Below are 144,179 nucleotides of genomic sequence, written 5' to 3' on the forward strand. Positions count from 1 at the left end.
AGAATGAGGATTTGAAAAAAGAAAAGGGAGAGCAACCAAACTGATTAGTGCCATCAAGACCAAGGCCAGCATGAGGACCCTTAACAGGAGGACCAAGATTAGGGAGGATGGGACTAAGATGGCTAAGTGATCTAGACAACATTGCCATAAGAAGCAGGAGCAGCAGACAACCAAGAGAACTCGAAGCACCAAGAGAATTGGGACAACCGAGACAAGGGCCATCAGCAAGAGCGGCTAGGAAAACAGGGCCTACAATGACAAGTAGTGATTATAAGCTACGTGTTTGGGCATGCTCCAGTTAAATGCTGCATATTTTCGGTTGTGTTTTCTTGATAGACCACAATCCAACATCTGATGCCAACAGAGAACAGTACTAAGTGAAGCACAGCGAGTGAAGAAAACAGACAAACCAGTGAAGAAATAATTAAACCTATGAATGGTCATCTGTCAAAATGTACTTGCAGTAATTTCTATTTAGAATTAGAACACAAGAGAGCTCATTCACACAGAAACTCACTCAGGCATTCATACAGAATTTACATTTTAAAGTTTTTAACTCACCACTGACCCTCACTATTTCCTCAAATTGCCCTTTGGCCTCATCCCAGTTTTCTTATCTCCTTACAGACCCTTGAGTTATGCATGCAGGCAGCTGTTACTAAGAGTAGCAGAGGCCTGAATGGATCTGTGCCAAATGTTCTTCCAGCCCTGCATCACCTGGTAAGTATATACATGTGGATATACAAAGTATCTCAGTGGGAAACAACAGTCATTTCCTATGTAACATATTGTAAAAAATAAAAGAACCACATTGTTCCAATTTACAGCAAGAGTATTATTAAAGGAGAACATTTAGGAAAAAATATTAAATTATAATCCATAAAAAGCCTTGTTAAGTGCAATCTCAGCAACTGAAAAAAGAGCATGTGCCATTTGCATTTTTCAATGTAACCAGGGCAGGAGTCATGCCTCTAAAAAGCAATCAGAGCAGGCTGCCTTCACACCGCTACTTGGTAGTGTAGGATCCTCACTTATTCACCACCAGGTATTCCCTACTGTGACCTAGATCCCCACACGAAGACCCAGGATCACCAAATGGTACCAAATGCCCAAAACGAAATTTGGAAATCTGCTCAGGAGTACAAACCCAGATGTGGGCTTATCCAGTATTAGGGGTGTCTTTCATAGATTCACATGCCTGAATCATTCCCCGTCGTCGAGACGGGAGCCTCCGGTACATAAAAAAGTAATGTCCTATAGACATACATAGAGAAAATAGGCCTAAGGGCCTCACCTTAGTAGCCTATCCTTGTCCTTATGTAAAAAGGACCAAACTCTTAGAGTCAGCCAATCAGCTATGACCTCCCTCTAGAACCTTCCTGGCAGGAGCCTCAGTCCCTCAGATTTTCTACCGCACGTTGTGCTAGGGAGTCTCCAGCCTGAGCTCTCCTCAGGATTCCTTTAAAACCATCTACTTAACTTTTGGAAGTGATTTCTTCACTCTACATCTCGTCAAGGATTACTTCAGTCCACTTATTCCTGCAGTAAGTGTTTTCTTTCTACTGCTTTCTACAATGTCTGAATCCCAGAAGAAAGCCCTTTTCAGGGCCTGCTCTTCATGTGGGAAGAAAAGGCTACATGTGGAGGACAAGCATGCCCTGTGCTTATATTGCCTTTATCCAGACCACGTCCCTGCAGACTGCAGAATGTGTAGGTCTTTCCCTAAAAAGACCGTAAGGGACAGGGAAGGTCGCCTGCTCATCTGGTTTGACAGGCTTAAGGAGAGAGACAACCTGGAATCTTCAGAGGGTAGCGTTTCAAGGACCTCAGAAGTCTCTCAGAAGAGGCCAAGGGTAGCTTCCCCTGGCCCCTCAGACACTCCTCCTAGGAAGGCACAAAAGAAGTCTTCAGAGGCAAGATCTACGACATCTTCAGTGTCTGCCAAAGATACCCAGACTTTTAAGAAGCCTGCTCAGTCATCTAGCAGGCATGCCCAAAGGACTACCACAGCGACAACCACTGTGTCGACGACGACAGCATCGTCGGCTTCCCCATCGACAACGACAACTCCATCATCGTCGTCAGCATCGTCGTCTATTATCCTGCTAAAATCGTTGTCGACGTCGAAAACCTCGTCGACGACGAAGATTACACCGTCAACGACGGCGTCGTCGATAAAGAGCCCACCGTCGACGATGGCGACGTCGATGAAGAGCCCACCGTCGACGATCACGTTGACGACGAAGGCGTCGACGAGGGCATCGATGACGAAGGCGTCGACTACGAAGACGTCGACGACGAGTGCACCGAGGACGACCACGCCGACGTCGAGGTCATCGTCGACGACCAAAATGCCGTCAACGGAGATACCGTCGACGAAGACCTTACCGTCGACAAAGACACCGTCGACGGATGACTCGTCGTCGACAATGGCCCTTTCTGAGCCATGGAAGAAATCCAAGCTCGTAGAAGTGTCGTCTCTCACGCTGCCACCGTCGACGACACCAGCAACGACGGCAGGAACTTATACATCAAGTTCTGCGTCTGGCAAGATTGCCAAGCAGCAAATTACGCCAGAAACCACGTCTCCGAGTAAAGTGCAAACGCAGTTACCTTCAGAAATCTTCCAGAGTGAAGAATCTGAGGAAGAGGAACTCCTGGATCCAGCTACTTCCATTTCGGACCTTCATGTCAAATGCCAGAGCACAGACGAGGAACAGGAGGAGATGACTTACCAAGAACACTCTGTCCACACTAGTGTTCGCACGGAGGTCACCCCGATGGTATGCCTGCCAGTTTCTATTGTCAATGACCTGAAATACCTTATACAGGATTACAAGCAACGCTTCCCGGAATCACCAGCAACGGAAAGTGGGAATCAGACGCCTGCAGTAAATAACCCAGCGTCAGCCCCAAAACAGTCTCGACCTCTCCCTCAAGCTCACCGTGAGAGAATACAACCTCAGGTGGTAGTATCGTCAGACGAAGATGATGATGATGATGAATTGGAAGAAGAGGTCCAGGAAATCCACTCTGCCCATGATGAGGAGGATGAGTATGTGGCATCTTCCCCAGCTTCACCCCAACTACGCCAAGCAGATTCACCACCTGTGGATATTGGCGGCTTCCATAAAATTGTGGAAAGGGCGGCAAAGCGATTCCATATGGTTATGGAATCAACTGAAACTGAATGCTTCTTACACGATTTCAAGGAGCAGACGCAGAAGTCAACGAAATCTATTCCAATCATAGAATTCCTGTGGGAGCAAGGCAAGAAACTAATGCTGACGCCCGCTTCTGTACCTGCGGTTGTTCCACGCCTGGACAAAAAATATAAAGCCCCACTTACAGCGGCAGCTTGCCTCAATGGACACCCGAAACCAGATTCGGTGGTTACACAGGCGGCCCAGAAGAACTCCCGCACCCTTTCCTCCCCTCTGTCAGCACCTCCGGACAAAGAAGGCAGGAAGTTGGACACGATCGGGAAACGCTTTACCACAACATCGGCCATGACCATCAAGGTGGCCAACTCCATAGCTCTGTTGGGGCGTTACAATCGCCAACTCGGGTGAAGACATAGTCCCCTATTTAGCGGAACTGCCTGACACAGTCCAAGGTGAAGTCAAGGCACTGCTTGCGGAGGGTCAAACCTCAACAGCGGAAATAATTGACTGTGCTATTGATGCAGCCATGACCGGCTTTCGTCAACTTGCTGGAGCAGCAGTCCTACGCCGTCAAGGATGGCTTAACCACATCGCTGCTGTGGTTATTTTTCCCCTGTGCTGAAAATTGCTATTCTACTGTATTCATGACGAGCTCAGCTCGTCATCAGCACAGCTCAACTGTGCCTCATGACGAGCTGAGCTCGTCATGAGCATGGAAGGGGTTAAAGCGACGTCGTTCCGACAGGAGGTGCAATCAAAAGTGCTAGACATGCCCTTCGACGGCCAGCACCTTTTTGGGGACAAGATCGATGAAGCACTACAAACCATAAAGAAGGACACCGATACTGCCAGAGCACTGGGTACCTTGCAGGCGCGGAACCAGTCCTTTCGAGGCAACAGATCCAGAGGTCAATCCTCTTATCAAGGTTCCTATCAGAATAGGTCCTCGTATTCCTACCACAATAAAAATCAATACCAACAGAAACAACAACAGAGTTGTCAGTCTTCTTACGGAAGATCAAGCTTCAGGGGCAAAAATCAGAAGAGGGGCACTGGCGGCCGCCAGTGACCTATTACTCCAGCCAGTCCAGCCACCCTATCCCTCATTACAAATTGGAGGAAAATTGACCCATTTCCTCACAAATTGGCAACTCATCACCACAGACCGGTGGGTTCTCCAAATAATAAGATTCGGCCATTCCCTGGAATTCACCACCATCCCTCCTGCAACACCTCCCCGCAAACGGTCACACAAACATCTACGCCTGCTTCTCCAAGAAATTTCTGTGATGCTGAAGAAAGGAGCAATCGAACGAGTTCCAACACCTCCGAAAGGGAAAGGCTTCTATTCCCACTTCTTTCTTGTACGCCAGAAGGAGAAAAAATGGAGGCCCATTCTGGACCTCCGAGCGCTCAACGCTTTCCTACGGAGCCAATCGTTCAGGATGGTGACGATTCAAGAGATACTAGGCATGCTGGAAAAAGGAGATTTCATGACATCTTTGGATCTCCAAGATGCCTACTACCACATCCCCATCCTCAAGTGTCACAGAAAATTCCCGAGGTTCGAAGTTGCAGGACAACATTACCAATTCAAGGTCCTGCCGTTTGGCCTCAAGTCCGCGCCGCGGATTTTCACAAAGTGCCTTGCACCGGTGACAGCTTTCCTGCGTCAAATGGGTCACCAAGTCTTCCCCTACCTCGACGACTGGCTGGTGAAGGCACCCTCAGCTATAGGCACGACAGAATCCTCCAGCGCCTGCACCAATCTTTTTCAAAGGCTAGGATTAACTCTCAATCTCAAGAAATCCTGCATGATCCCTACAACAAATATTACCTTCCTCGGGGCGACCTTGGACACGGAGTTTCCCCTCGATGGAAAGGACAAACAAGATAATATCTCTGGCCACGGCTGTGGCGTCAAAGAAGAACCTAAAAGTCCGGACCTACAAGTCTCTCCTGGGCATGATGTCTTCCTGTGTACTCCTCATCCCTCACTGCAGACTCAGGATGCGCCCATTGCAGGAGGCCCTCACGAACCAATGGACTCAGAGTACAGGTTCTTTCGAGGACATGGTAAAAATAACTCCAAAAATATCCAAGAATCTGGACTGGTGGAGGAGTCGCAAGAATCTATACGTAGGGCTGCCATTTCTACTTCCGGCAACACCTCTGGTGATCACCACGGACGCCTCCCTGGAAGGATGGGGCGCTGTCCTCCAAGACCTTCGGATAAGTGGCAAGTGGACCACTCAGGAAAAACAGCTCCATATAAACCTTTTGGAGCTGAGAGCTGTGTATCTGGCACTGCAGGCCTTTTTACCACGCATCCAGAACTCCCAGGTGCTCGTCAAAACAGACAACACCACGACGATGCACTATCTCATTAAACAGGGAGGAACGCGTTCGCTCACTCTATCACGCGAATCGCAGAAGATCTGGAACTGGCTAGTACTACATGGAATCACGCTCAAGGCGGACTACGTACCAGGCAAGGACAATACCATTGCGGACGCCCTGAGCAGGCAAAAATCCCTCTCCCACGAGTGGGAACTGAGCGAAAGCGCACTGACTCTCATATTCTCTCAATGGGGAGTCCCAGGAATCGACCTGTTTGCCACCAGGGGGAACGCCAAATGCCCAAACTACGCAAGCTGGCATCCCCAACAAGGGTCACTGGGAAATGCTTTTTCCATCGGTTGGTTCAGCGTGTTTGTGTACGCTTTTCCTCCGTTTCCAATGATCCCAAGGGTCCTCAGGAAGATGAAGGCGGAACCTTGTACCCTGATCCTAATTGCCCCGTTCTGGCCGAGACAGCACTGGTTCTCGGATCTTCTTCGACTCTCCATCAGGACACCGATTCGTCTGCGGCAGCACCCGAACCTCCTAACAATGTCCAACGGGCAAGTACTACATCCGAACCTGCCATCGCTCAAGTTATCGGCCTGGCTCCTGAGCGCAGAGAGTTCTGTAGCCTGAATATCCTGCAGGAATGCAGAGACGTATTGGCAAAAGCGAGAGCAGACAGTACCAACAAAACCTACTCTCTCAAATGGAAAAGATTCTGCATTTGGTGTTCAGAGCAAGGCCTGCGACCACTGCATATCACACCCGAGCAGATATTGCCATATCTCCTGCATTTGGCACAGTCAGGACTGGCGCATGCATCTATAAAGGTTCACCTGGCGGCTATCTCACGGTTCACCAGGACTTTCACAGGACCTTCTCTGTGGTCCAGTAGACTGGTAAAACAGTTCCTAAAGGGACTTTATATATCCTTCCCGAGGCCTCTGAAGGGCCCTACGACATGGCATCTCAATCTAGTCCTAAACCAACTCATGAGGCATCCTTTTGAGCCCATTCATCGAGCATCCATCAAGTACATCTCATGGAAAACAGCTCTCTTACTCGCTTTAACATCTGCCAGGAGAGTAAGCGAGCTACAGGCTCTATCCATTCAGGAATCATTCATGCAGTTCAAACAGGACAGGGTGGTGCTGAGACCGAACCCTAAATTCATACCGAAAGTGCCTTCGGACTTTCATCTCAATGAACCGATAGGCCTTCGGTCTTTCTTTGCGAACCCCTCCACCACAGCAGAAAGAACACTACATTCTTTAGATCTCAAGAGGTGTCTAAAGTTCTACCTAGACAAAACTAAGACTTTCAGAAAATCTTCACAACTATTTGTGGCCTACAGCAGACCGAGAATGGGTCTGCCTCTCACGAAACAAAGCATCTCGAGGTGGATCTCCTCAGCGATTGCATTCTGCCATGACAAGGCAGGACGGCCTTTGAGTGATCATGTTACTGCACATTCCACCAGGGCGATGTCCACATCAGCACAGTTCGCTGGAGTGCCGATCTTGGACATATGCAGAGCGGCGACCTGGAAGTCACCGCACACTTTCTCCAGACACTACTGCCTGGATATCGAACTTCAGAAGGATGCAGCAGTGGGCCAGGCGGTGCTTCGCCATCTCTTCCAGTGAGGTGAGCCTTCCTACATCCCGCCATCCCGGTATGCACATTCTTTGTTATTATGATATTCTGCTTTATGCTATCATTCCCATGTTATATGATAATATGTGTATTGTCTAACATGACTGCAAACCATTTGAAACTAAGGTGCCCATCTTAGAGTGGAGACTGAGGGTTTGCAATTCCACCAATACTGGACTCCCAGAAAATGCTGTTTTCCAATAATTGATTTTGCTGTAGCTCTGTATGGATCATGGCCCCACAAGGCCTGACAAACTATTATGCCGTCATTCCTCACTGACAGTTATTTGCTGACTGGATGTAAGGGATTGGCTTTTAGATAGCCTAGCTTCCATTATTGTTTATTATTGCTTTGTTATTGACAGATCTGCACACCCTCAAGGGGAGTTTCTGATGAAAGGGAAGAGCCACTCAAGGTGTCCACAGCCATTATCCTGTCACTGGGTGAGTTGGTCAAAAATACATGTATGTATATATTTGTGATACTGCAAGTATATTATGGTATTTACTAGGAATCAGTTCCTCAGAAACATTAATTTCTGTTCACTGTCCTGCACATAACTTGATCTTATTAAAAGCTACTATTGCTTCAGTTTTTATCTCCCTTTGGCGCATTGGTTGGCTTTTTACTGGATCATGGAGTACAGTTTACTATATACAGCTATAGTAATCACATGAGTACTATATGCTCCTAAGATCATCATTAATGTTGTAGACCATTGATATCGTACCTCCTGGATATGAGTTGTAGAATTTTCGTATATTTGGCCTTGATGAACTGCTCCCCTGCGTTGAGTTTCTCATTGCATGATGTTATGTTGTGTTATTTTTCGTTGATGTCTATTTTCTCTCTTCACTTTACTCTTGTAGCCCATTCTCACTCTAGTGAGGTCCTTAAATATTTTGAAAGTAGCTTGATCCAGATGAGTGCAGAGTCCCGTGCCGTAACAATACAGCTGCTCTGCAAGCTTCTTGCTGAAACTGGTAAGACTGTCAGTGGGTAGGTGGCAGTGTGTGATTTAGGTAACATGGAGAATAGTTAAAGGACTAAAATGCGTGTCATGGAATCTGTAGCCCTAAATTATAGTCCCAACTTACTACCTTACTTAACCAATATGGTGCAGCTCTGAGTAAATCAGTTCAATTTCATATTCCTCAGCTATATTAACCGTGAATAGTTTCTGAGAGAGCACTTTAATTTTAGATCAAGCCTCCCTTCCATCACCTTCAATAACATGAATTGCGGTGAAAATATAAAGTAGTGGTCAAACAATGCCACCTCTATCTTTTCAGTTTATTGTTCCCATTGTGAGCCATTAGTGGAACAGGGACACTGTGAACAGAGATCCTGACATAGACAGTACAGGAATAATAAGGGACATACAATGCGGAGCAGGAAGACACAGACACGTTCAGTGGGTCATGATGACACAGACATCTACAGTGGAACAGGAAGGCATTGATAGGCACCTGAGACTCACAGTCACAGACTGGCACACCAAAACTAAAAGACAGGACCATCAGGGTGGTCAGCACAGTTGATAGCGGAAACTTCATCTGCTTATCCATCAATCTTGATCTTTCTAGACAAAGATAATATCTGTGTTGTGAACATTTGGTGTATGGCTTTATTTCATAGATTCAGAAGGTGCCTCTTATCTGGATGCTGTCTGTCACGTGCTGGAGGATGACAATCACAAGGTACCATCAAGCTATTATGTATGAAGCAATCTGTGTTGGAGCAGTTTCATAACTAACAACTCAATCTAATTAACGTTTTGCACTTTTTGGATAGTGTAGTATTCTCTACTTACACTGACCCATAACAGTGGTATGCATACTACAGTCTGTTGATTTTCTCCTAAGCAAATCTTCCTGGAGGTGTTGGGTCATGCAACCTCCATTCATGTATGTCTGTTCAGTGCATCCTGAGTTCCATTGTTACCCTGTCCAAGTGGACATATCCTAGTTGTTTGGTCTGTATTTCACATTGAGTTGGTCTGTAATACCCTTCACTGAAGAGGAGAGTGTTGATGATCAAATCAGGGGGTTTGAAGTTTAGAATAATAATATCTGCTGAAACCTTTAACAACCGGGGGTAAGATATTTTGTTGATGAGTCAAAGGTTTCTTCCAAGAATTATATTTGGGCTATGTCTCAGCGAAATCTCACCAAATATGGATCAATAGTGCAAGATAATATTCAGTGTGCACATTTGAAAAGTCTAATTGTGATATAAAAGGTGTATTGTCTGTAGAGATTGGAATATATGTAACTTTCTTAACACCATATACGTCCACAATGTGCCCAACTTCAGTGACATTGAGAAAGCCGGTAACTTCAATAACAGCATCACCATGGTCAGTATGTAAGAAAGCACAGGACCTAGGGATGAAGGAAAATCGAAAAAGTAATTTTCTTTTGATAATCAACAAAAACCTGTATTTCCATAACTGGGTCTCTAGTGTATTCTCTTTGGGGGTTTATTCGGTTTGTCATTTTTAACTTCATGATATAAACCCAGTTTACTTTAGATACTTGGCAGACTAAACCAGAAACATGAGAGACAGGACTCTACTAGGAGATTCTGATAGATACATCTGCCGTGTGGATTCCTCACCTTGTGAATATTCCCCTTGCGTCAGCAACGTTCGGAAATTTTCTTCGTAGCACGCCGACGTGGGCGACGTCACAGGAGCACGGCATCGCGCGCGACTCCGTCTGACGTCACCAACCCCATATCAGGCCCACGCCGGCGTGATGACGTCAGTTCCCTTTTTTCCGCGTCTCCGACGCTAACGGTTTTCGGGATCTTCAGCGATACCTAGTATCTTTCTGTTAAATAATTGTCACTGTTTCTCTCTTATGACTTGGTTCTTCTCCGGAGATGTCGTCGAGGAAAACAGGCTTTAAGCCATGTAGGTCTTGTGCCCGCATGATGTCCATCACTGACCCACATAAGGATTGTTTGTGGTGTCTTGGTTCGAGTCACGACGTCAAGAACTGCGATTCCTGTTTTAAAATGAATCCAAAGGCGCTTCGAGAGCGTGAAGCTAAATTACTTTTGGCGAAAGTGAAACAGGATTCTGGACGACATTCGAGATCGACGTCACGAAGATCGAAGTCGAAGCAAAGGTCTCGGTCGAAGTCGGGCTCGGCGTCGAGATCCAGAGCGGGTTCGAAGTCTGGAGAGGAGTCGAGATCTAAAGCGAAGTCAAAGTCCAGAGAAAGATCTAGGTCTAGATCTAAGTCGGCTTCCGGTCATGCTTCGAGCTCCTCGAGGAGAAAGCATAAGAGGAGGAAGCACAGTTCGAGACATCATTCGGAGAAGGAATCCTCTGACTCGAAGAGAAGGTCTCACAAACATCGTAAAGACTTTGTCTCTCCTTCGCCTGCTTTGTCAAGAGAAGGTTCTCCGGCTCCGGAGCCGGAGCCGGTATCCTCGGAGCATGAAGAGGAAGAAGAGGTGACTCCTCAAGAACCGGCTTCAGCGGAGACTCCTGTGAACCCAGAAGGTGAGGGTGAGGATGTGTTGGGGCGGCCTCCATTGCAACATCCGGTAGGTCCGTACCCTTCCTTTCCTGGTCCTGGACAGGATCCCTCGCATTTTCTCAATGCGATGTTTGGAGTATATTCTAGGGCAATGTACCCCACTGGAGCGCCTGTTGGTCCCATGGGTCCATTATCGTACAATCTGGCTATTCCTCAGTCGTACGCCCCAGCTCCATTTATGCCTTTCATGCCGGCGCCTCTTTCACCATGGCTCGGTACGGCTCCACCGAGGTCTTCGACTCCGCATGCGGCTTCGCCGACTCCGGATCGACCTCGCAGTCGAGATCGAGGTACCACACCTGTTCATGACTCTCGTCCTGCTGCTTCGGCTCCTCGATCGACGTCGGAATCGGCTCCGTCGGAGTCGTTACCGGATCCGTCGACTTCGATTCGTTTGGAGTGGTCGAGGCGAAGGGCTCAACGTCTTCTCGAACAAAAAGATGATGAAAGTTCTGATGTGGAAGAAGGCGAGCTTCCTGATCAAGATGATGATTTCGATGAGCTTCGGGATGCTAGTGGTCTGGAACTCTCTCCCGAGTGGGGTCTGCCTTCGACTTCTGATGCTCCATCAAGGGACGTGGCACCCTATCACGTGGTTATTAGGAAGGCTGCTGACCTTCTTAGCTTAAAGCTGCCCACAGTGGAGTACAAGCCCAACATCCTCACTGAAGTCTTGCATTCTCCTTCTTCGATTGTGGAGCCTACACTGCCATTTACTGATGCCTTGACGGATCCAATTAAGGAGATTTGGAAGAGGCCGTTGTCTGCTCCTGCAGTTTCAAGGGTTATTGCAAGGCGCTATAGGGTGGCTCCTGATGACCCTGCATTTCTTTCTACGCATCCATCTCCGGAAAGTCTTGTGGTTCAGGCGGCTTGCTCTAATAGGGCTGCAGGCTCTTTCCCTCAAGTGCCAGCTGACAAAGAGTCTAAGAAATTAGATCAGTCTGCGAAGAATACTTTCTCTTCTGGGAGCATGGCTCTTAAGTCATCAAATGCTACTTGCCTTTTAGGTAGATATGTGCATGCGCTAATGGACTCAGTGAAGCAATTGTCATCAAAACTTCCTGAGGAGGATAAGAAGAACTTTAATGAAGTGATCTCTGACACTCAGGCTGCGGCCCGCATGGTCATTCAAAGCGGCATGGACACTGTGGATTCTGTTGCTAGAATTATGGGCTCATCCATTGCGACCAGGAGAGCCGCATGGTTAAAGTCTTCTGATTTCTCAGCGGATGTGCAGTCTACATTGCTGGACTTACCCTTTGAAGGAACTGGCCTTTTTGGTAAGAAGGCTGATGTGGCCTTGGAGAGGTTTAAGGACAGCCGTGCCACTGCTAGATCTTTGGGTCTGCAGATGAGAGGGTCGACGACTAGAAAATTCAAGGGATTTGGTAAATCTTCTTTTCGTCCCTTCAAGCAGGGCCAACAACAACAACAGCAGCAGCAGCAGAACCCTCTATATAGGTCCTATAGAGGTAGACAGAGGGGTCGTGGACGTGGACGTCAAGTCTCCTCTTCCTCCACTTCCTCCAATAATGCCCAACCCCCACCCGCATCAGCAAAGCAGCCCTAGATTCACCATTCTGGATCATGTAGGGCCAGTAGGGGGTCGGCTTACTCACTTTCTACGAGATTGGGAATCGGTTACATCAGTTCTTTGGGTTCTCAATCTCGTAGAGAATGGGTATGCACTTCCTTTTCAGGAGTTCCCTCCCAATTACCCTCCTTGCCAAGGTTATTGTTCGGAGGACCACCTGCTTCTCCTGCAGGAGGAAGTCCTGGCACTGTTTCGAAAGGGTGCAATAGAGGTGGTTCCAGAGCAGGAGAGGGGTCAAGGGTGCTACTCCCGGTATTTCTTGATTCCCAAGAAGGATGGCAGGCTTCGGCCGATCCTGGATCTCAGGATTTTGAACCTCTATCTCAAACAGGAGAAGTTCAAAATGCTCACCCTTGCTCAGGTTCTTCTGGCGCTGATGGAAGAAGACTGGATGGTGTCGATCGACTTGCAGGATGCGTATTTTCACATCCCAATCCTGAAGTCGCACAGGAAGTATCTCCGTTTTACGGTGGGATCGCAGCACTACCAGTTTGCGGTCCTCCCGTTTGGACTTACTACTGCGCCTCGAGTTTTCACCAAGGTGATGGCAGTGGTGGCTGCGCATCTCAGAAGGTCAGGGATTCCTGTATTCCCCTATCTAGACGACTGGCTGATCAAAGCAGAGTCGCCGGAGATGGTGCTCCATCATCTGCAGGAGACAACTCAGTTGTTACACAGGTTGGGTTTTTCGATAAACGTACCCAAATCTCACCTGGTGCCCTCCCAGCGCAACCTGTTCATAGGTGCGGTACTGGACACTTCTGTATGTCGTGCATTCCCTCCACCTCAAAGGATTCACGACATTCAGGAAATGATTCCTTTATTCTACAATGGAGTGGTTGTTCCAGTCCTGAAGGTCCTTCGCCTGCTCGGTCTGATGGCTTCTTGCATTCTGTTGGTCAGTCATGCACGCTGGCACATGAGGGCGCTCCAGTGGTGCCTCCGCAGGCAGTGGTATCAGCACAACGGAGATCTCAGGGAGTCAGTGAAGATCTCCAGGGAAGCTGCAGCGGATCTGTCTTGGTGGGGCGTGGAAGGCAATCTGTCGCAAGGAAAGCCTTTTCAACTGCCTCCATCAGTGGCCACGGTGATAACGGATGCATCCACTCTCGGGTGGGGTGCTCATCTGGGAGACCTGGAGGTCAAAGGTCTTTGGTCTCCGGAAGAAAGGTTGTTTCACATCAACCTTCTGGAATTGAGGGCGATACGTTTGGCGCTCAAGGCCTTCTTCCCTTCCCTTCGCGGTCGTTCGGTTCAGGTCCTAACGGACAACACGACTGCGATGTGGTACATCAACAAGCAGGGAGGAGTAGGGTCGCAGTGTCTCTGCAGAGAGGCTCTGCGTCTCTGGTCTTGGGTTCAAGACCATCAGATTTGTCTGGTGGCAAATCATCTGGCCGGAGTTCTGAACGTGCGTGCAGACAGTCTCAGTCGGCAGTTCTCTGCCGACCACGAGTGGAGGCTTCACCCGGAGGTTGTTCACGACATCTTTCAGATGTGGGGGACTCCTCGGGTGGATCTATTTGCCACTCGCGAGAATGCTCACTGCCTTTCATTCTGCAGTCTCCAGTATCCGATGCAAGGAGCATTGGGGGACGCGTTTCAGTTGGGTTGGGGAGATCAACTCCTTTACGCGTTTCCTCCCATACCTTTGATTCCTCGGGTTCTGAGGAAGATTCATCAAGACCGGGCCCAAGTCATATTGGTTGCTCCGGATTGGCCAAGAAGGGTGTGGTATTCGGACCTACTCCGCCTCTCCTCTCACCCGCCGCTCCGTCTCCCTCACAGGGCAGACCTCCTCTCTCAGATGGAGGGGCAGGTTCTACACCCCCACCTCCAGACATTACACCTTCATGCCTGGAGATTGAACGGGGCAACTTGAGTTCTTTTTCTCTCCCTCACGAGGTGGTGGATGTCATTCTCTCTGCCAGGCGTGACACCACTAAGTCCATTTACTCCTATAGGTGGTCAAAATTTGTTTCTTGGTGCAGGGAGAGGGATATTGACCCTTTGAAGGCTCATTTGTCTAATATTTTACAATTTGCCCTTTATCTGGCACAGCAAGGTTTGGCTGTGGCCACGGTCAAGGGTTATCTTTCGGCCTTATCGGCGTTTCTATGTTTGCCGGATCAGCCTTCTCTCTTTAAATCTCCGGTGGTTTTGAGATTCCTGAGGGGTCTCATGAATATGTTTCCTCCTACTCCTTTTATTGTTCCTCATTGGGATTTGAATCTTGTGCTGACCTTTTTAATGGGTTCTCCCTTCGAACCCTTGCACAAGTGTCCATTGAGGCGTCTCTCTTTTAAAACTATCTTCCTCGTTGCAATCACCTCGGCAAGGAGGGTAAGTGAGCTTCAAGCTCTAAGTTCCAAACCCCCATTCCTGACCATTCATGCTGAAAGGATGGTTCTTAGGACCAGGGCTGCTTTTCTGCCTAAGGTGGTGACTCCTTTCCATCTTGGGCAGTCCATTACCCTTCCTACCTTCTATCCTCCCCCTCACCCGTCTAAGGAGGAAGAGAGGCTGCATCGCCTGGACCCTAAGAGGGCGGTGTCTTTCTATCTGGACAGGACTAAGGACTTCCGGATGGACGACCAGCTGTTTGTTGGCTTTGCTGGCTGCAAGAAGGGCAGAGCGGTGCACAAGCGCACTCTTTCCAGGTGGATAATCCTGTGCATCAAGATCTGCTACTCCCTTGCGGGTAAGGACCCTCCTGAGGGTATTAGAGCTCATTCAACTAGAGCAAAGTCTGCAACATCTGCTTTGTCTAGGGGTGTACCTGTTGAAGATATTTGCAGGGCCGCGACTTGGCCCTCCCTCCACACTTTCGCGAAGCATTACTGCTTGGATACCGAGGTGAGGAGGGATGGCCACTTCGCGCGCTCTGTCCTCCAAGACTTCCTGGTGTAGCAGAGTGGACTCCCTCCTCCGGGAGTGGGGACTGCTGTGGGAATCTATTCACAAGGTGAGGAATCCACACGGCAGATGTATCTATCAGAAGAACAAGTTACTTACCTTCGGTAACGCTTTTTCTGGTAGATACTATATCTGCCTGTGGATTCCTCACTGACCCACCCGCCTCCCCGTTGTCCACTCTGCTATACCTGGTCTTTCTGTATATATGGTTTATTCTATTGTATTGATTTAGTTCTATATGTACTGTGTACATTGTATATTTGCATGTTTGCTATCGTTGGTCCGTCCGTGTGCCTCGAAGGCACGGAAAAAAGGGCGGAACTGACGTCATCACGCCGGCGTGGGCCTGATATGGGGTCGGTGACGTCAGACGGAGTCGCGCGCGATGCCGTGCTCCTGTGACTGATTCACAAAGAGTGAGAGACCCAAAGTATACCCTTGAGGGCTTGGGTAGTTAAGTGAAAGGGTAGGGAGGCCTTCAAGGGATTTAATTCAAAACAAAGATCAGTTATTCAATTTACTTGAAGGTTAAAGTTAAATAACCTAATGTGTAAGTCATGTAAATAAATATACAAAGTCAGTTGAAACACATCAAAACATATAGACATATAAACAACAGAACACAAAGGTGTATCAGAAAAAGAGCTTTATCAAAAATTTCATTAGGTCAGCAGTAAATCAAAGAAGCAGGTGAGGAAATGCTGATATGAAAAGCCTAATAGCAAATCAACAATAATGCAGCAAGACCTATAAAACACATCTATCTCAAAAAGCAAAAGTGAATCAAGCACTGTAGAGATAAGATGGAGGTCGACGTTTCGGTCTCTCTAAAACACAATCAACGAGACCATCTTCAGGACTGTTGTCAATAAAAACACTGCTATAAGTTGTGCTGAAATCTGTAACATAAATATTTAACAGTTACAAATCCATTTTCGTTAGAAACCAATAATCCATACACCCTTGTGACAAAACATCACTACAAAAAAACGTGACTTATGAAGACTAGACATGAACATACGAAATACAAAATTATTTAAACTACACAGATACATGACTAACTCAAAATGGACCAACAGTAAGTGAAGATAAACAATATCTTAATGCAGTTTAACATTTACAAAGAAGCCTATCCATTTTGGGCAAAATTCTGCACTATTAATGAGCTCACATTTTATTGAGCTAGTTTATACATAGCTTGGCGGAGCCTATCTTTAACTTAAAGGCAAACCACTGGTAAAGGCAGTGTAGATAACATTGTTAGCTTTTGATGGCACATCTAAAAATCACTAACGTGTCCATTTGTGGTTTTAACAAGCCTATCAAGGTAAGTTTAGACAGGCAAAAGCACTATTGTTACATGTAATAATCATGAGGATAATATGGATGTTTCACAAACATACCCCAAATGAATGAACGCCACACTGTTGGTCTTGGAGGCAAAATACAATGTTGACAAACTGGACCAAGTCCTGCATCGAAAAAACCACGTGTTATAGTGCACACATCGTGGCGAAAATGTATACGAAAATTAACCTAGCAAAGGTTATGAACAATTACCTAAGTGAGGGACCACATTCGTCACGTGGGTGAAGACGCCAAAGGTACTCTGGTAGATGGATATTAGATAGTAAAAAGGCTCAAAGCACGGAAGGAAGCTTGAACAGTCTGGATAATTAAAAAAGAGGAGCAATTGTCAATTACATGTCCCTCTGAAACACTCCGCAGGTGAGACAGTAGCCTCGATTAGACCCACCTTGCACGTTTGGAATTGGTAGACCGAGAGCCTTATTTTATCATAGAGTAGTAGCGTCCATAGATATGGGATCTACAAGGGAAATGGCAAGACCTGCTTAGAAAAAATACAAGCTTATGGGACGATTTCTAAACTTAGGTAAACAGATCGTGGTACAAAAATACCTTATAGGCTGGTGCTGTAATCCAACCGATGGGTTAAGTAGGCGCTTGGTAGCCTCGGGTTTATTTTAACTGCAAAGCCAAAAAGACGGGGGCAAGGTGTCAGTATTCATACTCTAATCTAAGCAAGCGCTGTATCAACAGGCCCTTAGTTAGCGCATAACGCTTACCTTCAGAATCGAAGTAAGGTCAGAATCAATCCAACTTCAAACACGGGGAAGACCGAGTGAAAAAGCCTACGGCTGCCATCGCTTTTAGAGTGCTGGTTTGGAGCGCGAAATGGGACTAGGCGCATGTCATTGGTTGCCTAAATTTATGAGCGCCATCTTGGAATGGTTAAACTCTCAAATAAACGAAGTGTGCATTTGAGAGAAACTCAAGTATAGAGCCCTAATTACTATTGATAAATTGGAAAATAAAAAAAACAGAAAATAGGGTATTTTTCAAAAACCAATTATAAAATTGGAACATAAGGAGCGGTGTTGCAAAAGTGCATTTATACATATGCTGAAGAATGTAGTCAATGGGCAAATGTGGCAAGTAAGTTGGTGAAACATCCACATTTTACAACCATCACAAAAACGCGCTTCGGCACAGCACATCAATTATAGGCATTTTACAGGGTTGAGCTAAGTAGCTTAACAAATACAGAGATATCACATTCAGAATTATAAATACTGTCTATGGAAGGACAGCAAGAGCGTGCCATTCTGTAGCTGAATTTAAACCGCGTCTGACCGTATCCGTTAGACAGATTAGTTTGCCCTCTCGTAATGAGAGGATTTTGTCCACATTATTCTGGCGTGTATTAGGTCGAATGACTTCCAGAACCCACCAAACCATGTCAGTTTCTTTGTGCCCCATTTGTAGATAGTGATCAACCAATGGGGCATTCTCCTTTTTACACCGAATCCTTGACTGGTGTTGCAGGATACGTTTTTTGATGGGCTGTATCGTTTTGCCCAAGTAATGAAGTGAGCACGGGCATTGAATACAATACACCACATTGGTGGTATTGCAATTAGAGAAATTCTTGGAGCAAAATTTGATACCATTAATCATGCAGGTTTTTATGGTTATCGTAGTGGCACAGGCTGCACAGTTATTGCATTTATGATGGCCGGTCAAAGGGATAAGTTGTCGCATGTTATCTACAATATTGCCCCGGACGGTGTTTTCATATGCATGGACAAGTCTATCCTTTAGGTTAGTTCCACGTTTGAAGGTAAAGAGTGGTTTCTGTGCAAATTCTGGCAGAGAATGTAGTAAACTCCAGTGTTTGGAAACAATTTTCTTGATAGCATTAGAATGCGTACCAAACGTAGAGACACACACTATATTAACTTCCTTTTGTTGTTTATTCACAGTTAATAGTGTTTGGCGATCATTGTACCAAGCCCTTTTCATAGATTTTCTTAGTAGCCTGGATGGATAACCTCTTAGTTGGAGTTTCTCTTTGAGTTTACGTGCCTCACAGAAATAGTCGTCCTTATATGTACAGTTCCGTCGTAGACGGAGAAACTGTCCAAAGGGCAATCCATCTTTCAAGGCCTGAGGATGGTGACTAGTGTATCGTAATAGAGTGTTTCTGGCTGTTTTCTTAGTGAAAAGGCTCGTATAGAGCAGATTGTTAGAGTCAACTTTAATCATGATGTCTAAAAAAGGCATTTCAGTTGTATTTTGTTCCAAAGTGAACTTTAGATGAGTGTTCCTGGAATTAAGCCATTCATGAAACTTAAGGAGCTGATCAGCCGATCCTGCCCAAACCATGAACACGTCATCAATATAACGTAGCCACTTCAGTATATTACTTGAATAAGGATTGGAACAATGCCAGATGTGTTGATCCTCAAAGTTAGCGACATAAATATTCGCTATGTCAGGGGCAAAAATAGCGCCCATAGCCACGCCTTTTTGTTGCAAGTAGAACGTATTTTGGTACAGAAAGAAATTTTCGCACAAAGGAATTCTAATACATTCCATGATAAAGGAGGACGGAACAGAGTGTGGTCTAGTTCTGGATTCTAAAAGTGTGTACAGTAACTCAAGTACTTCCGTCTGGGGGATGTTTGTGTACAAACTTTCAATATCCATCGTGACGAGGATGTTCACAGCAGGATCAAAAGGAAAATTCTCAACTTCATTAATCACAGCTGTTGTGTCCCTTATGTATGAAGGACGTTCTATAGCAAATGGTCGAATGAAAAAATCTGAGTATGTGGCCAGTGGTTTTAAGATGGAATTACAGCCCGAAACGATGGGGCGGCCTGGTGGGTTTGTGAGGTCTTTGTGCACCTTAGGGAGCATATATATAGCTGGTATTGTCGGTGTTTTGTTAATCAAAAAGGAAGCCTCCTTTTCATTCAACCAACCCCCTTCAAGGCCCAGATTGCTTAGGGCTTGAATTTCAGCTGCCAGTCTTTTAGTGGGGTTGCTCGCGAGTTTTTTGTAGTGAGTAGGGGTTGAGAGTTGTCTCATCATTTCTAGATCATATTTAGACCTTTCCCACAGGACTATTCCGCCACCTTTGTCTGCTGGTTTTAACAAAGTGTCAGGTAAATTCTGGAGACTTCGTAGTGCCAACTGATGTTCTTTGGGTAGATTAGATTTATATCTACACGATTTTTGAAAGAGAGACTCTATTTCAATGAGTGTGGCATTCTCAAAAGTAATTATGTCCTTATGTATCATCGTGTTCGAAGGGTAAAAGGTAGATGGATTCCTCAAACCCGTAAATCCTCTTTTGGGATCTGATGTTGAATTCGCAAAAAAGTTTTTTAGCCGCACAGTTCGAAAAAAGCGGTATAGTTCCAATTTGGTCTGGAACAAGTCATTCTTATATGTAGGGACAAAGCTAAGCCCATTAGACAGCACTGCCACTTCCTGTTCAGACAGATCATGTGATGACAAGTTAAAGATAGGTATCGTCTGATCCTCATCTACCACTCGTAGTATTGATTTCGGGTCCGACGGAACCCTGGGGTGTATTGTCTGCGAAACCATCCCCGTCTGGTTTGTTGAGGTCTCCCCGGTGGTCTGGAGCCTCGCTGGTCCTGTCCTAAAAAAGGCTGATGGGATGTGGAGGGTTGTGGGTCCTGTTGATGATGGTTAGTGTTAAAGGACCTCTCGCTCCCTGACTCAGAACCAGTATCTGAAAAGTTGACCCTTTTAGCTGACTGTTGGTTAGGGCCTTGTATAGTATAAAAATCCTTTCTCAAATAAGGATATGTCCTCTCTTTATTGTATCTCTTAATATCGTTCTGCAGTTTGTCACACTTTTTCTGGGAATTAAACTCCTCAAACTCTTTAATCGTTTGCTGAATTTTGTCCAAAAGGAGTTTGCTATTGGGAATTGAGCTGTCTCCTGAGATTTTACTTTCTAATGCTTGGATCTCTTTAGTCAAAATTTGTACTTGACGAAGTGCAGTTTCTATGCTGAGAACCATCCAGGTTCTCGAGCACCTGTTTGCAGAAAAGCTGAAGCCGATTTTGAACTGCTCGTCATCTACAAATATAATTGGAACATTGCGTATTTGTAGACCCGCCGGTATAATATTGGCGTTAAGGCAATCAGTCAAGAATTTAGCATGTAGTTCTGTACGAACAAGCTTCTTTTTCAGTCTCTCTAGTTGGTTGAGATCTGAATCGAGCGGGAGATTCACATTAGGCCCTTTGTTCCCTAGCAGGGAAGGACCAGATGCAACCTTTAGAATATATTCGTCTGAGTACACTAAGGTTTCTGCCTCAGACATGGACTGTAAAATTCTTCAGAACAACCACTGATTAAAGTGACTCACAACAGGCATGCGCCTGCGCGAAAAATTGATTCACAAAGAGTGAGAGACCCAAAGTATACCCTTGAGGGCTTGGGTAGTTAAGTGAAAGGGTAGGGAGGCCTTCAAGGGATTTAATTCAAAACAAAGATCAGTTATTCAATTTACTTGAAGGTTAAAGTTAAATAACCTAATGTGTAAGTCATGTAAATAAATATACAAAGTCAGTTGAAACACATCAAAACATATAGACATATAAACAACAGAACACAAAGGTGTATCAGAAAAAGAGCTTTATCAAAAATTTCATTAGGTCAGCAGTAAATCAAAGAAGCAGGTGAGGAAATGCTGATATGAAAAGCCTAATAGCAAATCAACAATAATGCAGCAAGACCTATAAAACACATCTATCTCAAAAAGCAAAAGTGAATCAAGCACTGTAGAGATAAGATGGAGGTCGACGTTTCGGTCTCTCTAAAACACAATCAACGAGACCATCTTCAGGACTGTTGTCAATAAAAACACTGCTATAAGTTGTGCTGAAATCTGTAACATAAATATTTAACAGTTACAAATCCATTTTCGTTAGAAACCAATAATCCATACACCCTTGTGACAAAACATCACTACAAAAAAACGTGACTTATGAAGACTAGACATGAACATACGAAATACAAAATTATTTAAACTACACAGATACATGACTAACTCAAAATGGACCAACAGTAAGTGAAGATAAACAATATCTTAATGCAGTTTAACATTTACAAAGAAGCCTATCCATTTTGGGCAAAATTCTGCACTATTAATGAGCTCACATTTTATTGAGCTAGTTTATACATAGCTTGGCGGAGCCTATCTTTAACTTAAAGGCAAACCACTGGTAAAGGCAGTGTAGATAACATTGTTAGCTTTTGATGGCACATCTAAAAATCACTAACGTGTCCATTTGTGGTTTTAACAAGCCTATCAAGGTAAGTTTAGACAGGCAAAAGCACTATTGTTACATGTAATAATCATGAGGATAATATGGATGTTTCACAAACATACCCCAAATGAATGAACGCCACACTGTTGGTCTTGGAGGCAAAATACAATGTTGACAAACTGGACCAAGTCCTGCATCGAAAAAACCACGTGTTATAGTGCACACATCGTGGCGAAAATGTATACGAAAATTAACCTAGCAAAGGTTATGAACAATTACCTAAGTGAGGGACCACATTCGTCACGTGGGTGAAGACGCCAAAGGTACTCTGGTAGATGGATATTAGATAGTAAAAAGGCTCAAAGCACGGAAGGAAGCTTGAACAGTCTGGATAATTAAAAAAGAGGAGCAATTGTCAATTACATGTCCCTCTGAAACACTCCGCAGGTGAGACAGTAGCCTCGATTAGACCCACCTTGCACGTTTGGAATTGGTAGACCGAGAGCCTTATTTTATCATAGAGTAGTAGCGTCCATAGATATGGGATCTACAAGGGAAATGGCAAGACCTGCTTAGAAAAAATACAAGCTTATGGGACGATTTCTAAACTTAGGTAAACAGATCGTGGTACAAAAATACCTTATAGGCTGGTGCTGTAATCCAACCGATGGGTTAAGTAGGCGCTTGGTAGCCTCGGGTTTATTTTAACTGCAAAGCCAAAAAGACGGGGGCAAGGTGTCAGTATTCATACTCTAATCTAAGCAAGCGCTGTATCAACAGGCCCTTAGTTAGCGCATAACGCTTACCTTCAGAATCGAAGTAAGGTCAGAATCAATCCAACTTCAAACACGGGGAAGACCGAGTGAAAAAGCCTACGGCTGCCATCGCTTTTAGAGTGCTGGTTTGGAGCGCGAAATGGGACTAGGCGCATGTCATTGGTTGCCTAAATTTATGAGCGCCATCTTGGAATGGTTAAACTCTCAAATAAACGAAGTGTGCATTTGAGAGAAACTCAAGTATAGAGCCCTAATTACTATTGATAAATTGGAAAATAAAAAAAACAGAAAATAGGGTATTTTTCAAAAACCAATTATAAAATTGGAACATAAGGAGCGGTGTTGCAAAAGTGCATTTATACATATGCTGAAGAATGTAGTCAATGGGCAAATGTGGCAAGTAAGTTGGTGAAACATCCACATTTTACAACCATCACAAAAACGCGCTTCGGCACAGCACATCAATTATAGGCATTTTACAGGGTTGAGCTAAGTAGCTTAACAAATACAGAGAGGCACGTAAACTCAAAGAGAAACTCCAACTAAGAGGTTATCCATCCAGGCTACTAAGAAAATCTATGAAAAGGGCTTGGTACAATGATCGCCAAACACTATTAACTGTGAATAAACAACAAAAGGAAGTTAATATAGTGTGTGTCTCTACGTTTGGTACGCATTCTAATGCTATCAAGAAAATTGTTTCCAAACACTGGAGTTTACTACATTCTCTGCCAGAATTTGCACAGAAACCACTCTTTACCTTCAAACGTGGAACTAACCTAAAGGATAGACTTGTCCATGCATATGAAAACACCGTCCGGGGCAATATTGTAGATAACATGCGACAACTTATCCCTTTGACCGGCCATCATAAATGCAATAACTGTGCAGCCTGTGCCACTACGATAACCATAAAAACCTGCATGATTAATGGTATCAAATTTTGCTCCAAGAATTTCTCTAATTGCAATACCACCAATGTGGTGTATTGTATTCAATGCCCGTGCTCACTTCATTACTTGGGCAAAACGATACAGCCCATCAAAAAACGTATCCTGCAACACCAGTCAAGGATTCGGTGTAAAAAGGAGAATGCCCCATTGGTTGATCACTATCTACAAATGGGGCACAAAGAAACTGACATGGTTTGGTGGGTTCTGGAAGTCATTCGACCTAATACACGCCAGAATAATGTGGACAAAATCCTCTCATTACGAGAGGGCAAACTAATCTGTCTAACGGATACGGTCAGACGCGGTTTAAATTCAGCTACAGAATGGCACGCTCTTGCTGTCCTTCCATAGACAGTATTTATAATTCTGAATGTGATATCTCTGTATTTGTTAAGCTACTTAGCTCAACCCTGTAAAATGCCTATAATTGATGTGCTGTGCCGAAGCGCGTTTTTGTGATGGTTGTAAAATGTGGATGTTTCACCAACTTACTTGCCACATTTGCCCATTGACTACATTCTTCAGCATATGTATAAATGCACTTTTGCAACACCGCTCCTTATGTTCCAATTTTATAATTGGTTTTTGAAAAATACCCTATTTTCTGTTTTTTTTATTTTCCAATTTATCAATAGTAATTAGGGCTCTATACTTGAGTTTCTCTCAAATGCACACTTCGTTTATTTGAGATTTTAACCATTCCAAGATGGCGCTCATAAATTTAGGCAACCAATGACATGCGCCTAGTCCCATTTCGCGCTCCAAACCAGCACTCTAAAAGCGATGGCAGCCGTAGGCTTTTTCACTCGGTCTTCCCCGTGTTTGAAGTTGGATTGATTCTGACCTTACTTCGATTCTGAAGGTAAGCGTTATGCGCTAACTAAGGGCCTGTTGATACAGCGCTTGCTTAGATTAGAGTATGAATACTGACACCTTGCCCCCGTCTTTTTGGCTTTGCAGTTAAAATAAACCCGAGGCTACCAAGCGCCTACTTAACCCATCGGTTGGATTACAGCACCAGCCTATAAGGTATTTTTGTACCACGATCTGTTTACCTAAGTTTAGAAATCGTCCCATAAGCTTGTATTTTTTCTAAGCAGGTCTTGCCATTTCCCTTGTAGATCCCATATCTATGGACGCTACTACTCTATGATAAAATAAGGCTCTCGGTCTACCAATTCCAAACGTGCAAGGTGGGTCTAATCGAGGCTACTGTCTCACCTGCGGAGTGTTTCAGAGGGACATGTAATTGACAATTGCTCCTCTTTTTTAATTATCCAGACTGTTCAAGCTTCCTTCCGTGCTTTGAGCCTTTTTACTATCTAATATCCATCTACCAGAGTACCTTTGGCGTCTTCACCCACGTGACGAATGTGGTCCCTCACTTAGGTAATTGTTCATAACCTTTGCTAGGTTAATTTTCGTATACATTTTCGCCACGATGTGTGCACTATAACACGTGGTTTTTTCGATGCAGGACTTGGTCCAGTTTGTCAACATTGTATTTTGCCTCCAAGACCAACAGTGTGGCGTTCATTCATTTGGGGTATGTTTGTGAAACATCCATATTATCCTCATGATTATTACATGTAACAATAGTGCTTTTGCCTGTCTAAACTTACCTTGATAGGCTTGTTAAAACCACAAATGGACACGTTAGTGATTTTTAGATGTGCCATCAAAAGCTAACAATGTTATCTACACTGCCTTTACCAGTGGTTTGCCTTTAAGTTAAAGATAGGCTCCGCCAAGCTATGTATAAACTAGCTCAATAAAATGTGAGCTCATTAATAGTGCAGAATTTTGCCCAAAATGGATAGGCTTCTTTGTAAATGTTAAACTGCATTAAGATATTGTTTATCTTCACTTACTGTTGGTCCATTTTGAGTTAGTCATGTATCTGTGTAGTTTAAATAATTTTGTATTTCGTATGTTCATGTCTAGTCTTCATAAGTCACGTTTTTTTGTAGTGATGTTTTGTCACAAGGGTGTATGGATTATTGGTTTCTAACGAAAATGGATTTGTAACTGTTAAATATTTATGTTACAGATTTCAGCACAACTTATAGCAGTGTTTTTATTGACAACAGTCCTGAAGATGGTCTCGTTGATTGTGTTTTAGAGAGACCGAAACGTCGACCTCCATCTTATCTCTACAGTGCTTGATTCACTTTTGCTTTTTGAGATAGATGTGTTTTATAGGTCTTGCTGCATTATTGTTGATTTGCTATTAGGCTTTTCATATCAGCATTTCCTCACCTGCTTCTTTGATTTACTGCTGACCTAATGAAATTTTTGATAAAGCTCTTTTTCTGATACACCTTTGTGTTCTGTTGTTTATATGTCTATATGTTTTGATGTGTTTCAACTGACTTTGTATATTTATTTACATGACTTACACATTAGGTTATTTAACTTTAACCTTCAAGTAAATTGAATAACTGATCTTTGTTTTGAATTAAATCCCTTGAAGGCCTCCCTACCCTTTCACTTAACTACCCAAGCCCTCAAGGGTATACTTTGGGTCTCTCACTCTTTGTGAATCAATTTTTCGCGCAGGCGCATGCCTGTTGTGAGTCACTTTAATCAGTGGTTGTTCTGAAGAATTTTACAGTCCATGTCTGAGGCAGAAACCTTAGTGTACTCAGACGAATATATTCTAAAGGTTGCATCTGGTCCTTCCCTGCTAGGGAACAAAGGGCCTAATGTGAATCTCCCGCTCGATTCAGATCTCAACCAACTAGAGAGACTGAAAAAGAAGCTTGTTCGTACAGAACTACATGCTAAATTCTTGACTGATTGCCTTAACGCCAATATTATACCGGCGGGTCTACAAATACGCAATGTTCCAATTATATTTGTAGATGACGAGCAGTTCAAAATCGGCTTCAGCTTTTCTGCAAACAGGTGCTCGAGAACCTGGATGGTTCTCAGCATAGAAACTGCACTTCGTCAAGTACAAATTTTGACTAAAGAGATCCAAGCATTAGAAAGTAAAATCTCAGGAGACAGCTCAATTCCCAATAGCAAACTCCTTTTGGACAAAATTCAGCAAACGATTAAAGAGTTTGAGGAGTTTAATTCCCAGAAAAAGTGTGACAAACTGCAGAACGATATTAAGAGATACAATAAAGAGAGGACATATCCTTATTTGAGAAAGGATTTTTATACTATACAAGGCCCTAACCAACAGTCAGCTAAAAGGGTCAACTTTTCAGATACTGGTTCTGAGTCAGGGAGCGAGAGGTCCTTTAACACTAACCATCATCAACAGGACCCACAACCCTCCACATCCCATCAGCCTTTTTTAGGACAGGACCAGCGAGGCTCCAGACCACCGGGGAGACCTCAACAAACCAGACGGGGATGGTTTCGCAGACAATACACCCCAGGGTTCCGTCGGACCCGAAATCAATACTACGAGTGGTAGATGAGGATCAGACGATACCTATCTTTAACTTGTCATCACATGATCTGTCTGAACAGGAAGTGGCAGTGCTGTCTAATGGGCTTAGCTTTGTCCCTACATATAAGAATGACTTGTTCCAGACCAAATTGGAACTATACCGCTTTTTTCGAACTGTGCGGCTAAAAAACTTTTTTGCGAATTCAACATCAGATCCCAAAAGAGGATTTACGGGTTTGAGGAATCCATCTACCTTTTACCCTTCGAACACGATGATACATAAGGACATAATTACTTTTGAGAATGCCACACTCATTGAAATAGAGTCTCTCTTTCAAAAATCGTGTAGATATAAATCTAATCTACCCAAAGAACATCAGTTGGCACTACGAAGTCTCCAGAATTTACCTGACACTTTGTTAAAACCAGCAGACAAAGGTGGCGGAATAGTCCTGTGGGAAAGGTCTAAATATGATCTAGAAATGATGAGACAACTCTCAACCCCTACTCACTACAAAAAACTCGCGAGCAACCCCACTAAAAGACTGGCAGCTGAAATTCAAGCCCTAAGCAATCTGGGCCTTGAAGGGGGTTGGTTGAATGAAAAGGAGGCTTCCTTTTTGATTAACAAAACACCGACAATACCAGCTATATATATGCTCCCTAAGGTGCACAAAGACCTCACAAACCCACCAGGCCGCCCCATCGTTTCGGGCTGTAATTCCATCTTAAAACCACTGGCCACATACTCAGATTTTTTCATTCGACCATTTGCTATAGAACGTCCTTCATACATAAGGGACACAACAGCTGTGATTAATGAAGTTGAGAATTTTCCTTTTGATCCTGCTGTGAACATCCTCGTCACGATGGATATTGAAAGTTTGTACACAAACATCCCCCAGACGGAAGTACTTGAGTTACTGTACACACTTTTAGAATCCAGAACTAGACCACACTCTGTTCCGTCCTCCTTTATCATGGAATGTATTAGAATTCCTTTGTGCGAAAATTTCTTTCTGTACCAAAATACGTTCTACTTGCAACAAAAAGGCGTGGCTATGGGCGCTATTTTTGCCCCTGACATAGCGAATATTTATGTCGCTAACTTTGAGGATCAACACATCTGGCATTGTTCCAATCCTTATTCAAGTAATATACTGAAGTGGCTACGTTATATTGATGACGTGTTCATGGTTTGGGCAGGATCGGCTGATCAGCTCCTTAAGTTTCATGAATGGCTTAATTCCAGGAACACTCATCTAAAGTTCACTTTGGAACAAAATACAACTGAAATGCCTTTTTTAGACATCATGATTAAAGTTGACTCTAACAATCTGCTCTATACGAGCCTTTTCACTAAGAAAACAGCCAGAAACACTCTATTACGATACACTAGTCACCATCCTCAGGCCTTGAAAGATGGATTGCCCTTTGGACAGTTTCTCCGTCTACGACGGAACTGTACATATAAGGACGACTATTTCTGTGAGGCACGTAAACTCAAAGAGAAACTCCAACTAAGAGGTTATCCATCCAGGCTACTAAGAAAATCTATGAAAAGGGCTTGGTACAATGATCGCCAAACACTATTAACTGTGAATAAACAACAAAAGGAAGTTAATATAGTGTGTGTCTCTACGTTTGGTACGCATTCTAATGCTATCAAGAAAATTGTTTCCAAACACTGGAGTTTACTACATTCTCTGCCAGAATTTGCACAGAAACCACTCTTTACCTTCAAACGTGGAACTAACCTAAAGGATAGACTTGTCCATGCATATGAAAACACCGTCCGGGGCAATATTGTAGATAACATGCGACAACTTATCCCTTTGACCGGCCATCATAAATGCAATAACTGTGCAGCCTGTGCCACTACGATAACCATAAAAACCTGCATGATTAATGGTATCAAATTTTGCTCCAAGAATTTCTCTAATTGCAATACCACCAATGTGGTGTATTGTATTCAATGCCCGTGCTCACTTCATTACTTGGGCAAAACGATACAGCCCATCAAAAAACGTATCCTGCAACACCAGTCAAGGATTCGGTGTAAAAAGGAGAATGCCCCATTGGTTGATCACTATCTACAAATGGGGCACAAAGAAACTGACATGGTTTGGTGGGTTCTGGAAGTCATTCGACCTAATACACGCCAGAATAATGTGGACAAAATCCTCTCATTACGAGAGGGCAAACTAATCTGTCTAACGGATACGGTCAGACGCGGTTTAAATTCAGCTACAGAATGGCACGCTCTTGCTGTCCTTCCATAGACAGTATTTATAATTCTGAATGTGATATCTCTGTATTTGTTAAGCTACTTAGCTCAACCCTGTAAAATGCCTATAATTGATGTGCTGTGCCGAAGCGCGTTTTTGTGATGGTTGTAAAATGTGGATGTTTCACCAACTTACTTGCCACATTTGCCCATTGACTACATTCTTCAGCATATGTATAAATGCACTTTTGCAACACCGCTCCTTATGTTCCAATTTTATAATTGGTTTTTGAAAAATACCCTATTTTCTGTTTTTTTTATTTTCCAATTTATCAATAGTAATTAGGGCTCTATACTTGAGTTTCTCTCAAATGCACACTTCGTTTATTTGAGAGTTTAACCATTCCAAGATGGCGCTCATAAATTTAGGCAACCAATGACATGCGCCTAGTCCCATTTCGCGCTCCAAACCAGCACTCTAAAAGCGATGGCAGCCGTAGGCTTTTTCACTCGGTCTTCCCCGTGTTTGAAGTTGGATTGATTCTGACCTTACTTCGATTCTGAAGGTAAGCGTTATGCGCTAACTAAGGGCCTGTTGATACAGCGCTTGCTTAGATTAGAGTATGAATACTGACACCTTGCCCCCGTCTTTTTGGCTTTGCAGTTAAAATAAACCCGAGGCTACCAAGCGCCTACTTAACCCATCGGTTGGATTACAGCACCAGCCTATAAGGTATTTTTGTACCACGATCTGTTTACCTAAGTTTAGAAATCGTCCCATAAGCTTGTATTTTTTCTAAGCAGGTCTTGCCATTTCCCTTGTAGATCCCATATCTATGGACGCTACTACTCTATGATAAAATAAGGCTCTCGGTCTACCAATTCCAAACGTGCAAGGTGGGTCTAATCGAGGCTACTGTCTCACCTGCGGAGTGTTTCAGAGGGACATGTAATTGACAATTGCTCCTCTTTTTTAATTATCCAGACTGTTCAAGCTTCCTTCCGTGCTTTGAGCCTTTTTACTATCTAATATCCATCTACCAGAGTACCTTTGGCGTCTTCACCCACGTGACGAATGTGGTCCCTCACTTAGGTAATTGTTCATAACCTTTGCTAGGTTAATTTTCGTATACATTTTCGCCACGATGTGTGCACTATAACACGTGGTTTTTTCGATGCAGGACTTGGTCCAGTTTGTCAACATTGTATTTTGCCTCCAAGACCAACAGTGTGGCGTTCATTCATTTGGGGTATGTTTGTGAAACATCCATATTATCCTCATGATTATTACATGTAACAATAGTGCTTTTGCCTGTCTAAACTTACCTTGATAGGCTTGTTAAAACCACAAATGGACACGTTAGTGATTTTTAGATGTGCCATCAAAAGCTAACAATGTTATCTACACTGCCTTTACCAGTGGTTTGCCTTTAAGTTAAAGATAGGCTCCGCCAAGCTATGTATAAACTAGCTCAATAAAATGTGAGCTCATTAATAGTGCAGAATTTTGCCCAAAATGGATAGGCTTCTTTGTAAATGTTAAACTGCATTAAGATATTGTTTATCTTCACTTACTGTTGGTCCATTTTGAGTTAGTCATGTATCTGTGTAGTTTAAATAATTTTGTATTTCGTATGTTCATGTCTAGTCTTCATAAGTCACGTTTTTTTGTAGTGATGTTTTGTCACAAGGGTGTATGGATTATTGGTTTCTAACGAAAATGGATTTGTAACTGTTAAATATTTATGTTACAGATTTCAGCACAACTTATAGCAGTGTTTTTATTGACAACAGTCCTGAAGATGGTCTCGTTGATTGTGTTTTAGAGAGACCGAAACGTCGACCTCCATCTTATCTCTACAGTGCTTGATTCACTTTTGCTTTTTGAGATAGATGTGTTTTATAGGTCTTGCTGCATTATTGTTGATTTGCTATTAGGCTTTTCATATCAGCATTTCCTCACCTGCTTCTTTGATTTACTGCTGACCTAATGAAATTTTTGATAAAGCTCTTTTTCTGATACACCTTTGTGTTCTGTTGTTTATATGTCTATATGTTTTGATGTGTTTCAACTGACTTTGTATATTTATTTACATGACTTACACATTAGGTTATTTAACTTTAACCTTCAAGTAAATTGAATAACTGATCTTTGTTTTGAATTAAATCCCTTGAAGTGCTCCTGTGACGTCGCCCACGTCGGCGTGCTACGAAGAAAATTTCCGAACGTTGCTGACGCAAGGGGGATATTCACAAGTTGAAGAATCCACAGGCAGATATAGTATCTACCAGAAAAAGCGTTACCGAAGGTAAGTAACTTGTTCGTTAGAATCACAGAAATCAAACATGAATGTATTCTTTGGCGGTTGAAGACATTGGGGTCAGCTTGTGCCAATATGCGGCATTCAGAGTTATAATAGGGATGTGAATTTTAACCCTGCTATGTGGATACAGGAGACTGTGACTATTTACGGTCTTGAGCCAAAATGACTTCTTGAAAGTGATATGGACCAATCAAACATCAAGGTGTGGGATAATGGACTCAAAGTACTTTAACCCATCTGTTAACTGATGGTAGAGTGCGGATGGTGTAGGTTTGCTATATCCTGTGGGTGGAGTTAGACAGAGGCCATCATTCTTCCCACAGACTACTCTAGGTTGTTTTAATTCCCACAGTAGTGGAATCCACAGCCTATTTTTCAGTCTCATTTTTTGAAATCAATTCCAGGTCCTGAGAGGTTCTTTGTTGATTGTAACCTACTTGGACATATTTTTCGATGTTTTGCAATCTTTTACCAAGTCCCAGGCACCTATAGAAGGTATAGGGGACCTGGAATGTTTGGATATTCCCTCAATCGCACTTTGTACAGACACTCTGTTAGAACAGTTTAATTAAATTGACTCCAGTTTCATTCTCAGAGTGTCTTAATAACCATTTTCCAATATTTTTTAAAAGGTTGCATCGAGGTACTAGCTTTCCACACATAACAAAATGTATATTTCTATCCTCTGTGAACAAAAGGGAAGGAGAGATTGTATGGTTTCCTCACACTCCCTTGCTGCTCCCTCAGCAGAATGTGGGATTTGATCCTATTTAAGCGCCAAAAGGGTTTCTCACTAAACATGCTTACCATTTTTTGTTTATTATAGGTTATTCTTGCTACTTTAAGTTTAATATCCAGTTTAACATCCAATGGGTATTATGATATGAATGGAAGAGCTGTGATTGAATACGTGCTCAAAATGTACAACCTCCTCACCAAAGAGCAAGTAAGTGGCAGATGTACATAGTTTGTTTAAGTAAATGTGTTAAGGAACAGCAATCATAGTCAGTCCAAAAGAAATAAGGGGACCTTTTGGCCACTTTGTGACCCAATGTAGCTCCTATGCCATATAATATAGATCTGCAGTGTTTCATATTTGACCCAGGAGGTGGAATATAGACCTTGTGTCCCTCTATTTAGTTCCCATAGGCCCGCCTTGACATTCCATGTTCTCCATTTGAACCTAATGTTCCCCCACTACCACTCCAGTGTGTCTTTCTCCCTCCCTCGCTCTAAAGGTCTCCCTTGTTCCATCTATCTGCTTACATTTTCCCCTGAAATATGATGCTCAGTCACTGTGGGAATGGCACTGGATCCACACAGTGCTCACAGGCAGTGCGGGGGCCTAGTACACAATCCAGCCTATGAGAGGCAACTGGCCATTAGACTTTACCAGAGCTTCTAGGGTGATTGGGCAAGGCACAAGGGCATTCCACTACTGCACTGAAATAATGTGCTTTTCACTGACAGTGCATTATCCTGTTATATACCCATCTTCACCATTCAAATGCCTGACAGGGCAAACTACCAAATCCTGCACAAAGTAGCGCAAATATACTTCAAATCACTATTTCATATCATCACTGTCTCCCAAAAATGTAGTTCCTGGAATTCTTTTGTCCTTATTGAGAGTAAAAAGTTGCATAATATAGCGCATACTACCCCATCAAGCTGTGGGGGCAGGGTGCATGAGCAGCCCAATCCGTGTGGTAAGGATGAGAGACTACCTCATGTCCTATGTATCAGATGCTTGCATATTATAAGTGAGTCCACCAATATTTTTTAAGTATATGAATGCTATGCCCTTCCCTGCCAAATTACTGAATAATTTATTCTCTACAGAGCGGAGCATGAGAGCATAACCTCATTTATACATTTTATTTACATGTTTGAGGTGATTGTTTTTGCTTTCACTTTTGAATTTAAGCCAAGAGATTCTCTTTGTGTTTACAACTTGGATTAGGAAGCTGTAATGTTTTGACTCTCACATCTCTTTTCCCTCCATGAGGTGAGTAAACATAGTAAATATGATGTGAAAATACATGTTACTTTACTTCTCTTGCTTTCCACATTTTCACAGTGCACTAGTCACATGGATCATGAATCTGATGTTGAGGAAGAAACCATCCGCATCCAAATCTCTCAGCTCTGAAATGAAATTGCATTACGCCACAGAAATACTGATGAAGTAAGTGAGAACAATGTGAAACAAGGCGGGACATTTAACTAGGAGTGTAGAAAATATAAATAGCAGAATGTCCAAAGAGTCCTGATTTCCCAGGTGATCTTAATTATCCTCCACCTCACATACAAGCATGTTTTAGTAAAGCTCCTTCTACTGCAGGGTTGTATGTGGGAACCATTCAGGCATTTATCACGTCTGCCTTAACCACGTGGTCTGAACCACGAATACCTATTTAATATGCATTCCTTTACCACACAAGTTGTTACAATGACTTGCCTTAGGGAAATCACTGGACTTTGGAATAGTAGAATTTACAATTCCCACTCGGGCCTGCGCAAAAGTAGGGAAAGTGTTGGATTTAAAGTCCAACATTAGGCCAACAAAGCTTTCCTTAAAGCACTTCTTGTAATGACTTGCATTGTTATGCGTTGTAAAAATGCATTCGTAGTTTGGACCACATTTTTAAGCACACCGTGGTTTAAGACGAGATGTAAAGGTTGTTTCCTCTGCTGCTGGGATGGAGGTCTGCTGTCCCATGCAGTCCCCATTCCCAGTGTTTCCAGCATTCGGGGAAGATTGCTAATCAAATCCTACCTCATTCATTTTAATGAGGCAGGAGGTTTTGCATCTTCTTCTAAATAGCCAGTTTGACATGAGTGATACTGCAAAACATTGCTACTCAATTTACATCTAATATTTGCTATATGCCCCATGATACATCAGGCACCAATATTTCACATCAACAGGGTCTTGCATTCCCAGCAATGGTTTTGCATACTCTGGCACATTGATAAAGATAATTCCATGAAGATAACAGCAGATAATTAGATCATTTTCAAAGTTCAGCTCACTTGAAGTTTTTTGGGAGAGTAAATGTTGCACACATTTTATGCAAATCATGTGTTTATTCTCCTTGGATGCAGAGCCACAGATTGTAGCATTAAACAGGATTGGTGCTACATGAGTGTAATACTAGGCATCTGCCTTGGACACCATCAGCAAGGAATGGTATAAGGAAGGGGAAGAATCAAATGTATCCCCATCTCCAGGAGAGGTGGACTTACAAAATGACAAATGACCATAGGTGCCAAAAACCGTCCCATAGGGAATGATTGTATATCTGTGGAAATAAAACCTTATTAAATGCTAATGATACAAATAACGCATTTGCCGGTCTTTCTTGAGGAATTTTGGAAAGAGATTTTGAGCTACATGCTAGAAGAGGACTATACTTCATCTGTGCCAGCTCTGTGCCAGATGCTACTTGTTGTGGATAAAAGAGCAAGCATCAACTTTCAGAAATGTGGTGAGTCTTATGCATACTACTCATTGATACTGTGGGATCTATCACTGAAGGTGGGTAATGCTTCTTCCTCAGCTCCCAGATCACCTCTTACATAGCCATGATATGGCATGAGGTGAAAAGCCAGTCCATTCGCTCAGGGGTTTTGGTTGATTTATTATAGCATGTGGGTGTTCTTCTTTCAAATAACAGTTTTTGCTCTCCTTTTAGAGATATATGTATCGGTGCCAATGTTGCAGCTCTCTACATACTTCTTGCAGTTTGCCAGCCATAAAGTTACTTTCCTGTTGGTTTCATCTCTTCGTCTGGTTAATACTCTCAACCCCTGTCAACTGTCCCAGGTTTCCCCACTCCGAGAGGCTACTCAGGCCGCTAATGTTCCTCTTCATACCTTGGAGTGTTTTTGCTCTCCATGAAATTACTACTGTCTGGTATGCTGATCAGACCCTTCTGGGTATGGTATCTATTTATACATTTAATTTTGTTGCCAGCAACAAGGGTGTATTTTATTCCTCCATGGAGTTACTTTTTGTTATTATATTTTTCTCTGCAAAGTTTCTGGTTCAACATTTTGGACTTCAGATCTAGACTAAAATGTTAGTAATTGGCCCTCACTTGACTTATAGACCTGGTACACAAGATTGCCTGCTCAATGAGGGTAAATGAAAATAATTATTTTGACTGACTCCACGGTTAATTAATTAATTAATTGCAAGTTTATATAGCGCTAGGATCGACTCCCGGAGGAGTATCTCCGCGCTTCGACCGCTGCGAAACCCTTCCTGGCTTCCCTGAGAGATGGTCCCTTAATGGGTATTTCCAGGGTGAGACCAGGCATCCCCGGCGGTCTGGTGGGGCCGTTAGTGCAGATGAGGCAAGCTTATGCCCAGAGTTGCCGAGTGTGATCGCTGATCAGAGTGGGCACCGAGGCGAGAGAATTATCGAGTCCGCTGACCCTGGTCCAGAAACCTGCCACGTCGGGAATCGAACCCTGGTCCCGGGCCGTCCTCTGCTCTCGGGTCTGCCGCCTCTAACCAGTGAGCCACACTACTGAGGAAGATTTGCATCTGTGGGTGAGTACCTTTAATTGCAGACTGCGTTTCCAGGGTTCCAATTAGCGCCTCTCACTCGGTTTTCCATTAGCTGTTTTGCTAAAGTGCAAGTGACCTGGGCAGATGGTATCATAGTTTATTTCTTTGTCACCTGTGTTAGTGGGTCGTGAGCAGAAGAGCTCACTTACCCCTCCTTACCTTTTCCTAAATCCCTCTCATTTTGTAATAAATGTTCCCCATTTTCCAGCCAATCACCCCTATCCTTCCAACAGGTAGAAGAAAATGGTAGGTATACATGATGGGCATTTATCTCCTCGTAGAAAAGATATGAGAGGTGGAGGCAGAAGTCTTCAAATATAGGTTTTGTGAAAAGCATGGTATAGTATGTTACAGTTTGTGAATAAGTCCCTGATTAACCCTGTTGTTCAAATGCATAAAATGTGTTTTTTTCCCAGTTAACACCCCTGCAGGAACTAGCTATTGTACGTTGTATGTACACTACCGTCAAGCAAAGGGATTTGACACAGAGCAACATGTTGGTGACTGCTGAAACTCTGGACAGCATCCTGAAGTACTCGGTAAGCAACAGGTTCTCACTGACAGATGGTCATTATTCACTCAATCTTGGGAAACCTCAGGAGCTTCAGGGCAGGTGCAGCAAAGCACTGCATCTTTACTGGCGTGGCAAAGCAGAGTTACTACTGATCATCCGGTGAGACTTTTGGTATCCCAAAAAGTTCCGTCGTGATCTGCAGTCAATATGGATACGAGCAGATGTGCCATTGGAATGTTAACAGGCTTATACAGATGGCTCTCTCAGAGGTTGTGAAATAATTTACACAGGATGATTATCTTGATGCCACAATGGATGTGAGTAGAGAGCCCAGCTGAAGTAGTGCATGGGAGACCAAATGGGCACACAAATAGCAAGATATTCCTGATATGAAAAAGTCAAATTAATTACCCAATGGCAATAGAAGGGATTTTTTAGGATGTACCACATGATTGGTAATATTGTGGGAGCTACAGGAAATATAACAGCTCTTGAAAAGAGAGCACTGACTTAGCTTTACAGTTGGTGGGAATGTAATAATTAATAGGACTATATATCAGAATTTCACATATAGAATATCATTTGACATCAATATCCTGTCCTAAAGGTGGTGATAACTTTTATCAACAATGTTTAGTACAGAATATTTATGCCAGGCAATATTCTGACAAAGATATTCTAGTACCAGACCTTCAATGAATGTGGCACAGGATGTCAGATTCAATAAAGTAAGTGGTGATAGGAGGTAAATCAGTAGTGCTCGACAGGCACCATATTAAAATCCAGTGTGTATGGCCATATGTTGATCTTGCGCATGGGCCCGTTCATTGAAGGCAGAGCAGAATAACTCTATGTAAAATACTGCATTGACACCAGCTGCTACTGCATCATTAGATTTTGTCAGGAGGACTTGTATAAAATATCAGGTGCTAGTCCAGAAGTGCGTGTGAAATTCAGTCGTAGTATTTCATTTTCAATAAAAATATAAAAACTTAACGTGACACTGTATCCACACAAATTATTTTAAACAATGGCGTTTTTAACTAATTTTAAGTAAGTTTGATTTGCAAAGGGGAAGGTTAATTACAACTATTACACGGATAATAAAATCTGAAAAATAATGAACTGTAAAATATGGCTTTTTATTAAACAGTTTTTTCATTTACACACTGGTTTCTCATTTATTTCCATTAAAAAACCTTTCAGTAGGAGTATAATACAAAGTGCTGGACTTTTTAACTACCATAACTGATACTATTATTCAGTACTGACTGCTGCCGAATAGTGGTGGTGGGGCGGGGGGACAGAGGGAGGTGGTGGGAAATAATAAAAATAATTAAAAAGCACTTCCTTATACCACCGACTGCCGGCTGCTGCCTCTTCTTCCTCCCTCCTCCTTTCACTGGAAGCACACAGCCTCCCAGAATCCCCTGACCAGTCACAAGGCTGCCTTACAGCAGCGATGTGATTGGTCGGATAGCCGTGGTTTGGCGCTCAGACAGGGGCTGGCAGGCGGTGCATGTTCTCCAGGCAGGCTGTAATACAGCTTCCCTGGAGAACATGCAGTGTGCACATGATGCTTTGGCTGGCCTGAGATGGCCGGCCAAACCATAATGCGCACTTTAGGTGCTGCCACGACTCCTCCCCCTGTGACACGCGGAGCCCAGCCCCAACCTCTGGCTTCAGCTGCAAGTTGATTACAGAAAACAAAATGATAATAACAAATGTTATTAGCATTTTATTTTTTGTATTCAGCTTGCAATTCAAACAGTGGGGTGATGCTCATCCACCTTAGCAGAAGAGCCACCAATGCGATTGTGGGTGCAATATTCTATTATTCCCTTTTAAGGGTTTTAGTTACGAGTCTCTCTACTGTTAGTACTGTCAAGACAACAGTCAATTTTTTTGCTACCTAGTGTTTGCACGTTATTGTTTTTTTTAATCATTCCTGGCCCGTAAGTTTGGTGTAGTGGTATTTTAGAGTTGACAGGGATAATTAGTATATTGATAGTAAAGAGTGTCCCTAGAAAGGAAGCATGGAGAATGGTCTGACTCTATAAAATGAGTGTACTGAACACCATGATGCAATGCAAATTAGTGTAAGCATGCCACTCTGATACATTTTAGGGACATTTGACACCACCAAGTAAACTCTAACCTGCACCAACACTGCACTTACATACCGCACCTTCACTACTTACAACTTACATGAAACCTAAACCCCAATGTTTGCTGTTCTACACACCTGCAACACAAACATCAGGTACGACTAGCTAGCATATACTTCCTTCACCACCATATGCAGTGTGCACTGCCATCAACATTTGTTAATTCAGGTGTCTTCACCCTTTTCTGATCTACTGTCTAATATAGGAGTGATAAATGCACACAGAGGCCAAACAACGTAAACCCTGCACCTAAAAACTCTACAGTAACTCATTCCAGATACAGGGACCATAAAGTGTTAATAGAATAGGAGATGTATCGCAAACGTTTACATTTGGGGTCCTGTGAGTAAGTTGTGTCCTAGTGCTCTTGAAACACCAAAAGTGTGAAATAGAGAGAGAGAGAAAGACAGGCAGGCAATGATGTGAGGGAAAAAAGAGAAGAACTACTGTGGATGTATCTAAACCAGAAAACTTTCATCCAATCTCCCTTCTTCCCTTCCTGGCTAAAACTATTAAATCCTACATCAATTCAATTTTAGCCAAATTTGTGGAGTCCATCGAAATCTTGTACTCCCAATGGTTTTAGATCCTATCACAGTACCGAATCTGCCCTGTTGGCGGTTACTGAACATCTGCGGGACTCCGCAACAATTCTACTGTGATCCTTCTCTATCTAAGTGCCCCGTTTGACACAGTATTACTTGAGATCCTTTTGCGGCGCTTACAAGAGATAGGTTTTGGAGGATCGGCCCTAACCTGGCTATGTCATTTCTCTCAGAGAGATCATTCCAGGTTGTTTCTTCCACTTATTGCTTTCAGGTGCACACCTTATGTCATGGAGTACCCCAGGGATCAGCTCTGAGCCGCAGGCTATTTAATTATAAACAGCCTCTTGCGGTGGTGGCAAAAGACAGGGGGCTCTCATTAGTATCCTATGATGGTGTTACTGAGCTCGTGATCTCCTTCTCAAACAACTCTAATTAGAGTCTGATCAAATTTCATGATGATATGGTGGTCGTTACGGATTGGATGTTGGCCAACTGTCTTCAGCTAAATGCTAACAAATCAGAGATTCTTCCTTTAGGAAGAGATACCCACATATGGGGTGATCATTGGTGGGCCACCTCGCTAGGATCCTCCCCTTTGCCCAAGGAGACTGTAAAACAATCTGAGTGTCTGGGTAGATAGCGCATTGTCCTTCGAAGCAAAGACGAAATCAGTGGCAGGTGTCTGTTTTGGACTTTTAGGAGGACTTAAACCTTTGCTTGGGTTCTTTGACTCACAGACATGCCAGATCATTATCTAGTATACTTTACTCTCTAGACTGGACTACTGCCACTCTCTCTATCTGGACGCTAATAAAACAGGGATCAAATATCTTCAGAGGGCTCATAATGCCGCATTGCGAACTCTATTCGCACTCCCTGAATTCTGCTCATTTGCTACATATATTCACAAATTGCACTGGCTCCCAGTGGATAAGAGAATCCACTTCAAGAGACTGTGCATTGCACACAGAATCCTTACTTCCCAGCGCACCCTATTCTATCTAATATAATATTTCCGTACGTCCCACTTTGTGAGCTGCGTTCTAAAGATCTAAACTTGGTGTCTGTTCCCCGAGTCAGAAGAGCAAGAGCAGGAGGGCGCTCATTCCGAGAAAAGGTACCGCCCTCTCAAACACGCTCCTAGTGACCATCAGGAGTAGCCACAATCATTAGGCTTTCATAAAGGCCATAAAGACTTGGGAATTTCCGGTCTATTTCTCAGCTTCTTCTCTCCTTCCACGATATGACCTGGAATTACTGCTGGGACGCCCTGTTGCTGGGGCAGCCATGTGCTTTACAAATTCTTTAATATTTCATGACATAACAGAGAAGGGGAAAAAACAAAAGGAAAGAATGATAAAATGAGGGAAAAGAAAGGAAAGAAAAAAGAAAGAAAGGAAAATAAAAAAGAAAGAGGCAGAGAAATATAGGAAATGAAAAATAACAAAATAAAAGAGAAAAACAATGACGACAAAATAATCAGATAAAAGAGCATACAACAGAAAATTAAGGAAGAAAATAAATGAAAGATGAAGAAACCAACCTTGAAAAAAATTATTGAAAAGAAGGGAAGAAATAAGGTGTGACAAAGGAAGGAGTAGAAGTAGAAAGAATGAAGAGCACAATAGAGAAAGCGAAAAGAAAGAAGGTAAGAGAAAAAAGACAACGAGAAAACGATGGAAAGGAATTAAAGGAAAAAATGAGAGAAAGAAAGCAAAAGAAATTAGAAGAAAACAGAAAGAAAGAGATAAGGTCAGTTGTAGATGAAGAAAAGGTCAGTAGTGGACGAATAAAAGAAAAGAAGGAAAAAAAGAAAAAAGAACAATAAGTAAATACAACAAAAAGGAGAAAGACAGGAAAAGAATAACTGAGGAGGAAAGATGAAGGCATAGAAAACAGATAAGACTGAACGAAAGGAGGGAGAGAAGGAAACATTAAGAGAAAAAAGAAGAGAAAGAAAGACATTGAAAAAGTCAGAGTTAGGACAAACGAAAAGAAAGAGCAAAAGCAAGTAAGAGTGGGAGATAGAAAAATAAACAGAGAAAAGAGAAAAACAGAAATGGGAGCAAAAAAGAAAGAATGAAAGAACAAAGAAAAGAATTACTGAGATAAACAAGGAGAGAAAGAAAGGCGAAGATGAAATAATTAGCCTGGAAAAGAAATAAACAGAGAAAAATAGGGAAACAATTAAGAGATTGAAATAGGACAAGAAAGAAAAGGTATGAAAGAAACAAAGAATGGGGAAATGGAAGAAAAGGAATAACTATAGGTCGAAATTGAAAAAAGAAAGAAAAATAGCAATAAGAAACGTTTGCCAAAAAGAAAGAGAATTGAAAAAGAATGCACAACAAAAGAGGGAAATTAAGAAACATGGTAAAGAAATAGTAAGAAAGTGAGAAAGAAAGAGAAATTAAGAGAAAGCAAGAAAGAGGGAATAAAATACATTGAGACAGGAACAAGAGACATGGAAGCAAGGAAAAAAGAAAGACAAGGAAAGAGAGGATAGAAAGAAAGTAGAAAAATAAGAAATTCTTTTTCAGAAAAGGGTAGTCTGCATCATCCAGCACTCTCAGCTTTTGTGTAAATCATAGAAACTGGCACAGTATTTTAAATAGATTTGTTATCTGTATGGCACCAGCATGTCCTCAAGTCTGTTGACAGGCAATTATCATATGTGAGCTACTCCGTAGCAGCCTGCGAGCTAATAGTAACTTGCGATCAACCAGTAGGAGACCCCTGTTTTTAATCCACCAATACGAAATGCCATTGTAAACTTTTAAATAGCCTACAGTGCTTCACCTACATTCCTTCTCCTTCTACACCGTACACTAACACATACACCAGACATCCTATGAATCTTACACTATTTTCTCCTCATCAACCAATGCCTCCAACATTTCAAACTCACATCATTTAACTCACATTATTATCTATACCCCACATACTGACCAACAACTCCTGCACAACCACAGTCACTCTCACCACCCTCCAAATCATACGTCTCACAAACTCTCTACACCATTTCTCAAACATAACATCCCACACACATACCCACACAAAATACAACTAATAAAACAGCTCTGCTTTATTTCCGATTCTTTTGTAAAATAGTGGTATACTTGGCTGTGATTTTTAAAACTATTTAATTCATTTTTTGCACATTGTGGTCAGAGGTTTTGAATCATGAATACATCTAACACACCCTATACATTAGAAAAATATCATCTGATCAAACAGAAAAAATATTCAATAAATATCACATTTTAGTCACACTATTTTTTTCTGCACAGTGACAGTAAAAGAAAGAGAGGGTTGTTTCACAACTAATGCAAAAAAAACTGTAAATACATAGATCAATTCAAAAGTAAATGAGCATACACCAAAGTAAATATTTCTTTGTAACAATATGATACTCAAATTATATCTAGGTGAGAAACTAGTGGATTTAAACTCAGGTATATGATTGTTTCCCCTTTTTATATATTTTGCAAGGCCTTTAATAAAACTATAACAAATATTAAGCCCTTATTTTTGAGTTTGTGGTACAGGTTACACTATTGTAAATGTGTCAGAGCACCCTGCCCACCAAGCTTTTGTCAACCTGCCTCATTTACAGATGGGCAGACTACAACCTTTTTGTCAGTAGTTTTCTTGGTAGCTCAGTCGATGAAAGCTTACTCTGATGGTCTGAAATAAAGGCATCACAAAGTCCCCTCTATTTAGCGCAAACTGTATGATTTCATTTTGTCCATCACTGCAAGGAAAACTTGGCGGTGAGGGACAACAAAAACAATAATGACCCACATACCTTAGGTGAAAACTCCCAGAGCGTGTAGGTCATGAGTTTTCTATTATTCAGAAACTGCTGCTTCTTAAATATCTTACAAAGGTAGCAATGTAGAGCCACCAAGAATCTGATTCTTCTTTACCTCCCACATGTTCATGTAGGGAAGGGCTGAGAACACAAAATAGATTCAATCTGTATGTAACAAACTTATAGATTCAAAAGTTAAGCTCTCTTGTAGATCTTGATTTGTATTTTCTTTATGAATTGCCTATTTTAGATACTGATGTGCACACAGAAATGTGTCTGCATGTCTGTACATGTTTGCGTGTGTATTTGTTTATGTGTGTGAGAAACAGTGAAAAGAGAGAGGAAGGGGGACAGAGATCGGATCTCCATTCATTTCACAACATGGACTAGATTAGCAAAGTGCACAGGAGGGAGGTGGTGTTAGATCCTTTGTTTTGCTCCTCTTTGGCCGTACCAGTTTGTAGCGGATGCTACCAAGGCATGTTTTGGTCCTTTTGTAACAAGCATTGTATTTACACCCATTTCACCCCAACACTGTGCCAAAATGCATTACACCATTTGTTAGGAGGCCTAGTCCCATACAAATTAGTGAACATTTTTGTCCAGTTGTTTCTATCAAATTACTAAGCACTGGCAAAGGCAAACTGGATCTCAGAACATATTTAAGTGAAGTGGTGCAAAGCTAGCACAGCTACTAAGAAACATTTTGGTAGGAGACACTTAGAGTCTCAGAGGTCCAGGCATCCCCCTGAAGGATTATGGAGTTAAGGACTGTACCAACCTCCACATGCAGCCATGTATGCTGGCAGTGCAAAACAGAACAGCAGCTTGGAAGTGCCACATATGTTTCACTGTTGTACTATTTCTGGCCTCTGAGAGTTCAGAACTTCTCAAGAGAGATTGCGGTTTTTTGCAAGCTATACAACGACATTAAACAATTGTAGACATTTTTAGTAATTCACCACATTGTCATTAGGATGCAGTTTATGTATTGTACTATTGTAGGTACTTCTGATTTATTGTCATGGTGTTTTATCATGATTTCCCCTGTCCCTGCATTTATATCTAAAACAGTCCATCCTTTTTAGAGTGTTTGAAATACATTTGTGTTAGTCCTAAAATAGGTAAAATATTTGTAAAAATAATCATTCAATATTTTTAAAGCCATGTACTATTTGTTTCGATCAAAAAGCTTCTGCAATCTTTCTGTTGTGTTGAAAAGAGGTTAAATATTTAATAAAATCACACCCTAAAGTCAGCTATTTTATATGTAGAAAACATTAAGGCAATAAAGGTCTAGAGAACAGCCAAATGCAATTAATTATTTCTTATTGTATAAGCCCCATACAAATACTGAAAGCGGCTAGGTAAAATAGCGCGCACGTCCCAGATTGTCCATGAAATATATTTGGTGCGCACCCTAAAGGGTATCAGTCGCTTTTAAATACTTCTGCAGTGCAGAAAGACAGACACTGATAAAAATATAAGTATATTGGATGTGAAATAAAGAAGAGACAAGAATTTCTGATATTGCGATGGACTTTTTATTTATGTACTGGGTGCACCACTATATTTATAATTTTATATATGACCCATTTTTATCCTGTAAACGCTCTTACTGCTGGTGCTCAGTCTGTTTTTGAAACTCCTGGTTCTACTTCATCTATTTTAAGGAGTGAATACATTTCTCGTATCTGTTCTGGTTCTATCTTATTGTTGATTGAGTTTTAAGGCCTGATTAAGTGTTTGGTAGTTAGCAATATTCTATTACAAACGTGAGAGATATCCTGTCCGCTGTATTACAATTCCATTATATCCTATGAAACTTGTAGCATGGCGAACGGCATATCCATCACGTTTTTGACGGAGTATCCCATCTGCCAAACTCATAATCAGTCCCAAAATGATGTGTTTAGGCATTTCCTGTTTCACAATATCATCTGCATACCTGATACTTTGTACTTAATTCTTGTTTTGGATTTGTTTGTCTCGTCTTGTCATAAATCATTTAAATTACCAATATTTCCTATCTCTACATATTTAGGAGAATTCTGCTGAACTTGAAAGGATGGCTTTAATGTGTCAAATTGCTCTTACCAAGTGGATACCACAGTCAATATCTTCTAGGATCGTAAATCTATTTATGGTGCCATCTATTCCAGAGGAGATTGTGTTTTGGGCCATCCATCAAATAACAATTCAATACGGTAATTTCAAAAATGGTATGCTATTATGGAACACTGTGATCTGTGGCAATCTACACATTCTAAATTGCTTTTAGGTCTGGCTGCAGATAGTTTTATCTGACTATTTTGGCTCATGTCATCACACCACTCAAATACACAGATAGTTGGCTTTGAAGCATGCCCTGACAGATGTTGGCTTCTTCTTTCTGGTCCCTTAATAAAGTGTTTCACATTTTGTATAAGCCCATGACAGTTTGGTGGATTTATACATTTTACAGTGCTGTTTGAAAGTGGGTCAATCACTAGCATTGCATGTTCAATGTTCAATGCGAATTGAAAGTGGAAAAAAGCCACACAGGGCATATTTAAGTTCTTTTCTACACATATTTCAAACTAATGTTGGCATTGAGAATAGAAGCCCATGACTTTGTCATTTCAACCCATATAGTTGAAACACTTAATTTGTGAGGAATTTGACAATGAACAGGAAGAAATAAAACAGCAACACTATCTGTTGCGACCCTATGTCATATTGGGTATGCAAATCAACTCTACGAAGATTGCTTTCCGGACAGTGCTCATTAAAGAAACAAACATCTCAGTGCTACTTCCATCAGGAGGCTTCAAATATGGAACTCCAGCAAGAGGCCTTTGAAGTGAATGGTTGCATCTTAAATATAGGTACACCAACAGCAATTTTTGTAGGATAAACATGTATTGCTGCTATTTTGGTTATTATGTTAAAAAGATACATATTGTTTTAGATTTGTTGTCTTTCGTAATCAATTCACATTGCATAGTCACATTTTAGCACCACATGCCAGCACCAGATGTTCCTTACAGGTGTTGTTTCATTATGTCTCTTGCTAATCAACAGTTAAAAACTAAAACATCTCTACACCAACTAATTACTTATCTATGAAGTCTTTCTTCGTACAAGCATTTTGGATTTCTGTAAAAATACAGCAATCCTGCTATAATTCCGCACTCCTTCATCACCATTATTAAAAGATGCAAGGAAATCCAGGGAAAAGACAATGTGAAACTTTCTTTTTCGATTACTCATGGAGGCTGATTGTCTTACATGAGCTTTAAAAAGTTACATTGCCTGGAGAATTGTGTTGGCTAAATGCCCTACTTGCTTCCTCCTGAAAAATTAATATAAACTTTGCTGTAGATGCAGAGATGCAGACTGCACAAAGATGCAAAAATTGTGATTGGGTCTTACTTGTGTGAACCATGTTAAAAAGGAGTTGCAGTCACAATTCGTCAAAAAAGAAAGTTGCCCATTTTTCTATATCAAATCTGGTGAAATCTGGTTCCCTATTGCCTCAGAGGTTAGAAGTTTCATTTGCTGCTGAGTGGAAATCTTAGAAAGCCATGCACCAAGTTATTTTTCAATATGTATTGTAACAAACACATGAAGTTTGCAGCACACTCGTCATTTTAAGTTGGCATTTGTCTTTCTTTTAATTAATATTGTTTATTTTTATTTTCTCTTGCAGGACCAGAAATTGAACCACACCTAAGTGTGATTCTCAGAACTTTCTATCCTGTAATGAAGACTGCTTCTACAGTCAACCAGAAATATTGGTTTAGCCTTGGTGTGTACCTGCGCTGGTGGCAGGGTGGGGTTCTATATGATGTGGGGAAAGGACACCTTTATTAAGTTCCCTTTTGTAACATTACCCGAGAACACCCTTCATGCAAAGAGACGCAATTTCTTATGTCTGATCGGTGCAGAGAATAACAGTCCATATTCATCCCATAGTTTTCGACAAGTGATAACTTATCTTCATTGAACTCTCATTTGTGGCCCAAATCAGAATTCAACTGCAACATTGGTCTGCATAAAGTGTAACAACACTACATTCTAGTACATCTGCCAATTGAACTTGCATGCTGAGCTGCTGTGTCAAGTTGACCATGTCATGAGGGGACCACATCGCTCTTGTCTGAAGAGCACACCTCCAGGAAACAACCTATTCTTTTTAGTAACAAAAATCTAAGGGCCTGATTTAGAGTTTGGTGGAAGAATTACTCCATTAGGAACTTGGCGTCTGTTCCTGCTGACTTATTACAAATCCTTTAAATCTTATTGTACCTGTAATTAGACGGACCGGTTCTCAATCAGGTTTGTGATGGGATACCCATCTGACAAAACCAGAATCAGGTCTTAAGTTGTGAAATTGCCTCTATAAGAAGAGGAGCATTAAATTCTATAGAAACCGTACACAATTATCAAGAGGTATTTGTTGATTTCATTGGCACAGACATCGTGTTACAAAATACAGCTCACACAATTGCAAACTAAGCACCATATTAAGTAAAGGATTTGACTGGTGCAAATCATGGTGTTAATATATTTTTACCATTTTTGCCACTTGAAAAATAGAGAATGCGGGAAGCACGATTTGCTCCCAACTAAACATTTACAATAATAGGACAGAAAAGGGGGAAATGTGATTCCACACTTTTTGTTATGTTTAAAATAGAAAATTGAGTGAATCAGTGTTTATTCAGATGTGTGAGATTAAATTGGTTCAGTTTCTTCCTTCCTGAGGAGCAAAATAGTGAATCATTACACCACTTTTTACTCTGGTGATACCTGAACCAGCACTTCTTTGTTAAGCACATTAAATTATTCACATATTTAGTAATACGGAATGCTTTGATGCATCATATGTTATATTTTTATATTCATTTTTTTGTTATTTTGCCCAGAGGGCCAATATCTTCATACAATATTAACTTGTACAAAATCTAATTTCTCCAATCTTATTCCACAAACAACAACACCGTGCAAAATAGAATTACTTTGTTGCAAATTTTAAGTATTAAACACCGTGGTGATACATATTTGTCCTTTCATTCTTTTGAGTTCAATACAGTGAGTTGCAGTAATTTGGAATTATTACCATGTAATATCTAGAGTATAGAATGCTAAAAAAGTGCAATAAGATGCAGGACTGAAATGGATGACATTACATGACCCATGAGAGTCAAAGAAAACCTCTGTGAATTGAGTTAATACCCGCAAAAAATCATTTGCTGTCAGTAGACACATTGCACTGTTTTTGTTCAGTATGTCCTACCAGGCACGGTGGTAAATGTGCACATAAATGCAAAACCTAAGCCTTTTAACTTTAACTGTGATTTCTTTTTAATTTTCTGCAGTCATTGAGATGTTAGCAGGCCAGTTTGCTGCCACTGTAGACGCTCCTCTAGTCACACTTCTCTTTGAAGCCTACTCAGCCTGTAAGATGTTTCTTCTTGAAACCATCCCCAGGCTCCAGAAGGTGAGTTGGAAAAGTGGGGAAAGGACAGAGTGCAGAGGATGATGGATTAGAGCTGAACCGTTTAATGAGACGACTGATTCATACACAAGACTGCCCCTCCCTCTGCCTTTGCATATGCACTTCATTCGATGAAATACAAACAAAATGTAATTCCTTCTCTTGATCCAGACTTGTGATATCTATTCTTGTAGATGACTAAAATTTGTAAAACCCTGTATTGTACCATACCAAATATCCAATGCATATCAGGTCAGATATGTAAAACAAAATCAAAGCTAAACGATGCTATAATACTTAAGTATTAAGGAACATTAAGTGCAATAATTATTTTTGAAAAAGAAAGTGATGGAGTGAGATTCTAGGGTAATTTAATAGAATCGGAGTTGCAGGAGTCTCTTTTTTATGTCCACCACAATCTTAACATGAAGAGGAAGCAAGGAGAATAATGGGTATTGGAATAAAATGATGGTACAGATTTAAAGTGGTAGTGAGGATTAATGGCAGGAGTGGTAGTGAGCGGCTTCGGGGAAGAGATGACTTTAGTAGGGGAGTAGAAATTGTTGAAAACAGCTGAGAGACGTGGTGGGGGCAAGGGAAACATATAAAATACAAAAGTGGAGAGAGTGGATGTAGAACTCCCATCCAAATAAGAAGAGAGGTTTGTGAGGGATGCAAAATAGGAAGGGTATGGCGGCGAACCCAAGGGTCTATGCAATTTTAACAAAGGAATTGGAGGGAATTACTCTGATATGAAATTCATTAATCAGGATAAATGTACAACTTGGGATTATTATTTATTTGAAGTATTTGTGAAAACAAATTCATGGATAAGATTTCTATATTCCAGAATCAGTCTTGTCTATTTTTTTTATACTGCCAGTAAAACAAAGCCTCTGCCTTTGCATGGCAAAACCCCTTCCTGGAGAACGGGTGTGAAGTGCACGTCCTCTCCAAAGAACCACCTACTTCCAGATGTGGCTCATGTTTTCTTAGTAGTTAATGTCAAGGGTGTGGAACTGAAAACCAGGTGTAATTTCTCTTAACAGGTCTGGGGGCAGGTTATCACCACTCTTGGACATTTGGCCTCCGTCCTGCCAGAGGAGCAACTAGATAAAGAGCTTCCATGGTTGGTTAAAGAGGTTGAAAGCCTTTAACCCCAGCTGCCTACTGATATGGCATTTTGTTTGCTCAAGGTAAGTATGACCTCCATTTGCTGTCCATGCCTGCCACTGCAACCAATCCCAAGTGATCCGCTCATAATGAACACCCTATCCCATAGTGAGAGATTAGCTTCAATTAAATAATAAATTACTGAGAAATGAGGGCCAAATACGGAACTAATGAATCCCATTGGTGAGTCAGTTACACTACAGGTGGAGTTGTGCAATGGTTCAGGCCGCCATCATGTGCACTTTGGGCCAACATATTGGTATTCGACACCTGACAATACCAATGTTCTGAGTATCAGTAATTTTGAGTTACAGGAAAAATTTATGACTCCAAGTTTGCCCCTAAGGTAACTGTGAGAAATAGAAATACCACATCAATTCAGACTGTAATTCCCCACTGTTTGACACATTCACGCCTGATAATTTCTTCGGCTTTGAACTGGTATATTGTGTGGAGCGATGAAGGGATTACGGTGAATATAGTTTTCCAAGCATTCATTCTAAATATCAAACCAGCTAAATTCTGATTTGTACACAATTTGTGAAGACAGCTTGAGAAGCAAAACTTGAATTCTTATTTGTTACATATGAAATCGGGATAAATGAAGGAAAAATGTGAACCAAACAATTGTGCTAGAATTTAAAAAACATCAACCTTGCTGGAATTTTTCCACTGGTTGTGATACTGGGTAAGTCAAATTTGGTATTTAAGTGAAATCAGCGCCAGGATGCCCGTAGGGTTGCAGATGCGCTTTACAAATGCTATAAATAAAATAAATAAATAATCAAGCATACTGACACCCCATATTTGTGCGGTAATCCCAACAGAACAGCAAATCTTCAGTCACTAGAGCCCAGAGATAGGTCCTGAGCAGCTAAGAGGCATACTGAAGCCCCGGTGACCACTTAGAACATACAGAGGGACATTGTAGTCTGAGGGGCTGCTTACACCCTTTGAAATACAAGTCGGCTACGACAAGTACATTTTTTAATGACCTTCACTAAAGAGCACAATGACTTTGCATTACACTCCTGGTGACCGAACATACAGGTAAAACAAGGTAATTTTAAGAGGGGCCCTGGAATTGTATTATGTTGGTGATCAATAATTTGTTGGCAGTATTGAATACTACTTTTGGTTGCTATGTGAAATTTTAAAATAACATTAGCAAAGAAAATAGTCCACAGTTACTCGGGTTCATACTGTATTTAATGAAAAAGCAAGAGAGACATAGAGCTTGGTGGAAACATTATTGGGATCATTCCTTCTCAAAACTTCCAATTTTCATTTCCACAGAAATATTGTTTGGAGAGGCTTTAGAATAAAAGATTAGTGCTGAGGCTCTAAGTGGGTCAGTTTCTGTGCGTCTGATCACTTACAGTTCAACAAAGGACAGGATGTTCAAATTCCCTCACCAGGCCTTCTTTTGACAGACTCCACTTGCAATAAACATGTGAAAGCCAGCGACAAACCAAAAAACAAATCACAAACGTTTGGTGTAAGACATACTGACCATGCACCTAATTTTAGGCCATTTTTCCAATGATTCTTCTGAGCCTTCAATGTAGATGAGCATTCTCCTCATTAGTATCGGTGAAGCTAAATGTGTTCCTGTTTTTAGTGACACATCTTTTGTCCTGCAGCTTCTGCCTCCAAGTTGTATTAGATTCTCATAAGCAAATGCTACCACATGTAGGCACCTCTGTACTCCCTTGGTTCAGTCTGCAGGGATGCAAGGGGGACATTGAGGAACCTTGGTCCACAAATGTTAAAAGTGAAACAGGTGCAGTGGCATTGGGATCCAGGGCTTAGAGGAGCACCCCAATTCATACTGTATTGTACCATCTAACAGGAAACAAGGGGCTGATTTCCTTTCAAAAGGTCCCATCTACCCGTGCTGCATCTCAGTGTACCCTCTAGCTGGGGGTTTATCTGGTTGACTTTGTATGAGATTATATTGTGGGGGGTGGGGCACTTTGAGAAGCAGGCAGATACCTAAAGGTCCTCTGGGATGAAGAGGGAGAACCAGGGGAATGAAGAGCAGGTCACACAGATGAGGAGGAATTAATGGAGGAGGAGGACCAGGCCCACCAGCAGGATTAAGAACACAAGGAACTGGATGTCCTGGAGAAAGACGAGAAAGCAATAGCAGGAGGACCATGAGAAAGACTTGGAGGATCACACAGCCAGGATGACTGGGACCAACAGGACATGAGGATCAGTGAGACCAAGAAAAAGAGGAGGCTCAGTAAAACCGGTATGAGAAGAAGAATGAGGAAGCCCAGAAGAACCAGAACCAGAAGGCGGAAAAGGGGGAGAAGGATGGGTAAGTAGAAAAGGAGGACTATCAGGAGGGTGAAGACTACCAGAAAAAGAAGAAAAAAGTTGACCATATCCACAAGGGTAACCTAGACCACTATGAATTCCGCACACAGGAGGAGGAGAAGGAAGATGACCATGAGGATGATTAGTAGGTGGTCAAGTGGGGAGAGGAGTTGGCCTAATGGCTAGGGCGGTTGACCTTGAATCTGGGGAACCGGGTTCGAGTTTTGGCAATGACGCTGAACATCCTGTGACACTAGGCAAATCACTTAATCTCTCTGTGCCTTAAAAAAGGAATTAGTCCTCATGTAACGCAACTGATGCTATGTAAAGCGCTCTGATACCCAATACCGGGTCAAGTTCGCTCTCAGCAAATTTTGAAACGTCAAGACCACCAGAAGGATTTGGAACACTAGAACCAACAGGGGACCAATATCATGCCCAAGAACTAGGAAAACCAAGAGGATCAAGACCAGGAGGCAAAGTAAAAGGACTTCCAAGAGGTAGGAGAAAAAAGAGGAAACCCAGGAGGAGGAAGACCAGAAAGAGGAGGAGGACCAAGAAGAGAAATAGGAGGTCAGGAGGTCCAGAACAACATTCACCACCATGACCATCATGAGGGCCAACACCAGAACTGCTAGGAGGAATAGCACCAGAAGATTCAGAGAACCAGGATGGGGATGACCAGGACTAGCTTGACCACAAGAAGAAGGACAAGGAAGATCATGACGACCAATAGGACTCAGACCAAAAGGAAGAACAACAAGGACTGGCACAGCAAGAAGCAACATGGTGAAGATAATATTTACCAACAGAAGGAGGGTCTCAGGAGGATGAGGGCCACTTATGAACAATGAACAATACCCAGAAGGACCAAGAATATGTAGATGAAGACCAGGAGGATGAGTTTGAGGAAAACTATGAGGTGGCAGAGGGGAAAGAATAGTAAGAGGATGTTCAGGAGGAAGATATCTAGAAAAAAGAAGACCATGAAAATCGACACAAAGATTAGGGGGACTAGGAAAAGGAAGACTTGGTAAACCAGGAGCATGAAGATGTAAGGCTACAGGTGGGAGACCAGGACGAGGAGACTGACCAGGAGGAGTAGAGGGAGAAGGGCAACCAAGAAGACCAGGAGCACTGGGATTACCAGGTTCACTAAGAGAATTTGTGAACCATGACCAGAAGGATCAGGACACAACTATCAAGAGATTCATGAGAAGAAACATCAGGTGGACTAGGTACAGGAGTAGCAAAGGCAGAATGAGGATTTGAAAAAAGAAAAGGGAGAGCAACAAAACTGATTAGTGCCATCAAGACCAAGGCCAGCATGAGGACCCTTAACAGGAGGACCAAGATTAGGGAGGAAGTGACTAAGATGGCTAAGTGATCTAGACAACAGTGCCATAAGAAGCAGGAGCAGCAGACAACCAAGAGAACTCTAAGCACCAAGAGAATTGGGACAACCGAGACAAGGGCCATCAGCAAGAGCGGCTAGGAAAACAGGGCCTACAATGACAAGTAGTGATTCTAAGCTACGTGTTTGGGCATGCTCCAGTTAAATGCTGCATATGTTCGGTTGTGTTTTCTTGATAGACCACAATCCAACATCTGATGCCAACAGAGAACAGTACTAAGTGAAGCACAGCGAGTGAAGAAAACAGACAAACCAGTGAAGAAATAATTAAACCTATGAACGGTCATCTGTCAAAATGTACTTGCGGTAATTTCTATTTAGAATTAGAACACAAGAGAGCTCATTCACACAGAAACTCACTCAGGCATTCATACAGAATTTACATTTTAAAGTTTTTAACTCACCACTGACCCTCACTATTTCCTCAAATTGCCCTTTGGCCTCATCCCAGTTTTCTTATCTCCTTACAGACCCTTGAGTTATGCATGCAGGCAGCTGTTACTAAGAGTAGCAGAGGCCTGAATGGATCTGTGCCAAATGTTCTTCCAGCCCTGCATCACCTGGTAAGTATATACATGTGGATATACAAAGTATCTCAGTGGGAAACAACAGTCATTTCCTATGTAACATATTGTAAAAAATAAAAGAACCACATTGTTCCAATTTACAGCAAGAGTATTATTAAAGGAGAACATTTAGGAAAAAATATTAAATTATAATCCATAAAAAGCCTTGTTAAGTGCAATCTCAGCAACTGAAAAAAGAGCATGTGCCATTTGCATTTTTCAATGTAACCAGGGCAGGAGTCATGCCTCTAAAAAGCAATCAGAGCAGGCTGCCTTCACACCGCTACTTGGTAGTGTAGGATCCTCACTTATTCACCACCAGGTATTCCCTACTGTGACCTAGATCCCCACACGAAGACCCAGGATCACCAAATGGTACCAAATGCCCAAAACGAAATTTGGAAATCTGCTCAGGAGTACAAACCCAGATGTGGGCTTATCCAGTATTAGGGGTGTCTTTCATAGATTCACATGCCTGAATCATTCCCCGTCGTCGAGACGGGAGCCTCCGGTACATAAAAAAGTAATGTCCTATAGACATACATAGAGAAAATAGGCCTAAGGGCCTCACCTTAGTAGCCTATCCTTGTCCTTATGTAAAAAGGACCAAACTCTTAGAGTCAGCCAATCAGCTATGACCTCCCTCTAGAACCTTCCTGGCAGGAGCCTCAGTCCCTCAGATTTTCTACCGCACGTTGTGCTAGGGAGTCTCCAGCCTGAGCTCTCCTCAGGATTCCTTTAAAACCATCTACTTAACTTTTGGAAGTGATTTCTTCACTCTACATCTCGTCAAGGATTACTTCAGTCCACTTATTCCTGCAGTAAGTGTTTTCTTTCTACTGCTTTCTACAATGTCTGAATCCCAGAAGAAAGCCCTTTTCAGGGCCTGCTCTTCACGTGGGAAGAAAAGGCTACATGTGGAGGACAAGCATGCCCTGTGCTTATATTGCCTTTATCCAGACCACGTCCCTGCAGACTGCAGAATGTGTAGGTCTTTCCCTAAAAAGACCGTAAGGGACAGGGAAGGTCGCCTGCTCATCTGGCTTGACAGGCTTAAGGAGAGAGACAACCTGGAATCTTCAGAGGGTAGCGTTTCAAGGACCTCAGAAGTCTCTCAGAAGAGGCCAAGGGTAGCTTCCCCTGGCCCCTCAGACACTCCTCCTAGGAAGGCACAAAAGAAGTCTTCAGAGGCAAGATCTACGATATCTTCAGTGTCTGCCAAAGATACCCAGACTTTTAAGAAGCCTGCTCAGTCATCTAGCAGGCATGCCCAAAGGACTACCACAGCGACAACCACTGTGTCGACGACGACAGCGTCGTCGCCTTCCCCATCGACGACGACAACTCCATCATCGTCGTCAGCAGGTAGACCTATTTCATCTATTATCCTGCTAAAATCGTTGTCGACGTCGAAAACCTCGTCGACGACGAAGATTACACCGTCGATGACGGCGTCGTCGATAAAGAGCCCACCGTCGGCGACGTCGATGAAGAGCCCACCGTCGACGATCACGTTGACGACGAAGGCGTCGACGAGGGCATCGATGACGAAGGCGTCGACTACGAAGACGTCGACGACGAAGACGTCGACGACGGGCTCGCCGTCGATGAGTGCACCGAGGATGACCACGCCGATGTCGAGGTCATCGTCGACGACCAAAATGCCGTCCACGGAGATACCGTCGACGAAGACCTTACCGTCGACAAAAACACCGTCGACGGATGACTCGTCGTCGACAATGGCCCTTTCTGAGCCATGGAAGAAATCCAAGCTCGTAGAAGTGTCGTCTCTCACGCTGCCACCGTCGACGACACCAGCAACGACGGCAGGAACTTATACATCAAGTTCTGCGTCTGGCAAGATTGCCAAGCAGCAAATTACGCCGGAAACCACGTCTCCGAGTAAAGTGCAAACGCAGTTACCTTCAGAAATCTTCCAGAGTGAAGAATCTGAGGAAGAGGAACTCCTGGATCCAGCTACTTCCATTTCGGACCTTCATGTCAAATGCCAGAGCACAGACGAGGAACAGGAGGAGATGACTTACCAAGAACACTCTGTCCACACTAGTGTTCGCACGGAGGTCACCCCGATGGTATGCCTGCCGGTTTCTATTGTCAATGACCTGAAATACCTTATACAGGATTACAAGCAACGCTTCCCGGAATCACCAGCAACGGAAAGTGGGAATTAGACGCCTGCAGTAAATAACCCAGCGTCAGCCCCAAAACAGTCTCAACCTCTCCCTCAAGCTCACCGTGAGAGAATCCAACCTCAGGTGGTAGTATCGTCAGACGAAGATGATGATGAATATGAATTGGAAGAAGAGGTCCAGGAAATCCACTCTGCCCATGATGAGGAGGATGAGTATGTGGCATCTTCCCCAGCTTCACCCCAACTACGCCAAGCAGATTCACCACCTGTGGATATTGGCGGCTTCCATAAAATTGTGGAAAGGGCGGCAAAGCGATTCCATATGGTTATGGAATCAACTGAAACTGAATGCTTCTTACACGATTTCAAGGAGCAGACGCAGAAGTCAACGAAATCTATTCCAATCATAGAATTCCTGTGGGAGCATGGCAAGAAACTAATGCTGACGCCCGCTTCTGTACCTGCGGTTGTTCCACGCCTGGACAAAAAATATAAAGCCCCACTTACAGCGGCAGCTTGCCTCAATGGACACCCGAAACCAGATTCGGTGGTTACACAGGCGGCCCAGAAGAACTCCCGCAACCCTTCCTCCCCTCTGTCAGCACCTCCGGACAAAGAAGGCAGGAAGTTGGACACGATCGGGAAACGCTTTACGACAACATCGGCCATGACCATCAAGGTGGCCAACTCCATAGCTCTGTTGGGGCGTTACAATCGCCAACTCGGGTGAAGACATAGTCCCCTATTTAGCGGAACTGCCTGACACAGTCCAAGGTGAAGTCAAGGCACTGCTTGCGGAGGGTCAAACCTCAACAGCGGAAATAATTGACTGTGCTATTGATGCAGCCATGACCGGCTTTCGTCAACTTGCTGGAGCAGCAGTCCTACGCCGTCAAGGATGGCTTAACCACATCGCTGCTGTGGTTATTTTTCCCCTGTGCTGGAAATTGCTATTCTACTGTATTCATGACGAGCTGAGCTCGTCATCAGCACAGCTCAACTGTGCCTCATGACGAGCTGAGCTCGTCATGAGCATGGAAGGGGTTAAAGCGACGTCGTTCCGACAGGAGGTGCAATCAAAAGTGCTAGACATGCCCTTCGACGGCCAGCACCTTTTTGGGGACAAGATCAATGAAGCACTACAAACCATAAAGAAGGACACCGATACTGCCAGAGCACTGGGTACCTTGCAGGCGCGGAACCAGTCCTTTCGAGGCAACAGATCCAGAGGTCAATCCTCTTATCAAGGTTCCTATCAGAATAGGTCCTCGTATTCCTACCACAATAAAAATCAATACCAACAGAAACAACAACAGAGTCGTCAGTCTTCTTAGGGAAGATCAAGCTTCAGGGGCAAAAATCAGAAGAGGGGCACTGGCGGCCGCCAGTGACCTATTACTCCAGCCAGTCCAGCCACCCTATCCCTCATTACAAATTGGAGGAAAATTGACCCATTTCCTCACAAATTGGCAACTCATCACCACAGACCGGTGGGTTCTCCAAATAATAAGATTCGGCCATTCCCTGGAATTCACCACCATCCCTCCTGCAACACCTCCCCGCAGACTGTCACACAAACATCTACGCCTGCTTCTCCAAGAAATTTCTGTGATGCTGAAGAAAGGAGCAATCGAACGAGTTCCAACACCTCTGAAAGGGAAAGGCTTCTATTCCCACTTCTTTCTTGTATGCCAGAAGGAGAAAAAATGGAGGCCCATTCTGGACCTCCGAGCGCTCAACGCTTTCCTACGGAGCCAATCGTTCAGGATGGTGACGATTCAAGAGATACTAGGCATGCTGGAAAAAGGAGATTTCATGACATCTTTGGATCTCCAAGATGCCTACTACCACATCCCCATCCTCAAGTGTCACAGAAAATTCCCGAGGTTCGAAGTTACAGGACAACATTACCAATTCAAGGTCCTGCCGTTTGGCCTCAAGTCCGCGCCGCGGATTTTCAAAAAGTGCCTTGCACCGGTGACAGCTTTCCTGCGTCAAATGGGTCACCAAGTCTTCCCCTACCTCAACGACTGGCTGGTGAAGGCACCCTCAGCTATAGGCGCGACCGAATCCTCCAGCGCCTGCACCAATCTTTTTCAAAGGCTAGGATTAACTCTCAATCTCAAGAAATCCTGCATGATCCCTACAACAAATATTACCTTCCTCGGGCCGACCTTGGACACGGAGTTTCCCCTCGATGGAAAGGACAAACAAGATAATATCTCTGGCCACGGCTGTGGCGTCAAAGAAGAACCTAAACGTCCGGACCTACAAGTCTCTCCTGGGCATGATGTCTTCCTGTATACTCCTCATCCCTCACTGCAGACTCAGGATGCGCCCATTGCAGGAGGCCCTCACGAACCAATGGACTCAGAGTACAGGTTCTTTCGAGGACATGGTAAAAATAACTCCAAAAATATCGAAGAATCTGGACTGGTGGAGGAGTCGCAAGAATCTATACGTAGGGCTGCCATTTCTACTTCCGGCAACACCTCTGGTGATCACCACGGACGCCTCCCTGGAAGGATGGGGCGCTGTCCTCCAAGACCTTCGGATAAGCGGCAAGTGGACCACTCAGGAAAAACAGCTCCATATAAACCTTTTGGAGCCGAGAGCTGTGTTTCTGGCACTGCAGGCCTTTTTACCATGCATCCAGAACTCCAAGGTGCTCGTCAAAACAGACAACACCACGACGATGCACTATCTCAACAAACAGGGAGGAACGCGTTCGCTCACTCTATCACGCGAATCGCAGAAGATATGGAACTGGCTAGTACTACATGGAATCACGCTCGAGGCGGACTACGTACCAGACAAGGACAATACCATTGCGGACGCCCTGAGCAGGCAAAAATCCCTCTCCCACGAGTGGGAACTGAGCGAAAGCGCACTGACTCTCATATTCTCTCAATGGGGAGTCCCAGGAATCGACCTGTTTGCCACCAGGGGGAACGCCAAATGCCCAAACTACGCAAGCTGGCATCCCCAACAAGGGTCACTGGGAAATGCTTTTTCCATCGGTTGGTTCAGCGTGTTTGTGTACGCTTTTCCTCCGTTTCCAATGATCCCAAGGGTCCTCAGGAAGATGAAGGCGGAACCTTGTACCCTGATCCTAATTGCCCCGTTCTGGCCGAGACAGCACTGGTTCTCGGATCTTCTTCGACTCTCCATCAGGACACCGATTCGTCTGCGGCAGCACCCGAACCTCCTAACAATGTCCAACGGGCAAGTACTACATCCGAACCTGCCATCGCTCAAGTTATCGGCCTGGCTCCTGAGCACAGAGAGTTCTGTAGCCTGAATATCCCGCAGGAATGCAGAGACGTATTGGCAAAAGCGAGAGCAGACAGTACCAACAAAACCTACTCTCTCAAATGGAAAAGATTCTGCATTTGGTGTTCAGAGCAAGGCCTGCGACCGCTGCATATCACACCCGAGCAGATATTGCCATATCTCCTGCATTTGGCACAGTCAGGACTGGCGCATGCATCCATAAAGGTTCACCTGGCGGCTATCTCACGGTTCACCAGGACTTTCACAGGACCTTCTCTGTGGTCCAGTAGACTGGTAAAACAGTTCCTAAAGGGACTTTATATATCCTTCCCGAGGCCTCTGAAGGGCCCTACGACATGGCATCTCAATCTAGTCCTAAACCAACTCATGAGGCATCCTTTTGAGCCCATTCATCGAGCATCCATCAAGTACATCTCATGGAAAGCAGCTCTCTTACTCGCTTTAACATCTGCCAGGAGAGTAAGCGAGCTACAGGCTCTATCCATTCAGGAACCATTCATGCAGTTCAAACAGGACAGGGTGGTGCTGAGACCGAACCCTAAATTCATACCGAAAGTGCCTTCGGACTTTCATCTCAATGAACCGATAGGCCTTCGGTCTTTCTTTGCGAACCCTTCCACCACAGCAGAAAGAACACTACATTCTTTAGATCTCAAGAGGTGTCTAAAGTTCTACCTAGACAAAACTAAGACTTTCAGAAAATCTTCACAACTATTTGTGGCCTACAGCAGACCGAGAATGGGTCTGCCTCTCACGAAACAAAGCATCTCGAGGTGGATCTCCTCAGCGATTGCATTCTGCCATGACAAGGCCGGACGGCCTTTGAGTGATCATGTTACTGCACATTCCACCAGGGCGATGTCCACATCAGCACAGTTCGCTGGAGTGCCGATCTTGGACATATGCAGAGCGGCGACCTGGAAGTCACCGCACACTTTCTCCAGACACTACTGCCTGGATATCGAACTTCAGAAGGATGCAGCAGTGGGCCAGGCGGTGCTTCGCCATCTCTTCCAGTGAGGTGAGCCTTCCTACATCCCGCCATCCGGGTATGCACATTCTTTGTTATTATGATATTCTGCTTTATGCTATCATTCCCATGTTTTATGATAATATGTGTATTGTCTAACATGACTGCAAACCATTTGAAACTAAGGTGCCCATCTTAGAGTGGAGACTGAGGGTTTGCAATTCCACCAATACTGGACTCCCAGAAAATGCTGTTTTCCAATAATTGATTTTGCTGTAGCTCTGTATGGATCATGGCCCCACAAGGCCTGACAAACTATTATGCCGTCATTCCTCACTGACAGTTATTTGCTGTCTGGATGTAAGGGATTGGCTTTTAGATAGCCTAGCTTCCATTATTGTTTATTATTGCTTTGTTATTGACAGATCTGCACGCCCTCAAGGGGAGTTTCTGATGAAAGGGAAGAGCCACTCAAGGTGTCCACAGCCATTATCCTGTCACTGGGTGAGTTGGTCAAAAATACATGTATGTATATATTTGTGATACTGCAAGTATATTATGGTATTTACTAGGAATCAGGTCCTCAGAAACATTAATTTCTGTTCACTGTCCTGCACATAACTTGATCTTATTAAAAGCTACTATTGCTTCAGTTTTTATCTCCCTTTGGCGCATTGGTTGGCTTTTTACTGGATCATGGAGTACAGTTTACTATATACAGCTATAGTAATCACATGAGTACTATATGCTCCTAAGATCATCATTAATGTTGTAGACCATTGATATCGTACCTCCTGGATATGAGTTGTAGAATTTTCGTATATTTGGCCTTGATGAACTGCTCCCCTGCGTTGAGTTTCTCATTGCATGATGTTATGTTGTGTTATTTTTCGTTGATGTCTATTTTTTCTCTTCACTTTACTCTTGCAGCCCATTCTCACTCTAGTGAGGTCCTTAAATATTTTGAAAGTAGCTTGATCCAGATGAGTGCAGAGTCCCGTGCCGTAACAATACAGCTGCTCTGCAAGCTTCTTGCTGAAACTGGTAAGACTGTCAGTGGGTAGGTGGCAGTGTGTGATTTAGGTAACATGGAGAATAGTTAAAGGACTAAAATGTTTGTCATGGAATCTGTAGCCCTAAATTATAGTCCCAACTTACTACCTTACTTAACCAATATGGTGCAGCTCTGAGCAAATCAGTTCAATTTCATATTCCTCAGCTATATTAACTGTGAATAGTTTCTGAGAGAGCACTTTAATTTTAGATCAAGCCTCCCTTCCATCACCTTCAATAACATGAATTGCGGTGAAAATATAAAGTAGTGGTCAAACAATGCCACCTCTATCTTTTCAGTTTATTGTTCCCATTGTGAGCCATTAGTGGAACAGGGACACTGTGAACAGAGATCCTGACATAGACAGTACAGGAATAATAAGGGACATACAATGCGGAGCAGGAAGACACAGACACGTTCAGTGGGTCATGATGACACAGAGGTATTCACCTGTTACAACGCATTTTTTACTCCGCACTACCACTACAACGCGGGCATTACAACGCATACCGTTACAACGCATTGCGCTGGGGGGCGCTCTAGGATAAGAGGTAAGTTTAATTTACTATCCAACACCTTCCCTAGGGTCCACGGGGACTGGAGTTAGAATAGTAAATTATACTTACCACTATCCAGCACCCCAAAGCGCTATGCGTTGTAGCGGTATGCGTTGTAAATACCGCGTTGTAATTGTACGCGGAGTAAAAGTATGCGTTGTAACGACATACATCCTGACACAGACATCTACAGTGGAACAGGAAGGCATTGATAGGCACCTGGGACTCACAGTCACAGACTGGCACACCAAAACTAAAAGACAGGACCATCAGGGTGGTCAGCACAGTTGATAGCGGAAACTTCATCTGCTTATCCATCAATCTTGATCTTTCTAGACAAAGATAATATCTGTGTTGTGAACATTTGGTGTATGGCTTTATTTCATAGATTCAGAAGGTGCCTCCTATCTGGATGCTGTCTGTCACGTGCTTGAGGATGACAATCACAAGGTACCATCAAGCTATTATGTATGAAGCAATCTGTGTTGGAGCAGTTTCATAACTAACAACTCAATCTAATTAAAGTTTTGCACTTTTTGGATAGTGTAGTATTCTCTACTTACACGGACCCATAACAGTGGTATGCATACTACAGTCTGTTGATTTTCTCCTATGCAAATCTTCCTGGAGGTCTTGGGTCATGCAACCTCCATTCATGTATGTCTGTTCAGTGCATCCTGAGTTCCATTGTTACCCTGTCCAAGTGGACATATCCTAGTTGTTTGGTCTGTATTTCACATTGAGTTGGTCTGTAATACCCTTCACTGAAGAGGAGAGTGTTGATGATCAAATCAGGGGGTTTGAAGTTTAGAATAATAATATCTGCTGAAACCTTTAACAACCGGGGGTAAGATATTTTGTTGATGAGTCAAAGGTTTCTTCCAAGAATTATATTTGGGCTATGTCTCAGCGAAATCTCACCAAATATGGATCAATAGTGCAAGATAATATTCAGTGTGCACATTTGAAAAGTCTAATTGTGATATAAAAGGTGTATTGTCTGTAGAGATTGGAATATATGTAACTTTCTTAACGCCATATACGTCCACAATGTGCCCAACTTCAGTGACATTGAGAAAGCCGGTAACTTCAATAACAGCATCACCATGGTCAGTATGTAAGAAAGCACAGGACCTAGGGATGAAGGAAAATCGAAAAAGTAATTTTCTTTTGATAATCAACAAAAACCTGTATTTCCATAACTGGGTCTCTAGTGTATTCTCTTTGGGGGGTTTATTCGGTTTGTCATTTTTAACTTCATGATATAAACCCAGTTTACTTTAGATACTTGGCAGACTAAACCAGAAACATGAGAGACAGGACTCTACTAGGAGATTCTGATAGATACATCTGCCGTGTGGATTCCTCACCTTGTGAATATTCCCCTTGCGTCAGCAACGTTCGGAAATTTTCTTCGTAGCACGCCGACGTGGGCGACGTCACAGGAGCACGGCATCGCGCGCGACTCCGTCTGACGTCACCAACCCCATATCAGGCCCACGCCGGCGTGATGACGTCAGTTCCCTTTTTTCCGCGTCTCCGACGCTAACGGTTTTCGGGATCTTCAGCGATACCTAGTATCTTTCTGTTAAATAATTGTCACTGTTTCTCTCTTATGACTTGGTTCTTCTCCGGAGATGTCGTCGAGGAAAACAGGCTTTAAGCCATGTAGGTCTTGTGCCCGCATGATGTCCATCACTGACCCACATAAGGATTGTTTGTGGTGTCTTGGTTCGAGTCACGACGTCAAGAACTGCGATTCCTGTTTTAAAATGAATCCAAAGGCGCTTCGAGAGCGTGAAGCTAAATTACTTTTGGCGAAAGTGAAACAGGATTCTGGACGACATTCGAGATCGACGTCACGAAGATCGAAGTCGAAGCAAAGGTCTCGGTCGAAGTCGGGCTCGGCGTCGAGATCCAGAGCGGGTTCGAAGTCTGGAGAGGAGTCGAGATCTAAAGCGAAGTCAAAGTCCAGAGAAAGATCTAGGTCTAGATCTAAGTCGGCTTCCGGTCATGCTTCGAGCTCCTCGAGGAGAAAGCATAAGAGGAGGAAGCACAGTTCGAGACATCATTCGGAGAAGGAATCCTCTGACTCGAAGAGAAGGTCTCACAAACATCGTAAAGACTTTGTCTCTCCTTCGCCTGCTTTGTCAAGAGAAGGTTCTCCGGCTCCGGAGCCGGAGCCGGTATCCTCGGAGCATGAAGAGGAAGAAGAGGTGACTCCTCAAGAACCGGCTTCAGCGGAGACTCCTGTGAACCCAGAAGGTCAGGGTGAGGATGTGTCGGGGCGGCCTCCATTGCAACATCCGGTAGGTCCGTACCCTTCCTTTCCTGGTCCTGGACAGGATCCCTCGCATTTTCTCAATGCGATGTTTGGAGTATATTCTAGGGCAATGTACCCCACTGGAGCGCCTGTTGGTCCCATGGGTCCATTATCGTACAATCTGGCTATTCCTCAGTCGTACGCCCCAGCTCCATTTATGCCTTTCATGCCGGCGCCTCTTTCACCATGGCTCGGTACGGCTCCACCGAGGTCTTCGACTCCGCATGCGGCTTCGCCGACTCCGGATCGACCTCGCAGTCGAGATCGAGGTACCACACCTGTTCATGACTCTCGTCCTGCTGCTTCGGCTCCTCGATCGACGTCGGAATCGGCTCCGTCGGAGTCGTTACCGGATCCGTCGACTTCGATTCGTTTGGAGTGGTCGAGGCGAAGGGCTCAACGTCTTCTTGAACAAAAAGATGATGAAAGTTCTGATGTGGAAGAAGGCGAGCTTCCTGATCAAGATGATGATTTCGATGAGCTTCGGGATGCTAGTGGTCTGGAACTCTCTCCCGAGTGGGGTCTGCCTTCGACTTCTGATGCTCCATCAAGGGACGTGGCACCCTATCACGTGGTTATTAGGAAGGCTGCTGACCTTCTTAGCTTAAAGCTGCCCACAGTGGAGTACAAGCCCAACATCCTCACTGAAGTCTTGCATTCTCCTTCTTTGATTGTGGAGCCTACACTGCCATTTACTGATGCCTTGACGGATCCAATTAAGGAGATTTGGAAGAGGTCGTTGTCTGCTCCTGCAGTTTCAAGGGTTATTGCAAGGCGCTATAGGGTGGCTCCTGATGACCCTGCATTTCTTTCTACGCATCCATCTCCGGAAAGTCTTGTGGTTCAGGCGGGTTGCTGTAATAGGGCCGCAGGCTCTTTCCCTCAAGTGCCAGCTGACAAAGAGTCTAAGAAATTAGATCAGTCTGCGAAGAAGACTTTCTCTTCTGGGAGCATGGCTCTTAAGTCATCAAATGCTACTTGCCTTTTAGGTAGATATGTGCATGCGCTAATGGACTCAGAGAAGCAATTGACATCAAAACTTCCTGAGGAGGATAAGAAGAACTTTAATGAAGTGATCTCTGACACTCAGGCTGCGGCCCGCATGGTCATTCAAAGCGGCATGGACACTGTGGATTCTGTTGCTAGAATTATGGGCTCATCCATTGCGACCAGGAGAGCCGCATGGTTAAAGTCTTCTGATTTCTCAGCGGATGTGCAGTCTACATTGCTGGACTTACCCTTTGAAGGAACTGGCCTTTTTGGTAAGAAGGCTGATGTGGCCTTGGAGAGGTTTAAGGACAGCCGTGCCACTGCTAGATCTTTGGGTCTGCAGATGAGAGGGTCGACGACTAGAAAATTCAAGGGATTTGGTAAATCTTCTTTTCGTCCCTTCAAGCAGGGCCAACAACAACAACAGCAGCAGCAGCAGAACCCTCTATATAGGTCCTATAGAGGTAGACAGAGGGGTCGTGGACGTGGACGTCAAGTCTCCTCTTCCTCCACTTCCTCCAATAATGCCCAACCCCCACCCGCATCAGCAAAGCAGCCCTAGATCCACCATTCTGGATCATGTAGGGCCAGTAGGGGGTCGGCTTACTCACTTTCTACGAGATTGGGAATCGGTTACATCAGTTCTTTGGGTTCTCAATCTCGTAGAGAATGGGTATGCACTTCCTTTTCAGGAGTTCCCTCCCAATTACCCTCCTTGCCAAGGTTATTGTTCGGAGGACCACCTGCTTCTCCTGCAGGAGGAAGTCCTGGCACTGTTTCGAAAGGGTGCAATAGAGGTGGTTCCAGAGCAGGAGAGGGGTCAAGGGTGCTACTCCCGGTATTTCTTGATTCCCAAGAAGGATGGCAGGCTTCGGCCGATCCTGGATCTCAGGATTTTGAACCTCTATCTCAAACAGGAGAAGTTCAAAATGCTCACCCTTGCTCAGGTTCTTCTGGCGCTGATGGAAGAAGACTGGATGGTGTCGATCGACTTGCAGGATGCGTATTTTCACATCCCAATCCTGAAGTCGCACAGGAAGTATCTCCGTTTTACGGTGGGATCGCAGCACTACCAGTTTGCGGTCCTCCCGTTTGGACTTACTACTGCGCCTCGAGTTTTCACCAAGGTGATGGCAGTGGTGGCTGCGCATCTCAGAAGGTCAGGGATTCCTGTATTCCCTTATCTAGACGACTGGCTGATCAAAGCAGAGTCGCCGGAGATGGTGCTCCATCATCTGCAGGAGACAACTCAGTTGTTACACAGGTTGGGTTTTTCGATAAACGTACCCAAATCTCACCTGGTGCCCTCCCAGCGCAACCTGTTCATAGGTGCGGTACTGGACACTTCTGTATGTCGTGCATTCCCTCCACCTCAAAGGATTCACGACATTCAGGAAATGATTCCTTTATTCTACAATGGAGCAGTTGTTCCAGTCCTGAAGGTCCTTCGCCTGCTCGGTCTGATGGCTTCTTGCATTCTGTTGGTCAGTCATGCACGCTGGCACATGAGGGCGCTCCAGTGGTGCCTCCGCAGGCAGTGGTATCAGCACAACGGAGATCTCAGGGAGTCAGTGAAGATCTCCAGGGAAGCTGCAGCGGATCTGTCTTGGTGGGGCGTGGAAGGCAATCTGTCGCAAGGAAAGCCTTTTCAACTGCCTCCATCAGTGGCCACGGTGATAACGGATGCATCCACTCTCGGGTGGGGTGCTCATCTGGGAGACCTGGAGGTCAAAGGTCTTTGGTCTCCGGAAGAAAGGTTGTTTCACATCAACCTTCTGGAATTGAGGGCGATACGTTTGGCGCTCAAGGCCTTCCTCCCTTCCCTTCGCGGTCGTTCGGTTCAGGTCCTAACGGACAACACGACTGCGATGTGGTACATCAACAAGCAGGGAGGAGTAGGGTCGCAGTGTCTCTGCAGAGAGGCTCTGCGTCTCTGGTCTTGGGTTCAGGACCATCAGATTTGTCTGGTGGCAAATCATCTGGCCGGAGTTCTGAACGTGCGTGCAGACAGTCTCAGTCGGCAGTTCTCTGCCGACCACGAGTGGAGGCTTCACCCGGAGGTTGTTCACGACATCTTTCAGATGTGGGGGACTCCTCGGGTGGATCTATTTGCCACTCGCGAGAATGCTCACTGCCTTTCATTCTGCAGTCTCCAGTATCCGATGCAAGGAGCATTGGGGGACGCGTTTCAGTTGGGTTGGGGAGATCAACTCCTTTACGCGTTTCCTCCCATACCTTTGATTCCTCGGGTTCTGAGGAAGATTCATCAAGACCGGGCCCAAGTCATATTGGTTGCTCCGGATTGGCCAAGAAGGGTGTGGTATTCGGACCTACTCCGCCTCTCCTCTCACCCGCCGCTCCGTCTCCCTCACATGGCAGACCTCCTCTCTCAGATGGAGGGGCAGGTTCTACACCCCCACCTCCAGACATTACACCTTCATGCCTGGAGATTGAACGGGGCAACTTGAGTTCTTTTTCTCTCCCTCACGAGGTGGTGGATGTCATTCTCTCTGCCAGGCGTGACACCACTAAGTCCATTTACTCCTATAGGTGGTCAAAATTTGTTTCTTGGTGCAGGGAGAGGGATATTGACCCTTTGAAGGCTCATTTGTCTAATATTTTACAATTTGCCCTTTATCTGGCACAGCAAGGATTGGCTGTGGCCACGGTCAAGGGTTATCTTTCGGCCTTATCGGCGTTTCTATGTTTGCCGGATCAGCCTTCTCTCTTTAAATCTCCGGTGGTTTTGAGATTCTTGAGGGGTCTCATGAATATGTTTCCTCCTACTCCTTTTATTGTTCCTCATTGGGATTTGAATCTTGTGCTGACCTTTTTAATGGGTTCTCCCTTCGAACCCTTGCACAAGTGTCCATTGAGGCTTCTCTCTTTTAAAACTATCTTCCTCGTTGCAATCACCTCGGCAAGGAGGGTAAGTGAGCTTCAAGCTCTAAGTTCCAAACCCCCATTCCTGACCATTCATGCTGAAAGGATGGCTCTTAGGACCAGGGCTGCTTTTCTGCCTAAGGTGGTGACTCCTTTCCATCTTGGGCAGTCCATTACCCTTCCTACCTTCTATCCTCCCCCTCACCCGTCTAAGGAGGAAGAGAGGCTGCATCACCTGGACCCTAAGAGGGCGGTGTCTTTCTATCTGGACAGGACTAAGGACTTCCGGATGGACGACCAGCTGTTTGTTGGCTTTGCTGGCTGCAAGAAGGGCAGAGCGGTGCACAAGCGCACTCTTTCCAGGTGGATAATCCTGTGCATCAAGATCTGCTACTCCCTTGCGGGTAAGGACCCTCCTGAGGGTATTAGAGCTCATTCAACTAGAGCAAAGTCTGCAACATCTGCTTTGTCTAGGGGTGTACCTGTTGAGGATATTTGCAGGGCCGCGACTTGGGCCTCCCTCCACACTTTCGCGAAGCATTACTGCTTGGATACCGAGGTGAGGAGAGATGGCCACTTCACGCGCTCTGTCCTCCAAGACTTCCTGGTGTAGCAGAGTGGACTCCCTCCTCCGGGAGTGGGGACTGCTGTGGGAATCTATTCACAAGGTGAGGAATCCACACGGCAGATGTATCTATCAGAAGAACAAGTTACTTACCTTCGGTAACGCTTTTTCTGGTAGATACTATATCTGCCTGTGGATTCCTCACTGACCCACCCGCCTCCCCGTTGTCCACTCTGCTATACCTGGTCTTTCTGTATATATGGTTTATTCTATTGTATTGATTTAGTTCTATATGTACTGTGTACATTGTATATTTGCATGTTTGCTATCGTTGGTCCGTCCGTGTGCCTCGAAGGCACGGAAAAAAGGGCGGAACTGACGTCATCACGCCGGCGTGGGCCTGATATGGGGTCGGTGACGTCAGACGGAGTCGCGCGCGATGCCGTGCTCCTGTGACGTCGCCCACGTCGGCGTGCTACGAAGAAAATTTCCGAACGTTGCTGACGCAAGGGGGATATTCACAAGGTGAGGAATCCACAGGCAGATATAGTATCTACCAGAAAAAGCGTTACCGAAGGTAAGTAACTTGTTCGTTAGAATCACAGAAATCAAACATGAATGTATTCTTTGGCGGTTGAAGACATTGGGGTCAGCTTGTGCAAATATGCGGCATTCAGAGTTATAATAGGGATGTGAATTTTAACCCTGCTATGTGGATACAGGAGACTGTGACTATTTACGGTCTTGAGCCAAAATGACTTCTTGAAAGTGATATGGACCAATCAAACATCAAGGTGTGGGATAATGGACTCGAAGTACTTTAACCCATCTGTTAACTGATGGTATAGTGCGGATGGTGTAGGTTTGCTATATCCTGTGGGTGGAGTTAGACAGAGGCCATCATTCTTCCCACAGACTACTCTAGGTTGTTTTAATTCCCACAGTAGTGGAATCCACAGCCTATTTTTCAGTCTCATTTTTTTAAATCAATTCCAGGTCCTGAGAGGTTCTTTGTTGATTGTAACCTACTTGGACATTGTTTTCGATGTTTTGCAATCTTTTACCAAGTCCCAGGCACCTATAGAAGGTATAGGGGACCTGGAATGTTTGGATATTCCCTCAATCGCACTTTGTACAGACACTCTGTTAGAACAGTTTAATTAAATTGACTCCAGTTTCATTCTCAGAGTGTCTTAATAACCATTTTCCAATATTTTTTAAAAGGTTGCATCGAGGTACTAGCTTTCCACACATAACAAAATGTATATTTCTATCCTCTGTGAACAAAAGGGAAGGAGAGATTGTATGGTTTCCTCACACTCCCTTGCTGCACCCTCAGCGCCAAAAGGGTTTCTCACTAAACATGCTTACCATTTTTTGTTTATTATAGGTTATTCTTGCTACTTTAAGTTTAATATCCAGTTTAACATCCAAAGGGTATTATGATATGAATGGAAGAGCTGTGATTGAATATGTGCTCAAAATGTACAACCTCCTCACCAAAGAGCAAGTAAGTGGCAGATGTACATAGTTTGTTTAAGTAAATGTGTTAAGGAACAGCAATCATAGTCAGTCCAAAAGAAATAAGGGGACCTTTTGGCCACTTTGTGACCCAATGTAGCTCCTATGCCATATAATATAGATCTGCAGTGTTTCATATTTGACCCAGGAGGTGAAATATAGACCTTGTGTCCCTCTATTTAGTTCCCATAGGCCCGCCTTGACATTCCATGTTCTCCATTTAAACCTAATGTTCCCCCACTACCACTCCAGTGTGTCTTTCTCCCTCCCTCGCTCTAAAGGTCTCCCTTGCTCCATCTATCTGCTTAAATTTTCCCCTGAAATATGATGCTCAGTCACTGTGGGAATGGCACTGGATCCACACAGTGCTCACAGGCAGTGCGGGGGCCTAGTACACAATCCAGCCTATGAGAGGCAACTGGCCATTAGACTTTACCAGAGCTTCTAGGGTGATTGGGCAAGGCACAAGGGCATTCCACTACTGAACTGAAATAATGTGCTTTTCACTGACAGTGCATTATCCTGTTATATACCCATCTTCACCATTCAAATGCCTGACAGGGCAAACTACCAAATCCTGCACAAAGTAGCGCAAATATACTTCAAATCACTATTTCATATCATCACTGTCTCCCAAAAATGTAGTTCCTGGAATTCTTTTGTCCTTATTGAGAGTAAAAAGTTGCATAATATAGCGCATACTACCCCATCAAGCTGTGGGGGCAGGGTGCATGAGCAGCCCAATCCGTGTGGTAAGGATGAGAGACTACCTCATGTCCTATGTATCAGATGCTTACATATTATAAGTGAGTCCACCAATATTTTTTAAGTATATGAATGCTATGCCCTTCCCTGCCAAATTACTGAATAATGTATTCTCTACAGAGCGGAGCATGAGAGCATAACCTCATTTATACATTTTATTTACATGTTTGAGGTGATTGTTTTTGCTTTCACTTTTGAATTTAAGCCAAGAGATTCTCTTTGTGTTTACAACTTGGATTAGGAAGCTGTAATGTTTTGACTCTCACATCTCTTGTCCCTCCATGAGGTGAGTAAACATAGTAAATATGATGTGAAAATACATGTTACTTTACTTCTCTTGCTTTCCACATTTTCACAGTGCACTAGTCACATGGATCATGAATCTGATGTTGAGGAAGAAACCATCCGCATCCAAATCTCTCAGCTCTGAAATGAAATTGCATTACGCCACAGAAATACTGATGAAGTAAGTGAGAACAATGTGAAACAAGGCGGGACATTTAACTAGGAGTGTAGAAAATATAAATAGCAGAATGTCCAAAGAGTCCTGATTTCCCAGGTGATCTTAATTATCCTCCACCTCACATACAAGCATGTTTTAGTAAAGCTTCTACTGCAGGGTTGTATGTGGGAACCATTCAGGCATTTATCACGTCTGCCTTAACTACGTGGTCTGAACCACGAATACCTATTTAATATGCATTCCTTTACCACACAAGTTGTTACAATGACTTGCCTTAGGGAAATCACTGGACTTTGGAATAGTAGAATGTACAATTCCAACTCCAGCCTGCGCAAAAGTAGGGAAAGTGTTGGATTTAAAGTCCAACATTAGGCCAACAAAGCTTTCCTTAAAGCACTTCTTGTAATGACTTGCATTGTTATGCGTTGTAAAAATGCATTCGTAGTTTGGACCACATTTTTAAGCACACCGTGGTTTAAGACGAGATGTAAAGGTTGTTTCCTCTGCTGCTGGGATGGAGGTCTGCTGTCCCATGCAGTCCTCATTCCCAGTGTTTGCAGCATTCGGAGAAGATTGCTAATCAAATCCTACCTCATTCATTTTAATGAGGCAGGAGGTTTTGCATCTTCTTCTAAATAGCCAGTTTGACATGAGTGATACTGCAAAACATTGCTACTCAATTTACATCTAATATTTGCTATATGCCCCATGATACACCGGGCACCAATATTTCACATCAACAGGGTCTTGCATTCCCAGCAATGGCTTTGCATACTCTGGCACATTGATAAAGATAATTCCATGAAGATAACAGCAGATAATTAGATCATTTTCAAAGTTCAGCTCACTTGAAGTTTTTTGGGAGAGTAAATGTTGCACACATTTTATGCAAATCATGTGTTCATTCTCCTTGGATGCAGATCCACAGATTGTAGCATTAAACGGGATTGGTGCTACATGAGTGTAATACTAGGCATCTGCCTTGGACACCATGAGGAAGGAATATGGTATAAGGAAGGGGAAGAATCAAATGTAGCCCCATCTCCAGGAGAGGTGGACTTACAAAATGACAAATGACCATAGGTGCCAAAAACCGTCCCATAGGGAATGATTGTATATCTGTGGAAATAAAACCTTATTAAATGCTAATGATACAAATAACGCATTTGCCAGTCTTTCTTGAGGAATTTTGGAAAGAGATTTTGAGCTACATGCTGGAAGAGGACTATACTTCATCTGTGCCAGATGCTACTTGTTGTGGATAAAAGAGCAAGCATCAACTTTCAGAAATGTGGTGAGTCTTATGCATCCTACTCATTGATACTGTGGGATCTATCACTGAAGGTGGTTAATGCTTCTTCCTCAGCTCCCAGATCACCTCTTACATAGCCATGATATGGCATGAGGTGAAAAACCAGTCCATTCGCTCAGGGGTTTTGGTTGATTTATTATAGCATGTGGGTGTTCTTCTTTCAAATAACAGTTTTTGCTCTCCTTTTAGAGATATATGTATCGGTGCCAATGTTGCAGCTCTCTACATACTTCTTGCAGTTTGCCAGCCATAAAGTTACTTTCCTGTTGGTTTCATCTCTTCGTCTGGTTAATGCTCTCAACCCCTGTCAACTGTCCCAGGTTTCCCCACTCCGTGAGGCTACTCAGGCCGCTAATGCTCCTCTTCATACCTTGGAGTGTTTTTGCTCTCCATGAAATTACTACTGTCTGGTATGTTGATCAGACCCTTCTGGGTATGGTACCTATTTATACATGTTTCATTTTGTTGACAGCAACAGGGGTGTATTTTATTCCTCCATGGAGTTACTTTTTGTTATTATATTTTTCTCTGTAATGTTTCTGGTTCAACATTTTGGACTTCAGATCTAGACTAATATGTTAGTAATTGGCCTCACTTGACTTATGGACCTGGTACACAAGGATGCCTGCTCAATGAGGGTAAATGAAAATAATTATTTTGACTGACTCCACGGTTAGGAGGAAGATTTGCATCTGTGGGTGAGTACCTGTGATTGCAGACTGCAGTTTTCCATTGGCTGTTTTGCTAAAGTGCAAGTAACCTGGGCAGATAGTATCATACTCTATTTCTTTGTCACCTGTGTTAGTGGGTCGTGAGCAGAAGAGAACAGGCAATATGTGCCCCTATATTGCCTGCCCCCTAGGTCATTAACATTATTAGAAAATGGATATGCAAGAACATGTTCTGGAGTCCTATTTTCTTATGGGTATCCGCTGTCACAGAATGACATGGTCCATTCAGGATGTAAAGCACATCCACGGCTACTGCGGCATCCTCTCTTATCCCACTGAAGAGTTTTGGCCCGCAATAACAGCTGCAGGGGGGATCTGGGCATGACAGCTTAGGTAGCTCCTCCTGCAGCTGTCATTGCTTGACAGCAACCGCTGGGGGTGGGAGGGGGAGCATTGCAACACAGGACATCGAGGCACCTTACAGCTCTAGCAGCAACCTTAGTGGTAGGGGACCTTTGCCAGTATCTGCAGTGATCTCAAAGTATCCTCATGACCTCAAGAGCATCAATGAAATGTCACCAATCACCCCACCCTCTTCCTTGCAGGTACAACTATGTGTCATAAGTGTGTGTATCAGCCATATATCTTCCTTTAGCAAGTGTTACTCAGTATTATATGAACTGAGTATGACACAGCTTCTTTCTTTTGTATCCAACAGCTAAAGGTCTTCCAATGCGCAGCCTGTTCATCATACTGCTAGTGAGTATCACATTCCACCCCCACCATATTCCAACAGATCCATTTTCCCAAGTTCTTTGCTGGCATTTCTATACAACTTGCCCGTGAAGATCTTGAATTCCACTCAGCTTTTTTTCCATATGAATTTGATGGTTTTATTTCCAGGCAATTGGTTATCAGTACAACATACTACTTACATTGTACAGAAACAGCCAACATGTGGATTGTATAGAAAACAAGGTAGCATTTACAGATACTTTAAAGGCCAGAGAGTAAGACCTGATGAAATGATCACTTTCTGAATACTTTGTTGTGGATTTTCAGGTAATTTCTTCTTATCCCCAATGGGATGTCGAAAGGGGAACCTCGGTATTGGCTCTTCTCGAGCACCTGATTCCTGCAAACTACCCATTTCTAGTGGGACTCGCCAAAATGAAGATCCCCCGCTGATAGCATATTTAGAAGGTAAGACCCCAAAGCATGAGCCAGTGAGCACACAATTTAAAGAAGCATTAATGGCATTTAAACAAGCATTGACAAAGCAAATAATTCTGGTGGTCGCTGCTAGCTTTTAGGCTTTGTCCACGCTTGTATTTTTTAACGGTTTTTGTAAAACTTTTTTGTGAATGGAGACGCCAGGTACTCACCAAGATAAAAAACATATTGTCTAAAGCATATAATATTGTTTTGGTTTTTAAAATCCCACATTCCCATAGTAGCCCATAGAACTAAAGAAAAATACTTTGTGTGTGAATGTACTCCTTGTGTAAAAGTAGAATGTCATCACTCACAGTGAAGTTAGCCTAGGGCTGATTGGCCCATTCTGAATGCTGTGGAGGACAGAAGAGAATGTTTTTGATATGACACAATAGATCCGCGGATGAGGAGGTCTGAGTAAAAGCCTGTATAAGTAAGCAAAAAAAAAAAGAAAGAAATACACACAGTCATTTTTTGTAGCTGGCTGCTGCCATACTCCAAACCGCATCGACAGAAGCTTCATGCAAGTTCTGGGTTCCTTCCTCATGTAAAAGATAGGCCGTTGACAGCATTGGTTTGCTGAAAATCAGTTAGTTACAAAGCTTTTGCAATGAAGTGCTTCAGCTGTCAGACGCTAGCTTGATCACATAAAGAAGCACCGTGTTTTAAAGTGCACATTTGCTCAAACATTCCATGAACATAGAAAAAATACTTCTTCAATATATCCAAGGCCATCATGATTATTACACTTCTCAGATCCGCAACAGGTATTTTATTTCAATTGTGACTTATTTTAACAATGCAGTATCGCCACTTCTTCGAAATTATTGAGCTTGAAAAAAAGACCCCAAGTGGCTTCAATACAGAAGAGAATTTCCAAACACAATTATTAACACCAAACGTTGTCTCAACTTTTATATTAGAAGCAGGTATTAGTCAGGGTACATGGGAGGGTAGATTAGCCTACTTGGGCATAACATTGTTTGTATGATGAGTATGGCTGAACAGGGTATTTCACTGCAATTAATATGTATAAAAATGTTAGGACACTGGTTCAACCATTAGTTGCAGTTAAAAGTAATGTTTTAAATGTTGCATAACTGAATCCTACTATGTGAGAATTTCACAGTAAGGGACATTGGCCCACATGCATCAAGCATTTTTGGAGTCGCAAACGGTGCGATTCCTTAAAATCGGCCCTTTGCGATTCCAAAAATGCTTTTTGAGATGCATCATGCTATTTTAGAAATTGCATCTTTTTTGCGATTTCTAAAATTGCGATAGCATTTCAGAAATCGCAATTTTGCGATTTCTGAAATGCTATGCATCATCTGATTTCAAATTGCGAAATTTGAAATTGCAAGTGCAAATTACCACGAAGTTGAACCTCGTGGTAATTTGCAAAATTGTTTAAAAATGCACAAAAATGCATTTTTTAAACTGTTAATTTACATACACACATGTCCTTAGGACATGTGTGTATGTAAATTATACTTAAAAGTACATTTCATATGTGCAGGGGGGGGTCACTTGGACCCCCCTCTCCACCCTTGAAATGCTTAGATGAATTGCGATTTCAAATTGCGAATTCGCAATTCCCATTCATTCCTAAGGGCATTTTAGCCCATAGGAATGAATGGGGATTGCGAAATCGCAATTGAAAAATCACATTTTTTATGCGATTCTGTAAAAATAGCGATTTTTACCGAATTGCAAAAAAATGCGAGAAAAATCATGCATAGGCTTTTGCGATTTCTAATTTGCGATTCCCTAATTTTCGCAAATTAGAAATCGCAAAAGCCCATATTGATGCATGTGGGCCATTAAGAAGAGTTGGTGATATTACGTTGGTGGTAATGAATTGATACGTATTACTGTTAGGTTGCACACCCTTGTTTTCTTAAACACAAGACATATTTCAGCCTGTGTATACCAGATATCATGCTGAAGTGTTTTAATGTGTTTTTAGGTATATATTATTACTTACTATAATTTAATTTAGGTGAATTATGAAGTGTTAAAATCATTTTGGTCTTGGATATATTAAAAGAGTATTTGTCTACGTGTATGTAATTTTAGAGCATGTATGCACTTTTTAACTCTGAACTATAATGGTGATCACGGTTGCACCTGACAGCCAAAATGCTTAAGGGCAGAAACTCTGTAATACACTGATTTAAGGAGATAAGAGTAACATCAAGGGCACATGAATAAATGAGGGCCTTGGAATCAATTACTAGGTGAGGCTGAGCCAACAGACACATTTTTCACACTTTGAATTGTGTGATTCTATTTCTGCCAGTATTTGATATGTAAGCCCATGGCCTTCAAAATGAGTCTTGACGTTTACCTTTATTTACATATATATCTTTTTTTCCAACTGCTATTTCAGCTTCAACGGAAAAAACTTTTGACTTGGCACAGTGGAAATGCATCCTTGTCTCAGTAAGGATTATTTGCTCATGAATGTCACATATGACTCTTGACTCATTGTTTTCTACAACCACTCATTCAGAGTGCAGATATTAAATTCACCCCTTCATAGTTCTGTTCTGCTACATGTTTGCAATATGTTCACCATATTCAAATTGTTTCTCTGGATTATGATTCTTTCTATAACCTTGATTATGATTGGGCACAGAGGGTGGGGACCGTACTGGGTACACAAAATTTTCCTAGGATGCAATATTTACAAGCAGCATTAATAACCTCTTTGGCCCAAGTTGACACTCAGAAAATTGAAAATTATATACTTACTGCACCTTGTTCTGCATGTATCAGTTTATCCCCATGTTTTACTCAGGTAAATTACATGTTCTGCAGTGATTAATTCATTACTCATAAATTTGACTGTTGTTGCACATGGCTAAAAATGTAGCCCCACACTGGTAATCGGGCACTCCGTCTTTTTTTGTCCCCAGGATAGTCACACTAGCACAAAGTTCTTTTTTCCATGGATTGTCACAATATTTCTCTTCCTGCTCTGCCCACTGCTTTTCAAATTATCAGTATGTTCATATTATGCAGTCGGCTTGGCACATGATCAGTGCTCCCTATCTTCATCTGAATTATCACTCTGTCACTGTTCCAGTTCAACATTTTGATGGCCATATTATAGCTTTCTATATTCATCCGTTGCTTATCCCATTACTACTTGGTTCCTTTTTAATTCCCAGACAGTCACATTAACTGTATTTTTGACCAGGTCATCACACTCCACTGTGCTATTATTGTGCTCCTTGAGGGAAGTAGGAATCTGATTACATGGTTGCCACCACTTATTTCCTGGTGTTTTGATGGTGTTTGACTTAATTTGGCTGGGAACCTGTTTTTCAGGTCCCCAGCCTGTCTGCTTTCTCTTATAAATTGATTCCATGTACTTTAGATACACTCCAGATTGGATTCTCTGGGGTACCCTTATAAGACCCTAGTATATGATATACTATGTACCCAGGGCATAGGTACCCCAGAGGCCTCCCAGGGGCTGCAGCATGTATTATGCCACCCCTGGGAAGCCTTCCAAAATGACACAACAGGTCTGTTACAGCAGCCTGTGTAAGGTGGGGTATGCATCCCTTATCTACCTATATCTACCTATATCTATCTTATCACTACACTTATTAACCTATCAGTCAGCCCTATGGCAGGCCTTTTCTATCCTGAAGGCAGGGTGCCGGGCTTTGTGTGAGAGGGTGCCCATGCATGAGCAGAGCCCTCTGCAGCCTTCGGGATCTATCTTCTGTGGTTGTTAGTGATGCAGCCTAGACCATATACTCTTAAGTGCAGTATAATCTCGCGGTGAATGCTGACTTTAAATCGGCTGCACAGGACCATGTCCTGTTTGGTGTCAAACACCTTGGAATAATACCTCCACACCAGTAACTGGTGTGGGAGGTATGATTCCTCCATGGTAGAACCACTAGTGTGGAGCACTGGGTTACCCAGTACCAGCTTTCCTTAACCCTGGCATCACAAAATTGTTGCTGCAGCCACAGGCACGATTATGGCCTCCTGCTGCTGGATGAAACTCCGGCAAGGGAGACCTGGACTAGGGATGTGCAACTACCTCCCAGACAGGCTTTAGTGTATTGGGGCTGGGCGAGTGCACTCCAAGAGTGCTTTGAAGTATGCACTGGGGGCACATTTGGTGTCCTTGTACAGAGCCCATTTCAAACCCGTTTCAGGGGCTGCCAGCCCCTGCTCGGGCACGAAATTGAACAAAGGAAATGGGTGTAGCCACCCCTCTTTTCAAACCCTCCCATAGGTGGGTCCCCAGAGTTTGTCCCACCGCTTCCTTGGGTATAAAGTAGGAACTCCTGACTACAGGACTTTAGAATTACCTGGACGAAACTCTGATACTGAATCCTGGAACTTCGATGATCTACACGATGCTAGATGACTGAAAAATCTCTTTTGGAGTAAAGGAGTTACTCCCCTGCGTGGCAGGCACCAAAGACGCATCTGATTGGTTTGCATCTCTGAAGCTCCAGCTGGATTCCGAAGAATATTCAACACAGGAGGTGGGTTCCCAAACTTCCCAGAGGCTAACCTGAGCTCCCAGCAAAGCTGAGACCCTTAGCCCTCGTGAGGACTGTGGAACCGGAATCCCTGGACACCGTGCACAATTACAAGTGCGTATACTTCTTGGCGATCCTGAGGCTGTGTTTTGGGTTACTTATAGCCCAGACCCGAGCAGCATTTCCACCGAAGATTGTTGGCCTACACTCCACAAGTGTTCCCTTCATGGGACAGCTGGAATCCAGCTCCCGGTCATTGTCGACGCCTCCTGGTCCTCTTGGCTGCAGAGTCAAGCTTCATCTCTTCGCACCTGAATCACTAGTGGGCATTCGTCTATTGTGCCCCTGGTCACTGGCACGTGACCGAGACTCTGTCCCCTCTGCTTTCACGTTCTTCACATCTTCGATTCAGTCTTGGATCACACTGGACATTTTCCTTCTTCACGGCAGCAGCACTTTGCAGCAGGTCGCCATTGAAACGACGAAAATTCCCGACACCATTTGACACCTATGCACCCGGCTTACATGGGTGAGGTAACTCCAGTACTCTGGTGCTCCCATGGGTGTTGGCCCTAGAACTCCTTAAGTCTAAAGGGGTTTTCTCAAAGTCCTCTCCTAAGTGCCCTTAAACTTTAAAATTTCAACCGTAAATTTCCCTTTTAGAAGCTAACGGAGCTCGTGGCTGTGTTCTCACACTGCACACATCCCCCGTGGGTCCCCTGTGTCACTACCTTGGGTAGTTGCTTGGAGTCCCAGCGATTCTACAGGCTCTAAGCTTTGTGTCTAGTCAAGTTGTGGTTCTTATACCACTTTCTTAATATATGGTTTGGTCTCCCCGTGGGGCCCATTGTATGTTGTGCTATTTACTTAAGTTATATTGTGTTTTTGTTGTGTACCTGGCTCTGTAATCTCATAAAGAGATTACTAGAGTGTTTAGTAATAAATACATATATTTATATATATATATATATATATATATATATATATATATATATATATATATATATATATAATGTATATATTTCTGGATTCTCCTTGCCCCCACTCGTCGGCAGAAGTCACAGCACAGCAGCAGTAAGTAGGTTTTTTCAAATATTTCTTTATTCAGACACCATGTGCAGGATGCAGCGCATCAAAAAACATATATATATACCTTGTGTGGTTCTCCTTTCATTTAGGCGTTCTAGTAAACCAAGCTGCTTAACACTCCTTCAAGACTTAGCCTAAAGGTGGCTCTCCATAGCTACCTCTAGGATAGCTTTCAATAAAGGTTGTCTCAACCTATCATCAAACAGGGCTGTTTGGACTGGTGCAAGGTGCCCGCTATAACTAGTGGACAGCATATGCCAGACCAACTTCTCACATTGGTGTGTAGCGGTTGGATTCAAGCTTGCTATTGCTTTACCAGATAATCTCATTGAGTGACTAACTGAAAACCACTCTAGGTACATAGGTATATATAAATCAAGAATAAAATAAAGTAAGTTCTACTGAACTTAGAGTTGGGTGCCAAGGGTTTAGTACACCCTTTCTCCAACTCCAGAGTGAGTTTAGTAGTCCCACTAGAGTAGGTAGGTGCAGACACTACACCACACTAGTATGTCTTCAAGGGCTGAAGCCAGTAGCTCCAGATTAACCAAAGTATGACCATGTCCCATTTCCAGAATTGAGGACCATGGCCACGTCTAGGAAATTGAAGACAGGGAGACACCCAAACACTCAACGCCTCGTAGAGGCCTTGCTTTTAGATGACCTCAGAAAGACCCCAGGGTCTGATGAGGCAGGCAAAGTGGGTGGGACAGCAGAAGGGGAATGGCAAGGAAGTGAAAATCTCCAAGACCTAGACTCTGAAGCTGGCCAGGAGGATCAGGATGATTCTAACCTGGACAATCCAACTCTCCCAGTGGAGGAAGGAGAGAACCCCCTGGGGCCTCTCTTCGCCCGTGCACGAAGACTTAGCACTGTACCTAGGAGGTCTAGATCTCCTTCTCAGGATTCTTATCACTCTGGTACATCTGTAGGGACCTCTTTCTCTCATAGGACCTCAGCCTCTTATAGGAGAGAGTCCTCCCATGATAGAAATTGCAGACTGCTAGCATTTGAGGAAGAGAAACTCAGAATCAGGAGAGAACAGTTAGCTTTAGACAGGGAATCCCCGGAGCTCCAGAGAGCTTCTAGAAAGTTGGGGCAAGAGCCCCTTGGTGGCAGCATCAGTGTCCCTAGAGGTAGAGAACATACTCATGACCATAGGAACCTGAACAAGATTGTCCCTCCCTACCAGAGCGGGGAGGACATCCACAAATGGATAACTGAACTTGAGAGGGCCTGTAAAGTACAAAGGGTCCCTCAAGAGCAGTGGGCAGCAATGTTGTGGCTCTATTTTGCAGAAAAAGGCAGAGACAAGCTCCTGACTGTAAGAGAAGAGGATGCTGATGATTATACTGTCTTGAAGAGTGCTCTGATTGATGGGTTTGGCTTACCCACTGAGCAATAAAGGATTACGTTCAGAGACACCCAAAAGGCACAGACTCAAGACTGGGTGGACTTTGTAGATTGTGCTACCAAGGCTCTGGAAGGTTGGATACATGGCAGCAAGGTGCATGACTATTTAGTATTGTACAATTTGATTATGAGGGAGCAGATCCTTAATAATTGTCAGAACCAGCTTTTACACCAGTACCTGGTGGAGTCTGATCTGACATCTACCCAAGAATTGGGAAAGAAGACACACAAATGGGTCTGAACCAGGATAAGGCCTAAGAATCAGGGTGATGAGCAGAAGAAAGATTCTACCAAGACCCAAGAGAAAGGTGGGGATAAAACAAAAGACAAGTCCCCTACAGGGTCCCAAAAATCCACGTCTGGGAGTGGATCCCAAACTCCTTCCTCCCCTGAAAAGGAACCCTATTGCCATGTGTGCAAGAAACCCGGCCACTGGAAAAATTACCCCATTTGCCCTAACGTTAGCGATAAAGAAAATGTTCCTCCAAGCAATACTACCATTTCTCCTGGTACTATTAGTAGTAATCCGCTAGGTGGTTGTAATGCACCCAAAAAGTTAGGTGCATTCTCGCGGGGAACTGAGGTGGACCCTGGTTTAGAAAGGCCCCTTCACAAGCCTCCTCAGTTTGTGATGGTAGCATGGGATTTGCCACTTTTACTATGACTCCCAATACTTTGGGCAAGTATAGACAGGAACACTTAATCAATGGTCAGAAAGCTGTGGCATTCAGGGACACAGGGGCTAGTGTCACCATGGTTACAACTAGTCCCCCCTCACCAGCTTTTACCTGAGTTTAAGTACCAGGTGACAAACATTGATGGTATCAGAACAAATCACCCCATGGCCATAGTCAATCTCAGTTGGGGAGGGGTCACTGGCCCATAGAGAGTGTCAGTGTTCCCAAACTTGCATGTAGATTGCCTGATGGGCAATGATCTAGAGATTTCAGCCTGGGCTGAAGTTGAATACAGGTCCGTCTTAGAATGTTGGGCCTCCCTGAAAGAGTGAGTGGGGCTGTGGGGGCCACAGCCCAACCCCAGGGACATTTTAGAGAGATGGAGCCTGAAAGAATTGCCCACTCTACTCCCCACAGAGCAAAGGGGTTGAGGAATAGTCTTCCTCCCCCCAGACTATAGGTAAGGGTCAGCTTCCTCAGGGAACTGAGCCTACCCTTTGTGAAGGAACTGCCACAGAGGTGTCAGGCCTGGCAGCACCCCTGAAGGCAGAGGACTCTTCCACGGTGGTACCCGGTCTGGACCGTTTAGCCTGTCCCTCTCTACCCTCCTTCCATCAGCCCAGGGCTGCAGAGGTCAGGGAGGTCAGTGAATAATACAGGACCCACTGTCCAGAGGAAACCCCCATCAGCAGAGTAGGGGCACCCGATCCAGTAGCCCTAGCCAGGTAAAAATTCCTCAACCCCCTGAGGGATCCCTTTTGACAGTGAATAGGGACCACCCCCAGATGGACTATGTTGGGCAAGGGCGAACCTGGGACAAAAAGGTTCCAAACCTGCCACGTCCCTCCAGTGTTCCACCCAAAGGGACCCAGCCCCCAGCTGTAGGCAGCCACAGGTTGACCCTTAGAGCAAAGTGCAACTAAGTCATGGAAAGAAAGGCATCCATGGTGACCAGTGATCTGAGGAAGCTGAGCCCAACTTTATTAGGGCCTCACTTCCCTACTCAGACACCTCACCAGCCTTTCACTTTAACAAAACACACCTTAGGTAGTAATTCCCCATGGTGGAGACCCTCCCATATCCTTAGAGTGAGGGATTGTTTAGTGGACCATAAGACAGGAGGTAACCATGCTAGTGCAGGTAATTCCTTATATGGCCCCTTAGTCAATAAAGGCTCAACTGGGCAAGGTTAGCCTTATCTCCTTTTATTTGAGGGGGGGATATGTAGGAAGGTGGAATCTGACTACTTGGTTGGCCCACTTTTTTCCTGGTGTTTTGATGTTTTTTTAGTTAGTTTGGCTGGGAACCTGCTATTCAGGTCCCCAGCCTATCTGCCTTCTCCTATAAATTGGTTCCATGTACTTTAGGTACACTCCAGATTGGATGCTGGGGTACACTTATAAGTCCCTAGTTTATGGTATACTAGGTACCCAGGGCATAGGTACCCCAGCGGCCTCCCAGGGGCTGCAGCATGTATTATTCCACCCCTGGGAAGCCTTCCAAAATGACATAACAGGTCTGCTACAGCAGCATGTGTAAGGTGGTGTATGCACCCCTTACTCAGATATAGGGTTCCTATATCGACCTTATCACTACACATATGACCCTATCCGTCACCCTTATGTCTGGCCATATCAATCCTAAAGGCAGGATGCTAGGTTTTTTGTGAGAGGATGCCCAGGCATGAGCAGTGAGAACAAAATGGGGCTGGCTCTAATCAGCAAGGCTGAGCCTGTATCGCAAATAACAGAAGAAGGTGCCAGTACTGATAAACATAACTTAGGACTATGATTAATCCTCCACAAACAGAAAATCGAATTCCAGAAAGGGAATGCTTATTAGTCGCAATTTTATTTATAGAAAATCAACAATTTTTTATAAAATTCATTTTTACATTTAAGGAAAAAACAATGAAAAAAATCAAGATGAGAACGGACACATAAGAATACAGTCACTTGAAACAATCCACCATTCAAAACTACAATCATATCACATTCGCCACACATTCGACACATGCAGACTTAACTCAAACATACCATATATACATTATCTACAAGGGAAAAGTGTATAACTGGAACTGCCTTAGTTAAACAAAACGTTCAGAGTAATTGGTTGAAAAATAGTACAAAACCAAGAGATTTTACAATTTCAAACAATCATTGCAACTAAATGTAAATAGGTAATGTACAACAGATGGCAAAAAGTCTATAGATGGACGTGACTCTTAAATACAAGGGCAGACCAGTAAGAAGATAGGCCTACGCGTTTCGAATCCCCTTTAATTCTTCGGAGATTCTCATCAGGGCCTCAGGCAACACCAAAGTTGCTACAACGGAAGCTTGTGGTGGTCCGGGACGGGGGGATTGTTGGAGGGAAACATTTAGCTCTGAGAAGATCAATGTGCCCGAGCGGCAAGAAGATGGGTCCACAGAAGGAATCTGGGGTGGATTGGGCCACAGCCGGAAGGACCACGGGGACCGGAGACTTTACATATCTGCGTGTCTTTTTTTATATAAAAAGCAGACTCGGGTCCTGTGTGAAGCGGTTCAGTATTAACGCTTCAGCCCGTCTCAATCAGGCAGCTCCGAAGGTAGTGGCAGCGTCAGCACAAGCAGGCACAAATCGCGTGTGCGAATCTAAGACTTCTTCTTCGGAGCAATCCAACCGGTCGGCGTCGCGATGAGCACTGGTCACTCGCGCATGCGCGGCATGAGCAGAGCCCCTCCGCAGCCTTCGGAATTTATCTTCCGGGGTTGTTAGTGATGTGGCCTAGACTATATAGTCTTAAGTGCAGTATAATATCGTGGTAAATGCTAACTTTAAAACGGCTGAATAGAACCATGTCGTGTTTGGTGTCAAAAACCTTGGAATCATACCTCTACACCAGTAACTGGTGTGGGAGGTATAATTCCTCCATGGTAGAACCACTAGTGTGGGGCACCAGGGATACCCGGTACCAGCTTTCTTAACCCTGGCATCACAAAATGGATGCTGCAGCCACAGACACAAGTCTGGCCTCCTGCTGCTGGATGAAACTCCGGCAGGGGAGGCCTGGACAATAGGTTACCTGTCACAGGGAGGTGTACCCACCTCCCAGACAGGCTTTAGTGTATTGGGGCTGGGTGGGTGCACTCCAAGAGTGCTTTGAAGTCTGCATTGGGGGCACACTTGGTGTCCCTGTACAGAGCCCAGTTCAAACCGGTTGCAGGGGCGACCAGCCCCTCCTTTGGTACGGAACTGGACAAAGGAAATGGGTGTAGCCACCCTTCTTTCCAATCCCTCCCAAAGGTGGGTCCCCAGAGTTTGTCCCACACCTTCCTTAGGTATAAAGTAGGAACCCCTGACTACAGGACTTTAGATTTACCTGGACAAAACTCTGATACTGAATCCTGGAACTTCGATGACCTACACGACGCTAGATGACTGAAGAATCTCCTTTGGAGTAAAGGAGTTACCCCCTGCGTGGCAGGCACCAAAGACGCATCTGACCGGTTTGCATCTCCAAAGCTACTGCTGGACTCAGAGGAATTTGCAACACAGGAGGCGGGTTTCCAGACTTCCCAGAAGCTAACCGGAGCTCCCAGCAAGTCTGAGACCCGTAGCCCTCGTGGGGACCATGGAACCGGAACCCCTGGACACCGTACACATTTGCAAGTGCATATACTTCTTGGCGATCCTGAGGCTGTGTTTTGGGTTACTTGTAGCCCAGGCCCCGAGTAGCATTTCCACCGAAGATTGTTGGCCTACACTTAACGAGTGTTCCGTGAGCTGACCCTTTGCGTTTTCTCTCAAGGTACCTTTACGATCCCTGGTCTGTTGACTTGTGTGTCCCTGACAAGGCAACTTTAACTTTCCTTGGGCTTCCCTGATTGCTCCAGACGTACCCTGACTCTCCATCACTTGGTGAGTCCCTTGGACCTTGCTGGTCCACACTGAAGCATCTTTTCTCCTTCTGCGTGGATTGCTGTTGCTAAGGATTGTTGTGTTCAATTTAAGCACCAACGCCGCAGCACTCAACATCCTTTGTGTTACAGCTTGAATCCAGCTCCTGGTCATCGTCAACGCCTCCTGGTCCTCTTGGCTGCAGAGTCAAGCTTCACCTCTTAGCACCTGAATCACCCGACATCGGTGGACAGTCGTCTATCGTGCCCCTGGTCACTGGCAAGTGACCCAGACTCTGTTCCCTCTGCTTTCAGGTTCTTCACATCTTCGATCCAGGCTTGGATCACACCAGACACTTTCCTTCTTCTCGGCAGCAGTACTTTGCAGCCGGTCGCCATTGAAAATGACGACAATTCTCGACACCATTTGACACCTATGCACCCAGCTTCCCTGGGTGAGGTAACTCGAGTACTCCGGTGCTCTCATGAGTGTTGGCCCTTGAACCCCTTAAGTCTAAAGGGGTTGGCTCAAAGTCCTCTCCTAAGTGTCATTAAACTTTAAAATTCCAACCGCGACTTTCCTCATAGAAGCTTACGGAGCTTGCGGCTGTGTTCTCACACTGCACACATCTCCCGTGAGTCCCCTGTGTCACTGCCTTGGGTGGTTCCTTGGAGTCCGGGTGAATCTACAGGCTCTAGGCCTTGTGACTAGTCAAGTTGTGGTTCTTATACCACTTTCTTAATATATGGTTTGGTCTCCCAGTGGGGCCCATTGTATATTGTGCTATTTACTTAAGTTCTATCGTGTTTATGTTGTGTACATGGCTCTGTAATCTCATAAAGAGATTACTAGAGACATATATTTTATATATATATGCCTTGTGTGGTTCTTCTTTCATTTAGACATTCAAGAGGTTATGATCTGGTAAACCAAGCTGCTTTACACTCATTCAAGACTTAGCCTGAAGGCTGCTCTCCATAGCTACCACTAGGATAGCTTTCAATAAAGGTTGACTTAACCTATCATCAATAAAGGTTGTTTGGACTGGTGCAAGGTGCCCACTATAACTAGTGGACAGCATATGCCAGACCAACTTCTCACACTCCTGAGATGCAATTTTCTTTTCCTTGTGTTCAGTCTTAACCCTTGTTAACACTAAATTTACATTTGGCCCCCACGGTGGTGATCGAAGAGTCTATATATTTGCATTCTGCTCTGAAGTATGTGATATTGTTTCACAGTCCCCATCAGCGTGGATTGCTGCACTGTTGCTCTTTTCACAGTAATTTGTTGACAGCAGGCTTTTGTTGCGTGTGTTTCTTTGTAAATCATGGACACTGTAAATGTCTCCTTGTTTCTTCTGACCACTGATTTCACACCACACTAGTTAAGCGTTGCTATATGTGTTCTCTGGTTTTTCTGCCATCATAATACTTTGTCATTACTGAGGTTGTTTTTAGCCGTAGTTTGTTCACTCTTACCTTCTCCAAGTCAATGCACCCAAACATTAGCCGTAGATACTGCATTTAAGTATATATTACTGTGCTAAAGTTTCTCCCTGTTTTCTTTGCAGTTCCTGGGGTCTATCCTGAAGCAAGTCCCATACAGAGAATGGCACGTCTCATTAATGGAGGAGTTCAGCTTTCAGACTGCCAGTTTCGTCCATCATGAGAATGAGGAGGTTAGTGCTCTCAAGGGTCAGCATTGAACCACTGGGGAAGCCAATTTAACACAAAGGCAGAGAAGGATAGAGCTGTGTATTCCAATTGCACTGTGATTGGTAAAGTTCATTTTTATACTATGGGTACACAGTACTGGAATTGACCAGTCGGAATAATATGGTATGATTCTCCCACTCCCTGTAAAAGCCAACCTACTAAGAATCAGACAGAGATGAACTCCATAAGGTAATTCCTCTCCACCTGGCTCGTTAGGAGCCACCACATGTCAGGGTTATACTCATTGCCCCAATGGATCTCCTTCAGCTAAGAGGTACTCTTCATGTTAGATCCACTCTCTATTCAGTGGATCTGAGGTCATTTTCATGCAAAAAGCAGTTTAGGTATTGTTCCTATCAAAAAGCAAAGAAGAAAGAAAGGCAGACAAGGAAGGGGGAATCCTAAGGCTTATTTCTGGTGACCTCACACATCCATGAGTATGTCATGCATCATAGTGCACGTGCTCTTCATAGGGTCAGCGCTGCAATGCCCCATGGGACCCACAAAGTGCCTGAGTGAGGGCGTTTTGAATGTGAGTGTGGAGTGAATGTGTGCAGTGAAGTGAAGGGAGACTAAAACTGTCTCAGAGATACCGAACTTTACTTTAATGTAATGGTTCCCTTGGAAGGATTTAAAAAAACATAATTTGATAGGGGTTCCTACAGTGGTGCGATGTACCCAAGTAGCCTAAATCTGTGAGTGTGGCCAGGTTGACATCTTTGGCCCCAAACAGCCTAAAAAAGATCCACAACACTTCTTCAGGACCCAAATAAATGGGGAAAACCCTTCCCTACACCTAAGACGTGATATGCAATGTAGGTATTCCCTGAGAAGAAAACACCTGTTTAAAAATATTTAAAATTGATCTTCCAACCTAGACAATAAATGATGAGAATAAAGAAAACATACAGTAAACAAATGTTTTGTATGTATGGTCAAATATGCCACCAGAATCGCTATTCCAGCTTACTGTATCATAGTGTCTCTAAAGGTAGACATGTACATGCTATTGTTGGCGCTGATCAGTCTCCACAACCTGAAAGATGTGAAAAAAAACCAGACTAGTGCATACAATATAACAGAACTTGGAATTGGACATACGTGGAATGTGTAATTGGAGTGATTGTTCTCAGGTGTGGTGTGTACAGCCCCGGGAAGGAGGGATGACCAAATGGCCAATGAGGAGAGGAGGGGCGAGCTTGAGCCAATAGGAGCTAGCCCCTCGTATGCTGGTGCAACAGAAGCATCATCCCTCACGTCTCAGAGTGTATAGTGGTCAAATGCTGGCCAGCCCAAAGACAACCATGGTTTCTTAAATGGCGCGTCTAAGCAGTAAAATAGTACAGTTGAATGTTTTCTTAATGGAGAGTGACGGTAAGAGAAAAGCATGGTGCACCTAAGTGCTCTAGTATATATAGTGACAGAGAGCAAGTAAGGTGCACATAACTGCTAGCCATCCCTCATGGTGGAATCTAGGCATATTGGCGTCTCTGTTCATTTGGAAATATGGTCCTCCTCATGTAATAAATAACATGGGTGGCCAAGTAGTCTCTTTCCAATGGATTAGAGTGCTTGGAGAGCGCTATTGGGCAAAAGGCTAATGAAGAGAAGAGAGAAGAGAAGGGTCCGCTGGTACGCTAGAGCAAATAGGAGCAAGCCCCTCGCGTGCTGGTGTAGCGGAAGTATCATCCCACAATGGCAGTAATCTTGGAGTGTGTAGCGGTCAGATTCAGGACGACACAAATTCATCAATGGTATTAGTAAGGGCAGTCTAAAACAGCTGAAACACAGACAAATGTTTTCTTATTGGAGAGTACTGCCTCATTGGTATCAACAGAAACATTCATGTTAATGAAGAAGAGACCCATGCCAAGTCGTAAAATACTTATCATAAGTACTGCTTTGTGTGGCGTGAGAGACTCTATAACAGGGCATTTCATATGTGATATGGTGCCAGTGGTGATATGGTAGATCAGATCGCATGTATGAAGAGAATGTCAGTGCATCCATGGGAAGGGAGTATCTGATTTTGCAGGGGACTGACTGTGGAATTACACCTCGCACCAGGGGTTTTAATTGTTCAGACATTTGCTGTTAGTGGAGAGACAGAAAATCCACTGTTGCTCTCTTCTGAAAAGGTTAACAGGGCCCCATGAGTTAGTTGCTTCAAAATTGTCCACCGGAGGTCATCTTAATAGTAATTTGAGTCGCAAAAGTGATTGGACATTTTTGTAGTGCTGTGTCTGCAGTGGCTGTTGCTCCAGTGCTCCATTATTCTTGGTTTGATGGCGCTTGGGGTCATTCCCACGTAATTAAGGCCACATGGGCAAGTGATCAGGTAGATGCAGTTTTTTGTATTGCAGTTAGTGTGATTTTTCTATAGCCAGGTGAACCCAACTTGACCTCTGTGGAATGTTTATAAGAGCGGACATTCCCCATAGGACTCGCAGGGATAGTGTCTTGTCACAGGTGGTAAGACCCACAAGGTGTTCTACATATAAGACTGTTGAATGCGGGGCCTGGTGTGTACCAAGAGGTCCTTCAGGTTCTGTGTACACTTAAAAGCAAATCGTGGCCGTGGAATCTCAAGTGACCCAGTGCATAGAATACCCCAATGGTTCATGACTTCTTTTGATCCGATTGGAATTGGGGGTGAAGATAGGGACAAAAGTAAGGACATTTTCAGATGACTTGTGTTGGTCTCCAAAAGAGATTCCCATTAATTGTTCTGTGTACTTTTCTCAGCACGTTTGGTAACTCTGGATGAGTAATACCAGGAGGACAGATTCCTACTAAGTGTTTTGGCTTGAGCACCATAATCTTTCAAAAAGCTGCAATTTCTCCGGACACAGAGAAACTGCCCATATGGCAAGTTCTCCCATAAGGCTTTTGGACCGTGGCTCTCAAATAAGAGAAGACTGTTGCAATCAGTGGTTTTTTTATATGTCTTTGTGCATAGTTGCCCTTCCTTAATGGAGATTAGTAAATCCTGGAATGGTATCTGCCTTGTTGAGGCAGACTGGGAGAATCTCAGGTACGGGTTAGGAGTACAGATCCAGCATCCAAATCCCTGGCATGTGGTGTTATCACCTTTCCAGAATACCAGAATATTTATCAACTTAACGTCGTCACGTTAGAATGAGGAATGGCATGGCTTGGCAGTTCGGGCTGGACTGTTCCCATGAGGCACAGGGTCAGACTGATTTGCATATGGCCATGTCTGAACTGGGGTGGCAGAGTGGGCTAAAGAACGGTGATGGATTAAACCCAGATCAGTTGACTGGGGTGAGTGCTTGTATTGTCAACGCTCCGTCTATCATTTCCTTTGGTTTTATTTTGTTTGCCATAAGTTGGCAGCGTCTGCTCAGACGTGAGTCCCTTGCTCACTTTGCCACTGGATTCAAGCAAGCCGGGCTGAAGACGGCTGAAATGCCAGAAACCGGTCCTCGGTAGCTTGTTTCCGGTCCAGGGAAGGCATGGCTTGGCAGTTCGGGCTGGACTGTTCCAATGAGGCACAGGGTCAGACTGATTTGCATATGGCCATGTCTGAACTGGGGTGGCAGAGTGGGCTAATGAACGGTGATGGATTAAACCCAGATCAGTTGACTGGGGGTGAGTGCTTGTATTGTCAACGCTCCGTCCATCATTTCCTTTGGTTTTTCTTTGTTCGCCATAAGTTGGCGGGGTATGCTCAGGCGTGAGTCCCTTGCTCACTTTGCCACTGGATTCAAGCAAGCCGGGCGGAAGACGGCTGAAATGCCAGAAACCGATCTTCGGTAGCTTGTTTCCGGTCCAGGGAAGGCATGGCTTGGCAGTTCGAGCTGGACTCTTCCAGGGTCAGACTGATTTGCATATGGCCATGTCTGAACTGGGGTGGCAGAGTGGGCTAAAGAACGGTGATGGATTAAACCCAGATCAGTTTACTGGGGGTGAGTGCTTGTATTGTCAATGCTCCGTCCATCATTTCCTTTGGTTTTTCTGATGATAAGAATGAGCCAGTAATGGGTGTATTCCATGCAATTTGTGACAATTCTCGTCTGAACACCATATCATCAAGAAACAGGCGTGGTGCTGCGGTCACTAAGAGCCCGTTAGGTGCTATATTGGCTCTAAGGTACTCTGTTATGATGGCCGCTTGCATGGCTATCTTGGCTTATTGCTTCTTTAGGGCCGTGAAAGAATTCCAGTCATCTCAGTGGTTGCTTGTCGGTGTGCTACTGTCTGCTCCGAATAAGTATGGTGTATTTAAAATCCAGTGTTACCAAATTAGCTGAGAAACGAGTGCAGAACAATCACAGGGAATGTCTCTTGGAGACCAACACAAGACCCACTGAAGATGTCTTTACTTGTGTGACCACCTTCACCTCCAACTCCGATCAGATCAAATGCACCATTATGTAACATTGGGGTATTTTATGCACTGGGTCCCTTTAGATTCCACAGCCACAATTCACTTTTAAGTGTACCCAGAGCAACCTGAAGGGCCTCCTGGTATACATGAGACCCCATGTTCAACAGTCCCACATGCAGAAAACCTTGTGGGCCTTATCACCTGTCACAAGACACTATCCCTGTGGGTAATGCTGGGTATGCCCACTCACTAAACATTCCAAAGAGGTCAAGTTGAGCCCCCAATTCACCTGGATACAGGAAGGTCATACTAACTGCAATACAAAAAAAACTGTGTTGGCCTGGTCACCTGCGAGTGTGGCCTTCATTACGTGGGAATGACCATGAGGGCTATCAAAGCCAGAATATTAGAGCATCCTGGCAATATCTGCTGCAGGCACAGCACTACAAAAGTGTGCAATCACTTTTGTGACTCAAACCACTCTCCAGATGACCTCCGGTGGACGATTCTAGAAGCAACTAGCTCTGTTACCCTTTTCAGAAAGGAGCAATGGTGGATTTTCTGCCTCTACACCAACAGCAAAGGTGCGAATGATGAAATCCTTTGGTGCGAGGTGTAATTCCCCAGTCAGTCCCCTGCAACATAAGATACTCCCTTACCATGGAAGTATTAATATTTGCTTCATACATGGGATCTGATCTAACATATCACCACTAACACCATGTCACATATGGGACGCCCTGCTTTGGAGTCTCAGACACCACACTAAGCCGTGCTTATGATGAGCATTTTGTGAATGGGCATGGGCCTCTTCTTCATTAACACAAATGTTTCTGTTGATACCAATGAGGCGGTACCCCCCATGAAAATATTAACTGCTTAACCGCGGTTCGAATTCCGCCGCAGTGCAGCGGTTTTAATTAGTGGGCGGGCCGCATCGGCCAACGGGCGTGCGCAGCACTACGGAGGTAGTGGTCGCGACGGCCGTTGGCCGACAGGAGCACTTAAGGGGTTAAACTGTCTTAGTCTACTGTTTTAGACACTGCTGTACTAATACCATTTATGACTTTGGGCATTTGACTGCCACATTATCCAAGATAGCTGCCACTGAGGGATGATACTTTCACTACACCAGCATGCGAGCGTTCGCTCCTATTGGCTCGAGCATGCCCCTTCTCTTCTCCTCATTAGCCATTGGCCCAATAACGCTATCCAAGCATCCTAATATATTGGGAATAGCCACTTGGCCGCCCAATGTTACTTTTTAATGAGGAGGCCCATATTTCCAACATGTAAGTAGATGTCAATATACCTAGATTCCACCATGAGGGATGGCTAGCGGTTATCTGCACCCTGCGTTCTCTCTGTCACTATATATCTGAGAACGATTAGGTGCACCATAGTTTTCTACTACTGTCACTATCCATTAAGAAAACGTTCAACAGTATCAGTTTACTGCTAAGATGCCGCCTTTCAAAAGCCATTGTTGACTTTGGGCTGGCCTGCATTTGACCACTACACATTCCGAGATGGCCACCACTGAGGGATGATACCTATGTTATACCAGCATGTGAGGGGCTTGCTCCTATTGGATCAATATCGCCCCTCCTCTCCTGTCCTCATTGGCCATTTTGTCATCCCTCCTTCCTGCAGCTGCACGCACCCCACCTGAGATCAATCACTCCAATTACCCACACTTTAAAAGGCAGGTATTCTCCCCTGCTGAGTCTCTATCCAGGTGACCGGAGGAAGGTAGGTCTCTTGCACTCTGCGCAGAAACCATATGAGTATGGTTGCTTCTCTAGAAAACTTTCAGCTTTTTCTTTTCTTTTCACCCTAAGGTCATTTGGGTCCCCTTGATTTACTGTTTCTTAATGCTGAGAATCATTGCTCTTTCCACAGTTAGCAGCTAAGCTCTACCCTCTGCTTTTGACCTATGGCGCATTATAGATTGATACAAAGGATAAGACACGTCATTCACACCTGAGGACAACAAATCACTTATGATAGACTGTGTAACACCAACAGAGATTGGTTTTATGTTGTCTGTTAGACCAATGTCCACTTGCCTGTTCTGTTAAATTTGTTGTTTCAGTGTGAGATTCACTTCTTTCACGTTGTGGTAACTGATCAGCGCCAACAATAGCATGAGCATATCTACCTTAGGAGACACAATGATACACTGTGCTGGAAAAGGGATCCTGGTCTGGTGACGCATTGGACCATACATTCAAAACATTAGTTTACTGTGTGTTTTCTCTATTTTCTTATTCATTTTCTAGGTTGGATGATCAATTTTAAACTTTTTGAACAAGATATTTTCTTTCAGGAGAATACCTACACTGTATATTACGTCTTAAGTGTGGGGTAGATTTATCCCCCTTTTCTTTTAGGTCCTTAAGAAGTAGCGGAGATCTATTTTGAGCTACCAGTCGTGAAACATGTCAACCTGACCACACTCACAGGATCCATCATGTCCCTGTAGTAGCCCCTACCAAATTATGTTTTTGTAATCCTGCCAGGAGAACCATCACATTAAAGTCAAGTTTGGTGTGCCTTAGACAGTTTTAGTGTCCCTTTATTTCAACATACACATTCACTCCACATTCAAAACGCCCTCACACTGACGCTTCTCATCAGACGGCAAAAAACATAAAAGATCTTAGCTAAAGCGACCCTTTGTGGAGCCCTATGAGGAGCAAGTCCAATGATGATACATTTCATTCTCATGGATGTGTGAGGGTACCAAGAAATAATTATTAGGATTCCTGCTTCTTTGCCCGCACTTTTTTCTTCTTCACTTTCTGGAAGGAAAATTACCTCCACTGCTTTTTGAATTATCACTTTATGAGCCTAGGTACAGGATCTTTATTGGCTCTCACTCCTCCCCCCCCCTTATCATTGTTTTGAGTCATATTCATGGCAATGTACAAATATTTACAATGTCCATAATATATAACATAACATTACATAATAAACATTTCTCTCAACTCATTAAAAGCTATTTACGTGAGAGACGACGTGTGTAGAGTTTAATCAAAGATGAATGCTCCTCTATAAGTAAGACTCTCATAGAGTGGGCAGGGGTTGCTGCTTATTCTGAACTCGAACTGTCTTTAATTCACTCCCATATTAGGGTTTTATTTTCCGGTGCATCGGTAAGTGCCTCGCCACCTGTGATGATACTGCGCTGATCTTACACTTCCTTCGAAGCATGTTCTTATCTGCCCGGTTCGTCTTAACTCCTAAACATTCAGTAAGTATCAAGTGTATTTCTTACAATAATCATAGATCTATTCCCCTGAGATAAAATGTCACCCTGTACGAAGAGAACAGACACATGTTGAGAAGGAAGTCATATCGGACTGAGGAGCATCTGGGTGTACATTGTTCAGGTTTGTAACTTCATTAAAGGAGCTTGACAGTAAATTAATGATGACCGGTGAAACCTTCCTCACTCAGCACTTCCTCTCATCCAAAAGTGTGATATCTACTCCATGTATAGCCAAATCATGTCAGACTGAAAATCTTCCACTGAGTAGATGAGGACTAAGAGGCTCATTAGGATTGCGGTTTTTCCGCATCCTCGGGGCCGGCGGAAGCCACCGCCGGCCCAGAGGATGCGGAAAAACCGCAGCGGACTGACCAAAGACTCACCGCCACATTAGGATGGCTGGTGGGTCCTGGTTTCCCTCCGCAGCTTTTCCGCCGCGGTTGGCTTACAACCGCGCCAAAAAAGCTCTAATCTGGTGACGGTGTCTCCCAGACACCCTCAGGAAGATTAGGATGGGATGTAAAACATGCTTTTCCACGGCGGCTTTTCCGCCGTGGAAAAGCATCTGTAACTTCACTGCGGGGGCCCGTTGCGGGCCCCCTAGGTGAAGGGGGGTCGGGGGTGCACATGGGGGGTACCTATGGTACCCCCCTGCATTTGTATGCAGAAAGCGGCAGGCACGGCGAGGTGCCTGCCTCTTTCTGCATGCAAATGCAATGACTGCATTTTTAACATTGCCGCGGGTGCAGCTTGAATCCGCACCCGCCGCAATGTTAAAAATAGAGGATGTGACCGCGAGGGTGGTAGTCACATCCTAATCGCACAGGAGGGGACTCCACAGCCCATGCAGACGTCCCCTCCTCCTCAGTGATCGCAGACGGACGCAAGTCCGTCCGCGATCATAATTGGCCCCTAAGTTAGCAGAAACTAGACTAATAGTTCCTTTGTTCAGGTGACCACTGCTGCATTTCATCAGGGAAAGTTAAGCGCCTCTTTTGGTGATCTCTCCTGATAGATGGAAGTGATTGAATAAGATTAATCAAGTTTAATCAATGTAGCAGATAAAGCGGAGGAAGGTCTAAAGCTATGTAAAAGCTCTGAAATGATTCTCTCAGAGAGACCTACTAAAAAGACAACAGAGCTGTCTGTTTCTACCTGTTGTCAGGGAGGGGTTCTCAAAGATTGAAGGGCAAAACAGAATCTGGTCTAATCCCTGTACAGTAGACTTGAGGAAGAAAGGATAAGCCCTCCTGCTAAATACATCTCACTCCTTCATCACAAAGAAGGCTCATGAACTGAACTTTCCTTGCAGTGCCTTTACGTGAAACACTAGAGAGAGAACCTAGTGAAGGATCTTATTATCCAAAGATGCGTCTTCAGTTCCATGGTATGAACACCCCAGCATAGTTGTATAAGAGTATCCTTAAATCATTCATGCTTTCTGGGCACTGAATATATTTGCTTTAGTAGTGGAGAATCATTCGCCAATGCCAGTTGTAAACACTGAAGGTCCAATCAAGAACCGCATCTTTAGCTTGTCTTTCTAATATGGAATCTCTTGTCCTAAATATCTGTGTTTGGTTAATGTCTCCCTGAGGCTGTGAGTTGTCTTTCACTCTTTGCAGGATATAGTAATCGGCTTTCAAATATGTGCCAGAGTTCATGAATTCGAATGCCGTCAAGTACTTGAAGAGTTCAAGGGTTCCCTTTCAGCTACTGAGCTGGTAAGACCCATGCATCTATTTCTGTGCCATATTTTGAACTTTCCTCAGCAGCAGCGGTTTACATTTGCAAAAGTGTATTTTACAATTAGATAAAAGTTTACAAGAAAAAAAAGCAAAAATATCTCTAAAGACTTATGCGGTCTACAGTACCGAAAACAGAAATGTATCAAATTGATGGCTAGTGCAGCCTCCTGTGCCTGATGTGTATATAACATTTGTTGAAAAAATATTGAAATTAGTTTAGAAAATTTATTTTGAAGGCACTTATGATACCATGATACCAAATGCAACAACCTCCTAAATTCACCATGAATGACAAGTAATTTAACTTTCACTTCCTCCTTTGGATTACTCATGACTTCAGAAGTGATAGAGCACAGACGGAAAGGCCGCTTTCCAAGACAACTCATATTTAGGAATGTGGGTGTTCAATACAAGACCGGGTCTAAGACCAGGCCCTGGACTCAAGGGTGACGGTGCTCAGGATCAAACGTCAGGCACGGGTAAAGGCTGGATTCTGCATCCACAGAATATAAAATACAACTACATTAAGGAAAGGGACAGGGATGAGGATATATTCGATAGCACACAGCTTACTGTGTTCAAAACTGCTGCTGAAATAGTGACTGTCCCTGGCTAGGAGGAAACTGGTACTGACCCTGGTGTGTTGTGTTACTGGATTACCTGTCCTCTCTTTTGGCAAGGTGGAGGGGCCTTCATGAGGTTAACGTAAACAACCCACCCTGACAAATGGCAGCGTATGGCAGTGTGATTGCATTATAGGGGCTTGGAGCATACTTCTGATAGCGCCAAATGCTATGTTGGCTAAAATACTGCTTCCAAGTTAATACAATCAAATTGGAGAGCTCAGTCAGATCTCATTCGAAGCAAGCATGCCTATAAGACCCGGCAATGAGATCATAGATGGGTCTTAGAGAGTCTGAAAGCAAGACAGGAAAGCTTGGGGTATAAGCTGCAGAGGGCTGCATTCTTCTCTGCTGGTTTTGTCCCCACCCAGTAGAAACACTCATTTTACTTGTGTACTTTCTTTCTGGTCTCCTCCTTTGACTTTGTGCACATCTTCAAGTTTAACAGCGTGTACACCGTAATAATAATACATTATGTTTTCATTTATAGGTCTTGTAGCTGTATTTTTGTCGTTTCATAGCGTTGCCACATCTTGACGATACTATTTTTAATAAATGAATAACCCAGGCACAAATAAATATCACTTAGGCCCAGGGCTTTAAGTGGGCTGGGTCTTGCCAGATCACCAGCTGTTCTAAAAAGCATGTTCCTCGATGGCTCCCTATCAGGCTCTTTATTTGCCCACACCCTCTGGGCAGAAACCTCAGATTTGACTGACTCCTGTTTTCCCTGGAATGTCTGCTCTGATCCCACTGCTTGAAGAACAAATGTTCATTGCTACTGAGAAGCGTAGCTCTTTTTCCAGTGCAGCACACTGTGCAGAACAGATAGACACTTTCTAATATAATGCAGAGTACATCATTACAGTGTTCACCACAAATGACATTAACTTTATTGTCCTCTACTAGAGGAGGTTTCTACCTTTCATACGGTTGTATACTTTTACAGTCAAGGCAACTATGATACTTACTTGCTGTTGTTGCACAAAAGGACATATTCCCCAGACAGGGCACTCCAAGGCCAGGTTATGCTGTTCTCATTTTTTTAATCTGTCCATTTATATAGAGCGTACTTTGTCCGAGGGCACTGAATCACTTTACATGTAAACCATATGTTTTTACGTGGCAAATGTTTTGCAGTAAGAAATGCTCTGAGTGTGTAATCGCGCCGGGAAACCTCTTGGGATAGCTGTGCGCCTTACTAATTCAAAATAATAATAATCGAGGTATTGGAACATGTATTTTGTTGAACGTCAATGTTGCTGAAAAATTGTTATGAGAGAAAGGAAAGGGCTTTACCTGAATATCCTTCTTTAAACACAGGAAAACACAGAAGATGGCCTATTTAAACTAACCTTTGAAAATCCACGATTTGAGAGAGAAAATACTTAAAAGGAATCAAATTATTTGAAAAGCACCGAGCATGTTTACCTTCAGATATAGCCAACAGAAGTACATACCATTGACAAAGCCGACAGCCCTGGCTTCTTGTATATGTAATGTTACTTGCTGTATTATATATCTGGATGCAGTGACAGAAGCACCAAAATATCAGAGGGGTGAAACACAATGCAAAAGCACATATTTTTAGCCTACGTGTATTTAACCCACTTGCTTATTTATATCTGCCTCGCTCCTTTGAGAGACCCACCAGTGTTTTCATCCCACATAGACCCTTCATTGCAGGCCAGGGTTTATTTCACAAAGCACGCTCCAATCAGTAACTTGCTGCATTCCATTTTTTTTTCTTTCTGAGCGTGATGAACTGGCAACTATGGTAAAAGTTTATGCACGTGGTAATTCAGCATTATTCACAGCTGGGTGAAGCATAGTGATATCGTGTTGGATATTTGCATAATGCACACTTGCAGCTGGGGTTGTTGCAAATTGCTGGGGCTTTGTTTCAATGATTTGGTGGCTAATCTTGTTAATTGTTCTCTGATTCTAACTTCTGTGGCCTTCCTCCCCCCACACTGCAGTGTAACTGAAAGTGCGGGCGATTAATTGTCCCTTGCCACCGCCCACCTGGGCTATCTGCAGGTAGGGCTTTTCAGTGCATAGCGTGGCTCACACCGAAGGAGCCTCTCACTCCATGTGCGCCTGTTCAATAAAATGTGAACATCGGCTACTTTTCTTAGAAAGTAAATGTGGGTGAAAAGGTTGGCATGTGTATGGAAATGAGTGGTAAACTGTACGGTACCACACTATACACATTTTGGCTACAGTGGAAGTCGTTTTACAATCGCTTTCTGATCTGAAGAAACCTGTTTCATATGTTTCATTTCTTAAATAGGATTATACTGTAATTGCATGTACAGGTGATTTTCCTAGGATAACATTTGTTCACATGTGCTGCTTTTGTGGGCATTCTCCCTAGGGCAGGATGACATGTTGCATATTTATTAGCACTCATAATTTCTGCATCTACAATTTTGTCAACTGCCCCTATATTGTGGCCAAAGCACACACAGCCATTTTCTTTGTCGGGCATACTGCTATCACCGATTCATAAACCACAATATCTGCTTGGTCACTCTATCTTGCTCTCTGCCTCATTCTGAGAACGCGGAAGAGAACACATGTGCGCTGGCACAGGCAAAGCATTGCAGTGCTATTCAGGTATCTCCCTGATGGTAAACTACACAGCTAGCTGAAGTCATGTTTTTAGGTCTCAGCCTGACGAAAGCAGCGCATGTGCTGCCCTCGTCATATGAGGGTTTCTTAGAATCAATGCAATTCAGAAGCTCACTTTCTGCTCTGCCCGTGTTTTACATTGGTGCACGTCATTTTGCGTCACCAATTATGCAAAACCGGGTGTTCTGATTGTCCAGGAGGGGTTTTAGTCCCTCCTGGTTACCACCCTCTCTCCTTTTGGACTCGCCCACCGGGATTGCATTTTTACTGGCGGCGGGAGACAGTGGCTACAAATTAACCGCTACGTACTTTTTGTTATCACTCGACTTTGGCAAAGGCAGCCGAGTTTTTATTTTTGCATCGCGCTTTCACTTAAAGTGAAAGCGCGATGCAATTATAAACAAGCGCCTGCCTTTGCCTAAGCTGAGAGCTTGTTCTTCTTTGACAGAACATTTTGCACATCATTTGTTATGCACAGTTGAAAATGGGACATTTACGTTTGCATCCTCCTGGTCATTCATTGGGTATTGCGCAAGGGAAGAGAATGCAGTGAAAACTCAGTGCAGTTGAGTGGGTTAAAACTACTAAAGAAGGATCACAATTACCCACTGTGCCATTTTAGTATTATTATTCAACCAAAGCCATACTACTCGTGCACCCACCTCTTTAAGCTGAAAGTCTGACATGGTCCTTTTGGGATGTGTAACCTTACCGACAGTCACTGTATATAGTGGGCGCAGACACAACTTTTTCGTACTGCCTTCAAAGCATTTTGAGAGTGCGTTTAGTGAAAATGAATGCTTTCTAGGCTGTCAATGGAGACACAAATAAATAAAGGCTGTTAAAGTAAAAGAGATTTTTGAGAAGTATATGGAGAACAGTTCCCTCTAACAAAGCAACGCGCTGGCAGCGATTCACAACATTGCTGGGACAGGCGATGCCTCCCCAAGATAGGCTGGAAACTATGGTTTGCAGCTGCCTGCGATGCTTACCAGCCCCATGCAGGTGAACAGCATCTCTGGCATGTGTCGCAGCAAAAAAATCCCCCCTTTGTATCGTGGCCCATGCTTCCCCGAGGACTGTTTGGGCTGTGCTCTCGAGAATATATATCTGGATTTGTTCCATGTTCTTCTGTCTGATAACGGAAAATGTTTTTATTCATATTGATGCTGCTTTCCTTTTTTTCGAGAGAATTTACTTATGACAGTTTTGAAAAAGCCACATTGTGCATTTTTACATTAGGGGAATGAATGAAAAAATCAAATATCCTTCATTTTGTAATACCTTAAAATTAATAGGTGAACATCCTTATTAGTTTTGTATTTGCAACATTTGTACTTTTAAACGGATTTAAAAGTGAAGCTAGAATACATTTGCTGCAAAAGTCCAAAGGATCTGTCAAAATATAATTGTAAATTTTTTCATCGCACTTCATCTAACAGATTTGGGTATTTAAGAGTATGGACACCAACTAAATGTCCATAATCTTCACGACACAGAACCTAAGTGATTAGGAGCCACATATATTGATGCTTCCTTGCTTTTTATTATGATGGTGAGCGACTCATCCAAGATGACTGCGGAAAGCTCACAAGGAGCATCTTGATTTTATTGCATTGAAATACTCAGTGAAACAAAGTGGTGATGAACACTTTCTCCTGCCAGTATGAAAGGGTTTATTTTTACTGTCTTGGAGTTGCAGATCTCCAGAAGGGTTTCCCAGGCATGGCCACTCAACACCTTGGTCCCCGAATACCTGTGTGTTGATATTTTCTGACATCCATGTGAACACCAGTTTGCAAAGGGGTGGAAATTGCATGTCAGCTGGTAGCTACAGCATCCCGTATTTACGGGTACAGTAAATATATCTCTATTCTTTAAATAAATATTGGCAGGTCAAAGCTGTCAGAATTTAAGAGGGGGAAAAAACGATGCTAGGTCCCTCACGATGCAGATTTGCACCAAGATCTAAATGTTACTTCTAGGAAACTCCTAATAGGTGCTATTTATCATGCCCAATCAACAATGTATCCCATGGTATTACTTATCTGGTGCATTAAAAAGTAACCCAATGTTGCTGCCATGCTCTATTTACCTGTCCAATATGTGGACCTGCTCAATGACCTCTCGGTATCTCTAGAGCAGTGGTCTTCAAACTTTTTTTATGCTGCATCCCCAATCCCACCTAATAAAAAAATAATAAATCATCACCCGCCACACACAATCTATCTGTTAATTTGGCAATGCTTGAAAATGTCTAAGCATATTTAAACATTGTACTTAATTAATTAATTAATTAATTAATTAATTAATTAATTGTACTTAAAAACCTGGATCTTTAATCTACAAGACACGACTGCCCAAAGCCTAGTGTAATTCGGGTCTCGGTCAAGTAAGCATAGGAACTACCTAACATCTGGTGGTCCTTTCTGGGCGCCTAGATGCTCCTTGGAGCGATTGTCGCGCGTTATAAATTGGTATTTACATTACATTACATTACATTACATTTCTATTATCCCTTTTAAAAATGCAATCAAATACATGATTGCCAAACATACTATTCTGGTAACCAGGTCTTACTAAAGTGTAAAGGTATCCACAGCGGGATAATCAGAAAAAATCGGGGGTGGTCTGAGGAGTATTTGGAGTCCCTTCCTATTTGACACCTATTCCCAGCTATTATATAAAGACAAAATATGTTAGTGATGGCCCATTACATAGCGGCTTACTGGCACTCATTTTTTTCACTTAAAACAAACACTGTGATCACATGATGCCTTTCTTGCCCCCAACAGAATCAATTAAGGCTCCCCAGTTTGAAGACCTCTAGACTTGAGATTGCCATTTTTCCTTCCAAAGCCAACAGTGCTTCCATCTTATGACGTTTTCTGGATGAAGATGCTTCTAAAGAGTCTGTTTGATTAGACCTCTCCAAAGAGTATCTAAATATCTAAACAATAAGTCACACTTTGCTCCGAGCCCAGCCAACGCACATGAGTAAATCCACTTCCGTAAAGGAATTTCAGGAACAAGGCACAGATGAAGGAAAAGAGAATACCAGGGTGGGTGTGCTGAAAAGGGGCGTGTTTCAATTAACAAGATGAGCCCAAGGAGTGACAAAAACCTAAACGCAACAAATCCCCCCCCCCCCCCCCTGTAGATGACAACTCGTGTCACAGACACACTGGACTTTTGAGAGTAGCAGATAGGCAAAACAAGCAATGAAAATGCAATAGATCTCGCCTTTCATTAAGTTAAAGCCATTTGCTTTGCTATTGGTGTTGTATAGCAAAGCAAATGGCTTTAATTTAATGAAATGCAAGACCTATTGCATTTTTAATGTGTGTTTAAGTCTCTGGCTGTCTCAAATTGAGACATACTGCATCTAGTATATGGGCTTCCGCCTGCCCATATGCTTCCCATTTACTGCCACCATCGTCACTCTTCAATTTTATCCACATCATTCCACAGCACACCATGCCACATATTTCCACTGCACAACTTCACAACACGCCACACAATTCCACAGCAAAGAATTCCAATCTACCACAGCTCTCACTTGCACTATCACCAATCCTGTCATCTCTCCCTCACACTCACAGTACCCCCTCTCATCTCGCAATTCCACCGCCCCTCTCATCTCTCCCTCATACTCCCTGTCTCCTCTCTATACTGCCTGCCCACACAGGCTACCTTCCTGTGCCACCTCACGCTCTGCACTGGTCCAACTCTCGCCGCCACCCATATGGGCCCTTCAACTCGTACCTCTATCTCTCTCTGTCTCTTACTTTCTCTCACCCCTCTCTCTCGCTCTGTCACACTCTGATGCCACCTCTCTAATATGGTTCAATTAAAGTATTCCAGCACAGTTTCTTTCCTGGCCTTTTCAAAAACTTCCGTCCCTCAAACCCACGCTCTCCTCCTCTTCTTCAGGTGTATTCTGCGTACACATGTGCTCTCTCTTTTTGAATCTGTGGCTTGCTCTCCCCTTCTTTCTCACACACTCTTTCTGCTCCTCTATCTCAAATGCAATCATCACTTCGTGCAGAAACTACCTATTCCTGTGTATCCTCCATTCTATCTATTCTGTGCAGCTCTCACCCTTTCTATTCACCATCCCACATGATTCCACTGCAGAAATACACCATACAAATCCATCCCACACAATTCCACAACTAACAATTCCAATACAATGCACATAATTCATCTCAACACCACATACATCCACTACACTGAAAACCAAGACACACAGGTTAAAGACTTTGTCATTTACAACGTCAATAGCTCTAACTCTTGCAAAACGAAGACCTATTGTATTGCAAATGTTTGTTAAATTATCCAAGCCAATAACTACGCAGGTCTCTGCTTATTGACTGAGGGGTATCACGGGTGATGAAGATGCTCAGTGACAAAAGCAAGGCAATGAAATGTTCAGACTAGATGAATAGTTTAGAAAAATGCACCAGCACCAAAAAAGGCGGTGCCTACCTTATCCAATAGCTGTCAATCCAGAAACCTGTAATATGATTCTCTAAGAATATGTCAGTCACAACAGCAGTCCCAGCTCTTTCTAGGTACACTAACACTCTGCACTGGTATTGCATGTATTTATGCATAGATATTTCTATAATCTGAACATCAGAAATATTGGAGTGTTGATGGATGGGCCAGCCTATCAAATAATGTACTCCATTTGGACAGGGCAGTGGAGGCATGTACTCCACTGACCTGGCAGACTTACAGCCCACCATATTGAGGGATTTCTGCCAGCCTGAAAATTCCATGCTAGTGTGTAGGACTTGAGTCAAAAACATGAAAAGTTGTGGGAAAATCCAGCTTGCACAACTGCAGGGTCGGCTTTGACTGTGAAGTGAACAGATTAGTGGTGTTTCATTGATGCATTTCACCCTGGTTCGAGTGCAGCTATTGCACAAGAAGCAATTCTTGTTGATTTGTCCTGTAGCTAGATAGTAAGTTCTTTCTTTAAAAAAAATCTTTTGATTGAGTTTAAGATCACAATACTGTAACACTGCATCATCATTTACCCCATGCTCCCCTTGCACAACAACCCATTGAGTTCCAGAATACCATGAAGTAGACCCCACTTAAGTCAACTGCGACCATTCTGGGTACGGTAAACTATGGATAGATCCGTGCACCAGACAACTGTGTGCTTTCCCCTGAGAACTTCCTATGGGTATTTTTTGCTCTCTTTCCACTGTCCCCAGACTCTATCATACTTTTGTGAGTATCCTCTAGACTTTTACACTGCTTCCTTAACTAAAGAGCAGTAACCCATCCCTCTTAGCCGTTTTGAGATTTGGGGGCCCCATGGATCTCCAATGGCCCACTATGTGACGTTTAGCGAAAACACAACCTATCCCAGCCGTCATTTTTTGTCCCTTTACCCATCCCATCTGTGGAATACTTCCATGATTCCTAATATGGGGTTGCGTTCTATCAGAAATCGTCATACCATTTCTTGGTTGGAGAAAAGCAGGTTCCAATACACCTGAATCACCCGTCATTCCTATACCACATGCATAAGAGAACCTCTGGCCTTTCCACAACTGAGACATTCAGGGCAGCTGTCGCTCCCCTTCCTCCACAGCCTGTCAGGGGTGTAATACATTCTATGAAAGTATTTAAACTGGTCTAATCTAAAGCGAGACAATATTTCCAATTCTCCAGTTGCCATTGTTTGCCTCAATCCATTTGTTATCATCCAAGGGCCGCAGGTCTGATTCCTTTCTTTACTGCAATTTGTTTAGCAGGTCTGGAACGTTTATCACCAGAGTTCTGTATAAGCAAGATCTGTCCTTCCTACCAATAGCTGACATCATGAGTCAGATTTCTTATGGGCTGTACTCTGTGAGAACTAATATGTGTGCCTTGTGCCTGACTGCCAATTGGTAATTTCGATCATGCATCATTAATTAAAACCGTTGTATACACAGAGCATAAGTGATTAAATAGGATTGATTGTGTTAAATAGCAAGGTAAAAATGAAAGTTAAAAGAGCCTTATTTGTCCAATTATGTCCATTTAATGATTCTTTGGGTTAAAATAGAAAGAACGCTGCTCTGTGCTCCATTTTTCCTTTCCGGTGCCGATGTTGTTTTGCCTGAAAGGGAATCTTGCATAGATTTGCATATAAATAAGTCTTGTGCGAGGTGCCGCTATGCAGACTAAACTTATGAGATTTGTGGGACCAAGTGCCTCCTATGATGGTCTTTCTGCTAAGCAGTCCTTTGTTGTGTGTTGGTTTTATTGTAATGCTTATTGGAGTTGTGCGATGTGCCAGGCTAGAATGGTTCTAACTTCAGTCTCTTCTGTATTGTAAAAGTTTCTCTTTCATATGGATATTGAATCCATAACTTAAATATTTTGGTAGTTTGGCTGCTACATAGTTGTTTAGTACGTACCAGTCATGTACTCTCTTCAAAAGGGCAGGCTTATCTTCTTCCAATGACAGTGCTTTGATGGTCTTGTTAACCACTTTCTTGATGCTAGTGTGGGACGCTGATGTTGCCCATAGGTTCTCCAGACCAAGTTGACTTAGGGAGTTTCTAAGATACGTCCCCAGTGGTAAGTTCTTTCTTAGTGATAGTTCAACCCAAAGTTGCCAGGTCAGTGTATCTTGCTCTCCCCCTGTGATCTTGTGCCAGCATTTTATAAATGCACCCCTTCTGGCCAGTAAATGCTTCTGTAACCCAAACTCTATCCTTATTTGGGCAGGGGAGGTGTATTTTGGGAGGCTGAAGATTGTTCTAAATGACCTGGTGATTATTATTCCACAGTAGTGGTGTCTCTTCCTCTCATTGCCTCGCTCCCGTGTGTTATTGTTGGAAGGAGTTTGGCTTGGATAACCTCTAATAGAGGGCTCTGAGAGGGCCCGGCAATCACTTTTTAAAAAGTTTTCTTGGTGAAGGATAATGTATTACCTTTTTGTTTAAGTGTTTCCATATGAGGGTTGAAGGAGCCTTTGTTATCTAGTAGAACACACAAGTATTTGTATTCATTTGCTGATTCTAGTCGGTGTGGGTCTAGAAGCCTAACTGCTGCATGTCAGCGCTGTTAGAAAAGAAAGAACTGGGATATGTGTAAATCGTATTCAGCTTTGATTGGGTCATAGAAAATCATATGGTGTGTCTGCCAGACATCTCTCAATTTAGGGATCCCCAACTTATCTCAGTGCCCTGGATCCCTACCGTTTCCGATGCACTCCTCCACAGTGGCTTATTCCTAGTGGGCACCCTCCACTATCCAACCCACTGCAGTGCCTCTTTTCAGCTAATCACAGGAATGGCTGAATATAACCAGGATAGTGGGCATGGGGGACTTCCCATGCAGCCAAAACCATGGGTCCATCCCGGTTATGGGAGTCCGCTCAAATCTCGTAGCTGGGTCCCCCCGATCCCCAAAGATCCAGTCATTAACCACAAGCAGGAGGACTGACTAGTAATACAGGGTAAACAACTGCGTTAAGGGTTTTGGTGTATAGGAAGTGATGGCGCTCAGCAAATATACGTATAGTGTGTTTGGATGAACGAGTGAGTATGGTGCTAAACAGGAACGGAGAACCTTGTAACCCCTCAATGTGTGTAGGGAAGACCCTACAGCAAAACAGTACAAAGTTATCCTGTGCACTCATACAAATTAAAGCAAGTAAATACAACATTCGACGCATGCAATTTGTGCAGAATTCTTCAGTGATACTGGATATTCTTTATTCTTTTGAGAAACGCAAGCAGCCAACACGTGTTTCGTCAGGGAAAAGTAATCCCATGCCTCTTCGGGGCTGTTGAAAGTTGCGTGAACGTAGTAAAGTCCCAAAGTTGGTGATAATTCCAACCCCGCTGGGGGCACAATTCGACCGTAGATATTTGCAAGGGGCCAGCCTCTCTCTCCAGAGGCAATGTGTCTCTTCTCCCTCAGCAAATGAGAAACGACTTGTAGCTCTACATGGAGGAAAGAAAGGAAAGGGACCAAACACTTCCTCTATACCGCTGAATAATGTCTCATCATCCACTAGTAGGGTCCCCTCCCCGGTAATCACCAGAGCTCTATGAGGAGGATGCCCAATGTTTAGCCTCCTGTTATAACCGGATTTGGCCTCCTATCAGACTGCTGCATTTCAGCCTAGAGTGGGATGGTTGACCCCCTTCAGTCTCCCGAGATGTCATTGGCTCCTTGGTTGATATGGGCAGTTGTTTCATCTCCGCCGCTCAGATCCAGGCCTCTCCTGAGCTTTAAAATGCAGCCTCAATCATGCATTGCTTGGCAACTCCTCCCAGTAATTTCTTTCTTGATGCTCTTTACAACGTAATGGAGGTGAGTGATCTGCCAATGGTAGGCGAGAACTTTGGGAGCCAGGATGGTATTCATATCAGATAAGGTAGATACTATATTGTTTAGAAAGTGACATACACAATTTATTGGGTCAGGAGCAGAGTGACCACGTCTGGTAGCAGCACACTTGTACACTGTCAGATTACCATTATTCACGGTTTTTGCATCTTTGATCCATTACTCACAAAAGTAATAGTTCTGCTTTTAAAGGTGATGAACACAAGGTGCTAAGGCCGTGAAATGCCAAAATAGGATGTGAACCTAGTATGCTATTTCTTGTACAAATGTTTTTCTTAGTTTTCTAGTTTCTTGAGGTGTGCAGCCTTTCGTGACTTCCGTCTCTGTGAGACTCATGAGAGTCTAGATGTGTTGACAACGGTCTTGGTAATGCTGATATTTTAATTATATTTTCAGGATCCAACTATTCTGCTCGAAGAAGTAACACCACCGGAACACAGGGATGCCTTCGACATGCCCACCATTGCAGCTGAGAAATATGTGAGTCTTGTTTAAAATTCTATACTATCAAGTTCATGTGCCCTCTCTCTCAAACTCTGTCGCTTCCATTCCATCTACACAAATCAAAGTAAATCCACAAGATATCACAGGAATAACTGCCCATAAAAACTGCCCTCCATTCTCAGAAACAAAAGGAATTAATTACAATATTACCAAGGAGTGAATGGTGTAGTAACTCACTCCGTCTCTTATCCAGTGGTACCCTTAGAGAGCTAGAACCGATTTTGTAACTTAAACGCTGGTTTTAGTGCACAGTGTAAATGGACAGAGGTGGAAGGTATCTCTTGCTGGAAATAGGAATTAATTAAAACAATCACCCTTCTGACTACAAGACTAACCTCTTCTGTGAGAGAAGAGGATAAAGTGGACGAGCAAGGAACTATAGAAAAAAAAATTCCCTTTCACCTTAGGAGCAAATTTTGCTTTTTCTATCCTCACTTCTAAACCAGGCAAAGATTCAGCTGGCATTGGCATTGAGCAACAGAGAAAACAATCTCCTATTCCCTGGGATCAACCAGTTACTGGCAATGCCCACAGTTTACCATTTTTGAGAAAAATAAGTAATCTGTTATGCATGTTGTCACATCTAAATAGCCTTCTCGTTTCCATTCACTTTATCTACCAGATCAAGGAGATGATCGAAATTATGAAAAACACTCTCAAGATGTGCGACTACATACTTTCTAAGTAGAGTGAGGTAAGATTTTGATGCTTTTGTTTTCTGTCAATGTGAGTGAGAGTGTGAGAACTATCAGATTGAAAGGATCACACAACAAACCATCACTAATCAATGGGGTTACTGGAATATAATGTAAATGTAAGGTGGATTTGTACCGTGCTGCTTGTCACCCTGAGGGTAGCCAGGCGCTTCTTCCATACAATTCTGGGTTTGCTGTACCTACCAAATATTCCACACTATGCTACATCGATTGCAGATTTCCACAAATAAATGTATTGCTAGTTTAGAATAATCGAAAATAACACAAGGTGCTGCTCCATGGCAAACATTAACTACTCACCAGATTACCTCACCCACGTGCTATACTGGTATAGGAGAGGCAACACTTTTTGGGAGAACAGCATTAATATGGGATGAAATAGCAGGAAAGTACTCTCACAGAATGTAATAAATTATGCTGCATAATTTTCACTGTGTCCCATAATTTGGCCTTCCAAATGTGCCTCCTGAATATTGATATTGTCGGACACTAACATTATTGACAAAAAAGCGAGCCTAAATATCAAAAGGTAAATATGAACAGATTTTCTGCACCTAATTCCACATATGTCTACCAAAAATATATATGCATATATCTTCATTTATGTGGAGTTAAGAATGGTAAATATATCTGCCCATCTTTGCATTTACCATTTAATATTTTGTCACTCGATATTTTGTCCATGGCATTAGTGCGCCACAATATTCTTGTACTAGACTTTCCAGAGTACAATTGATCCTTCATAGTCTCATAATTCCAGAAGCTCTTCTGACAGAAGGCTTTTGATTAATGTTTTAAATTACATTACAGTTGGGTGTGTTGAAAAGGAACGAAATACATAGGTTTTCAAGAGTCTAGAGAAATATGTAACCAACAATGGACATGGAGAGACTGAGGGATCACATCCCATTGGTGCTGGAGAAGGAGCGATTCTGGAGTAGGGTTGTCCAAAGCAGTTGTCATAAAAAAAAAACCTCTATGTTGGGAAAGATTGGGTGCAAAACATTTTAGAAGAGATAGACAGTGGACTCGATTCACAAAGGTAAAGTTAGATGAAAGTCTAACTTTATGACTTTCGGTATTCACAAAGGGCATTTACGAGTAGTAAAAGTAAAGACCCTTTGTGAATACCAAAAGTCGTAAAGTTAGACTTTCATCTAACTTTGCCTTTGTGAATCAGCCCCTTTGTTTTTAGGAATTCATAGATGCATCATCTGAGAATACAGCCACCAAGAGGTTGGCTGTAATCCCACTAAGGATCCTTTGTGATTTCAAAAGAAGAGCATAATAATTCAGAAAATCTGGTTCAGATGCAAGGGGAGCCCATGAGCAAGCATTGGTATCTGCCCCCTTGAGTCTAAGACTGACATTTATCAGGTCGGGATCAAATTGATAAAAATAATCCATCTGATTACAAAACACCTACTGCCTGTTTAGGGACTTCACAGAGTCTTGAATTCTGTGGAGTAGCTCCTGTGTAGTAGAGGATGTGACACTGAAGAGGACAAGAGGCAGCTGCTGGAGTACAATATTTGAAGGCAGCACATTTTTATGAACTAACTTACCTCTTGTCATATTTGAAGAGGCACAATCTCTTCAGTGCTGACTCCCTCTTCACCTTGGTTAAATGTATTCAAATTATTTGCAAGCCAACGTTGGAAACAAGGCAAAATATATTTTATGAGCTCACATTGCCTCAATTGCTTGCTGCACTGCAAGGATGGACAATTGCCTACTTGACCTATATGACCATGTACCTTTCAACTTTCAGGTTCCAGCCTAAGTGCCATCTCTTTGGCCATTAATTCGGACCACTGCTAGCAGTAGTTTGATGGGAGTTCGGACCATGCTTCCCACACGCTGAATTATCCAGTACTTGAGATAACTGGCCATTGTGCCCCATTGTTCCAGGCTGAGACACCCGGCCTTCAATAGGACTGTCTACAAACAATCCTCGTTTGCCCTCCCCCCCTCACCTGTCTTGAGGAAGAATCACTGTGACCACCCATTGGGGCACTACAGGGTCGAAACGTCGACGCTTTTTCTAGGTCCAGCACCACCAGGATTCTATACTAGGAAAGATAGGAATCTTTGGATCAACATCTGGCCTATTGTTAACACTTGTATATATGAAAATACTTACACTGTATATAATGTTAACCACCTGAGCACCATGCACATCTGTCACTAATATGCACTTTATGTTTACTATTGATCTTGACAGTCTACCTTGGTAATGATATCAATGAATGAAGTAATTCTGATATAAATAACCTCATCGCAAAACTTATTTTGATCTCATGTCTTATTCATTAAGTGCTAAGACTGTGTTTAATTGCTGTGTGTTGGAGAGCTCATGTTTCAGATTGCATTAATAGCATCCTCAACCTAAGTTTGTTCTACCCGACATAGAGGGCTTTGCTGTAGTCCAGTCAGCTGGTGAGTACGGATTGTGTCACGGTGCGCCTCTTGTGTAAGGGGATTCAGAAAAGGGGGTGGTGATGGACAGAGTATCTGAATTAAGCAGAACACTCATACCCAGTCAACAGATCAGGGCTTGATCCATCACCGTTTTTTAGCTCACTGCACCATCCCAGCTCAGAACCTGGCTACATGCAAATTAGTCTGTCCCTGGCCCAGTGCATCATGGGAACAGGGCAGACCAAACTACCAAGCCAATTCTTATACTGGAAAGGAAACAAGCTTCCGGGGACCGGTTTCTGGCATTACAGCCGTCTTCGGCCCGGCTTGCTTGAATCCTGATGGTGCAGTGAGCAAGGGACTCATGTCTGAGCATACCCTTCCACGCTTATGGTGGACAAAACGATTCAGAAAAGGGGGTGGTGATGGACAGAGTATCTGAATTAAGCAGAACACTCCTCTTCAGTCCAAAGATCAGGGCTTGATCCATCACCGTTTTTTAGCTCACTGCACCATCCCAGCTCAGAACCTAGCTACATGCAAATTAGTCTGTCCCTGGCCCAGTGCATCATGGGAACAGGGCAGACCAAACTACCAAGCCAATTCTTATACTGGAAAGGAAACAAGCTTCCGGGGACCGGTTTCTGGCATTACAGCCGTCTTCGGCCCGGCTTGCTTGAATCTTGATGGTGCAGTGAGCAAGGGACTCATGTCTGAGCATACCCTTCCACGCTTATGGTGGACAAAACGATCCAGAAAAGGGGGTGGTGATGGACAGAGTATCTGAATTAAGCAGAACACTCATATCCAGTCAACAGATCAGGGCTTGATCCATCACAGTTTTTTAGCTCACTGCACCATCCCAGCTCAGAACCTGGCTACATGCAAATTAGTCTGTCCCTGGCCCAGTGCATCATGGGAACAGGGCAGACCAAACTACCAAGCCAATTCTTATACTGGAAAGGAAACAAGCTTCCGGGGACCGGTTTCTGGCATTACAGCCGTCTTCGGCCCGGCTTGCTTGAATCCTGATGGTGCAGTGAGCAAGGGACTCATGTCTGAGCATTTTCTGAATCGTTTTGTCCACCATAAGCGTGGAAGTGATGAGTTTAGGCCTCAGCCAGGCCCGCAGATGCGAAAGGTTCGCTCTTCTGTACACAAGTAGTCCTCAGACTATATAAGAATTTGGCACGGAAACTGGAAATACAAAGACAAAGTTTAATAAACCTTTAAAGGTGGTACTACAGCCCACACAACACCCTTCAGTATTGTACAAGGTAGCACACAGAACACGGACACGCGGTCCCCTTTTATACACAAAGAAAGGGGGTTCATAAGTGTGCGGTTACAGCAGAAGAACATGATTTACGACAATATAAGGACATTTCTTGAACATAATCAATACATGGGTGGAGCGAATAGGTTCGTGAAGCCCCCTGAATGCACATTCCAATCCCCTCTAATCAGAAACAGATGTTGCACGTACTGAGCATGCGCTAGATAGGCTGGAACTATTTATAGCTTGTTGCTGGGCAAACTCCAGGGGTGATGGTCAGTGAGGTAGGACTTGCCTCGTGGTGAGCACATGGCATGATATAGCCTACAAGATGGAGGCCAGAAAACAAAATGGAGTCTGGCCGTAAAACATAAGAAAACTACCCTGAAGACGCTATAATATGTCTTCAGCGGATGCTTAACATTTAACGCTGTTTTATTTACAACAGACGACCCTTTCAGCATTTGCTGAAGACATTCGGTTTCTTTGGATAATCTAGATACTCATCGTTTATATCGATGCTCATCATGTCCGCTATCTCTCTAGTTATAGTTTTCTTATGGGTAGCATCCGCAACAGTCTGTTTATTAGGCACGCAAAACGAAATGCATAACGAACATATCATGGGACTACATTGGATACACACACAACAGGTGAACAATATGACAACTATTATACACAGTCCAGTGAGAACCTTCCAACCCCATGTGGAGATCAGGGTCCAAAACCACCCAGAGAATGTCCAAGACCCATTTTCTTGATGTATATCTGCTGCAATTTTGTGCAACTTATTGATAGCTTTGTATACAGAAGGCGTGTGATCAGGTATAAAAACACAACAACTACTTCCGATAATTCTACAAGCTCCACCTCGGTCCGCTAACAAAACATCAAGGACCATTCTATTCTGTAACGCAACAACCCTGGTAATCTGTAGCTCTTCGGTAAGGTTTCCCAGAGCCGCTACAGTTTGATTTGTGACAGCCTCCACTACTCGCGTTAATCGTCGTATCTTTCTGCTATTCAAGGCTGGTCCCACAAAGAAGAACAATCCTAGGTTAAAATCTATATACTGTTGTAGACTAGTGTCCGTCTGATCTACTTCATCCACAGATAAAGTTTGTTTGAACCTATTTACAGTTACATTGTTCAACAATTTTAAATCCTTGTGATAAGACGCTGGTGCTAAGAATACAGGTGGCAATAGGAATGATACATAACATACTCCAGACCATCCAGCCGGTAGTCGATAGTAACCCTTATTCCCACATACAAAATAAGTGTTATGTGAAGCAAGAAAAGTACTGTTATTCAAACCATCGATGTTTTACATGACAATACAATCACTAACACCAACAGGAATATGGCCTACACTTTGTACACATGTCAGCTTGTGCTTGGGCCACAGAAATTACAAATTTTTCCTGTCCAGCAGTGTCTCTGGTGTTCGTGAAGATATATGGAGTTGATGCATTGTCCGGCTTGTACTCTTCCCATTCCCATATAGTTCCATTGGCTTGGGGATAGCTATCTTTATCTTGGTGGCATTCTTTGTTCAGTTTAAAGATCAATCGTCCCATGGTAGGCTTTCATGTAGCAAAAAGCAAAGTGTACCATGCTCTACAAGAGCCATTGTGTGAAAAGGGAAGTGGTATGAACGGTGTTCCCCCTTTTTTTGGTGCGCTGGCATCATCCCACATATCCAGCAGTCTGTGGCATTTGTAGCAACGTGGGTATGATGCAACATCTGTATAAAAGTGTTATTCAGATAAGACTGTCGATGCTTCAATTCTTGATAAGGGAGTGTGTAAAAGAAATGCTCATCAGGAACTGAAGTAGAAACAACATACAGTTCACGGGCAGGAGCTTTCTCCTCAACAAACCACATGACTGTAGCAATGACTGCTATAACGAAAATGAACCCTACAGAACCAAAAACTTTCCTCTTATCCATTTCAACCAAAAGTCACAGTATCTTCCTGTTTCTAAAGTGTTGTCGGAACTCTTACCCCTAGGTAGCCGTTGTTTTCTTCACCATCGGGCCAAGACGGGTGTCACTACTCTAATGCATGGCTGATCCCCCCCCTTGCCTCATCGGCTCTCCGTTTCACAAACCTAGGGACCGTTCCGACAACTTCTCACACAATCGCAGATTCTTTTCTTGGTCGCAGGTCATATCTTCTCGATGCAGGCGTTGTTTGGTCCGGGAAGAACTCCTCAGAATCGTCAGGTCCCACAACACGGCCTTTGTCTGTAGTCAGGATGTCTCGATGGTCTGTCAGTACAGCAGGCTCCACCAGGTCAGGTTGTACCTTCCGACAATGAACTGAATGAATCCAATTCTTTTGATTCGTCACTCGCACTGCTGTTCTTGTGGCGAGAAGAACTTGTTCAGGACCACACCATCTCGGCTCCAGACTATTCGACCTCTCGAAGGACTTCACGAGAACGAAGTCACCAGGCCGGAGGTTATGACCTTCTCCTGTGGACCAATCAGGGAGTGCTTCTCGAACCTGTTGGTGAATAGAAACCAAACTATCAGTTAATTGTGCCAAATAGTCATTCATTAAAACACAAGGTACATCATACACTGAACTCGGTTTGGGCACCCCCCATATATTCATGGGGCGCCCGAAAACAATTTCATAAGGTGTCAAGCCTGTCCGAGAGTGTGGTACCGATCTGATAGACAACAACGCCAAAGGCAAAGCATCTGGCCAAGTCAAAGAAGTAGATGCCTGTATTTTCGCAATTTTCATTTTCAAAGTTCCATTATACTTCTCCACCAGTCCTGCTGATTGCGGGTGGAATACTGCATGGAACTTTTGCACAATGCCTAATCCCTTCAGGACATACTTAATAACGTCCGCCACAAAATGGGGCCCGTTATCACTCCACAATAATCTGCAAACACCGAACCGAGGAAAGAATTCCTTCAAAAGCACCTTAGCAGTAGTCATTGCAGTATTATCCTTAGTAGGGTATGCTTCAATTCATTTGCTGAATGCACAAACCACAACCAGAACGTACTTCAGATTATTACAGCGTTCCAGCTGAATGTAATCCATTTGCAATACTTCAAAAGGTGCAGTGGGTGTTGCAAATCCTCCTGCCGGAGTTCGCGTCCCTTTTCCTGGATTGTATTTTAGGCAAATCATGCAAGTCTGTACTACTCTCCTAGCCGTGCTAGCAATCTCTGGATGCTCCCAGACTTGCGCAAGCAATTTCACCATCGCTGAAGCTCCAACATGTGCTAGCCCATGTGCCATCTGACCCATAGGTTGCACGAAGGCTGTAGGCAACTTCCACCTATCCATCTGCTTATTCCTCCAACAGCCTTCATCATCCAATTCTCCATCTTTGGACCACTGCTCTCGTTCCTTATCAGTAGCAGTCTTTTGCATCTCTAACACCTTCTCCCTTGCATCATGCCACCGTTCAGCTTGTGACTTGACAACATACATAGAAGTGGAACCAGGCTGCATCGCAGTTTCTCGTGCCACTCGAGCTATGAAGGCATTTCCTTGTCCCACCTTGTCTGTCACTTTCTTGTGCGCACTACATTTTACTATGGCTATTCTTCTAGGGAGTGTCAATGCAGTCAGAAGCTGATGTACTGGTTCTCCATACATGATCTGAGTTCCATGTGATGTCAAAAAGCCCCTTTCCTTCCAGAGCAGGCCGAAATCGTGCGCTACTCCGAAAGCATAGCGGCTATCAGTGTAAACATTCACACATAATCCTGTGCTAAGCTCACAAGCACGTATCAATGCTATTAGTTCAGCTGCCTGTGCTGACTTCTGTGGTATGCGGGCTGTCTCCACTATCGTGTATAATGTGGTAATTGCATAGGCCGCAGAGGTGGTTCCATCTGGCAACTTTAAACAAGACCCATCCACCCACAGTTCTCCATCCACATCTGCGAAGGGTGTGTCTTGTAAATCAATGCGACCCTTTGTCTGTTCCTCAGTCACAAAGACACAGTCATGCGTCTCTTGTGCCTCAGGCCGGGTCGTTGGAAAGGGCAACAATGTGGCTGGGTTTAATGTTGCGCATCGTTTCAAAGTTATGTGGTGGGCCAGTAATGTTAACTCATATCCTGTGAGACGAGCACTGGTCAGATGCTGCGTCTTTGTCTGATTCAAAAGGGCATCCACAGCATGGGGAACCAACACTAACAGCTTATGTGATAAGATAATCCCTTCACTCTGGCGTATTGACACAGCTGTCGCCGCAACTGAACGAAAACATCCAGGTAATGCTCGGGCAACAGGATCAAGTACTGCCGAGAAGTATGCACATGGGCGCTGCTTATCGCCACGCATCTGCACTAACACTGACAACGCGCATCCATCTCTCTCATGCACATACAGTGTAAAGGGCTTCGTGTAATCAGGGGTGCCTAATACTGGTGCCGAACAAAGGGCTTGACGTAATTGGTGAAAAGCATTCTCACATTCATCTGTCCATGGAAGGGGAACTGGGGTATCTTTTGTCAAAAGGGCCAACAGTGGTTTGACTATGTGTGAAAATCCTAATATCCATTGCCTACAAAAGGAGGTAAGACCCAAAAAGGCTCGAACCTCTTTCTGCGTGGAGGGGACTGGTGTATCTAAAATGGCTTGAATGCGATCTGGTGTAAGCGCACGCCCCTCCTTAGACAAAAGGTGACCTAAGTAGGTTACCTTTGGTCTACAGAATTGCAACTTCTTTTTCGATACTTTGTGATTGTGGGATGCCAAAAATGTAAGTAGGGACAGAGTGCATGTTTCACATTGCTCTGGGGTGTCGGTGGCCAGCAAAATGTCATCGACATATTGTATGAGTGCCACGCCATCAGATAAAACAAAGGAATCTAGTTGTCGTTTCAATGCCTGACTATAGATACTTGGACTTTCAGTATAGCCTTGGGGAACTCTACAAAATCTATACGATCTATTATTCAAAGTGAAGCCGAAAAGGTATCGGCTTTCAGGATGAATAGGGATCGAAAAGAAAGCGTTCTTCAAGTCTATAACAGAGAATGTTGTTGCGGTTGGTGGGACCAAAGTGAGAAGTGTCGTAATATCTGAGACCACCGGGTATTGAGGTATCACAATCTTATTAACCTCCCGTAGATCGATAATAAATCGATAAACTCTGGTGTCAGTATCTTTTTTCAAAATTGGTAGGATAGGCTGTTACACACATTGTAAGGGACTTCTTCGACCACTCCAACTTTAATCAAATCCTGCACTATTTGAATGAGCGCCTCCTCCCCCTCCTGTGAAATCCGATACTGAGGCAGGCGCGGCAATACAGCTCCCTCCTTCACACTGATGTGTACCGGAGGGATGATCATTTGTCCTACATCAGTATCGGACGTGGCCCACAAGGATTCAGACAGAGAGGCCAATGCAGCTTCTACAGTATTCAAATACACCCTGTCCGTGGATGGATAATTGTCATTCAAAATAACACGCACTCCTTCAGAGGAGCACTGTATCGTGGCTCGAAAATATTTGAGCATATCCAAGCCAACGATATTGTCGGGGGTATTCGGAGAAAGTAGGAATGGACATGGTGCAGCAAACTGATCAACATAAAGTGCAAGAGGTTGTGATAGTGGGCTAACAGAAGGAGTTCCATCGAACCCTATTGACGTAATCGATGAGCCAGACAGGGGAGCCCTCGGAACCAATTTTCTAGACAAAGCGCTACGAGTAGCTCCGGTATCAACCAGGAACTTATCAGTAGAGCCCAAAACGTGTGCCGTAACATAAGGACCCCTCTGATCTACTGGCACTTCAACTGGTTCCTTACCCCATCCTACGCAATCCTATGCATACTGGGAATCATGTTGTTCAGGAGGTGCATAGTCAGACATTTGATACTGATTTCGTCGATCAAAAACATTGGATCCCTCACGGGATCGCACATTCGAATCAAATCGAGCCCTGTCATTCGTGTTGGATAGAGGACCTGGAAAGTTTCCTCTACCCCTTGCAAACCCTTGCCCCCGATGAGTGCGTAGCATCGGGCAATCACATGCCCAATGTCCCTTCATTTTACAATACGCACATTGATCCCGGGCTACATCAGTACGACCCTGTGAAGGAGTAGAAAAATTCCTACCACCCCGGTCACTTCCTCTACGCTGCTGTCCATAGACTTGCGCTAACATAACTTTCGTTTTTAAATCTTTAGTTTTCTTATCCTCACTCCCTTTCGCTTCTAATTCCTGACGCTCGTAATACTGAGCCATCGTCAGGAGGGATGCTGGCGTCGAGGTGGTCCAAGTACTTTCACTCGCTTTTAATCGAGCTGCGATACTTGGTAATAAGTTTGAAACATATTTATCGACAAAGAGATGGCGGCCCGTGTCGTCTGTAAGCGACTGACCGCTAAAGTCATGAAACGTTTCTTCAAACCATGTAAAGAAATCCGACACGGACTCATCTATTTTCTGTTTGCAGGACGCTAACATAGTCCAATCAATCTTTTTAGGGGGGATACGCGTTTTCAATTTAGTAACTATAGCAGCGGGAAGATCTAAAATCGCTTGGGGCGGTTTCTGTGCAGGTTTTCTCTCCCTATCTTCATCCTCAAGGTCCCCCCATCTAGCTTTAAAAATTGTAAGATCATCCACTTTTCGAATCGACCTCCACATATCTGGTGGCAGAATAAGCCCAAAAAACAAATCAATATCAGCTAAAGTCATAGTACAAGAATTCAAAGCCCCCTCAACTTCCTCATAAAATGCTGCAGGATTCTTTCGGGGATCAGGTAACGCTGCTTTTAATGCCATGACATCTGCTCTATTCCAAGGAGTATATACCCAATTATAAATAAAGTACCCTTGCGCATCAGGCAACCCCTTATCTGAACTAGTACCCGCTCCCTTAGGGGGAACGTACAACGGCGCTGCCTCCCGCATCGGTTTAACATGCACAGTGTCGATCCTATCTGAATGAAAGATGGGTGACTGCTTCCCGGCGCCAGACAGGCCCGAAGACTCGTCGCCGGCCTTCCGTTTCCGTGCCTCTTCCCGGAGTCGTAACGTTTCATCCCGTAACGCAAAAAGTCATCGAACTGCATCGGGCACCTGGGAAGAAGGGAAAAGACCTTTACGTAATTCTTTAGCATCAGCTACCACATCCTCTGGTTCAAAAACATCGGAGTTTTTCCGAAAGGCAGCCACTACTTCATCGGAAAGAAAGCTAACAAAATACAATCTTTCTCTATCCTCCCATGTTTCAAGGTCAGTTAACACATCAGTTAGAGACACAGTATCTTTGGTGACCCGATAAGCAATCTTACGAAGATCCGTCATAAGATCGGCCGATAACATAGACCGCGTATCCCTCTTCTGATCGGGCGGTCTGGAATCGGAATCTCCTCCATTCGGTGCGGACGGGCCAGCGTAGGGCGGAGGTGAACAATCTAATAACGAAAAATCATCAACCGATTTATTAAGGACAGGATAGAGTGGCTGGCGAACAGGGTATTAGCCAGATATTTGCAATCGCCGTTCTTTCTCCTGTTTCTCTTCTAACTCCTTAGCTTCATGCTGTTTCTTCTCGCGCGCCTTCTCACGCTCACTCTTTCGTTGCTCTTTCTCAATCAGTGCTTGCTCACGCTTCTCACGCTCTCGCACTTCTTTCACCCACATACGTATACACTCGAACATATCTGGCCGCACTCTCCGCTTACACATACACTGCTCCACATACTCAATTTTCCTCAAATCAAACGATCCATACATAGGCCATCGCAACTCAGGATCCTTCTTGGTATATTTCCTCCACAACGTGCTGTACATTATAGGGGAAAGACCAAACTTCACATACATATCCCTATTCGGCGTTCCCTCTGAGGGAGCCGGCTGTGATTCTTCAAGTACCAACCGGTCATTTCCAAAACAGCAGCACCACTTACGAAGTGCGCTAAAAACGGGCATGTCTCAAAATAATGCAGAATATGCAATATTACAACAAAATGGCACTTAAAACGTTGCGCCGTTCAAATTCAAAAAGTCAGGAGAAATGTCCCCACATTGCCCGCCTATATGGGTTGCAACTCATATATCACAATCGAAGACACATTCACAAATGACTAGTCAATTTCAAATTCAAACAAATTAGTCGGGGCAAGCGTATCCTAAAACTGCCTTGCCGATCAAGACTCAAAAGGGCTCGGGGCAAGTATCGTACCACCATTCTTACCAATCAAGAGCGTCCAGATTCCAACTGCCAAGTTTTGAATTCGCCCAAACGGCCACTACACGGCAAACCTACAGAAGAGGTCTCAGTCGAGGACCGGCGCCACCCAGACGGTCAGATCGGAAGGGAAGGAAGAATACCTCGGGATGCCAGGACTAAAGGCGCCGCTGGCAGTGATCACGTCCCCGGCAAGGTTCCAATCCTTCGTCACGACCAGTCCTTCGAGCATCCGAGTCGCCGATGAGCCCCACGTGACGGGCACCAATTGATGAGTTTAGGCCTCAGCCAGGCCCGCAGATGCGAAAGGTTCGCTCTTCTGTACACAAGTAGTCCTCAGACTATATAAGAATTTGGCACGGAAACTGGAAATACAAAGACAAAGTTTAATAAACCTTTAAAGGTGGTACTACAGCCCACACAACACCCTTCAGTATTGTACAAGGTAGCACACAGAACACGGACACGCAGTCCCCTTTTATACACAGAGAAAGGGGGTTCATAAGTGGGCGGTTACAGCGGAAGAACATGATTTACGACCATATAAGGACATTTCTTGAACATAATCAATACATGGGTGGAGCGAATAGGTTCGTGAAGCCCCCTGAATGCACATTCCAATCACCTCTAATCAGAAACAGATGTTGCACGTACTGAGCATGCGCTAGATAGGCTGGAACTATTTATAGCTTGTTGCTGGGCAAACTCCAGGGGTGATGGTCAGTGAGGTAGGACTTGCTTCGTGGCGAGCACATGGCATGATATAGCCTACAAGATGGAGGCCAGAAAACAAAATGGAGTCTGGCCGTAAAACATAAGAAAACTACCCTGAAGACGCTATAATATGTCTTCAGCGGCTGCTTAACATTTATCGCTGTTTTATTTACAACAGAAGGGTATACTCAGATGTGAGTCCCTTGCTCACTGCACCATCAGGATTCAAGCAAGCCGGGCCGAAGACGGCTGAAATGCCAGAAACCGGTCCCCGGAAGCTTGTTTCCTTCCCAGTATAAGAATTGGCTTGGTAGTTTGGTCTGCCCTGTTCCCATGATGCACTGGGCCAGGGACAGACTAATTTGCATGTAGCCAGGTTCTGAGGTGGGATAGGGCAGTGAGCTAAAAAACGGTGATGGATCAAGCCCTGATCTTTGGACTGGGTAGGAGTGTTCTGCTTAATTCAGATACTCTGTCCATCACCACCCCCTTTTCTGAATCGTTTTGTCCAGCATAAGCGTGGAAGGGTATACTCAGATGTGAGTCCCTTGCTCACTGCACCATCAGGATTCAAGCAAGCCGGGCCGAAGACGTCTGAAATGCCAGAAACCGGTCCCCGGAAGCTTGTTTCCTTCCCAGTATAAGAATTGGCTTGGTAGTTTGGTCTGCCGTGTTCCCATGATGCACTGGGCCAGGGACAGACTAATTTGTATGTAGCCAGGTTCTGAGCTGGGATGGTGCAGTGAGCTAAAAAACGGTGATGGATCAAGCCCTGATCTTTGGACTGGGTAGGAGTGTTCTGCTTAATTCAGATACTCTGTCCATCACCACCCCCTTTTCTGAATCTTGTGTAAGGGGAGCAACTTTAGGATCTTATATGGCATGAGCAGAGTGAGGACATCTTCTATCTCTTAGGATCGGAACAGCCTGACATCTTGTTCCTATCCGAGACCTGGCTCACAGATGACTCTTCCCCTGATATCCTGGCGGCCATTCCACCAGGATACTACATACTACAAGCCAATCGCCCCTCTGGCAGAGTGGGCGGGGGGTTGCAGCTATCATTCGTCACTCAATCAGGTTTTCCCCTGTGTCTACCCCTAGCATTCCTATGACTGACTGTCTCGCTCTCAGGCTAGAGCAACCGGGGTCCTCTCTTGTATGTGTCCTAGTTTACCGTCCCCCCCAACCCATGCCTAACTTTTCAGTCCAGTTTGGGGAGCTCATCTCCCATCTAACTATCAATAACACCAATGTTTTAGTTCTCGGTGACTTCAATTACTGGCCCTCAGAGCCTCACGAAACCCCTGACTCCCTCGCCTTCTCTGACCTCATGCTGGGTCTCAATTGTACCCAACATATACACACACCCACGCACATAAAAGGTCATATTCTGGACCAGGTATGGACTTCCTCTTTAGTTATTTCCACTCCCCTTGTCCTTTCCTGCTCCTGGTCAGACCATCTACTCATCACCTTTTCCCTTGCTAAGCCCTCCCCGGCCAACATCACCCGAGAATCAAACTTTCTGGCACGCAATTGGAACAAGGCTGACCTTAATAAATTCACCTCCCTCCTGAGCTCATCAGCCCCCTCCATCACGGAACCCACCACCTCCATTGACTCTCAGTCTGACCACCTTACCCAATGGCTTGTCTCTGCCGCTGACTCGGTGGCACCTTTAAAACCTGTTAAAACGCGGCGCAGTCACGACGCCCATAGGTGGTTCACCGAGGAACTTAAGGCACTGAAACTTAGTCTCCGTCAGGCCGAAAGACGCTGGCGTCGAGGATATACCCCTGAGACAAAGGCTGTCTTCTCTTCTCAGATGAGGGAATACAAATCTGCTATAGCCCGGGTTAAATCTAGCTATTTCTCCAATAAGATTCTGAATTCCACCAATAAATCTAAGGATATTTTTTCAATTGTTGAGGAACTGTCCAATCCGGCTAGAGTTACTATCGCCCCGCTCCCCTCCCAGCCTCTTTGTGATTCCTTGAATCAGTTTTTTGTGGATAAAATTTTTAAAATCAAAACCAGCATCTCCGCTCATGTCTCACCTGTCTCTCCCCCCGCCAGCACTTCCTCTCATCACATCTCCCACACCCTCTCCCAGTTTCCCCTCATCTCAATAGAGAATTTTCTCCCCCTCCTGCTTAACGTCTCTTCTGGCTCCCCTAGCGATTGTTGCCCCCCCTCTGCCCTGCGAGAAGCTTTCACTTCCTGCCCGGACCCCCCTTTGGCCCTTTTAAACAACTCTTTAACCTTAGGGGTGGTTCCGGCCTCCTTTAAACGGGCAGAGGTGGTCGCCATCTTGAAAAAACTCACGGCTGATCCGTCCACCATGAGCAACTACCGCCCTATCTCCCTCCTCCCCTTCCTCAGCAAAGTCCTGGAGTCCCACGTCACTCAGACCCTTACTTCTTTTATAGAGGACTCTGATGTTTTGGACCCCCAGCAGGCTGGGTTCAGACCTGCGCATTCCACAGAAGCAGTCATCCTCTCTGTGATGGACGAACTACGCAGGGGCGCCGACTCTAACACCTGCCAGGCCCTGGTTCTTCTGGACTTGTCGGCTGCCTTTGACACGGTCGACCATGACATTTTGGTCGACCGTGTCAGAGAGGCTGGCATCCAGGGTACAGCTCTGGACTGGGTGCGTTCTTTCCTGACCCATCGCCATCAAGCTGTCAGGATGTCCCAGTTTTCCGCCCCTCAAGTCGAACTGACCTGTGGTGTCCCGCAGGGTTCCTCCTTATCCCCTCTCCTTTTTAATTTGTACCTGGCCCCGTTAATCCGTTCCCTCCGTCGATTCAATGTCTCCGCGTTCAACTACGCGGATGACATCCAACTGGTTTTCACCATCGACTCCAGTGACCAATCCATCTCCACTTTTCAAAACACCCTCTGCTTCATCAGTGATTGGATGGGCACAAACCATCTGAAACTCAACCCCGACAAGACTGAGCTGGTTCTTGTCGGGGGCCCTCCAATCCCTGGCACTCTTCCTTTTGGCCTGCCAGTCTTGGCAACCCCCCTTGTCCCGTCAACTCAGCAAAAAGTCTGGGAGTTGTCATAAGCAACGATCTATCTATGACACCCCAGATCAGCGCTGTAGTTTCCTCTAGCCATTTCCAGCTCAGGAAAATACGCAAAATCTCCCGCCTACTGACCACCGATGCCCTTATCTTGGCCCTGCTTGCGCTAGTCATGTCTAGGCTTGACTACGCAAACGCACTATACGTAGGCATTCCTGCATACCAACTCAGGAGACTCCAGCTGATCCAAAATCAAGCTGCTCGCTTGATTTACCATCAACCTAGAGATCAGCACGTTCAACCTCTCCTAAAAATTCTCCACTGGCTTCCGGTCTCTGCCCGCTGTAAATTTAAGCTTGGTTGCATCATTTTCAAATCCCTCACTGGTCATGGCCCCTCCTTCATTTCTTCCTTGCTCCATCCTTATGTCCCTTCTCGCACCCTTCGGTCATCCCAACTGGCTTTACTTTCCGTCCCCAGATTCAAGCGGAAAAAACACGGTGGCCTTAGGTTTTCTTTCTTAGCTCCATCTTTTTGGAACTCCCTACCTCTCTCTCTTAGGTTATCCTCCCCCTACTCCACGTTCAGATCTTCTCTCAAAACGCACCTGTTTACTGTAGCTTATCACTAGTTGTCTTCCTCAGTGAGGTTTTTTTCTGTCTCTCCTCCCTGCTCCCTCTGTACAGCGCCAAGAAACCTAATGGTGTTAGCGCGCTCAATAAATTGATTTAACATAACATAACATAACATAACAGGAAAGCAGGCAGAGGAGATGGCGTTGATCTGTGATTTCATGGTGAGCTTGTTGTCAATTAATATTCTGAGGTTTCTGGCATGGTTAGAGCGAGTGAGTGTGGGTACTAGGTCTGATGGCCACCAGGAATCATTCCATGTGTTGCTGCAATTGCCAAAATCAGTACTTCCATTTTGTCTGTATTTAGCTGCAAGCAGTTGTTTTTCATCCAGTCGGTGACATTTGTCGTGCATCTGTGGAAATTGGTTCTGGTGGTAATGGGGTTGTTGGTGAGTGAGAGGATGAGTTGGATGTCCTCTGCATAGGAAATTATGTTGAGAACGTGGGATCTGATAATGTTGGCCACTGGGGTCATATATGTGCTGAAGAGTGTGGGGTTGAAGGATAAGCCCTAGGGGACACCGCAGGTGACCTCCTGCGTTCAGAAGTGAAGGTGCGAGGTCGATCCTCTGGGTACTTCCTGTGATGAAGCAGGTGATCCATCTGAGTGAGTCCCCTTGGATGCCGATATAGTGGAGTCTTTCGATCAGTGTGTGGGGTATAGGCTGCCGAGAGGTCAAGGAGGTTCAAAGCTGCTGTTTCTCCTCAGTTGAGGAGGATTTGTATGTCACCGGTGGCTGCGATAAGAGCAGTGCAGTGATTGCTATGGAAGCCGGATTGGGAGGCATCGAGTAGTTGATTCTGCTCCAGGTTTGTCATGAGTTGACTCAGCATTTTTCAAGGTATCAGGAAATGTTGCAGAGGTGATAGAGGTAGTGAGTAGGGTGGTGAGTTTCTGGCCTATCCTTTGGTTTTCAAGGTTGAAGATGTGTGGGCATAGGTCTGTGGGATGAATTTCATGGTGGAATGTGTGTCCTGCGTAGAAAGGATGTTACAAGTGGTCAGTGTGGGGTTCATGTCAGTTATGGTGGTGGCGTATCTGTTGAGGACGTCCGTAGGTGTGGATTGGGGTTCGAGGTTTCTGTATATGGTTGCAATCTTGTCGATGAAGAAGTGGGTGAGGTTGTCGCACAGCTCCTGTGAGGATGTGAGGGCTGGGGAGTTCCTTAATGATTTAAAAAAGTATCCTTGGTGTTTCTGGCACTGGTTTCGATGCATGCGGCAAGGACTGTCTTCTTTATTGCCCTCAGCAGCCATAGGGTAGAGGTTGAGGGAGGTCTTTAAGGGTGCCCTGTCTGAGATGTCCTTGCACCAGCTCCTCTACTACTCTTTGCTGTCTCGTTTTGCTGTTCTGAACTCTTGGGTGTACCAGCTGGCCTTTTTGGAGGATTTTCTCTGGACATTGCTCTTGATGGAGACAATGCTGTCTGCGCAATTGGTGATCCAGGCGTTGAAATTTGTCACTCACTGTTCGAGGTTGGTGGCGCTAATAGGGTGGAGATGTTGTGGGCATTCCCCCAGCTGGTCTCAGAGATTTTGTTCCACCACCGGTAGGGGGTGTTGACCATCTTGGGGGTGGTGGTGCAGGGGTTGGAGATGCTGAAGTGGATGATGGAGTGATAGATCCATGTGAATTCTGTGACATGGCTGTATTTAACACGGTTGATGGTGATGAAAATTGGGTCCAGCGTGTGTCCTGAGGTGTTTGTAGGGTCGTACATGATTTGGGTATATCCGGGGCTGCTCATACTGTCCAGGAGGTGTGCAGTGTTTTTGTCGGTGGGGTCGTGGATGTAGACATTTAGGTCACTCTGGAACATCTAGTCCTTGGAATCTAACACTGGGGGTGCAATGGAGTCTGTCATGAAGTTCCACAAGCTGGAGCATGGCCCGGGGGAATGCGAGGGTGCCTCCAATGGTTGTCTTGTCTTCCGTGTGGAGCTTAAAGTTGAGATGTTCCATGGGGGTGGTGGTGTTGTCGGTGGTGTTGGTACACTGTATGGTTTGTTGGTGCAGTCCTGGTGAGTGATTTTATATGCGTCTGTATCGCTGTGGCAATGCCTGGGGTTGATGTGGGGTTGAGCTAGGTCTCAGTGAGGAAGACGATGTTGGGTGTACGGATGGTGATGAGGTCCTAGAATTCAGTGGAATGTTTGCATAGTGAGCGTGTGTTGAGAAAGGTGCATGCGAGTTTGTGTTTTTGGTCAGGTGGTGTCTGTGGTGTAATCATGGTGGGGCTGGTTGTGGGGCTAGTATGTGTGCAGTGGCAGCTGAGGTGGCTGTCGGTGCAGGTGAAAGGTCCTACTGTGGAGCGTGGCTCGCGCAGTGGCAGTGTTTGTTGCGGCAGCCGGGTTTGAGGGTATAGAGCTTGGCAATGGTATATCTTTGGGGTCAGGAGAGGCAGGGGACATGGCACTGGGTGCGGTCCATGAGCAGACGGGCACAGACAGGCTTGCCTTTGGTATACCTTTGCCGCATTAAGTGGGTCATGGGGTGGGCAAGGCGCCTGTTTGTAGGAAGAATGCTAAATTGGAAAAACCCCTGCGGTGTCACTAGATCCGTCTGGAACAAGCAGGAACTAGAGTCAACAATAAAGAGGCAAGCCAGGTGCCCAGGTGCCTACTAAATGGGGTATGGTAAAGTCAATGAGACATCCAGTGTCAGCAATAAATCCAGGTCTAGCCATTGTTTTCACACAAAAAAAGTAATTCACTTCTAACATACAAATGTATACAGCTCATAAATTTGAGAGTGTAAGCAAATAATACACAGCTATCAAAGCAATAATCACTGTGAGCTGGGACTTAAAGAACTAATCTAGGCTACTCCTCTGAGAAAGGTATAACATAGTTCTTCAATGAATATTAGGACATTAGCCCTTATAGAGTAAGTGGTGAGTAACATTATCATGTTTACTCTTTTAAGTCCGTGTATTCCCCCCAAGTAATTGTGTGAGGTGGATCATGGATAGTGCCCAATGGCAATTCTTCGTGGGTGACATCACCTTTCTATCTTTATTGTTTCTCAGGCAAACAAAAGGCTGTGAGTGCCAGTGAAAGGCAAGACCACACTGAATGTTGTCTTTTCTAAAAACCCACCAAGCTGGATCACAGTGGCTCTGCCTCAGCCCAGCTGATATTGCCCCAGACCTTCCCTTCTATATGTGGTGCACCTGCCCCTGTCTGATGAAGACAAGCAGCACCAGCACCAACAATGAGGAGACTGAAAAACGCTCTCTGGTTGTGTTCCATTGAATATTCACAGGGGGAATCTTCCTCAGACCCAAACACAACCCCATCACTCAAATAACCAGTCCACCCTATGCTGCAGCAATTATCAGGAGATGGAGACAGACGCCACCACTGATTCTGGAGAGTGGTCTGACCTAGTGCTAAGCTGCTTACGGCACTTCAGTTTTTCAGATAAGGCTATCAAATGTGATTAAGATTTTCTCTGTTTCTATTAATCGCAAGCTCCATGTCTTCATGGTGAGAATACCACAAAATGCGTTGGTGGTATCCCTGTTCATGCCTCAGCTACAGGAGAAAATTTCCTGGACACACAGCAGTGCCACAAGGGTTTGAAGGCCTTTCCACTCCACACAGCTTGAAATGCACATATTTCTCTGTTTAGCCACTTGCATCTTTCAGTTCTTCCTCTCAATTCTTCACTGTTTCCTCCTTATAGGTATGATCTTCTTCATGTAGGAGCACCTCTAGCACACTTCTTCAGCAGTCAGCTAGCTGCTTTCTTCAAGGCAGACTCATGGCATCTTTTCCTGGCAGACTGCAGAGTGTCAATGTTCATATTCTCACACATGACAGAGGGTAGCTGGCATTTAGAAGCCCCACCCCTCAAGCAAAAAAGAATTTCTGAGTCCCCATTGCTGTGGAACCCTGGATTCTGCAAGACAAACCATGACACAACGGGGGGTGGCGTGGCAGCATGGAGGGCTAGTTGCAGAATAGTGTAGCTCCTGCCCTGTATGTCGTAATCCTGGCAGAATTGTGCCCATTGTGCTGAATCCGGGGTCGGAACCCCCTTGGTCCCGAGGATCCCAGCCGGGTGCAGTATTACGTGCCTGCGGACCGGGAAAATAACTTTTCAGCCCTAGAGCTGCGGCGGTTCCCCTCCACGCAAAATGGCGGTGCGGACCCCGACTGCCTGCTAGGCGGCCTCCTGGTGTCTGCTCTGGGTCCAACTGCCTGCTGCAGGGACCTGTGCTGAGGGGCCAATTGCAGCCCAAAATCCTTGCTGCTTTGAGAGGGATCCTGGGGGAGTGCCGACCTGGAGGTGAGGAGCCGTGAAATCTTGCCTGCTGTTGCCGGGTGCTGTACCCAGGGACATGAGCTATGTGACCCAGGGGCTTCTAGAAGGCCGTGATAGGCCCGCCTGGTCTGTGATACTTCCTGCAGGAGCGGTGGACGACACTGCACGGTCCGCGGATGCGGGCTGTGGGGCAGTGGGGCCTGGACACTTGCTGGGGGGCCCATTAATGAAGACCCCTGGGATTTAACTTTAAAGACGGCTGTGGGCGGCAGGGGCATGGCCGTGCGGCAGAGGCCTGCGCAGGGGAGATGATTGGAGCCCAGACTCCTGCCGCAGTGTGAGGGGGACCCGGAGTGATTAAACCCGAAGGGGTGAAGCCGTGAAGACTCGCTATCCCGCTGCATCAGGCATCATCCAGGAGCGTGCTTCACGTGTGCCCGGGGCACCAGGATGGCCGGTCTGGGCCCACTCCGGCTGTGTTCCTCCCTGACAATGCTGCGCAGTCCTTGTGGGCGGACTGCTGGATAGTGGGGCCTGTACTTCTACTTGGGGGTACACCACCATAGGCACTTAGTCTATACCTCCTGTGACAGCCATCGGCGGAGGGGGGTGATCCGTGGATTGGTGGAGGTTTCACCCGGTATTCCCTGAGAGGAGACCTGGAGGGCAGCAATTTGATCCCTGCTGGACAATAACTCCTGAGACGGCCATCGGATGCCCTAGAGCCTGGCGTGAGGAGCACTAGGGAACGCATATTCTAGTGGTGTTCTGCAGCTCTGGAAGTAGAGTGCTGTGGGGGACCTGCCTATACACCCCTGGCCCCGGATAGGTCCGAGATAGATTCTTGCGCCTGGAGTTATGGAACGAAGGGTCACAGAGACAACCTTGATAAGCCCACACTGGAGATAGGGAAAGACAGGCCCCTTAGAGGAGCACAAACCAACAAGATTATGCAGTACATGGTGCCGGCCCCAAGGTCGGAGAAGAGTATTAGACCGGACCCGGAGCAAGGGCCGCCGCAGGGATCGGCGGCCCAGCATAAGGCTGACATTCTGGAGGCCATTAGAGACTCACGAGCGGCACTGGAATAAAAAATGGACGGTATGCCCATGGATATAAATCATTTGCGCCTCGACCTACGAAAGGTGGCGGACCGAGTTACTACCACAGAGGGAGATCGGGCCTCCCTACGGACAGAAGTCCAGCACTTGCAGGCGACGGTGTCCGCACTCAAAGAGCACTCCTCTCATCTCAAAGACAGGGCAGAGGATGCTGAGGGGCGGTCAAGGAGGAACAACCTCTGTTTTTTGGGCTTTCTGAAAATGGCAGAGGGTCTAGCGGCTGACTTATTTTTGGAGGAATGGATCGGTTCTGCCCTTCCGGGTCTTCGGCTCTCTAAGATGTTTGCGGTGGAAAGGACCCACCGCTCCCTCGGTCCCCCCCAAAAACCGGGGTCACCACCGAGAGCTCTGACTGCTCGCATGTTTAATTTTAGGGACCGCGACATTATCCTGCAGTTTTGTCCGTAAGAATGGTTCCCCCAGGTTTGAGAATCAAGAGATCCATATTTATGCAAACTACACAAAAAAGGTACAAGACTTGCGGAACGACTTCCTGAGGGTCAAGCGGAGACTGAGAGATCTTAATGTAAAATACAGCTTAATGTTTCCAGCCCCGCTCCTAGTACCATATGCTGACAGAGTCCACTTCTTCAATGTTCTGCAAGAAGCCGCGGACTGGATGGATTCAATGGGCCTGGAGGGGCAGGACCAACATCACGGATGGCAGGAACAGAGGAGGCGGAGTGGTTGACAACGACACCAGCATCGCCGCACTGGAGAACAACGGTCCAGCCCCAGGGGATACCAGATCGAAGTTGCATCACGGTGGGGCCAGACGGCACCCTAAGCGAAGAGTTTGGGGGCATACTGACGCAAAACCAGTTTTCCCCACTGTGCCTTGTACATGAAACTTAATCGGAACCGGAAGGCACTGCCAGCACAGTCGCTGACGGCTCTTGAGCTACCTGTAAAAAAGTAAGGGGACTGCCATACTGGGGGTACTGGTCTGAGGACCTGCACGCTGCACTGCAAACTCGGACCTCAACGTTGATGAAACTTGACTCTGTTGTGGAGCACTTGTGGGGAGTCTTCAACTTGAGGGACTATAGGGGGTGGGAGCGAAGCTGATGAGGTGGGTGCTATTCTACCACACTGTAGTTTAGACGCTCCAACTGTATTGCGCTGTGGCAGCCTGGCTTGGTTGTTGGTCAGGCGGGGTTGCGCAGTGTGAGGCAGATTGGTTGTATAACGAGGACTGAGGGTTCCTCCTGACTGTTGTTGATGCTTACAATGTTGCGGGAGAGTTGAGGGGAGGGTGGCGGCTGAGGGGCGGAGTCCTGAGTCCTTAGACCAGGGTTGGGTTTTGAGAATGAGGCTCTACAGCCTGAGGGTGGGGGGCGGGGGGTGTTCCGGTGTTCTGTTTTATTGTTCTATGATGGGAAAGTGTTATGCCGGGTCGTTAGAGGTCTTGAAAGCTTTCGGGAGGATCCCAACACTACACTTTGAGGTCCATACCACTTCTACAACAGGTATCGTTATCACGTAGGATGTTTGACTTATGGCAGGTGACCAACAAACCTATAAACCTATAACATGGAATGTTAGGAGGCTCAATAACATGGTCAAACGCATTTGGGTAGCTACTTATCTTAGGCGGTATAAGATAAGCATGGCCTTTTTACAAGAGATACATCTCTGGGGGGACTGCCTGAAATATGTCCAACGGCGGTGAAGGGGCAGGTTTTTCACCACTTCCTATTCGGGGTTTGCCAGAGGGGCGCTTATATGGGTGGCACCTGGAGTCCCCTTTAAGGTTTCAAAATGTAGTCCTGATCCAGACGGGTGATATGTGGTAGAGAAGGGGACATTGGATGGGAGCCACATGTGCCTACTGAACATTTATGCTCCGAGTACTGATGGTGGGGACTTCTTGAATAAGGTCCTAGGGACATTAGACTTGGCACCAGATGTGGAACTGATTATTGCAGGAGACTTTAACTGTGCCTTTGATGGTGAGTGAGATAGGCACCCCCCGAAAGTAGATGCCAAACCCAAGACACGGGAAGCCATGAGCCAGATGCTTAGCAACTATCACTTACTAGATATATGGTAGCACCGTCACCCTGAGGGTCGTTTATACTCTTGTCATACTCCGGCAGCTAACACATACAGCAGGCTGGACTATTGCTTTATACAGGTGACAGCAGCCAGTCGGATACTAGAGACACAGTACCTGGCCCGATATCTGTCTGATCATTCCCCCTGCTGGTGGCCTACACTTTGGGCCGCCCGCGATCCAAAACACCGCTGTGGAGACTTAACATCGAGGCTTTGACAGACCCGGTCTACAAAGAGACAATCACAGCGGGGTTGAAAGGCTATTTTGAGGGGAACTGGAACACAGCCAGCTCAAGGGTGCTCGAATGGGAGGTGATTAAAGTAGTGATGAGGGGTATGTATGTCCACTGAGGTGGGGGAGAGGAGAGTGCTAGAGCGGGACATAAAACATCAGGAGGAACGCTTAGCGGCCTTGGAAGCAGAACTTCCCACAGACCCAGAAGGACCGGCCAAATGGGCAGAGCAACAACGAAAGATAAGGGACATATGGGAGTCATTGGGCAAGTATAATAGGACCACGAGAAGACGTTGTTGGTATACCGAGGGAGATAAGGCCGGATGCCTACTGGCGCGTTTGATCAGGTTGAAGACACAGCCTCTCCCGATACAGGCCCTTAAATCCGATCAGGGTCAGCTGGTTTATACGCAACATGAGATTAATACGGTATTTACCACGTACCTCAGAAAAATATATTCTGAGCCTAAACCTAATATTGCCCCCCAGGCTTTGGAAGCCTACCTTGCTGAGATGGACCTACCTTGTCTTGAGGGGGCGCCCTTTAGAGGGGAGGAGGTAAGAGAGGCAATCGCTCACCTGAAAACAGCTAAATCCCCTGGGATGGATGGCCTGGCGGCAGAGGTATATACAGAATTTGGGGGAGTCCTGGTTCCTAAGCTCCTGGACATTGTTATGGAGGTCGGTGAGACAGGCATACTTCCTGCATCCATGTGTGAAGAGCTGATTGTGATGATCCCCAAACCGGGTAAAGACTCCTTACTTCCCGCCTCCTACAGGCCGATCTCTATGTTGAATGTCGACCGTAAGATCATTAGTCGGGTACTGGCAAACCTCCGTATCTCGGGCAACTGGTGCATGAGGACCAGATTAGTTTTATACCAGGGAGGAATGCGCTGCGGAATATCCGCCGTCTTGCCCATGTCATGCAATCACTAGAGGGCAAGGCCCAACAGAGTATGGCTGCAAGGGAAGGGTTTTTGAAGTCTCAGATAAGTATTGGGCGCTCTACCAAGTGTAGACGCTATAGTGTCAGGGAGGACTGGGTAGGCAAGGAGCAACAGGCAAGCGGAGAAGACCCTCTAACCGCCTAACAGTATGTTACTAAGAGCTAACATACAAAACAGCTACTAACAGTACTGGTTGGTTATGGAACCATTAAACCTTCTCTAAGCTTCATTGTGTCATATTTAATGTTTTGAATTTTGGCTTTTCCCTTTTGTGTCACATACCATACACAACTGTATTAATATTCCTGTTCAGGTGTGCATAGGCAGTACTGTTAAAGGCCCAACAGAGTACCTTGGCATTCCTGGATATCGAAAAGGCGTTCGACTCGCTCAAATGGTAATATTTATGACAGGTGCTATTCAAAATGGGAATAGGCTTTGTGAATTGGGTGAGACTCCTTTATACTCAGCCGGTGGCAAGGGTCGCTATGTCTTGGATGCAATGTCAATAGCCAGGGGGATGCGACAGGGGTGTCCACTTTCCCCCTTGTTGTTCGCCCTGGCGATGGAGCCATTAGTGTGTCATCTCCGTAGGGTCCTCCAGGGGCGGGGCGTTCGAGTCGGGGCCATGGAACATATTTAGGGCTCCCGGTTTTATGGTATTTATTTCTTTGCCTTTTCCGTCTGTATTTATCCATATTTATTTTTGGGGCATTTTTTCTGTATTTATCCACATTTATTTTTGCCACAAGCAAAAGACGACACTACAGCTAGTATTTTTCCACATTTATTTAAATTGACAATACACACATGCACTCACTTAAAATAGCGATTTGTTGTGGCTTTAGCAGTACTTTAAATGGTCCGGTACTGAGTAATTTGAAAAGAAGAGTACCTCTACTTCTCAGTTCTGCTATAAAAAAAACCTTTAGGATACAGAACAAGCACTTATCAGGAGCAAACATGTGCCAGCCCTTCTGTATTTCCAACAAAAGCCAGCTAGAAATCTGCGTTTTTAATAACTTTTGAAACATCTAAGTGAGAAACATTTGTGCCCACATGCATCAAACTCATTTTTTGCGATTCCTAATTTGCGAAATTTACCGAATCGCAAATTACGAATCGCAAAATTGTATGCATCATTTTTTTCGCAATTATTTTGCAATTCGGTAAAAATCCCAATTTTTACCGAATCGCAAGAAAAATGCGAATTTTTTATTGCGAATTCGCAATTTGCGATATTTCAAATTGCGAATTCGCATTTTGATGCATACTAATGAGGACACACCCAGGAAGCCAGTACACTGATTGCACACAGCTGAAGCCCAGTTCAAACTGCAGGAGTGGCTTTTGGCAGTTGGAGCTCTGCTTGCAGCTACAGGAGGAGTGTGTTTGGTGTGCTCTTGAAGGAGTAATGGCTACTGAAAGTGCTGTGGAAGACCTGCATGCCAGAAAACAAAAATTAAAGTTTAGTGACCAGGAACTTGAAATTTTAATAGAAGAGGTCACTCTGAGGCATGATCAGCTTTTTGGCAAAGATTCCTTGAAGGTCCCTGAAGGAGTGAAGAGAAGACTGTGGCTGGCCATTCAATCCAAAGTGAATGCTGTGGGGGTTGCCCACAGAGACATTACAAATCTACAAAAACGCTGGTATGATTTACACAGCCGTGCGAAGGAGAAAATTGCGTGCAGGATAAAAAGTGCGAATAGAACAGGTGGAGGACCCCCAAAGGATAAACCAAATACCCCACTGGATGTCATGGTTGAGGGGACCCTGGTCACTGAAGCAGTGATAGGAGTGATTAACATAGACATCTCTAAACAGGCTAGTACTTCGCAAGGTAAGTGTGTAATTGTCTTATTCTGCTCTGTAAATGTGTAACAGATACTTGCCTTTTGATTCAACCTCAAATGATATAAGTTATCACCAGCATCTAATATCAATCACATACAAAAAGGCTATAGTAATAGCAATGATTCAGCATTGAAGCAATGCATTTTGGGAGATGTAGTCTTTAGCATCATTTGTAAAATTTAGTTTCTGATGTAAATGATTTCCAAATGCTAAATAAGTTATCCCATATGTGAGTACAGTTATTTTTTAGTAAAGTAGATGTTTATTTAGAATCACAAATGCAATTTTGCAGAATTATAAGGAAATTCACAGACATTTCAATAAGTAAACTCTACATACATTTTCCTTTTCTAGATTTTCTAAAAGAAGGTGAAAATATTGATTTGGACAACACAGTTAATACTGACATAGAGAACACACAAGTCCAAAATGAAAAGATATCCTCACCAACAGTTGGAAAGAAAAAAACTAGTAAAAGGGTTCAGCAACTGCAAGACTCTGACACTGATGAAGAGGCAAATGCACATGCACATTTGCAACAAGCAGTTGAAATGAATGTCAATCCAAAGAAAAATGTAAGTCAACGTAGTAGACTGCAACAATTTTTCAGAAGAAGGTCACATCCTGCAAATCAGAGGACATCCTCACAAGATGAGTGCCAGGCCAGTGTAGTGGAGAAGAAGCTCCTCAAAGTGCAAAGGCTGCAAGGCAAAGATATCAGGGTCATGAAGGGCAAACTGAACCATATCAGTAACAACATCAGTACAATGAGTGACAGCCTTGTGAGAATGACTAATGTGATGGAAACTGCACATATGGCGTCAACTAATAAAGTGGAGCGCATGGCAACAGCCATGGAAAGAATGTGTGAAGCAATAGAAGCACAGAACATTGCCAATTGCAATAGGCACTTAGGATTATTTTCAAGCATCCACACTTATACCAGAGCTATACATCGCTTGTGCAATAGCAATGCCAAAATGATAACAACTACACTATGCATGCAAAAGGAATTAAGGAAATGTTTCAATGACCTGTCTGAAGGAATGATTGCCAACACAACTACCAAGGATGTCATGCAGGAAGACATGAGTGTGCTTCCATCAATACATGGGGACAATGAAAATGAAGGTGCTAAAGCCACTTGTGAATCCAAATCAGAAACAGTGGTTGGACGCCGCAGAAAAAGACATGTCGCACTGCAAAGCAACACATCTTCAGCTCTGAGGAATACTAAAAGCAAAGCTTTAGGTGTGAGAGGGAGGAAATAAATGGATAGACTATTGAAGGATTGACATAATGACAATACTGGCCAGACACAGCTGAAAATTAAAAGCTACATGTTGATTTCATTTCAACTTCTTTTGCTTTCATGTTACCTTGGTTTAGCATTACTCCTCTTTTGATTATGAATAAATGTCAATCTGATTTACTGCATATAACCTGGCTTCTTACCTCTTTTAAAAATAATGCTCTGTGATTTCTGCTCGCCTTCGCCTTCCTTCAGCTGCATCTGGTCCATGAATTCTTGCATGTGGTTGTTGTGGCTGGTTGTCATTGTTTGGTAGAATGTCATCTACATCCAGTTCCAAGCCTCTCCGTGTGGCAATGTTGTGCAGGATGGCACATGTCGCTACTATTTTGCAGCACACATCAGGGCGATATTGCAGTGCTCCACCAGTTTTGTGCAGTATCCGGAACCTAGACTTCATGACCCCAAAGGTCCGCTCTACAACATTTCTGGTGGAAATATGGGCATGGTTGTAGTTTTGCTCTTTACAGGTTGATGGATTGAGGTATGGTGTAAGTATATATGATCTCACACCATATGCACTGTCTCCTATGGGGGTGTAAAAAGGTAGAATGGAAGTTAACATATCATGCAACAGCATGTGATTGAAATGTACTTTGGGAAACAGAGCATTATAAATATCCATCTCCAAATTCACCTGACAACAGACGCCCATGGATGGCACTATGTTTGAAAATGTATGAGTCATGGGCACTCCCAGAGTAACTTGCAACTAAGTCTGTGATTAGTGTTTTGGAATTACAAATTACTTGGATGTTTAAAGAGTGATAATTTTTTCTGTTGCGAAAAATATATTCATTTACAGATGGGGACAGATGGGAACATGGGTTCCATCTATGCAACCTATAACATGTGGGAAATTAGCCATGTTATAGAAGTCCAACTTTGTTTCCAACAACTCTTGAGGATTTCTAGGAAAATGAATGTGATGCTGTATCCTTAGCAAACAAAACAGGTGATGGACCGAATGTGGATCAATGTCATACATTCAACCCAGTCAAAACCAGTCAGAGCAACCAGTCAGAGCTGATTTGCATATCGCCATTGTCTAACCCAGGGTGGTGTGGAGTGCAAAAAAACGATGGATTTGGGCCCAGATCTTTGGACTGGGGTGAGTGTGTGACATTGATCCACATTCGGTCCATCACCTGTTGTTTTTGCATATTCCGCCCTAAGTACGCTGGGGATGCCCAGACGTGGGTCCCAGGCACTCCACACCACTGGAGTCAAGCTAGCCGGGCTGATGAGAGGTGTTACCTCGAAACCGGTCCGGTCCTCGGATGCTTGATTCCGTTCTGGGAAGGACATGGCTTTTGTAGTTCGGACTGGACTGTTCCCATGGGGCACAGGGTCAGAGCTGATTTGCATATCGCCATTGTCTAACCCAGGGTGGTGTGGAGTGCAAAAAAACGATGGATTTGGGCCCAGATCTTTGGACTGGGGTGAGTGTGTGACATTGATCCACATTCGGTCCATCACCTGTTGTCTTTGCATATTCCGCCCTAAGTGCGCTGGGGATGCCCAGACGTGGGTCCCAGGCACTCCACACCACTGGAGTCAAGCTAGCCGGGCTGATGAGAGGTGTTACCTCGAAACCGGTCCGGTCCTCGGATGCTTGATTCCGTTCTGGGAAGGACATGGCTTTTGTAGTTCGGACTGGACTGTTCCCATGGGGCACAGGGACAGAGCTGATTTGCATATCGCCATTGTCTAACCCAGGGTGGTGTGGAGTGCAAAAAAACGATGGATTAGGGCCCAGATCTTTGGACTGGGGTGAGTGTGTGACATTGATCCACATTCGGTCCATCACCTGTTGTTTTTGCATATTCCGCCCTAAGTGTGCTGGGGATGCCCAGACATGGGTCCCAGGCACTCCACACCACTGGAGTCAAGCTAGCCGGGCTGATGAGAGGTGTTACCTCGAAACCGGTCCGGTCCTCGGATGCTTGATTCCGTTCTGGGAAGGACATGGCTTTTGTAGTTCGGACTGGACTGTTCCCATGGGGCACAGGGTCAGAGCTGATTTGCATATCGCCATTGTCTAACCCAGGGTGGTGTGGAGTGCAAAAAAACGATGGATTTGGGCCCAGATCTTTGGACTGGGGTGAGTGTGTGACATTGATCCACATTCGGTCCATCACCTGTTGTTTTTGCATATTCCGCCCTAAGTGCGCTGGGGATGCCCAGACGTGGGTCCCAGGCACTCCACACCACTGGAGTCAAGCTAGCCGGGCTGATGAGAGGTGTTACCTCGAAACCGGTCCGGTCCTCAGATGCTTGATTCCGTTCTGGGAAGGACATGGCTTTTGTAGTTCGGACTGGACTGTTCCCATGGGGCACAGGGTCACAGCTGATTTGCATATGGCCATTGTCTAACCCAGGGTGGTGTGGAGTGCAAAAAAACGATGGATTTGGGCCCAGATCTTTGGACTGGGGTGAGTGTGTGACATTGATCCACATTCGGTCCATCACCTGTTGTTTTTGCATATTCCGCCCTAAGTGCGCTGGGGATGCCCAGACGTGGGTCCCAGGCACTCCACACCACTGGAGTCAAGCTAGCCGGGCTGATGAGAGGTGTTACCTCGAAACCGGTCCGGTCCTCGGATGCTTGATTCCGTTCTGGGAAGGACATGGCTTTTGTAGTTCGGACTGGACTGTTCCCATGGGGCACAGGGTCAGAGCTGATTTGCATATCGCCATTGTCTAACCCAGGGTGGTGTGGAGTGCAAAAAAACGATGGATTTGGGCCCAGATCTTTGGACTGGGGTGAGTGTGTGACATTGATCCACATTCGGTCCATCACCTGTTGTCTTTGCATATTCCGCCCTAAGTGCGCTGGGGATGCCCAGACGTGGGTCCCAGGCACTCCACACCACTGGAGTCAAGCTAGCCGGGCTGATGAGAGGTGTTACCTCGAAACCGGTCCGGTCCTCGGATGCTTGATTCCGTTCTGGGAAGGACATGGCTTTTGTAGTTCGGACTGGACTGTTCCCATGGGGCACAGGGACAGAGCTGATTTGCATATCGCCATTGTCTAACCCAGGGTGGTGTGGAGTGCAAAAAAACGATGGATTAGGGCCCAGATCTTTGGACTGGGGTGAGTGTGTGACATTGATCCACATTCGGTCCATCACCTGTTGTTTTTGCATATTCCGCCCTAAGTGTGCTGGGGATGCCCAGACATGGGTCCCAGGCACTCCACACCACTGGAGTCAAGCTAGCCGGGCTGATGAGAGGTGTTACCTCGAAACCGGTCCGGTCCTCGGATGCTTGATTCCGTTCTGGGAAGGACATGGCTTTTGTAGTTCGGACTGGACTGTTCCCATGGGGCACAGGGTCAGAGCTGATTTGCATATCGCCATTGTCTAACCCAGGGTGGTGTGGAGTGCAAAAAAACGATGGATTTGGGCCCAGATCTTTGGACTGGGGTGAGTGTGTGACATTGATCCACATTCGGTCCATCACCTGTTGTTTTTGCATATTCCGCCCTAAGTGCGCTGGGGATGCCCAGACGTGGGTCCCAGGCACTCCACACCACTGGAGTCAAGCTAGCCGGGCTGATGAGAGGTGTTACCTCGAAACCGGTCCGGTCCTCAGATGCTTGATTCCGTTCTGGGAAGGACATGGCTTTTGTAGTTCGGACTGGACTGTTCCCATGGGGCACAGGGTCAGAGCTGATTTGCATATGGCCATTGTCTAACCCAGGGTGGTGTGGAGTGCAAAAAAACGATGGATTTGGGCCCAGATCTTTGGACTGGGGTGAGTGTGTGACATTGATCCACATTCGGTCCATCACCTGTTGTTTTTGCATATTCCGCCCTAAGTGCGCTGGGGATGCCCAGACGTGGGTCCCAGGCACTCCACACCACTGGAGTCAAGCTAGCCGGGCTGATGAGAGGTGTTACCTCGAAACCGGTCCGGTCCTCGGATGCTTGATTCCGTTCTGGGAAGGACATGGCTTTTGTAGTTCGGACTGGACTGTTCCCATGGGGCACAGGGTCAGAGCTGATTTGCATATCGCCATTGTCTAACCCAGGGTGGTGTGGAGTGCAAAAAAACGATGGATTTGAGCCCAGATCTTTGGACTGGGATGAGTGTGTGACATTGATCCACATTCGGTCCATCACCTGTTGTTTTTGCATATTCCGCCCTAAGTGCGCTGGGGATGCCCAGACGTGGGTCCCAGGCACTCCACACCACTGGAGTCAAGCTAGCCGGGCTGATGAGAGGTGTTACCTCGAAACCGGTCCGGTCCTCGGATGCTTGATTCCGTTCTGGGAAGGACATGGCTTTTGTAGTTCGGACTGGACTGTTCCCATGGGGCACAGGGTCAGAGCTGATTTGCATATCGCCATTGTCTAACCCAGGGTGGTGTGGAGTGCAAAAAACGATGGATTTGGGCCCAGATCTTTGGACTGGGGTGAGTGTGTGACATTGATCCACATTCGGTCCATCACCTGTTGTTTTTGCATATTCCGCCCTAAGTGCGCTGGGGATGCCCAGACGTGGGTCCCAGGCACTCCACACCACTGGAGTCAAGCTAGCCAGGCTGATGAGAGGTGTTAGCTCGAAACCGGTCCGGTCCTCGGATGCTTGATTCCGTTCTGGGAAGGACATGGCTTTTGTAGTTCGGACTGGACTGTTCCCATGGGGCACAGGGTCAGAGCTGATTTGCATATCGCCATTGTCTAACCCAGGGTGGTGTGGAGTGCAAAAAAACGATGGATTTGGGCCCAGATCTTTGGACTGGGGTGAGTGTGTGACATTGATCCACATTCGGTCCATCACCTGTTGTTTTTGCATATTCCGCCCTAAGTGCGCTGGGGATGCCCAGACGTGGGTCCCAGGCACTCCACACCACTGGAGTCAAGCTAGCCGGGCTGATGAGAGGTGTTACCTCGAAACCGGTCCGGTCCTCGGATGCTTGATTCCGTTCTGGGAAGGACATGGCTTTTGTAGTTCGTACTGGACTGTTCCCATGGGGCACAGGGGCACAGGGTCAGAGCTGATTTGCATATCGCCATTGTCTAACCCAGGGAGGTGTGGAGTGCAAAAAAACGATGGATTTGGGCCCAGATCTTTGGACTGGGGTGAGTGTGTGACATTGATCCACATTCGGTCCATCACCTGTTGTTTTTGCTGTATCCTTAGCAGCATTGCATTGAGGAAATCTTGGAAAAATCTAGAAAGTGCACTCTGTGACACCCCCCCAACAATTGCTATTACTCCCTGGAAGGAACCTGAGGCTAGAAGGTGCAGACAACATAAGACCTGCACATGGGTGGGTATGGCTAGGGTCCTACGAGTTTCTCTGCGCAAAATAGGGTCTAATTCAGCAATGAGATCTATCATGGAGTCAGCATTCAGCCTATACTTGTCATATATTTCTGCCTGTGTCTGACCAAACAAAGTAATGCGCAATCTAAATATCCTTTCACTGAGTATCCTCCTTCTCCTTCCTGCTGCTCTCAACCTCCAGCGACGTGCCAGGACAATGACTGCTGCCATCCTCAAAGAGGTCTAGTTCAACTGTGGAACCCCTTAAGTACTCTACTAATTGGTTTCACATGTTTCCAAAAAAAAATAAAAAATTACCACCTGCTCTCAGTACTTCTAAATTTAGGAATTCCTAAATGCGATTCCTTACAAAATCGCAATTAGCAAATTTTGATGCATTCAATTTTTTGAGAATTTTTTGCGATTCCTTAAAAATGCGACTTTTTAAGGAA

The sequence above is a fragment of the Lissotriton vulgaris genome, chromosome 3_1 (genome assembly GCF_964263255.1).
Source record: "Lissotriton vulgaris chromosome 3_1, aLisVul1.2, whole genome shotgun sequence".
Classification (NCBI taxonomy): domain Eukaryota; kingdom Metazoa; phylum Chordata; class Amphibia; order Caudata; family Salamandridae; genus Lissotriton; species Lissotriton vulgaris.